At 41.1% G+C, this 144179-nt stretch overlaps 1 protein-coding gene across 2 annotated transcripts; it reads right to left on the bottom strand.

Moving 5' to 3' along the window:
- Window positions 1-6530: 6530 nt before the first annotated feature.
- LARP4B (La ribonucleoprotein 4B) lies at window positions 6531-107692 on the bottom strand. Of its 2 annotated transcripts, XM_058532333.1 has the most exons (18): window positions 107448-107692; window positions 81352-81486; window positions 80393-80452; window positions 64262-64412; window positions 63872-64012; window positions 44027-44105; window positions 42261-42397; window positions 36300-36403; window positions 32327-32437; window positions 31147-31200; window positions 30851-31060; window positions 23034-23140; window positions 22227-22478; window positions 17778-17823; window positions 14519-14683; window positions 11862-11986; window positions 11660-11768; window positions 6531-10227 (listed from the first exon to the last, which is right to left on the bottom strand). In XM_058532333.1, the coding sequence occupies exons 2-18, from the start codon at window positions 81430-81432 to the stop codon at window positions 9955-9957; spliced, it is 2205 nt and encodes a 734-aa protein (XP_058388316.1). In that variant the 5' UTR covers window positions 81433-81486; window positions 107448-107692; the 3' UTR covers window positions 6531-9954. The 2 variants fall into 2 exon arrangements, with proteins under 2 accessions (XP_058388316.1, XP_058388315.1); XM_058532332.1 differs by lacking the exons at window positions 81352-81486; window positions 107448-107692 and adding an exon at window positions 68950-71405 and having other exon boundaries at window positions 80393-80432.
- Between the last annotated feature and the right edge of the window lie 36487 nt (window positions 107693-144179).

The raw sequence follows: 144179 nt of genomic DNA on the forward strand, positions 1-144179 counted from the left end.
ATGCATTCTCCCTTGGCTGTGGCAGGTCTTAGTGACAGAATTTATTGGGCACAATAAGCTACTGTAAGCTACTGTTCTAAATACTTCACATGCATTGCCTAATGCACTCTACTGATTAAAACCGTATTGGGTGCCAAGAGCAGCCTAACATAAGCTTGCCCAAACCAAAAAGTGATCTGTTCACGTGTATACTTGAAAACTCCCAAGGTAGTTCTGGCTTCCGTTCTTGTTTGGCTCAGGATCATGATGTCACCAGGTCCATTCTCATGTTCTCTAGGCTCTGCCCTATTTTGTGCATCTTCCTTACGGTTTCTTCATGGTAGCTCATTCTAGCCATGACTCTGTCATACTTGTTCTGTCTCACATCCTCACCCCAAACCACTGGGAGGCAGAGGAAGAATTTTCAGGTCATTATCAAAGAAGGCACTCTTACAAGTTCCTTGTGTCTCACGCGCCTGCACTTGGTCACATGTCCACCCTAAGCCAATCACAGTGGCCAAGGGCATTGGATGCCCTCATTGGTTTTAGCCAACAGGGGAACACCCCAGTACCTAGGACTTGGGATCACACCACCCAACCCTGCTGAGAACAGAGGAGGGACAATTTCTCAAAGAACCTGGATACCGACGGCTGGGGCATGGAGCTCAGGTGCTGGGGATGTTTCAAATGTTTGCTATACCTTCATAGTAACCATATGAGGTGGGCACCGTGAACAATTCTATTAGAAAAATTAAAAAAACAGGCTTAGAGAGACTAAATAACTTGCCCAAGGTTATCTGTGAGAAAAGGATCACTGCATGAGAGGCTGTATTCCTGCAGAGCCCACTCTGGCAATACACCTTCAGGCACACAGAGCTGACTTTTGTTTTTTGCTGAGGAAGATTAGCCCTGAGCTAACATCTGTGCCAATTTTCCTCTGTTTTTCATATGTGGGTTGTCCCCACAGCATGGCTGACAAGTGGTGTAGGTCTGCACGCAGGATCTGAACCTGCGAACCCAGGCTGCCAAAGCGGAAGGCGCTGAGCCTAACCACTATGCCACGGGGCTCGCCTCCAGAGCTGACTTTTTTTAAAAAACAATTCCTGATCTGGGACTTAAGAATCAGCAAATTATAACCCCCAGGAAGGCAAGAAAAAAAGAAACAGAGAAACAAGAAACAGAGGGAGAAAATGGAAAACAAATAATAAAATGGCAGACATATGTCCCAACATATCAATCATTACTTTAAGTGTAAATGGCCTATCCACACAAGACAAAAGACAGATTGACCGACTGGATTAAAAAACAAGACCCAACTATATGCTATTTACAAGCAACTCACTCCAAATATGACAACAGAGCCAGGGTGAAAGTAAAGGTGGGAAAAGTGCATCTCACAGACATTAAGGGAAAAGATGAACAGGTATGGGTCAAATACAGCAAAACATCAGGGCAAAGACAATTACTAGGGACCAAGAGGGAGATTACCAAATGAAAAAAAGGTGGATCCCACAGGAAGACACAGCAATCCTAAAAGTGCAGGCACCAAACAATGGAGCTTCAAAATACACAGAGCAAAAACTCACTGAGCTGGAATGAGAAAGAGTAAAATATAGATAAATCTATTATTATAGTTGGAGATGCAATTGAGAGAACTAGTCAGAAAGTCAGCAAGGATGGAGAACTGACCACCACCCTCAACCACCAGGATCTGCCTGACATTTACACATGTTCAAGCACGTTCTGTACATGATACATGTTATTTTCCAGCGCCTATGAAACGTTCACCAAGGCAGACCACATCCAGGGTCATAAAACACATTTAAGAGGACTGAGATCATACAGAATGTGTTCTCTGACCATAATGGAACCAAACTAGAAACCAGTAACAGAAAGACCCCAGAAAAACCTCCAAACACTTGGAAACTAAACAACACATATTTATTTATTTATTTATTTATTTATTTATTTATTTAATTTATTTTGTGAGGAAGATCAGCCCTGAGCTAACATCCATGCTAATCCTCCTCTTTTTGCTGAGGAAGACCGGCTCTGAGCTAACATCTATTGCCAATCCTCCTCCTTTATTTTTCTCCCCAAAGCTCCCGTAGATAGTTGTATGTCATAGTTGTACATCCTTCTAGTTGCTGTACATGGGACGCGGCCTCAGCATGGCCGGAGAAGCAGTGCATTGGTGCGTGCCCGGGATCCGAACCCGGGCCGCCAGTAGCGGAGCGCACACACTTAACCACTAAGCCATGGGGCTGGCCCTATTTATTTTTATTTATTTATTATTTTGGTGAAGAAGATTGGCCCTGAACTAACATCTGTGCCAATCTTCCTCTATTTTGTATGTGGGATGCTGCCATAGCATGGCTTGATGAGTGGTGTGTAGGTCTGCACCTGGGATCTGAACCGACGAACCCCGAGCTGCCAAAGTGGAGCGTGCAAAGTTAACCACTATGCCACCGGGCAAGTCCCCTAAACAACACACTTCTAAATAATCCATGGTTCAAAGAAAAATTTAAAAATACATAGAACTGAGATGTAGTTGAAGAGGGAAACTTATAGCACTAAATACTTACATTAGAAAAGATCTTAATCATCTTAAATTCTTTTCTCAAGAAACTAGGAAGAGAAGAGTAAAATAAACCCAAAGCAAGCAGAAGGAAGGAAAAAATAAAGGATTGGCGAGTTCCACTTGTGCTGACTTGACTTGGGCACTAGTCCGGGGGTTTCTGTGGGAGCTGCTTGCTTTTTCTCCGGTGACTCGATTGCCTATAAACCAAAAGCACCTCTTGACCATTCTTCTCAACAGCAGCTGGTGTGCTGGGGGACCACTCCCACATCCTTAACAAGGTGAGCCAGCACTGCCCCCACCCCCCCAGCCCCATGTTCATGGCAGGAGTGGTTAGGCTCATGCTAATTTGGAAGCTTGTCCCAAGATAAAGTTTTTCTTGGTGTGGTTTCTACCAGTGTTGTGCACAGGGCTGTAGTCCTGGCTCCTGCAAGAGCAAGTTAGGGCCCCGGCTCAGAGCGATTCTCTTTGCCAATTAATTCTAACTGCTAAGTGCTGGGAAACTTCCTCTGCCGCTCTCCGCGCTGGGTCCCTTAGAGCCGGACTCTGGGTGGGTCCGAGGAGAGGCAGCTGGGAGCCTAGCTGCTGCCTGGCCTTAGGTGTCGGGACCTGAAGTCTCCCGTGGGCAGGCCTTGGTAGCCAGCTCTAATATCCCACATCCCTGGTTTTTTCTTGATGTTTAGTTGGGCTCTTCTGGCTGCAAGTAACAGAGAGAGATTCAGTCCAGGTCGCTAAAGAACGACAGGATTTATTTTGTGTGGAATGCAAGTGAAAGCTCCATGATGGGCTGTTAGCTCTCAGCCTCGCGGGCCACTGGCCTCCCCGGAGATCTCAGCCACATATCCCACAGCCAGCCACCTGGTTTTCAATCTCTGACAACTCAGTTTCTCAGAGGAAGACATGGTGAACCCAATATTTCTGTGCTAGGATGCATCGCAGGTCACAGGGTAGGGCCCTTCCTCGGTGTCTGTGCCCACTGGCAGGCCCTAGGACAAGCATACTTAGATCTTCATCCCTTCAGCCGACCCCAAACTTGTCCAATTACAACAATCGTTTGGGTCTTAATAGATCTCTGGAACTTGCACCTGGAGCTCCTGGTTCAGAAGGCCTGAGATAGTGCCAGAAGTCTGTTTTTTTTTTTTTTTTTTTTTGTGAGGAGATCAGCCCTGAGCTAACATCCGCCAATCCTCCTCTTTTTTTTTTTTTGCTGAGGAAGACGGCCCTGGGCTAACATCGGTGCCCATCTTCCTCCACTTTATATGGGACGCCGCCACAGCATGGCTTACCAAGCAGTGCGTCGGTGCGCGCCCGGGATCCGAACCAGCGAACCCCGGGCCGCCGCAGCGGAGCGCGCGCACTTAACCGCTTGCGCCACCGGGCCGGCCCCCAGAAGTCTGTTTTTTAACAAGTACTCTTCCTATGGCCTTGGCAGAAGTGCAGAGCCCTCTTAGGATGGGGTAGCTGACATACTGCTGCTGCCTGACCAGCCACCTTCAGAGTGGACCAGCTTTGCCTGTGAATGTTCTAGAGAGCCCTCACACACTGCATGATAAACACACACACAGGCATACAACTGTTCAATAAACAAATAATGAGTTTCAGCTATGCAAGTTGGCCACCGTGGCTGAAAGGAAAACCTGGTCTCAGATGAACCCAGGTATTGGAGGCCCTTGCCATGCAGGGAACATCCATTGACGGTGCATTTCCATCTCCTGGAAGCTCAACTGTCAGTCCCCGGGGCCTAGTGGACATTCTTCCCCTACCATGGAAAGCCCTTCCTCCCTTAGTCAGTTCCAGATACACCTAACAGGTGGCCTCTTCTGTATAACACCATCCTGACCCCCACGGGTCCAGCCACCGTCCTTTCCTTGTGACACACTCATCATATTTCAGCTCAGAGCACGACCACCCAGACCGTCCAGCCTCCTAACCCATCCAGCTGAGCACCCAATGTCTTAGCCATGCTCCACGGTGTCTCTGGTTCCGCCAACAGTGAAGCCGAGTGGGGAGGTCTTTGTGAAAGTCACCTAAATCCTCTTGCTGTGCCTTTCTCTGATTGACTGACTTACCTCCTCTCCCGCCTCTCTATGGTAAACTTGGAATACATTGTGTTAAAGGGGAAAAAACCCCACTTACATCCCAATCTAAGCAGACCATGAGTTTACTTGGTTCAGAAACGGCTCGTAGCTCATCAGGCTCGGCAACACACGGCCATCTGCTGGTGGTGCTTCTTCAACTGTCAGTTTTATCCAATCATTTAGATCAACATAGGATTTTAACATTAGTAAAAGATGTGGATATACTAAGGAATGAAAGGTAACAACTTCAATTTCTTGGCGGGGAGGAGATTCAAATATTTGGGGTTCGGCTCTTGAACCACTCCCAGAGCCATGGAGGAACATGCCTTGCCTGGCCTGCTAGCCCAAAGACGAGACGCACACGGTGATGAGCAGGGTGTGACCCCTCGTCCCCGAGAATGGGCCCAGGCCCAGTCCAGCCAACGCACGTGCCTGTGAAAAAGTGCTGCCCAAGGTCAGCACAGCCGCCGAGCCAAGCCTACACCAGCCAATCTCAATGTATAATTGTCATCTTAAGCCACAGAGTTTTGGGTTGGGTATGCAGAAATAGCAAATCAACACATCACCCTATTTCTTCCCAAATCCCTAGGCCAGTGCTGTGCATGGAGAATACATCCTCAATAAATATCTTTTTAACAAATATTTATTGAGCATCTACTATGTTGCAGACAGTGTACCAAGTACAGGAGATACAATGGTGATCAAAATGGGCTTAACTCTTGCCTTCATTAAGCACATTTAATTATCAGTGTCATGAGTTCTATGAAGGAAATTCTTAGGAATGCAGAATGACGGGTGAATGAAATTCTATGGTATCAGCAAGGAAACAGAACTATAGACAGTACAGAATAGAGAGCCTAGATAAAGATGCATGCATATGTGCAAACTCTGTAAGTAACAAGAGTGGCATTACACATCAGTGGAGAAATAATAAACTAATAAGTGAGATGGGAAAAAGAAACTTTCCATGTGGCAAAAAGTAAAACTGGGTTCTTACCTCAGACCATACACGCACATACAAATCAATCAATTCCAGATGCACTGAAGACATACATAGACATAAAAGATTACCTTTATGACTCCAGCATGGGGAAAGACTTCATAAACAAGACCAAGACACTCAAACCATAAAGGAGATGATCAATAAATTTTACTACATGATAATTAAAATCTGTAAGATAAAAGGTACTCTAAAGTTCAGACAACTGGTAGAGATTGAGAGAAAATATTCGTAACATATATAACAAAGGATTGACAGAAAGAACAGATAAAGAATACCAAGTTAATAAGAAAAAGATAACCCAGTAGAAAAATGGGAATAGGATATGAACAAGCAATTCACAGAAAAGGAAAATCAGGCAATTAACATCTAATCGGACCATCTGTCCACTAAATTCATAATACACTAAGAAGTTTCATCCATTTTCAGCCTTTTACTAGTGTTGGCATCACCATTATTTAGGGATAAGTCAATCACTTTGTTTTTGAGGCTCATTTCTAATCTGAAAACCACGATGATCTAACATCAACTCCAAGTGACATCTTTTTGGAGATTTATGGAGTTATCTCACAAGAGACAGGGCCATTTAACATAAGAAAATATCCTGACACAGGAATATTTATTTTTGTGGTAAACCTTGGATTTAATCAACTGTTTCCTCATGAATACTTGATTTTAGTGCTCACTCTGAATACCTTAAAACATTAAGCCGACTGGGGAAAAGCCCTCGTGCTGCACAACTCACACCTGTGCCGAGAAGCCTTTAATCCAAATATATAAATTGAGGCAACTCGTATTTCATTCTCATGTACACTGATGGGAAGAGACAAAAAATTATTTTGAAAAAAGATGCATTCTTCAAGAAAATTTTAATTAAAAAAAATCAAAAGAAAAATTGAACAGTGCCTAAATCTTTATTTTTCATAACCTACATTTTTTTTCAAATTAGACAGTTTTACACTGAATGACACAAAAGGAAACTTAAATTACCAATAGTTTACATGTAAGCTTGATTCCAGTCTTAATAAAAAGTAGAACAAAAACAAAAACCTTCAAGAAAGCTTCCATGTTACACTCCTGTTTTGTGAATTGGCAGCTGTTGGCTCTCCTTCAGTCTTCGATTGTCTGCTGCTTTCTGCGTAATAGGCTTCGAAGCACACGGACCCCTAACTACAGTGCGCTGACGGCAGATACAAAGACAGGCACGAACCTTCCTCACCCACTGCCCTTGCGAGAAACTGAACCAGTTTTCAAAGTAAACTGCAGCAATCCTGACTAACACAGCAACATAAAACATCTTTTGCCACCTGCTAGTGACAACCAGTGATGTGAGTGCAGGAGGGCCTGATCAGAAACATCATGACACTAACGCTTAAAAAGCAACTATTCTACTTGAAATTCATGTCTGGTGAAATAAGCCAGATTCTTATTCTTATATTTCCAGATGATAAGCATCACCACACAATTTTACAAGTTAAAATGTCCTTTGTGACTGCTGTATCTGATTCTATACCTTGAGATACTGCTGGGGGAAAGGAAAGAGTTAAATTTTTAAAAATGTACGAAAGCCACACACTACTGGCTGCATGTGACGGAGCTGCTGTCTGCGTGTGCCACGTCACAGCTTCATGTTGTGAACTCCCATTCCTTTCTGTGAGGGGACATCTCAGAGCAACGTCAGAAAGGTCGTTTTGTGGACATTACAGAGCTATTTGGCATATCACCTGTGCTTAATTAAAAAGGATGCTATAAAAATCACATCAGAACAAGGTTTCAACTCCTGATGCAACAGACTGGCTGAGGGAGCAGTAAATGCAGCACACTGAGGCAGCACAGACGCAGCAGAATCCACCACGCACCTCACAGGCACTCGCCCGCCACACGACTGGCTGCTAACACAGGGGCCCACCGTCATCCTGTCTGCCAACAAACAGCAGATCGCTACAGCTGGCTTTAGCACACACCCGCCTCTAGGGAAAGGATTTGTCATTATTAAAAACCAGTGTCTCGGCTCCACAGGGTTTGTGATTTGAGGGATGATGATGGCTGACAATATCCGCTCCCTCCTCCAGCAAAGACTGCAACATTAATGAATTCCTAGGGCTTCGAGCGTGCCGTTCCAACTCTGTGTACAGTACTCATCAGTTTGGGTGTAAGAGGTCAATTGTTCCTGATTTTTTAGTCAGCAGTCTGACAATCACAAAGAAATAAATTCCCATGTTCCTTTTACCAGCATTTGTAAAATATTAGCACTGTGTGTATTTCTAGGTATTGAGTGATGAAAGCCGCTCTGAAGGAGATGGTCAAATGCACCAGGGTGCCCTTTCCTCCGGCAGGGGACATCATACTTAGTTATTTATGATTTTAAGTAGATGATTTTTTTACTTTCACTTGAAGATCCTGCCAGTTTCTGCTTTCAATATTATACTTCAAAAACCCTTTCACATTAGCTATGATTAGTACATATTTACATACTTTTAAGAAGAGCATGAAAACATCTGAAGGCTTTAATAAGACTTTCCATTTCCCTTTTGCAGCAGCAAAGAGGCAGAATCAGTTCAACACACTGGCATAAGAGAAAAAGGAAAAAACCTCAACAAATTAAAATAATATTCAAACCACAACATTTAGTTTATCTACATCCAGCTCAATAGCAACATTTATAATATATCAATAATTTTTATCAGATTTTCTCTTTAGGGTACCTTTTTAATATGTTCTGATTATTTACAACTGTACAGGCAAAGCACACACTCCAAGTGCACATATTTAATACAGTATTGACTATCTGCATTTACAGGGTTTTCAACAATCTGAAAAAGGTCAACTGTTTAAGATCTTCAAGGTATATTACAAACACTACTGCTAGTTCTCATACTACAGTATGCTTACTCAGTAAAACTAGTGCCAGTAGATCCCACGTAACTGAGTAGCTCTGTACTCCACTCACGCCAACCCAGGGGCCGGTCTCCACCAACTCTACGCTGTCTTATACAAAAGTTAAGGCAAAGTCATTTCAAGTTTAAATAAAATTCAAGTCTTTAAATATTGGATGGAAATAATTTTTAAAAAAAACCCCTCAGTCTTGTTAAATAACATTTTGTGGAATAAACTGTATGGTTACATTTAGCAGGAAATAGTCTTATTTTAACGTCTGCTGCTTAGAATACTTAAAGAAAAAATTTAGGCATTGTAAAACAAAATAATTTATATTTAACTTTATTATAAACTGCTAGCTTTAGTGCATGCGTGTTCTTCAGAGTGCAGCACTTCCAGAAGGGATCAATGAGACCCTCACCTTGGAGGTAAAGAGAGCGGGAATTTTTATCCTCCACCACCAAAGGGGCACCACAAATACCATTCTCTCACAATTAAGTAATGTCTCGGTCCGTGTGCCGAATCAGAGGTATGGGAAGGTGCCCAAAGGAGCTGACTAACGTGGGGGAGATGCGGGAGTCAGGGCAGGTTCCCACATCCTCCCTATTAGCTCTCAGGAGCAAAACAATATCAGGGTACAACTTTGCAGTAACGTGTCAGTGGGCAACAAAGTTTATGTTTTCATTTAAGTTCTATTCACACTGTGCTTTGAATTTATCTTACATAATAGCTAGCCACTTGAGACTGGAGTGAGAAGCTGGTTACTGCTTGCAGTACATCAAACTCGAGGTTTCAGAGCTCTCTTGGGCACTCTCTGCAGGCTCGTTTTGCCCAGTAGATCAAAAATGGGCTATACTCATTTTATGCCCATAAAAAATGCTAGAATCACTTGTTAGGATTCTGAATGGAAGTACAACTCCCAGGCCAGTGTGTGGCTCGATCTGACCCCATCCTTTCTCCAGGCTACACTTATAGTGTTGCCTCATGCCCTTAATCCTACTGTCCTCAGCCTTACCTGTTGGTCTGGACATCTTAGAGATATGCACTTGCTAACCAGTTATTTTAAAAAATGAAGTAGCATAGTTCCACTTAATTTAGAAAAACTCACTATATATAGCTTGCATTCATAGCCACATGGAGGCTTAATAAAAAATATCAATTCGTTAGGATAAATGCATTTTCTATCCTGAAAAAAATCAGACTTATGCATCACCTCCAGTTAAGCACCAACCTAAAATAAGGTTTATATTGATTAAATCCTGAAAAATAGATTTTTTCAAGAGGGGGAAAATCCGACTCACAGAAGAAAAATAACTTGCAGGCATCTCAACGGCCTCATCTACACTGCAAGCTCCTAACCAGCGACTCATTCTCGGTACCGAGTGGGACAGTGCTTAGTTGTGGCGACCTCAGCTCCTCGCAGCCCTCCCAGCCCTCGGCGCTCACTGAGGGGACTTGGGAGGGGTGCTCTGTTCTCTGTGTGGACGCTTCCCCATAGCCGGTGGTGAAGGCCGGCGGCCTGGCGGCCTCCTCTGGTCTTTGGGTGGTCCCGGGTTGGACTTGGGGGCAGGGGGCTCTCTCTCAGGGAGCTTCTTTTCTTCCTTCCCACAACCGACAGTGTTTGGCTTTTGTTCTTTTTGGGGTTGCAACGGGGACGCCGGAGGCTCTCTACTGGTCCTCTGACAAATCTCCGCATAGCTGGGTTTTCGCAATTCCTGGGAAACAGACACAACTCTGGGATGACATGCATAAAATGACGTCTCCAGTGACAACATGCGAAAATAAAGTTCACTTAAGGTAAAAGTAAACAAGTTCTCAACCATAACCAAATCTCCACATTCAGAGTATTGTAACTTTTAAAAAGTTCATACATTTCAACAAAATTTTGTTTTCCCTGCAGCACAACTTTCCCTCCAAGATACTCCAAAAATATCTTGTAGAAATGGATGAAACGAGGAAAGGTATTAATATGTAAAGTGCTGACTGAACTCTTCCCAACATTTGGCCTTTACAGATTCCTGAGCCACATGGAAACCTAAAAGGAGACCTAAGAAAACCAGACACCCCTAGAAAAAGGCAGAGGCAACATCTGCCTTCTCTGCCCATGGTCCCTGCCAAACACATCGCCACTCAGCACAGCACAGGCTTCCTGGAATGCCAGGAAAAAGGCACAGCCTATCACCTACAGATGAACTTCAAAAATCATCTTTAAAAAATTTCTGAGCACATTTGAAACTAGCGAGGGCTGGAGATATGGGTTCAGGAAAGGTGAAGACAGTTAAAACTAAAAAAAAATAGTTAAGAGGGTTTTCGGGTAAGTGAAAGTATGAAAACTAAATGACAGAAGAGTAAAAACTATTTCACCTCCATACACCATTTGTAAAATAATTTTTTAACCTAAAAAAATTTTTTTTTTTTTCCGCAAAGCCCCAGTAGATAGTTGTGTGTCATAGCTGCACATCCTTCTAGTTGCTGTACGTGGGATGCGGCCTCAGCATGGCCAGAGAAGCAGTGCATCAGTGCGCGCCCGGGATCCGAACCCGGGCCGCCATCAGCGGAGCACGCGCACTTAACCGCTAAGACACGGGGCCGGCCCCTAAAAAAAAATTTTTTTTAAGGATTCAACCTGGAAGACAGTAAGAGTTTAACTCCCAAATCTACATGACAAAGCTCATGGAGATCAAATTTAGGAGAACACAAATCAGAATAAAAAGGCAGATTCACCCCAGAGGGAAGGAGAGGAAGAGGAGCTGGAGGCAGTGTGCTGGGCCCCACAGGAGCGGGGCGGGCAGGCTGTGCCTATCTTGTTCTCAGTGTCTGTTACTGACAGCACATTCTTACATGATCACAGGTCCTACAGAGGACAGGAGCTGGAATCCTGTGACTGTCTACTCAAAAAGACAACCGCACTCTAGTGGCACTGAAATAGAAGATCCCATGGCTATGGTAATGAGAAATAACCAGGTAGTTAAGTGAAAATTATTAGCAAATATCCAAGGTATTCTGTACAGAAAGCACAACACGCGCACACACAAGTTAAAAACCCATCAAATTCGATTTACTGCGAATAAGCTGATGCAGAGAAGGAGCTCTTTCTCCCACACCATGTGTCTCCATGGGGTGGTGAGAGGTGGGCGGGGCACGTACCGTGGCAGCGCCGTTCACCTGTACTGATTTACTCGCAGTTGCAGTCAGGGCAGAAGGAAGTCTGTCCACACTTGGGGTTTCCCTCTGCTTCTCGACCACCTTGGGATCCCTGTAAAAATGCCACCCAACATTTGAATCTCTCGCACACTAAAAGCAATTCCAACCAGTCAACGTGGAAACGAGACAGAAGACAGCTACTTACTCGGGGAGGTGGGCAGGGGAAGGGGAGCGTGCGCAGGTGGCTGACACAGTGCAGGGCGCTGGCACTGAGGGCTCTCTGGGGGTCACTGTGGGAGGAGTGTTCGTGCTTGCATCCGCATTGAGGCTCTGAAAACCATCAGGATAATAGTTATAATTGGGTACAGAAGCATTTGTCAGATCTTTGTCATAATGATCTTAAACATGCCAGTGACTGCAACCGTCTGACGGCTTCCCGCCTTCGTCGTGGGGGTGGAGGGGCGGCTCTGCCTGGTGCTGAATGAGTGGACCCTGCGGAGGAGAGCAGAGCTGGCAAACACTGCCAGCTGGCAGCACGAGGAAACAAGCCCAAGTTTGTCCTGCCTACAGAGCCCTCCCCCGTCTTCCTGTATGTCTCGGACCCTCTCTTCTGTGCTTCCATCATAATTATCAGCAAACTTGTTTTCTTAATTGAATAGATATCAAAAACACCTTATTCACCTCTCACACCCTGGTGCCTGACATATAATGAAAACTCAAATGTCTGTTAAAACGAGAGTTCCTAACACAATTCAATGACTCAGTCTTATAACTAAACCCAAAAAGATCAACATCTCCATACCGACATAAATTTGAGTGCCTTGAGGTGGGTGGCAGGTGCTGACAGCAGTTCTCACCTGAATTTACAAGAAAACCCTAGAAGCAGGTGTCTTAACTCTTCTGATTTAACAGGCGAGGAAACTGAGGCTTAGCATGTTTAAGTTAGTTTGTCCACAGTCACAAGGCAAAGACCTGACTAACACCAGATGTTCTTACTCCAGTCAGTGAACCCCATGTGCAGGGACAGCTCATATACACAGTCTTCTTCACGTTGTGTAATTAACAAAAAAGGCAGGAGAGCAAATAAATAATTGGAAGTGTGGCTAGGTGCAAAAAGACATGTTCTTAACATTTTACTTTTACAGTTCAGAAGTGAACTGAAATGAGAGCTTCTCGAGGGAGTGAGATGAATGAAATGACACTAGCTCCATACCTCTGCCCTCAGCGGGGGTGACCAGAGACAAGAGGCCCTCTCTGAGAACCATAATCTTTCACGATTTTAAGCTCAGCGTTGGTGGGAACATGGGAATGGAAAACACCTTACTGTAAAAGCTCATTTAATCCAGGACATGTTCGGTCCTGGCACCTGGAATGTAGACCACAGCTGCACTACATGGGAGTCAGGGGTGCCCCCAATGCACATCTCAGGTCTCCCTGCACAGCTGCTAAGTCCCTTCCCTGCCAGCTCTAAAACTCGAGGGTCAAGGCACCATAAAAAGCTGCTATAGGTCCTCCACCGAGAAGCAGTGATGTAGACTCTTTCACCCGGCTGTGGAACCAGGATCAGACTTTTTAAAAAGTAACAAATCTTTCTTCAAAAGAAATTTTACACAGAAACTCAAAATGTAACAAATAGTAGTTAATGTTTTTGAAGTAGGGTGGAAGCCTGCTTGTCCTGCTCCCCTGCCCACCACCCAGGGGAGGAAGATCAGTTTGAAAACTACAATTCAGATCTTTAAACTGCACTGATTTTCTAACATCATTCTATAAGGCATTTATAACTCAAAAATTATTTTGGAAGTTTGGAAGTTTAAGGCTTAAACTAATGTACAAGACACGCCAAATTTAATATGTGATTGTTATTATAACATACAGAACCTTAGAAACCACGTAACCTCGAAGGTTAAAAATAGGAGCAGTAACCACATACCAGTATGAAGAGGATTAAACCCCTGGCTGTAAAATCCCACCGTAAGCCCTGGCCTGGTGCCTAAGGGCTTTGTGGTGCTCTGTAAGTGTAGATGGTCTGGATGCGGCTGCAGGGCAGTGCCTTCCCACTCCAGAGGCCAGAGGTTCTGACTCCTTAGGTCTGGGGGTGGTAGGCAGGGTGGTGGTGGGTGCATTTCCATTGGAAAAAAACGAAGGGTGATTGTGGTGTACAGCCTGGCTGAGAACTCGCATGGAGAGGCACGCTCCCACAGCAACTTGACACAGCCTTCCTGGGCACCTGTGCCCAGGTGAAGAACGACAGAGCCGTCAACACCACTCCTGGCTGCAGGACAAATCCCTCCTTGTCAACTACAGAGAACCCAGAATAAGCACTGGAAACTCATACCCTCCGACTTCTGCAGCGCAAGCTGACTCTTGGGATTGTAATCATTGCAGAAGAGTGAAAGCAACTTGTTTAGCAGCCTAAAGAATTCACCAAAAGCCACCAGTATTACAGTAAAGTTATTCCGGGCTTCTTGTTATTCGTATACATTACTAAAAATTATATTACTTCTGGTATAATTCAGATTTTTCTGTTTTTTTCTGCCGACTTGTAAAATAACGGAAAGTCCTAAATAACACCAATAAAAGTGCAATCTGAGTTTCTGGGGTAAGAGAAAGCATCTGCATAGCACAGCGCGGCACAGGTTTCTACCTCTAAGCTTGGCAGACAGGGAACTAAGAGGGTCTAGTCCTGGAGTCAACTCTGACCCAACCACTCAAAATCTGTGACCTCTGCAAATCACTTACCCTCTCTGAACCTCTTCTGCGTATGAAAAAAATCATATGTGTAAAGAGCTTGGCAAAGCGCCTGGCATGAATGAGCGCTCAGTAAATGTTAGAGATGGTCAGGCCTGTCATACGTTATCTTACCTTTTCTTTTGATGATCCCATTAGCAAGCTAGATAGCCTGTTTTCAAATAAGTCCTCTGTCTTCAAGTGGCCTGCAGCCCCAGGCAGTGGGGGGAAGTTGGACAGCCCTAATTCGAAGCTCGGAGACGGAGGCTTTGGTGGCGTTGGAGACTGAGTTTGACTCCTCTGAAAGAGAACAACACCCATAAAGTTGCACAAGTGTAGACAGTCAGTGTGGTACTAAGAAAGGCTAAGAAGGCTAAGGCAGATAACCCGCTCTCCAACCTTCTCATTTCCACGACTAAATGAAAAAAGAGAGGTAATCCAACCATACCAACACTTCATCACCTAATCAAAGGTCATTTATTAGGCAACTTCAACCATCAGGAGCAGAGCTGTAAAGGTGAAACCTCAGGCTGCTGCTGGCCACGACGCAGCACACTGTACCATAGCTGCTTCTCTACGACCATAAGACCCTCAGCCCCCAGGCCACACCATCAGCTGACACAGAATGGGTACGGCCCACGTGTGCAGCTGAGAGCAGCCAACTGACAGCTACAGACAAGGGGACGCAGTCAAATCACTCGACCCCACTGCTCAGAAATCAGGATAGCCTGAGTCTAGACATTAACTAAGTCATCTCCAGACAAGTTTCATGTTATTACAGAAGAGTTTGTAATCTAAGTCATAGATGAGATAGTAAAAGAAAAATAAACAAACAAAAATGCCACTCTCTCAACTCTACAGCTATATAAGAAATTTTACAAAGATTTCCATCAATAAATGGTTTAACAGGCAGCTGGCCCTGTGGCGTAGCGGTTAAGTGCGCGCACTCTGTTGCTGGCAGCCTGGGTTCGGATCCCGGGCTCTCACCGACGCACCACTTGTCAGGCCATGCTGTGGCGGTGTCCCACATAAAGTGGAGGAAGGTCGGCACGGATGTTAGCTCAGGGCCAGTCTTCCTCAGCTAAAAGAGGAGGATTGGCGTGGATGTTAGCTGAGGACTGATCTTCCTCACAAAAAAAAAAAAAAAAAAGGTTTAACAACAAAAGAGAGGGCTTCAGTTATCTGAAAATTAACTTACTGAAACTGTTTATATATTTTTAAATCACTATGTAGAAACACGGTATTTGGTAAGAGGTTCTTATGACATTCCTTGACTTCAAGAAAGTAAATTCAGAATAATATCTGAGTGTAATTTACAAGTCCAAGATCTCAGGAGAAAAGCAGTGATATGTTTTTATTGAAAAACTATCAATCAACATGCTTTAACAAGCCAGAAGTCATTTCCTAAGTGTCCAGGTCTTGGCTGCAGGAGACAGGAAGAGGGAAATGAGTTTGTATTTAGGTGGAACGCAGGTATTTCTAGGTGAATGGTGGGCTACTCTGACTGGAAGCAGTGCTCTCATGGGGCTCACGTAACTTGAAAGGGCCAACATTTCCCAGAAACTTATACTAAGGAAGATACTTATGCAGGAAGATTATTCCCTTCAGAAGTGGAACATAGAGAAAATCTGTCAGAACTTGAGTGAGAGCACGTTAAAGGATGAAAATGGATCCAAGCCGACAAAAATCCCACATCTTTTTTGGGCATCCCCGCCGGCTTCGCTCCTTTATTACGGTGTTGGTGCCTGAGCTGAGCCTCATTTACGTGCCCGCAGCACTAAGCCTGCAGCTGTTACCCCTTGGCCGTTGGATGCTCCCTAACAATTCAGCACAGCTGTAGGTTATGCAGCGACAGTATGATCCCAAAGCACTTTTTAGAGGCTTTATTTCAAACATCTGCGTGTTTCTGAGGTAAACCCAGGTTTCCAGAAGATAAGCAATTCTACGGAGAAAGACTTTATAAAAATTCACTAAATCTCAACTTTCAGAAGCAGAAGAGGCAGGCAATAACTGCCCAGACGTAGCAGTTACAAAATGGCAGAGCCCACAGAGGACGTTTGATCTTGGAGGCAGTGTTGAACATTTTTTAGGATCTGAACAGCTTTAGGTGAGACATGAATGCCATCCCTGGTCCTACCGGCTTCGGACCAACTGCCCACGCCGTTGCCCACGTTTGTTGCCCATCTCTAAGCCGAAGTCATTAGAAGAGCCCAGCGCAACAACAGCTGTGCTCTAACAGATATAACTGCATCATGTGCCTGGGCTTCTGGTGGCACCTGGGCATGAACATGTGAATTAGGAACACAAAATGAAACAAGATGGCAACAGGAAAAAGCTTCACTTTTGAAGATGATGTAGTAACCAGTGGGAATAACTCATGTAAGGTAACTAATATGTGAAGAGATATTCAGATGATAGTCTTATTAGCCCAAACGTTACAGGAATTCATTAATTCCAACTAGAATCAACTGACATAAACTGCCTTACCAAAGGGTTCACCAAAAACTAGGCTAAACTTACCAATTAGGCAGGATTATGGGTGTTTTATTTACTACTAATTTGTACCAAGTTTTAGACAAAGAAACTATCTCTTTTGTGATGAGAAAGCATATACCAGTGGTTCAGGGGCTGGACCAAGAACTTTCTCAAGGTCTTTGCCAGTCCTCCAAGTGTGGAATTCTCCATTTGCAAGTCCAGGAAACACACTCCCTTCCTTCTGTGTCTTCACGCATATGGAACTCTTGCCAGAATATTCTCCCACCGATTCATGAAGAAAGGTACCATATGACCCCCACCAAAGCCCGGAGAAGCATTATGCACAGGAGGAACTGTTTAATCAACCCCAGCAGACGTGAGCACGCCTCATGGACTCACCACCACTCACATAAACCCATCACTTATATTTGGGTTTGTCCTGACCATAAGTTACAGCAGAAGGCAATAATGCTCTCTACATTGTGGGTACACAGTAAATTGTTTTGAACGAAAAATACTGATGAACAAATTCCTACATGGGAGAAGTTTATTCTGCTTGTCAAAACTAATGAGTCCCGTTATTTTATGGTGTATGGTTACCCGCCCAGAAAGAATGCATCTCGACATCTGCAGAGAGACTACAGAGTCTGTGTGCACATTCCTGGCTGCATCTGTTGCATAGCACATGTACATGTAGGTACTACAGAGTAACACTCAGGAAACTAGCCACCACCTTCTCCTCTTGAGACCACCAAAAACGTCAGTTATCACCTAACAGATAGCATGTTAAAAGAAAAATCTCTTTTGAAAAGCTCCTTCTTACATCTTAACCTGTATTCATTTAATTAAATCTCATGTTTGTTTAGTATAAACTAGACTGAAATGTCTTGCAAAAATGACATTGGCTTGATGTACTCACTGTAAACTTCTCCTCTCTTTTCTTCCGGTAACCAAAGGAATTTTTCCTAGAGGAAAGGAAAGCAAATGACTGTTAATTTTTTCCCACTTGGAACATTTTTCCATCAAGCACATGGATGTGCATACGTAGGCTTTATTACTTTATACTCTTTTAAAGATGACTTTTGATTCTAAAATCCCAACCTTAAGAAGTATAAGCAAAACAAAAATTTTATAATAAAGGACTAAAACTCTTATCTAAATAGGTAAATAAAAGAAAAACAGAAAGAAAAACATTTATTAAAAGAATTTTCCTAGTGGCTATTTAGAATTTTTGTTATGATATAAATATTTGAATATCCATTCCGTTGGAATGACAAGATGTGTAAAATCTGATATGGAACTGCCTAGATGAATTGTTCAAAAACAATGGCAATGAAAATTTATCAGAGTTATTACCACAATGGAAAGATCTCAGGCAGCCTGGTCCGCTCTCGCTCGCTCCCCTGTTAGCCTTCCAACTACCGAGTCACCGCCTACCCTTCACCATGGCCTGTCCTTCACTGGCGGAACCACACAAGGGTTTCTAAACCCCAAGCACTTTCTCCACCTAGCTGCTAGTCGCATCCTTACCGTTGTAGATTTCTATGGTTGAGAATCAGACCCTGAAGGCAGCAGTGCTGTGCCATGGGCAGCAGCTTATAACCACAGTGACAAACACCCACAGAGTAGAGACTTCACAGCGGGCCCTGAGGATACTAAGACCCTTTCACAGCCTTGGACAGGCTTACGTGGTCTAACAATTCACGTTAATTCCAATTTATAATTTTATTTTTATTTATTTATCCCTTTGTCATTTCACCTGGATGCAAAGACTCTCTGATGGCCTTATAGTATATAACCTAGAAAGGAATTTAGAAATAATTTTGACTAATTCTTTTAATTTACAAAAACCTACAAGCAGTCTTGCCCAAGATGGCCTAATTAGAACAATGAGCTTAGAGCCCTTGACTTCTGTGCCAAGAAGAGCCACTCTGTGGAGCCTCTGGCCAGCCCCTCTAGGAGTAGCACAATACAAACCTCTAGGACTTTGGAGCAAAGCTATGCCTTCTCCTGTAGAAACTACTCCAGAAATAGCTCCTGGCTTTCAACTGGCTCCTAGCAGAGACTAAATCCCTGACTATGGGACATCAAGCGACCACAGACTTGAGCTGCCCATCACGAACTGGCACAAAGCCACGGAGATGGGCACCAACACTACAACCACACCAGCAGAAGCAGCAGGTCAGAGCTGGCTCCACACAGTCCTGCTGCGGTGCTTCCTTGCTTTCCATCTATGGCCTTGTAGGGAGTCCCTTAGTAGCAGTGACTAGGGGAGAGTTCTGGACCTGGGTTACAGATGGCCAAGCAGCATGCTGACCACCTCAGCATCACACCCCAAGCAGGAGCATTCCCGAGAGCCAGCGTGCGGGTGGATCTTCCCAGAGGGCAGAAGTTCAAGAAACATATTTGCTGTCCACTGTGTCTGGACGCAGAAATGGCTGCAAGCACAGATTTACACTAGTTCTCAAGCAGCGGAGCTAAGGACCTGGCTGGACGAGACACTTGTAAAGACCAGGATGCAAAGTCTGGTGACAAAGAGAAGTTTAAGGAAGGGACAGTGTGAAGACATCTGTGTTGAAGCCATCCACTTTAGAAGAGATCCCCAACAAGCGAGTGAGAAGTATTGGCATCCAGCCTCTTCCCCGACACCCCAGGTGCATAGTAGTTACACTTGGGCACCCCAATGCCGAGGCTAACCCGTTTACCACTACTGATAGTGCCCAGCCTGGCCCAGGGTGCCAGCCCTTCCCCATCCTGGAGGAGGCAGCAGTTCTGCCTGCCACCGGTCCGTCGGCACCACTCGGTGGACCTAGGGAGATGCCGCCTTCACCCCATGGGGCCCATGCAATGCTCTTTAGACCCAGAGACCCATCCCACACCAGCAGACTGTGGTGTGTGCCCCACTCCAGGGAGCAGACTGGCCAAGGAAGACTCAAGATGCAAGACTGAGGGGCTGGCAACGCCTTCAAAGGATGGTCCTAACTCAGGAGCTACAGCATATGCTTTGCATGTGACCACAGCACCACACTCGGCCAGGCACCACGGAGCAGAGGTGGGAGGGACTCTTCACTATCACACTCAATATTCCACCAGTATGATTTCTGCTTCCTGTGCCCACAACTTTGAATTCTGCTGGTTTGGCTTAGTCCCCCAAAATGGAACACTCACCAGGTGACATAACTGTGACAACTGCTCAGCTGGGGTTCTCCCTGCCACTAAACCTGGCTGGGTGGCTGCCCTGTGGGCTGCTGCTACACAGTGGATAGGAGAGCCATGTGTAGTCCCAAGAAATTCCCTGGGGTGCCTCATACTGCTCCTTACTAGCCCAACGGACAAAGGTTAACAGAAAATGAAACAAAAACCAGAAAACGGGGAGTCCTGGGGGGAGTATGGCCACTGTGGCTCAGGTCTTTCAGGAGAGAAGGCCAGTGTCACCCTCCAGCTGAAGAGCCCTGAGCACCCGATGCCTCATCTGGAGATGAAGAGAACATGAGGAACAGGGGAAGGAGCCAGGTGACAGTATCAACCTGGGCTCCCTGATAAGCTGTTCCTCTCGTGTCGTGTAGACTGGTACATGTTAGCTGAGCTCTCTCCTGTCTTACTGGTGGTGGTCGCAGTCCTCAGGTACAGACTATTGAGGCAAGAGTCTCCATCAGCTGGGCAAAAGCATATACTTGTTACTGCTGTCATCTGGAAGTTCGAATGCCGTGGGAGGATCATATGTAACTACGTGGGCCAGAGGCAGGCATGTCGCCGACCAGACGCTCCGCAGCTTCACACCTGCCTTCACCCTCCTCTGTGACGCTGGGTGGCGTTTTGCAGCTCCCATCTTTCCATTGCCAGGATGCTCCTTGTCAAGCGTTTCCCAACAGGGAATGACACCAGAGGGAGGGGGGAGTAGGGAGGGTCTTCCTGGTGGTGCTTCTTTTGCACTGTCCCTCGACCAGCGTCGACCTGCACCATCCAGTGTGGCGGCACGGCCCCTTCCTTAGGGTCTGGCCTCAGCTCCACAGACCCTGCCCCAAGCCTCTCTAACAACTCCAAACTCGCCTGCTGTCCCCCAGCCCGAGTGGCAGCTGCCTCCTGAAGTCACTGTGTCTGTATTTCCTCAATTTACCCCTTTGTCTTTCAGCCCTCCAATATCTGTTGAACCAACTTTATATCAAATTTCCTGATGATACACAGTCCTGTGCCAGTTCTCCTGGATTGTGCTGCCTTCAGTCACTCTCACTCCATCCTACAACCCCACCAAGACTGTCCGGGTGGATTTAACCACTACAAACGTGACGGACTGCCTCTGGGCTCCTCACACTCCCAAAATGCACTGGAAACATACCGTGCCAGGAAGAAAAAGGAACCAATGTTACTGGAGCTTCTGTATGTCAGACACCGTGCTGGACACTCAGTATGGAACACTTAGAAATATTTTTGTTTAAAGTTTTCAAAGTAGGTAAAAAAAAACAAAAGCTTAGGCAGGTTGAACACTTGCTAGTTATCTGTCAGAGGAGATTTCCTTCCTGACAGCATGTATTGAACTGACCACTGAGAGACCAAACTGGATAAGCCAGCTTCCACCTGTTAACGCTGGACAGGATATCACCGACTGGATGCTTACCTGTCCATCTTTTGGACGATGACTCACCTCTATCTTTTCTAAGCCCATCTCTCTAACAGAGGTGTAAGTGGCAGAAGACGAGACAGCAAGCAGCAGCAAAGGAAAAGCTAGAAGGGAGTGGACGCAGCCCACTATTACAACGCACGCTAACGACCCCAGGTAATGACCACAGACACTGTGGGACCAAGGGTGCTAGAGGGCGGGACCAAGGATGGAAATAAGCTAACTCTCTCCTAAATGTGGCCAACAGGTACCACTTAACCATAACACCATTCGTTTATAAATAAATTTAGTACAAATGGAATTTAAACTCTGATCTGCCTGGCTACACAACTCATTGCCTATCTACCGTGCAACACTGCTGGTTGGAAAAGGAGCAAGGCTGGGAACACGCGGGCCCTCTGTCCAGGCGGGAGTGGGAGGGGGTGGGAAGAGACCGCAGGCTCACAGAGCGTGGCGTCTGCCATCTGTTGAGCTCCAAATTCTCCACAAATAATGACTATGACCTAATATGGTTCAGTTCCATGTACGGCTCTCATTGAACAATTTTATACTACAAAAAAAATAAAACTAGTTAAGTCTTTGCTCTAAAAGTAACCTCTCTGAGTAATTATATAAAATCTTTGGTGGTTATAGCCTTCAATTTGATTTTCTGTGATGCATTTGAAAATAACGATTATAAAACATGTCTAAATTAATGGAACCGTTTATATGTACAAAGTACCTATCCAACAAAAATTGTGAATGACTCACCTTCCTCTCCCCAAACCAGGAGAGGACTCCAGACTGCTCTGCTCCACTCGCCCAGTTCCAATGTCTCTCTTGGCATAGGCGGGAGGGTTCTGTACCCGTGCTCTAGGTTGGCCTGTCTGCCTCGTTTGTGGGCTCCGGACACCATTGAGTAGCCGATCTGCAGTGAAGTTAAATATCGAAGGACTTTCCAACAGCCCGGGTCCCCTCTCTGCACTGGGAATGGCATGGCGTAGATGAGACTTACTAGGATTCCTATAAACAAAATGTTCACACAGGCTCAGTTAAAAATGATCACAGCATTACAGAACGAGTATGCTAATATAGGAATGTCTAAGCTTAAATTTGCTTTCTACTTAGAAATAATATAAAAAATGTTTAAAATAGTTTAACACATAATATCTCTGATAATGCAAATCTATAAAGTATCAGTGTTCTGTTAGCTACAGTCCAGGTCCAAACTAAAAGCAGGCATACACAGATGCAAGTTGCCCCAGAAGTCTTTATCTATAGAGAACCCATCCTTTACGTAGGCCCTATAGGACGCACTTGAGGGTTTAATCCTCACAGAATGTAATTCTATACTTCAAGCAGCTTTATCTCTGGTGAACATTACTAGAGGTCAAATGCATCATAAGCGATCATCAGAAACAGCCTCTCTACTTAATAAGTATGACACGCATATGATGAGCACTACCAAGGTTTAACATATTCTGTTTTGCTTTGCTTTTTAAGTATACAGTATGGCAGCGACCTCTTATTACCACCCCTGGAAAAACAACCATATTTTAATCACTCAGGGGAACTTGCCTGCTTCTTGGAGGATACTGTCTGAGTGAAGTCAGAGGAGATGCTGTGGGTTTGAAGGTTGGAGACGTAAACCCATTTATAAATCCAGCATTTGGAAATGGAGTTACCTAGATTCATTAAAAACAAACAAGTCAACAGGCATAAACAGACTTTGAGTTGGTTAACACTGCATCTTGTGGTAACCTGGGTCATTTCTCGACATGTCAAAGAGGCTATATATTCACAGGTTGAGAAGAGCACTGTCTAAGATTATTGCTAATGGCCAATACTTCTTGAGCCAGGCTGGGGCTAAGACTATCTTCTGGTCTGTCTCAGTTGATCCTTACAACCACCCAATGAGAAAGCCACTTTATGCATGTGGTAACCGACATGAGACGGAAGCACCTGCTCAAGACCCCTCAGGTCCAAGCACAGGCTCAGGACTCCTACACGCTCGCCTGAAGAGCCCAAATGCTCAACCGAACGGTACTAGCAACACCACCTCCAAGACTGGCAAGAAGTCAGTAATTCTTCTTTATTCCTAATGACTTGAATGAAATTCATCCAAGTTCCCAATCTTAGGACCATTTATTATCTATTTCATAATCACAGCCTTTGAGTGCCATTTTTAGCCTTCACCTTCATGCAAGCCTTGCTCTGAGCATCAGCATATTTTCAGATCATTAATAATTACTCCTCAAGTCACAATTTGAAGTGATATATTTCATACAAATACAGTAACACATAATTCAGAAGAAAATTAAAAAGGGTCACAGTACCCTTAAAAGATATAATCCTAAATATAATCTTCAAAAGTTAAGATTAAGTACAGAATTTTAAATGTCAGTCAACTATTTTAAAAATCTAGACACATATAAAAACCCCATAAAACTTAGTGTTGAAACACAGTTCTTTTCTAACAAGATGAAAAGAATGTTCACTCCAGCTGTCTGGATTCTGGACCCGTGGTTTCAAACACTTTCTGTGTAAATGACATTCCACGATGGGTTCAAAGGTATTTAACTCCTTGCTGCCCTCCAGTTCCCACCCTAAATTTTCACTAAATTGAAAGACAGATATAGGCCCCTCCTTGTTTGGAAAAATAAAAAATAAAAAATACAAAAACAAGCAATTCCTCTTAAGTAGAGCTAATTGGAAGCTTTAATAGAAGAAGGATGTCAGAGATAGCTTAGGACCAAAATAAAATTGTTCCATGATTAAAAAAAAAAAATTAAAGCAATAAAAGGGAAACACTGGGGGAGAAAGATGTACCTCAAGCTTTGTTGGAGTGGCCAGAGTACTACTGGAAAACTCGAGTCTGCACCAGTCAGACTCTTCAGAAATGTATCAGTCACACCAGAACCAGGTTTGGAAGACTGGTTATCATGGTAAGACCAATCAAGAAGAATCATTTCATGTATGTACTTTTACATACAGAACTCTAGTATTTGAGTAATTTTGTTCAAGAGTTTAAAACAACACAAAACAGAATAAGGTATAACAAGAACGACTTAGAAGGGGAAGAGGAGAGTGATTGAATTGACTTAGTATAAGGAAATAAGAGGCCATCAGATAATGGACTATCTCATACACAAGATTTTTTATACAAACATCAAGGTAACCACTAAACAAATAATCAAAACAAAACCACATATGATAAACAAAGAGAAAACTAGAAGAGTCATAAGACAGAACAACCAAACTGAATTGGCAGTCCGAAACAAATGGGACAAGAAACAAAGGAAATGCAAAAGAACCGGAAAATAAGTGACAAAACAGCAACATTAAGCTCTCATATATCAATAATTACCCTAAATGTAAATGGATTGAACTCTCCAATCAAAAGATACAGAGTGGCAGGATGGATTAAAAAGCAAGACCCAACAATATGCTGCCTCCGGGAAACACATCTCAGCTCTAAAGACAAGCACAGGCAGAGTGAAAGGATGTAAGACAATACTCCAAGCTAATGGCAAACAAAAGAAAGCAGGTGTTGCCATACTCATATCAGACAAAGTAGACTTCAAGATAAAACAGGTTAAGAGAGACAAAGAAGGGAAATATACAATGATAAAAGGGACACTCCACCAAGAAGACTTATCACTTATAAATATATATGCACCCAACATAGGAGCACCAAAGTACATAAAGCAACTATTAACAAACCTGAAAGGAGACATTAACAACAACACGATAATAGTAGGGGATCTTAATACCCCACTTACATCAATGGATAGATCATCCAGACAAAAAGTCAATAAAGAAATAGTGGACTTAAATGAAAAACTGGACGAGATGGACCTAGTAGTCATATACAGAGCACTCCATTCAAAAACATCTGACTACCATTCTTCTCAAGCGCACATGAACATTCTCAAGGATAGACCATATGTTGGGAAACAAAGCAAGCCTCAATAAATTTAAGAAGACTGAAATCATAACAAGCATCTTTTCAGACCATAATGCTATGAAACTGGAAATCAACCACGAAAAAAAACCGGGAAAGTGACAAAAATGTGGAGATTAAACAACATGCTACTGAACAACCAATGGATCATTGATGAAATTAAAGGAGAAATCAAAAACTATCTGGAAACAAACGAAAATGAAAATATGCCATACCAAATCATATGGGATATGGGATACAGCAAAAGCAGTCCTGAGAGGGAAACTCACAGCGATACAAGCCCACCTTAACAAACAAGAAAAAGCCCAAATAAGCAACCTTAAATTACACCTAACAGAACTAGAAAAAGAATAAACAAAGCCCAAAGTCAGCAGAAGGAGAGAAATAATACAAATCAGAGCAGAAATAAATGAAATGGAGACCAAAAAAACAGTAGAAAGGATTAATGAAACAAAAGAGTTGGTTCTTTGAGAAGATAAACAAAATTGACAAATGCTTAGCCAGACTTACTAAGAAAAAAGGAGAAAAGACTTAAGTAAATAAAATTAGAAATGAAAGAGGAGAAATTACAACGGATACCATGGAAATACAAAGGATTATAAGAGAATACTATGGGAAATTGAATTGGACAATCGAGAAGAAATGGATACATTCTTAGACTCATACAACCTCCCAAAACTGAACCAAGAAGAAATGGAGACTCTGAATAGACCAATCATAAGTAAAGAGATTGAAATAGTAATCAAAAACCTCCCAAAAAATAAAAGTCCAGGACCAGATGGCTTCTCTGCTGAATTTTTACCAAACACTCAAAGAAGATTTAATACCCATCCTTTTCAAACTATTCTAAAAAGCAGAGGAAGATGGAACACTTCCTAAATCATTCTACGAGGCCAACATCACCCTGATACCAAAGCCAGAAAAAGAGAATACAAAGAAGGAAAATTACAGGCCAATATCGCTGATGAACATAGATGCAAAAATCCTCAACAAAATATTGGCAAACCGAATACAGCAATACATTAAAAAGATCATACACCGTGATCAAGTGGGATTTATACCAGGGATGCAGGGATGGTTCAACATCCTCAAATCAATCAACGTGATACACCACATCAACAAAACAAAGAATAAAAACCACATGGTCATCTCAATAGATGCTGAGAAGGCGTTTGACAAGATACAACATCCATTTATGATAAAAACTCTCAACAAAATGGGTACAGAAGGAAAGTACCTCAACATAATAAAGGCTATTTATGACAAACCCACAGCCAACATCATACTCAATGGGGAAAGACTGAAAGCCATTCCTCTGAGAACAGGAAAGAGGCAGGGCTGCCCACTCTCACCACTCCTATTCAACATAGTACTGGAGGTTTTGGCCAGAGCAATTAGGCAAGAAAAAGGAATAAAAGGAATTCAAATAGGCAACAAAGAAGTGAAACTCTCACTATTTGCAAATGACATGATTGTATATATAGAAAACCCTACAGAATCCACTGGAAAACTATTAGAAATAATCAACAACTACAGCAAAGTCATAGGGTACAAAACCAATCTACAAAAATCAGTTGCATTTCTGTATGCTAATAACGAACTAACAGAAAGAGAGCTCAAAAGAGATAATACCATTTACAACTGCATCAAAAAGAATAAAATATCTAGGAATAAATCTTACCAAGGAGGCGAAAGACCTATACAATGAAAACTACAAGACATTATTGAAAGAAATCGATGATGACATAAAGAAAGGGAAAGACATCCCATGCACATGGATTGGAAGAATAAACATAGTTAAAATGTCTATATTACCTAAAGCAATCTACAGATTCAATGCAATCCCAATCAGAATCCCAATGACATTCTTCACGGAAACAGAAAAAAGAATACTAAAATTCATATGGGGCAACAAAAGACCCCAAACAGCTAAAGCAATCCTAAGAAAAAAGAACAAAGCTGGAGGCATCACAATCCCTGACTTCAAAACATACTACAAAGCAACAGTAATCAAAACAGCATGGTAGTGGTACAAAAACAGACACACAGATCAATGGAACAGAATTGAAAGCCCAGAAATAAAACCACACATATACGGACAGCTGATTTTCGACAAAGGAGCTAAGAACATACAATGGAGAAAGGAAACTCTCCTCAATAAATGATGCTGGGAAAACTGGACAGCCACATGCAAAAGGATGAAAGTGGACCACCTGCTATCGCCATTCACAAAAATTAACTCAAAATGGATCAAAGACCTGAAGGTGAGACCTGAAACTATAAAACTCATAGAAGAAAATATAGGCAACACACTATTTGACATTGGTCATAAAGGAATCTTTTCATATGACATGCCTACCCAGACTAGGGAAACTAAAGAAAAAATAAACAAGTGGGACTTTATCAGATTAAAGAGCTTCTACAAGACAAACGAAACCAGAATCAAGATGACCAGACAACCCACCAGCTGGGAGAGAATATTTGCAAAACATACATCTGACAAGGGGTTGATCTCCATAATATATAAAGAACTCACACAACTGAACAACAAAAAAACAAACAACCCGATCAAAAAATGGGCAGAGGAAATGAACAGACACTTCTTCAAAGAAGATATACAGATGGCCAATAGGCACACGAAAAGATGTTCAACATCACTAATCACCAGGGAAATGCAAATCAAAACAACACTAAGATATTACCTCACGCCTGTTAGAATGGCTAATAATCACCAAGAGAAAAAACAACAAATGTTGGAGAGGATGTGGACAAATAGGAACCCTCATACACAGCTGGTGATGCAAACTGGTGCAGCCTCTATGGAAAACGGTACGGAGATTCCTCAAAGAATTAAAAATAGAAATACCCTATGATCCAGCTATCCCATTACTGGGAATCTATCCAACGAACCTGAAATCAACAATCCAAAGAGGCTTATGCACCCCTATGTTCATTGCAGCATTATTCACTATAGCCAAGAAGTGGAAGCAACCTAAGTGTCCCTCAACTGACAAATGGATCAAGAAAATGTGGTATATATATATACAATGGAATACTACTCAGCCATAAAAAAAGACAAAATCGTCCCATTTGCAACAACATGTATGGTCCTGGAGATGGTATTACGTTAAGCGAAATAAGCTAGAAAGAAAGACAAACACTGTATGATCTCACTCATATGTGGAATATAAACCAACACATGGACAGAGAAAACTGTACTGTGGTTACCAAGGGCAATGGGGGTGGGGGGTGGGCACAAGGGGTGAAGGGAGACATATATGGTGATGGACAAACAAAAATGTACAACTCAAAATTTCACAATGTTACAAACTATTAAAACATCAAAAAAAAAAAAAAAACAAGTAAATTGGCTACTAACATGATAATGTAACACAACTTGCTGAGAATTAACAAGCATCCTCTCTCCACTTCTGGTCAGAATGACACAGTGTTTCAGAGCAAGCAGAAGGGCCTCACGCCCCCAAACCAGGGTCAGAGGAACCGTCCCAAATGGCCAGATAACTGATGCAGAAGCCCAAAGGACCCCATTTGGGAGAGGGACAGACACGAGGGAGAAATAGAAAAGCAACTTAAGTGAAGAAGAACTAAATAGCACAGGCATAGCGGTTAGCCTCCTCTGGAGAAATTATGCACCACAAGAGTTTATGGACTCTGTTTCCCTTTAAGGTTCTCTCATGCTATATTAGCTAGATGGGTACTGGTACACTGATACAGAATGCAGTAAATATTTCAAAAAAGTAGTACATTTTCTTACAATTAGGATTCACTCAAAAGAAAGAAAAACAACTGTGAATGTCAGCACTTATCTGCTAGCCGTTCTTTCACTTTTGAGGGCTCTGTGCCCTGAGGCTCTCTCTCGACTCATCTCTTTCACGGCTGTCCTTCTCACGTCCCTCAAGCACCACACGCGAGTCCACAAGCCTCAGGCCACTTTTAAGAACCTGGACAGTCTGGCCCTGATAGAACTCACCAACCTCCTCTCCACAAAATCACCCCAGGGCCCTCTGCACATGCCACTTCCTCTCAGGCAGCTTCCTTCCCTTCCACCCCTTCTAATAAACTCCACTTAGATGATGACACGATCCGTGATAAACCCCTAATTATAAGTTTCACAGTATTGTGTCTATGTCCCATTTCTGTAATTATCGCCTGCTTGACATACTAGTCTTTTCCAGACTGTGTGCTCTCTCAAGGACGCACATCTTTACACTCCAGCATGTAACAGGCACCAACCATCCCAGTGCACCTTCTCTCAAGCCACCCTCTTCAGTTACCACCCTCTTTTTTTTGCATGGAAAGATTCGCCCTGAGCTAACATCTGTTGCCAATCTTCTTTTTTTTTCCTCCTTCCCCAAAGCCGCAGTGCATGGTTGTATATCATAGTTGTAAGTCCTTCTAGTTCTTCTATGTGAGTTGCCATCACAGCATGGCAACTGACAGAGAAGTGAGTTACAGACGAGTGAGTTACCAACCTTGTTCTACCCACCAGTGGTGACAAGAGCCTCAGGTGATGTCCCCACATGATGGGGCTCGGCTCACGGCATCTCCCTCACTGTGACCCGAGCACCCCACAGCTGAGAGACCAGACCACCTTTCCCTGACGTGGTCCACAGCCATATCCTCAGAGTTGTTAACTCGATTCCTTTCTGACCAGTCTCCCCTGTGGTCAACTCTTCCATCTCCAGTTCCAGATAAACCTGCTTTGCAGCCTCACAAGCCTCCTTTCCAGCAGCCCATCCCTATCCTCCCAGGTAGGAGCTGAATGACTACTTCTTTTCATACCTCAGATTAGCCCTGATTCTCATGTCCCACTACATCAAATTCATGCCAAGTCCTAGTCAGGGCCCACCTGATTTTTCTAACATCTACAACAGCATACCTGGAGAAAAATGATTGGATTACAAACAAATGAATTCCAACGATAGGCCTTAACATAGGCCAAAATCTGTAAAAATTAGTCATGCCAACTAACTAATAAGGCTTGTAAGACAGTGCGTCTTCTACTTGTCCTTGACTGTTAGAAGCCTAGTAAAACACCTTTTTCTCCTTAGGAGCATCTCCCCTTGCACTCCCCTCTGCGCTCACAAGTACCCCAGCTATCCCAGAGTCATAGCACACGCTGTGCTTTACTAGGGATCACGTAGCTTAGGAAAGGAAATGCTGGACAGGACGAGAGGCGACCTGGGCAAAGCACTGACAGTATTTGAAGGTTTTGTTAGTGTACGTAGTAGCTCCATATTTATCTCCCAATTAAATTTAAAACAGAACCGGAAGGTCTGTTTTACTATGGCAAAGGGCATACGTATCTGGTTCCCCCATGAGCTGAAGATCTTTATCCTTCAAAGCACCTGGTGCAGGGCCCACAATATAACTTTCTGCTATGTAAGCTCCAAGTAAAGACAAGACTCACCAGGGGTGGATCAAGATAGCTGTGCGTTGCCGACCACGCCTGAGGGGCGATCAGGCTATACAGAGGGAACTGCTGCTGGGGGCCATAGACTGGAGGTAAGTAAAACGAAGCTGTGTATCGCTGCTGCGTGTAAAGGCTCATGTCCAGAGGTCTGAATCCGTTCTTTGGCAAAAATGTGTTTATAGCTATTGCCTTTGCTTTTATCCGTGCCTGTTTGAAAATATGTAAGTTTCTATTAGAATAGTGAAGAATACTGATTTGCAAATAAAGCAAGTATAACCAATGGTCTTGCTTACCTTAATTGGTTTTCCTTGAAAAGTTTTGACTTCTTCTCGCAAATACTTGTAAGCCTGAGGGCAAAATCATCCAAAATACCATTGTGTTAATTTTATAAATAAGATGAACCAACAGTTAATACTTTAAACAAGGAACTGTATAGCTAAAATATGTGGACAGGACCTACAACAGTGATCCTTAACCTTCTTAGGGTCACAGATTCCTTAAAAGAACGTGATAAGAGGTATGAACCCTCTACCCCAAATTCTCATAAACAACATCTGTAAGCAATTTTATAAGTATTAATATATACCATAAAAGCCTCCCATAGACCATAGCCTCAGGATCCAAACCTAGGGGAAAACAAGGGATACCGGGCTCCTAGTACTAACCCCAATCTGAAATTGGAATTACATAGTTTAGGAAAGAAAAAAGATTAGGATTGCAATATCCAAAAGTCATTATTTACGTAGCTCATTATTCTTCTCCAAATTGTCCTATATGACTCTGAAGGCTCTGAACCTTCTGATTCAGCCTCAGCCCACTGCAGGCCCACAGTGGGGAGGAGAGCTTGTACCTGCTCCAAACATGCTTTCTCTGTCCCATCGCCTGGCTCCTCCTAGTCCCACCTTCCCCTTCCATCCAATTAAAACCCATAGTTCAGATTTTCGTTTCTCTCTTCTAAACCTGTAGCATTCACAACATTTAACACTTAAACCTATACTGGCATTCCTTCACGCATGCTAATGTTTCCCCCAAAGAAGATTCTTCCTTTAAGGGCAGGGAAACCATCCTAACTCCTGTGTCTCCTCACAGGGCTTCTCAGTGCCTTTTCACATTATCTTGTAACATACGATGATGCCTAGTGAAAGTTAAGGTTAGGTTCAAATTTCCCAAAACGCTTTCCAAATATTAAAACCTTTCTTTGCCCAGATACAAGAACAGAACTCATTTTCCTAGGCTGCTTGTCTTACATGTCCTCAGAAAATTATGTCACGTATTTTTCATATCACTACAAAACTGTCTACACAAACACATCTATATAAGTTTCTACAACTTGATTTCCTCTGCACTTTATATATTTAAACTTAACACCACAAGGCAATAGTAATCTCAATGCCCAAATTTAGTCTCATTATGTATTAATTGTTAAGTACTGGTGAACTCTGTACTTCATGGGTAGTGGTACAAAGAGCTTACCTGTTGTGCATCAGCTTCTGTTTCAAATGTAATAAACCAATTATCATTATAGGCAAATTCACAGTTTATAAATTTCGGTAAATTATCTCCTTTAAATAGTGCTTCTACTTCCTACAGGGAATAGAGAGGTTAGAAATTAATTCTCAACTATGCCACCATTTGTCCTCACCAAAAACAGATGATGCCTACTCTTAAGGACAGATCCTTAGACAAGAGTGCAACACACTGATGGCCTAGCAAACCTCTCTTTCAAAATGGTTAAGGAGTTCAGTGTGGCTTCAGAATTAGGATCCCGTTGCCAGTGGAAAAATAAGTCTACAACTTTCCTACTCCCAAGATATCATTAAGCTAAATTAATGTGAAAATATCACTTCATTTTATACAGTAGGCTGATAACTACACAATGGGGGGGGGGGCGAGGTAATTTAAGAAATTTAAAAATTAGCTGGACTTCTGCTTCCAGCTAAGATGGACCAGATTTACCCTCCCACATGAAACAATTAAAAACAAAAGACAAAATATATGAAATAACGTTTTTCAGACAGTGGCCCTCAGACTGTGCAGGACACAATCCCTGAGAGGGACATGTGAGGTGAGCCAGCGAGCACCCAGCTCATGCTTGGAGTTTCCAGGTGCAGTGCCAGGAGGGTGAGCACAGGCCCAGCCCCACAACACCACAGCTCTCGGGGTCTCCCCAGGCTCTGGGTGCGGGAAACAGCCACCTGAAACGACTACAGGGAACAACCCAGAGCTCCCGGGACAGGGCAGTGTGTCTTCCGACCAGCTGGAGTAGAAAAGTTTCCTAATTCATCAGGCTGAGCATTCAAAAGGGCACTGCCTCAGCGTGGGGAAGCCTGGCCCTGCAGTAGAGGCGGCTCTGCTGCACCTAACAAATACTCCTTAAGTGATGATCAAACCGGCTCCAAGTCACTTAACTAAACCTCAAAACAAAGCTTAAGAATATTTATAGGAAGGAATACAAAAACATTCAGTATCCAATAAAGTAAAATCCAAAATGCCAGGCATCCATTTGAAATTTACCAGGCATGCAAAGTAATGGAAAAATATGACCTATAAGAGAAAACCAATCAATCAAATGAGACCCAGAAATGACAGATGATGGAATTAGTAGGCAAGGACATTAAAATAGTTATTGGATACATATTCTATATTCAAATAGATAAAGACTGAGCATGTTAAAGAGAAATGCAAGATTAAAAAAAAAAAACAAAGACAGCCCCAAATTGAACTTCTGGACATGAAAAATACAATGTCTGAAATGAAAAATACATTAAACAGGATTAACAGCTAGTTAGAGACTTTCAGAAGAAAAGAAGAGAAGGGAGAAGACAAAAAATATTTGAAGAAACAATGGCTTGGTGAACTTCACGTACAAGAAATCTGAAAGCTACATCAAGGTGCATTGTAATCAAACTGCTTAAAACCAATGATAGACTCTTGAAGGCAGCAAGAAAAAGGAAGACTCATTACATACAGAGCAATGAAGATAAAAATGACAGATTGATCCTCAGAAACAATGCATACCAGAACAGAGTAGAACAACATCTTCAAAATACAGAAGGAAAAAAAAATCCTGTCAATCCAGGATTCTCTACCCAGTGAAAATATCTTTCATAAATGAAGGTGAAATAAAGATTTTCTCAAATATACAAAAACTGAAAAATTCATTACCAGTAGACCTGCACCACAAGAAATATTCAAGGAATATTCAGACAGAAATGATGCCAGATGAAAGTCTAGATCTAGTTAAAGGAATGAAAGGCATTGTAAATGGTAAATAGTGAATAAATATAACATATTTTTCTTATTTTTAATTAATTTAAAAGAAAATTGAATTGTTTAAAGCAAAGATAACAAAACATTGCAGATTTATGACTATGCAGAATTAAAATGTATGACAATAGCACAAAGACCAGATATGGAAAACTGGAAGGAACTTCAGAAAGGTGAAAAGTGGTATTATATTAATTAAGGGCAGACTTTGATAAACTAAAGATGTCAACTATAAACCCTAAAGCAAACAATAAAACAAAACAAAGAGTTAAATCTAATAAGCCAAAAAAGAGATAAAAAATACTTAATTCAAAAGAAAGAGGAGAAAAAGGAAAGAAAACAAAGAACAGTAGAGACGAACAGAAACCAAGCAGCAAGACGGTGAACTAAATCTAACACATTATGAACCACATAAGTGGGAATGGTCTAAACTCCCCAAGTAAAAGGCAGAGATATTCAGAGTGGGTAAGAAAAGTAAGACCCAGCTCTAAGCTGCTTATAAGAAGCCCACTCTAAATGCAAAGACACAAAAGGGTCAAAAGTAAACGATGGGAAAAAGACCTACTACACTAAAACATGAATCAAAGAAAGCTGGAGTGGCTACATTAACACCAGACAAAGTAGATTCCAGAAGAAAAATAGGGTAGTTTCATAAAAGACTACTAGCCAGTTACACTTTGAAAAGGACCAAAGGAATTAACCAAATGAATTACAATTTAAAAAATTTTCTAATCACTGACAAGCGCTTGGTTACATTTAAAGAAAAAGGATTTTCTGAAAACTGCTAGCCTACGGTCCCAAGCCCCAGCAGAAGGGCTCTCTACTATACGGTGTTCAGGAACTTATTGTCCTTTTCTTGTTCAGATTGGTTTGGACCACTTTTTTTCCCTTCCTTTTTTGTCCAACTTTTAATTTATCATAGAGCTTTCTCTAAAACTTCTCTCTTAAGATGTTCATTGTTCAAGTTTTACAACAGATGTAGGTTGTGCTGTTTGGAATAACAGAAATACACCAAGATCAATGTCTGCAGCTAAAAGTAGACAATTCTTCTTGGTTGTAGTCTTTACAAATGTCTCAAGTCTTGAAACTCAGGACCTATGTTTTAAATATTACTGTGAGTTAATAAAGACATTCAGATTAGTAATAAGAAATATACTGATCCTTCATATTCAGAAGCTTAATTAAAAGAGGACGAAAAAAATACAATCCTAATTTCTTTTTCTTTACCTATTACAACAGAACTAATAAATACAGCCCAAGTTGAACAGAAAACTTGCTAGCAAGACCAGGTTCAAGAGTGATGTAATTTCTCATCCTAGGTCTTGCTGGAACCTCATCTTTGTCACACTCCACCAAGAACTGTCCTTAATAGACCCACACATGCACTAATCTATTTCCTCTACAGAAGGGACTTAGAAAGTACGCAGCATGAGTAACTAATATGATTAGCGCTCTCTATGAAGACTTCCCCTCGTTATTTCCAGGTACAACCATCCGTGTGTTTTACGACACAACGTAACTTTAAAAATTTGGACAAGTAACAGATTTCACAGCAATGCAGGAAAGGTTGATTACTTCTCATGACTCTTAACCTATCAAATACTGTGGTTGCCTAAAATTATTGCCTAAGTTAGTAATTCTTAAATTATGATCTCCAGACTCCATTTATATAAAAAAAGATGTCTCTGCCTCTTTACTGTGACGATACTTACACTGATGCGACATTTACACTGACGCTGGCAGGTCAGCTCGTGTCAAGCACAAGCTATAATGGTGTGAACTCCTCACAGTACCCCTCTTGTCATGAAAATATTTGCTTTGAAGTTATTTAGCATAAAAATGTGTTTTTATCTTCACTTGTGAGTTTATTATTCTTATTTTTTAAATGAATATTTAAACCTTTTCTCAATTTCTAAATATTGAAATTACCATAAACTATCCCTATTTTTTTAATGTACAGTGTGTAATGGAGACCTGAGACCAACAAGCTTGAGAACCACTCTTAAAAATGAATCACACTGTAACTATCAGAGTGTGTAAATCTGGGAGAAAGTGTTACTGCATGTATTTATTCTTTAAAATACACCCTCCAAAAAACACAGAAGTAAGAAAAAAAAACCAAACAAACAAAAAACCCACCAGAAGTGTCCAAGTGCCCTTCAGAGGAGAAACAACTTACTTCTACAGGGGTGGACTCAGGGATCTCCCGCAATATTACTATACAACGATTCTGATTCGGCCTTACTTTTTCTCCCTTCTCATCCACTTGGACTAAAGGTAAAGCTATAAAAAGAAAAATAAATGGTAAAACACAAATATTAAAACAAATCAACCATTTGTATTCTAGTATGACATAATATAGATACTCCAGCAGGATGTTACAGTATATAGAGTGTTACAGTATATTACTAAACACATTAAAGAAACCTGTATACAACAACTATCAAAAGGTTTTAAACCAATCTTGCATGTTACATTTCTCAAAACTCAGAAACATGAGAATTTAAAAATTTCTATAAGAGCTATAATAAATGTTTAGGAAACAAAAATTGTAAACAGCTCAAACAACTAAAAGCAGATTACAATTCAGGGTTAATGGCTTTCTCCTTTCTACAAGTCCCCAAAATAAAACAATTTTCTGTCTTACTATGACTTTTTATTTTGAACGCACAGGAAGTTGCCATGTACCCTTCATCCAGCTTTCCCTGATGACGACAGCTTACACAATCACAGTCCACAGTCAAAACAAGGAGGCTGCTGTTGGGACAACACTGCTAACGCAGGGACAGGCCTAATCCAGATTTCATCAGTCTGTGTGTGCACTCCTTTCTGCCATGTTTTGTTTTTTGGTGTCGCTTCTACGAAACTATATCATGTGTAGATTCAAGTCACAGCACATCATCATCACAATTGGGGCTCAGAGCTGTCTACCACCACAAAGACATGTTACCAACATCAGGAATGAAAGGTGTAACTTCACTACAGGTTGTACTATTATTAAAAGGATCATAAGGGAATAGTGAGAAAAAGTTCAAGCTAATAAATCAGACAACTTACATGAAATAGAAACATTCCTTAAAAGGCACATACGACCAAAGCTCACTCTCAGGAGGAAGTCATCAGAACAGACTGAGATCTATGAGAAAACTCAAGGCCACACAGTTTCTGGAGAATCTTATCAAATATTCAAGAAAAAAATAATACCAATTCTACAGTACAAACTCTTCCAAACCACCTGAAAGTACTTTCCAATTCAACCTGTGAAGCCAGCAGTTCTGATACCCAAACTAAACAAAGACATTACAAACCAAAAAAATTAGAGACCAACATCCCTCATGAACATTAAAAATTCTTACCAGATCTTGCTAAATTGAATCCAACAACATATAAAATGACAACAAATAATGACAAGTGGGATTTTCCTCAGTAAAGCAAGGTCGGTTTACCAATTGAAAATTAAGCAATGTAATTCACCATATAATGGATTAAAAAACTAAAACCATACAATTTTCTCATAGATGCAGAGAAAGTATTCTACAAAATCCAACAATTCATTTCTGACAAAAATTTTCAGTAAACTAGGAACAGAAGGGAAACCTCCTCACCTATGAAAAACCAACGCTTAGCATCACACTTGCCTGAAGACAAGACAAGGCAAGGACACTACTCTCCCTACTTCCATCCACCACTGTGCTGCAGGGTCGAGCCAGGGAAATAATGCAAGAAACAGAAATTAAACGCACCCAGACTGGGTAATAACTAGGCAAACCTCTTCATTCACAGACAACAAGCTTATCTCTATGTATAAAATCTGATACAATTTCCATAAAAAACTAGAATTGATGAGTTTAGCAAGGTTTTAATAAACAAGATCAATATACAAATATGAACTTATTTCTACATACTAGCACCAAACTAGAAGTTGAAATAAAAAATATAATTTCGGGCCAGCCCCGTGGCTTAGCGGTTAAGTGCGCGCGCTCCGCTACTGGCGGCCCAGGTTAGGATCCCAGGTGCGCACCGACACACCGCTTCTCCAGCCATGCTGTGGCCGCGTCCCACATACAGCAACTAGAAGGATGTGCAAATATGACATACAACTATCTACTGGGGCTTTGGGGAGAAAAAGGGAAAAAAAAAAGGAGGAGGATTGGCAATAGATGTTAGCTCAGGGCCGGTCTTCCTCAGCAGAAAGAGGAGGATTGGCATGGATGTTAGCTCAAGGCTGATCTTCCTCACAAAAAACAAGACTTCTTATAAAGCCAGAGTAATCAAGACACTGCAGTACTAGTGTAAAAACAGACAAACAAATCAAGGACAGACACATGGCCCAGAGACGAACTCACACGTTTAGGGACAAATGATTCTTGCAAAGGCAAGGCAGTGGAGAAAGGAGAGCCTTTTCAACAAACGGTGCTGGAGCAGTGCATATCCACAAGCAAGGGGCGGAGAACTTGCGATCCATAGCTACAATAATTAGCTAAAAATGGATCACAGACCCAAATATGTAAGCCCTAAAATGATACAACTTCTAGGAGAAAAGCTTCATGCCCTTGGATTAAGCAAAGATTTCTTAGGTACAACACCAAAAGCAAGATCCATAAAAGAAAAAAATTAATAAACTGGACTATATAGAAAATTCAAAAGTCTGCTTTTCAAAACATACTATTAAGAGGATAAAAAGAGAAGTCATAGATTGGGAGAATGTATTTGCAAATCACATATCGGAGAAGGACTTACATCCAGAATACAGATAATACATATCTGAAGTTACACACACACACACACACACACACACACACCCCCCCCCCACAAATCTCAATTGTAAGAAAAGTAATAAAAAAGTGGCGAGGGTAGGGGGCACCTGAATAGACACTTCAGCAAAAAAGATAAGAGGAGTGCAAATAAGCACATGAAAAGACTGCTTAATGTCAGCAGGCATGAGGGAAATAGAAATTAAAACCACAGTGAGATAACCACACACACCTATTAGAAAATCTAAAACTAAAATGTCTGTGCATGCCAAGTGTTGGCAAGGATAGGAGCAAGGGAGCTTGCATCACTGCGGGAGATGCCCACTCTGAGATGGTATGATCACTCTGGAACAGGTGGGAATTTCACAAGTTAACGTACACCTATCATACCATACAGATACTCCTCTCTCAGCTACTGACCCAAGAGAAATGGAAGCATTTGTCCACACAGAGACCTACACGAATGTTCATGGCAACATCATCTGTAGTACTCAAAACCTGCAATAACTTAAAAGTCTATCAACCAGGGGGTGAATAAACTGACTGTGGCGTATCTACTCAATGGACTACTACTCAGCAATAAAAAGCAATGATCTACTGATACACTCAACAACAAAATAATTATGCTAACTGAAAGAAACCAGACCAAAAAAAAAAGTGATACTGTACCACTGATTCCATTTATATAAAATTTCTAGAAAATGCAAACTAATCTATAGTGACAAAAAGCAGACAAGTGGTTGCCTGGGACAAGAGAAAATTCGGGGGCTGATGGACATATTACCTTGATTGTGGTAGTTCTATGGTTGTATAAATACGTCAAAACTTACCTAATGTACACTTAAACCACGTGTAATTTATGGTAGATAAATTCTACCTAAATAAAGCTGTAAAACAGAACAAATAAACAGGTATTGGCGAAACCCTCTGTTCCTCTCCTCTCTCCCTAGTCCAGTTGCCCACAAGAGTCACATTGAATCAGGAGTTTCAATGCTATTCATGCTTTTATACTCTTACCCCGGACCTCCAAATCCATAAAAAATATGGTTCTGTTTTACACATACCTAAACTTTATATAAATGGTATCATTTTGTGCATGTTTTTGAAATACGCTTTTATATGCAACATTATGATTTTAAATTTATTCTTATTGAAAAATGTACGCCTAGTTCATTTTAATAACTGCTCTAGTATTCACTGTGTGGCTACATCACAATGTATTTATTCATACTCTGCTGACAAATATTTCAGTGTTTTTTTAAATTAGCAATTTCAATTATATTAAGTGTAAAAACAAAGCATTTGAATCAGATATACTGTCACACTATATGTGTATTATGTATAAAAATAGTCTAAAAATGTAATTTACGCAACTCAATCAACACGAGAGTTTCAGTGTTGTAGTAGGGAATATCCAAATTAAAATAAAATGTTACCAGATGCCTACTGTGTGTCTGACTCTATGCCAGGCATTTTGGGGATGAGGATAAGATTTAAATTTAAGAAGCGATCTCTGCTCACAGAGGCTTATTTATGTCCCCCCTCTTCAGAACTACAACAAATATAATAATATGCTAACTATAGTCTGTTCATATAGATTATTACATATGCACATATATTTCTGTCCAAAGATTGACTGAAGAGAGACAATTAGACACTAAAGAACTGAATACAAATAGCAGATAACATTACAACTCAAGAACCTCAAAACACAGCCCTGGAAAAGGAGTGGAGAGAGTGACAGGGCTGTCCATGATAGAAACAGCTCCTTTAAGCAAATATGCAGGGCAATTAAACATCCTCGGAGTCTGCACGAATGACCCCTCGCCAGCAAGCATCAACTGAGAAATTTTCCTCAGTGGGGCAGCCAAGTTTCCGAGGAATGCCTAAAAGGAATAACCAAATCTGGGATTCCTAGTAATAACCAAAGACTGTTAACAGAGTAAAGTGTGTTTAGGTTAAGAAAGCCACTGGCCGTTTTAAGTGGGTCAGATGGAACCAAACAACTGATACATCAACAAAGCAACATTAGAAAGCAAAACAGGATCTTGGGAAACTGTGCTATAATTTTCAGAATTCAAATTTCATGGATTATGTCTGCCAGTTTATTATGTGGTTCAATAATTTAATGACCTTACAACATGTGCCTAGGAACAGAAAATAGAGAACTTTTATTTGTGAAAAGACAATCCAACTAAGTTCTAAGGTAAGATGTTCATCTTTTTCTACTACTGTTAAGTCAAATGCGACAAGAAAAAAATCTTCACTGACTGTCAGCAGTCAGCTAAGCCAGGGACAATATGTGAACACTTCCGCCTAAGTGTCAGTGATGGAAAGTCACGGTAGTGACATAGAGAAATGAGGCTTTAATTCAGGCACGCAACGTCCCATCATTTGGAAATACTTAGGCAGGGTGTAGGGGGACACACATCACACTGTTCTTCGTTAAGGGTACCCATTGGAGTTGCTCAGTAGAGCAGTCCTGAGGATGGAGAAATAACTCACCTGGTACTTTTAGCCCTACTACAAAAAGTAAATTTTTATAATTAAAACCAATCCCATTTAAAAAGAAATCCAATATATTGTACATTTAATATAAAAACTAATTCCCAGTGAAGCCGTCCTGGGTGGGAGGGGCACAGGAAACTGGGCAGAGGGGCACATGCTCCTAATCCTGCGATGAAGAGTCCACCAATGTATACGCAGGTCCAAACTGATCCAACGGTACACTTTAAACACACACACAGTTCACTACGTCAATTATACTTCAGTAAGGTGGCTTTTTAAAAATAAATAGATAAACTGGTTAGGTTGTAGAAGCCTCAATCTGCAAAGCAAACCAGGGCACCACAAACTACACTTGTAACACGGCAGGTAACACTTTAAATATCCGCATTTCCTGAATCTCTGCAGGTCTCTGATGTAGGGTTTAAACCTTCCTTTGATGTTGCCAAATGTCCAAGAAACAACTTCATTCACAATATCCTTTTAAGAGAAAATGCAATAATATTTCACCCAAATTTCAGCAGGAAGTTGCAATTTGAAAGAAACTCCTTTAGTGGTTAGAATACTAATTAAAATGTATTCTACTTTACCCTAAGTATCGTTATTTTTTTTCATTAATGTCACAGCTGTCTTTAATCTCTCTGTTAGCCTTTTCTGCTCCCAGGACCTACAATCTGGGATGCGTCTGAGGTTTCAGTTACGCAGCCCATCAATGTCCCAGCGCCAGACACGGGGGCTGTCAGAAAGGCCCAGAAGGCCAGGGAAGACTCCACTTGCCATTAAGTACCTTAGCACTGAATGGCTGTGGATCTAAAGGTCACACCAGTGAGAAAAACGCCATGAAGACCAGGTATGATTCAGCCGGACTGCTGTTCACTTACATCTCAGCACTTCGACAATCAAGTCCATGTCAGTGCTGAGCTTCTTGATGTGGTCCAGGTTAGCTACCGTGGTGATTGGCACGTACTGATCACTGTCCATCTGTGATATAAGGTACATGTCACTAGCAAGGTTCTCCCTGCAGAAAGAAGACAATCTTTCTTAATTAAGATTTCTTTAAAAGGAAGCTTCGCAAGAGGTACAAGTGTGGCATGGTATCGCTTCAGAGTCAGATTTGAGTTCAAACCCCACCTGTATTTGCCATCTCTGACTGTAGGTACATTTTTTTCAGAGGCATCTAGGGAGGCATAGAGAGCAAAAGTAAAAGTATACTGCACTTTATACAATCAAAATTAATTAGCAGGTAAATCTTTAAAAAATGTATTTATAGCCTATCTTTGTTCCAAAAAGTGTTTGAGTAGCTTATTAAAAAATACAGACACAAATTTTTAAGTAAGGAAATCCAGCTGAAAGAACAAGACGGTAAGAAAAATATGAAAAAGCTGAGAAAGGTTGGTACCCAAAGTGCATGCTGTTCAGTCTGGACACTTGCCAGAGAAGTTGCAAATCCAACTCTGGCTTTCTAGCACTTTTCAGCAGCCAGGATTAAAAAGAAGGAAACATGATCAATAACATGACCCACAAGGTCACAAGGTAAGCCACAGATAACCAGTAGGTTAGGTGACGACGAGCTACTTCCTGGTACTTTGGTCTATGGTCTATGATGTTTGTTTCCATAAAGTGGACATTACGCTCAAAAACATCTCCATACCAGACACAATTAAACTCGGTTTCACTGGTCCTGCGGTGAAGGCCAATGACAATTGGAAAGCTGAATAAAGCTACTGTTTTGTAGAGGTAAACGCTGTTCTGACCCCCTCATCTAGGTTAGCTATCTTGCAGATATGAGGATACTGGCCAGAGGAGGGACAGAGCAGGGTTTGTGAGTGGTGCAGACAAGGTTTTTCAACATTTGCAGCAGCATTTTCTCCTTTTAAAGTATGTCATCATGCAGCATATGGAGTTTCCTAATTTGTGAACATATGGACGTGGAAGGAAGGCCAGCACACGGCCCTCAGCTTCGCCTCATGCAGCCCTACTGTCTCTGAGGCAGCCCTCACCAGACACCTCTATGAGGTCTTAAGGCAGGCCCAGAGAAAAACCTGAAAAATCACCATTATTAATAGAAAACTCTACACATAGCCATTTGGTTATCTTCATAGTCAAAGAACATTACATGTAATCTAATCCCATCTTCTTGTATGTCCAGTTCTGTCACTTGAACTTTAAAGGTTCTACTCCAATAGAAAAGGTATTTGGGGGGGGGCAAAAAACCAACAAGTAAAAAGATGCGTTCTATATAAATAAAACAATTTGCTACTGTAGTGTTTGGCGTATTTTGAGAACTAGTATAGGAAAGCTGTTCTGAAACTAATGTGCTAAAAACGTCTCTGTGAGATTGACAACCTAAGGCTCCACCCCCAGACTCTGATTCCATGGGCATGGGGTGAGGCCCAGGAATCCAAATTCCAAAAGCAACCCAGATAATGATCAAGATGAATCTGTGGACACCCGTGGAGAACAGTGGCCCAGAGGATTATGTTCAGTTCTCCAACATGCCAAAGGTTATTACTACTCAATAGTTTAGATTTCCCATTAATAGATGTACCCAGACATAAACAGATCACACTCCTGTCACATTTGTCTATAATGACGAATGTAGAACACCATAGATATTAGGTACTAGAAAAACAAATACCGTCCTTACCTAGATAAGCAGAATTCCAATGTTTTTTTAAGTACTTCTCGAGGGTCTTCCTGGCTTTCTGGTTGAGGCTCATTTCTTCCTACATAAAAGTAATGATCAATTCAGGAAAAATGGCTTAAAAGGTACCAAGCAGATGATTCAGTAAAGCAATTCCAATGTTTTCAATACACATATTAACTCATCTACATGGTATACAGAGAATATAAGAAAAATGTTATTTTACCTACTAAAAAAAGAGAAATCATAAGCAAAAGAACTCAAAAAATCCCTCTCCCCCAAACAAAAACAACAGTTATGAAAAATAATCTGAAGAGTAAGATTTATTAGCAAAATTTAGCAGGTGCTTTTTATCACAAAATAAGTGTAAGCTTATTTAATGCTTCGCCTCTATTCAAAAAGGATTTTCAAGTAACCTACAAGAACACAGATACTAAAATAATAAAAAAATATAAAGGAAAGAATCAAAATAAAGAAATGATAAATACACACCAAAAAATCAAGGCTGGGATCATAAACACCAGGGCCTAAGGACTAGGCAGTTTCTGCACCAGAGCCTTATAAACCCTGCCTTTAAATTTCTAGGCAGTTGGTTACAGTAAGAAATTGTGGAGTTAAAGAGATCCTAGTGGAAAATACTAAATAAACAGATCCTCAAGAGGAAACAGAAGCTGGGACTAGACTCTAGAGGAGATTTCTCCTAAGATGCTAGATGGCATCGTCCATATGTGAGTCACACGAACCACCTGTCATAGACCTAGGGCCTCTAGGACAGAGCACTAGAGCTCAGGGTAAGGCCCCGGGACTGCCAGCACCCTACATGTGGCGGGAGCTGGACTTGCACACTGGAGGTTGGGGTGAGGACCCCATTTTAGGTGGCAGGAGAGAAAAAGCACTGACACACTTAGAACTCAGAATTTTTGTATGCTTCTATATAAATTTGCAAGGCATAATCATACATGTGGAATTTTCTGACAAGCGATATTCGTATTCTAGAAGTCAAAGTCAAAGACCATCAAAAAGCAAAGACAAAGTGGGGGCATTTATAACAAATAAGGACAGAGAGCTTGTGTCTGTTTTATATGAAGAGCTTTAATAAAATCCACTCCCACGAGCAAAAAAAACAAAATCACCAAAAGACAAGAAAACAAACAAAACCAATGAATTTGATGAGACTGGAAATTAGAAAAGGCCCTTGAAACCACAACCCGATTTCATTCCTTGGTCCAGAAAGGCCTCTCCTAATCACCCATTTAAATGTAACACTTACTAAGCACCTGCTGTATGCCAGGCATTGTTGTAGCACTGTTTATTCAGCCTAAATAAGGCCAGGTCTCTGCTCTCAGCGGGAGAGGCAATCAACAGTTAAATAAGTAAACACTACACAGAGCATCAAGTAGAATCTGACACAGGAAAACACCACATGGGATAGTGTGCCAGAGACCTGCTCTAGACGGAATGGTCAGAGGGGTCTTGGTGTGGAGGTGGCATGGAGCAGAGATCTGATGGAGGAGAGGGTGGGCCTGTCCAGGGTCTGTGGGAAGTGCATTCTAAGCAGGGGTGCAGCAAGTGCACAGGCCTGGGCGGGGGGGCCCTCAAGAACCAGGAGGGAGGCCAGGATGTCTGGGAGAATGAGTGGGGAAACATGGTCAGAAAGGAGGCCACAGAGGCGGGGAGGGTGAGTGTCAGATCTAGGGGCCTTGCAGGTCACAGTGAAGACACGAGAATTCTAACCTAAATGTGGTGGGAAACCAATTTCTGCCTTGGAGAAAGCCCAGTGTCCTGTGTTGAAGACGATGGTAAGGACACAAGAGGGAAGCAGGGAGCCTAGTTAGGACGCTGATGCAATAATCAAGGATACACTAACATTCCAGACTCTTCAAGGTAAGGGTGGGAATTAAACCAGGAATGTAGGAACAGTCGAGGGCCCAGAATGAGCCTTCCTAGGAAAACTGAGAGCACATGCCTGGGGAGGCAGGACGTGGTGATGGCGGGAATCACAAGGACACGGTGAGTCAGGTAAATTCCCCACTGGCCTGGCAGCATCATGTCACTGAAGATTGGACAAACGCAGGGCTGGTGATGTGGCTGGGACAACAGTCTACATGGGTGGGGCTCAAGAGGGCACAGGAGGTGAGCGGGGAGATAGCTGGTCCAGACGATTCTTCTGGAGAGTTCTGCTGGGGGAAGATAGAGTGTTGAGGGCGGTTTCATTTAACACGAGAGGATACAGCAATGTGGAAGATTCCTGACACAGCAGATAAAGAGCATGAGGACACAGGAGAGGAGGGGTCACAGACAGAAGACTGTGAGATTCAGGGGTGTTGGGGTGCAGAAGTGCCCTTTTGACAGCTCCAGTCTTCACAGTTAAGTAAGACACAAGGTCATCTGCGACCAGGCAAGATGGAGAACAGGGACTGGACTTTCCCTCTCTTGTAAGACAACCAGCAAAACCAAACAGATGGAGAATGCCATCAGCAAGATGGTGGAATAGGAGGTCCCCACTCGTGTTCCTCTCGGCAACAACAATTTGGCATCTATCCTCGGACTAAAGTGCCTTTGTGGGAGCTGTGGGATCCAGGTAGGAAAGAGTGAAACCCCAGTGGGATCCAAGACCAAGGAAAGCCGTTTTGAGGAGGCAGGCCCACACAGAGGCAGCTGACTTGCCAGTGGAGGTCCTGGCTATAGACCTGGAAACAGTGCTGTACCCCTAAGGACTTGGCTACAGCTCCCTTTGGCTTGGTCCTGTCACCAGCACCACCCACCAAGAGTCACAGAAGGAGTCATGCCCACCTGTGCCCTGGGCAATAGGCACACAGACCTCAGTCCTGGCTCTGGACCCCAAAGTGGTCCATGACCCAGCTCCAGCCGCTCTTGGCTGCAGTCTAGAAGCCCCTGGAGGCAAGCCCACCAAACTCCGTCAGACTGTAGATACTGAAAGGGTCTTGGAAGTGGGCTCCTACCCCGCGCTGCCACAGTCCACAAGGAGTCCTGCCAGCCAAGGGTCCCTCTGAGAAAGACCCTGGCATGCCCCTGGAGATAGGCCAGCCAACCTCAGTCTGACAGCAGTGCCTGAAATAGACCTCTGACTTGACTCCAGCCCCTCCCAGCTGTGCTGCGAGTCCATGAGCAGTTCTGCCCATGCAGAAACCCACCAGGAGACACAGTAGTCTAGGCCCCCAGAGCACCCAGGGACCAAGCTGGATCCACACCCACTCAAGTTCTGCCAACTGTGCACTCCACTGCAGACCCAGGAGCAGCCTCGTGACCTGGCTCCAACCCACCACGACTGTGAGTCCATAAGTAATCCCATTAGCCTGAACCAACAGGAGAAGGTCTTTACTTGCCAAATCAATCTATAAAGACAGGAAGAGGTGCTTGCTCATTCCAATGCACCGACACCAAAGCAAGGTTACAAGGATCAGGCAAATATGACACTATCAAAGGAAACTAGTACGGCTCTAGTAATTGATTCCAAAGAAATGGAGATCTACAAACACCCTGACAAAGAATTCAAAATAATCATCTTAAAGGAACTCAATGAAATGCAAGAGAACACAAACAACTAAATAAAATCAGGAAAACAATGTAGGAACAAAATAAGAAGTTTAGTAAAGAAACAGAAATCATAAAAAAGAACCAAACAGAAATCCTGGAGCTGAAGAATACAATGACAAAACCAAAAACTCAACAGAGAGCTTTAACAGTAGAATCAGTCATGCAGAAGGAAGAGTCAGCAAACCTGAAGACAGGTCATGTGAAATCAGCCAGTTAGAGGAACAAAAAGAAAAAGAATGAAAAACAGTGAAGAAAGCCTGCATGAATTATGGGACACCATCAGTTGCATTTCTATACACTAACAACGAATTATCCAAAAAAGAAATTAACAAAACAATCCCATTCACAATTACATCACAAAGAATAAAACACCTAGGAAAAAATTTAACCAAGGAGAGGAAAGACCTGTACACTGAAAACTATAAGACACCGATGAAAGAAACTAAAGACGACACAAATAAATGGAAAAATATCTCGTGCTCTTGGATCGGAAGAATTAATATTGTGAAAATCTCCACAATGCCCAAAGCCATCTCCAGATTGACTGCAATGCCTATCAAAATTCCAATGGCATTTTTTTCAGAAATAGAACAACAATCCTAAAATTAGTATGGAACCATAAAAGACCCCAAATAGCCAAAGCAATCTTGAAAAAGAACAAAGCTGGAGGCATCATGCTCTCTGATTTCAAACTATATTACAAAGCTATAGTAATAAAACAGCATGGAATCAGCATAGGAACAGACACACAGGCCAATGGAACCGAATAGAGAGCCTAGAAATAAACCCATGCATATATGGTCAACTGATCTTCAACAAGACTACCAATATTTAATGGGGAAAGGACAGTCTCTTTAATAAATGGTGCTGGGAAAACTGGACAGTCATATGTGAAAGAATGAAACTGAACCCTTATCCTACATCATATACAAAAACCAACTCAAAATGGATTAAAGATTTAAACATAAGACCTGAAACCGTAAAACTACTAGAAGAAAATGTAGGGGGAAAAGCTCCCTGACACAGGACTTGGTGATGATATTTTTGGATTTGACACCAAAAGCACAGACAACAAGAGTAAAAATAAACAAGTGAGATTACATCAAATTAAAAAGCTTCTCCTTAGCAAAGGAAACCAACAAAATGAAAGCAACCCATGGAATGGGAGAAAATATTTGCAAATCATCTATCTGATAACGGATTAACATCCAAAATATATAAAGAACTCAACAGCAAAAACCAAACAATCCAATTAAAAAATGGGCAGAGGATCTGAGTAGACATTTTTCCAAAGAAGTCATACAAATGGTCAACAAGGTACATGAAAAGGTGCTCAACGTCACTAATCATCAGGGAAATGCAAATAAAAACCACAATGAGATACCACCTCACACCTGTTAGGATAGCTATCATCAAAAAGACAAGAGATAAGTGTTGGTGAGGATGTGGAGAAACAGGAACCCAGTGCACTCACTGCTGGTGGGAATGTAAAGTGGTGCAGCCACTACGGAAACCAGTATGGAGGTTCCTCGAAAAATTAAAAATAGAACTACCACATGATCCAGCAATCCCACTACTGGGTATATATCGAAAGTAAATGAAATCAGTATCTTGAAGAGATATCTGCACTCCCATGTTCACTGCAGCATTATTTACAAAAGTCAAGACATGAAAACAACCTAAGAATCTGTTGACAGATGAACAGATAAAGAAAATGTGGTATATATACAATGAAATATTATTCAGCTATAACAAAGAAGAAAATCCTGCCATTTGTGACAATATGGATGAACCTAGAGAACCCATTATTGCTAAGTGAAATAAGTCAGACACACAAAGAAAAAAAACTACATGATCTCACTTATATCTGGAATCTAAAAAAGTAGAACTCATAGAACCAGAGGGTAGAACCATGGTTGCCAGGGGCAGGGGTAGGGGAAAATGGGAAGATGTTGGTCAAAGGGTACAAACTTTCAGCTATACGATGAATAAGTTCCAGGGATCTAATATACAGCATGGCGACTATAGTTAATAATAATATATTCTCTATTTGAAATTTGCTAAGAGAGTAGATCTTAAGTGTTCTCAGCACACCAAAAAAAAAAAAGGTAACTATTGAGGTGATGAATGTGTTAATTAGCCTCATTGTGGTGATAATTTCACAGTATATATGTAATATCAAACCATCATGTTGTACACCTTAAATATATTCAATTTTTACTTGTCAATTATACCTCAATAAAGCTGGAGAAAACTGCAACCTCACCCCACCACTTTCCTTACCTTGATTTGTCTTTTCCATTGTGTTTATCATCCTCTTAGATTATATATCATGAACTTATTTATTGCGTGTATTACTAATTGTCTGTCTCTGCCCAAAGGATAAAAGCTCCAGTAGGGCAGGGCTTTCATCACTTATATTCACTGATGTATTCCAACTGAATCTGGCACATGGAGAGTTTTGAATACACATTTTTTGAATGGAAACAACAAAGAATAAATGAAACAAGTTTTCCAGCTGTAGGACACAGGTCCCTGAGAGATATGAGACATATGACTGTCCTGAGCCTGGGCTCAGGAAGTGGGAAACCAAGTGGAACCCAGTGGGCTCACTGCATTAAGAGACACAGAGGAGAGTGCCGGGACAGCGTGCACAGGGTGGGCATCCAGAGAGCTGCAGAGGACTCCCATCAAGTAGGCAGTCACGCTCTAAGCACGGCACAGGCGTGATGGACTCCCCAAGGCCAGGAAGGAACCACCTGAAAGGATGAGAAGTAGCATACCTCTCTCTCACACAGGGCTGCCAACAGCCTGTTCCCACCAGCTAGACTAGAACCCCTCATGTTCACAGAGCACTGGCTACACAGGGAAAAGTAGAGAGAAGGGTCTTACCTCAGGGGTGGGAAATAATAAGCCCCAGACTGAGCACTGCTCCATTGACACCTAACAAATCTTACAACAAGATATGAAAGGATCAAATTATTTCCAAGTAACTTCACTGCAACCTGGAACAATAATCGAAATAGTTATAGAAATACAAAAATATTAAGCACCCAACAAAGACAAACTCAATCCAACCAAAAATTACGGTGAATGTAAAGAAGCAGAAAAATATAAGCCAGTAATCAACAGAAACCTATCCAGAACTGACGCAGATGTTGACATTAACTGACAAAGACATTATAATGGTTATCCTAATTGCATTCCACTTGCTCAAAGTTAGGCAGACATGAAAAATACAAAAAAGACCCAAATAGAACATCTACAGATGAAAACTACAATGTCTGATATTACAAATATACTTGATGGAATTAACAACAGGTTAGACATTACAGAAGACTAGTGAACTTGAAGACATAACAGAAACTTTCCAAAATAATACAAAAACAAAAATAATTACTTAAAAAAGGAGAGAGAATCAGTGAGCTGCAAGACAACTCCAAAGGGCTTAACATAGGTATAACTGGAGATCATGAAGAAGGAATGGCCGGGGTGGGAGACAAGGTGTCACAGGGACATTTGAAGAAATTATGGCCAAAATTTTTCCAAGTTTGATGAAAACATTTATATATCACAGATCCAAGAAGCTCAATGAACACCAACTGCAAGAAACATGAAGACTACCTTTAAGATACATCACAATCAAAATGCTCAAAACCAATGACAAGAGAAAATCTTAAAAGCAGCAACATAAAAAAAAGACAGGCTACATAGAGTAGAACAAAATTAAGGATGACGTCAGATTTATCTTCAGAAATAATGCAAGTGAAAAGACAGCAGTGCAGCATCTTTAAGGCTGACAAAAAAAATCTGACAACCTAGAATTCTATACCAAGTAAAAATGAATGTAAAATAAAGATGTTTTCAGATATACAAAAGCTGAAACAATTCATCATAGCAGATCCGCACCACAAGAAACGTCCAAGGAAGTCCTTTAGGTGGAAGCAAAAGGATATCAGAAGGAGATCTAGATTTATACACAGGAATAAAGAGCACCAGAAATGGTAACTATATGGATAAGTATGAAACTTTTTTTCTTATTAAAAAATCATTTTCCAATAAAAGGAACCGGGGTTCCTTAGAGAAACGGCTGATTCTAGGACTGGAGCAGGGAGAAAGAAAAGAAAACACCACCAATACAACAACAAAAACCCCTACACTGATGGGGGCACGTCAAACGGAGCCAACTGGAAGAGCTTCCAATGGCCAAAGCTAGAACATTTGAGGAAAAAATAATGTACTATTGGACTATAACCCAAAGTATAAAATAAATATCCATGAGTCCATACTGATATAAATCAATGGCTGAATACACGAGGGAGAAGAGACACATTCCCATTCATAAGAATTCCAAGTTATTTACGTAGATTCTCTGCTCTCATAAAGAGGACAGTCCTTAAGTATAGGCTGTGCACAGTGACTTCCTTTCAAAGAAAACAATATGCGAAGAGAGAAAAAAAAGAGTAATTTTACAGCTGAGAAATCTAATAAACCTACTTCAGACAGGTGGTCAAGATAACATCAACTGTGATAAATCATGCTGAAATTATGTACCCTTAACATGATGGGATGAAAACGGCACTTGATCTCTGTGGTCTTCCTACACCCAAACCCATAATACTAGTATTATGATGAGAAAAACACCAAACAAATTCCAACAGAAGAGTACTGTACAAAATAATTGACCAGTACTCCTCAAAACTATCAAGGTCATCAAAAACAAGTGAAGTCTGAGAAACTGTTACAGCCAAGAGGATCTTAAGAAGACATGACAACTAAAGTAATGTGGCATCCTGGGACAGAAAAAGGATATTAGGTAAAATGTACCAATACTGGTTCAGTAATTGTGGCAAATGTATCATAATAATGTAAGATGTTAAGAATAGAAGAAACCGGATGCCTGGTCTATGGGAACTCTCTGTACTCAATCTTCTCAATTTTTCTGGAAGTAAAACTGTTCTAAAACAAATAGTAAGATGAGAAACTCAAACCTAACCACATCAATTACCATAGTAAATGTTAACGTTCTAAACACCTGAATTAAAGGTAGAGATTTTAACATTTGACTTTTTTTGAAAGAAGCAAGACTCATCTGTTATCTATAAGAAATGTACTTTATTAAATATAAAGACCCAAATAGGTTAAAAATAAAAGGATGGAAGAACATATACCATGTTAAAACTGGTCAAAAGAAAGCTGAGGTGACTATATTAATATTAGACAAAGTAAATTCAGAGTAAAGAAAATTACCAGGGCTGAAAAAGGTCATTTTATAATGAAAGAGGAGTCAATATATCAAGAGCCATAACAATCCTAAAACAGAGTTCCAATACACATGAAGCAAAAACTGAGAGAACTAACAGGAGAAATAGACAAATCCAGAATAGAACACCTCTCTTAATCGATAGAACAAGTAGGCCAAAACCAGAAAGAATATAGTAGACTTGAACAACAGTGTCACCCAACTAGACATGACTGATACTTACAGAACTCCCATAACAACAGCAAAATACACATTCCGAAGTGCAAAGGGAACATTTACTAAGATGGCCCATATTCTGGGCCATAGTACAAGTCTTAATAAATTTGAAGGATTCAAGTCATACAAAGTACTTCTGTTGACCACAATGAGATTAAATTAGAAATCAATTTTTAAAAAGTTCCCTGGAAAATCGCCATATATTTGGAAACTAAATAACATACTTCTAAATTACCCATGAATCAAAGAGAAAAAAAAAGGAATTTAGGATTTTGAACTGAATTTAAAAAAACCAAAACATACAACATATCGGAATTTGTGAGACTCTGCTAAAGCATACTTAGGAGGAAATTTATAGAACTAAATGGCCATTTTAGAAAAGAAGAAATGCCTCAATGAGCTCAGCTTCCATCTTAAGACATTAGAAAAACAAGAAATTAAACCCAAAGTAACCAGAAGAAAGTATGTTATAAAGATCAGAAGAAAACTAATGACACAGGAAGAAGAAAAACAAGAAAAATCAATGAAACCAAATACTTGTTCTTTGCAAAGATCAATAAAATTGGCAAAGCTCTACCCAGATTGACTAGGGTGAAAAAAAAAAAAAAAAAAAGAGAACACACAAATTGACAATAACAAGAATAAGCGATGAGACATGACTACAGAGTCTACAGATGTTAAAAGGATAAATAGAGTATTTATTATGAGCAACTCTAGGCAAAAGAAAACTACAGACCAATATGCCTCATGAACGTAGGTGTAGAAATTCTAAGCAAAATTTTAGCCAATCTAATCCAACAATATATCAAAAGGGTATTACATCATGACCCAGCGAGGCTTATCCCAGGAATGTAAGTTGGTTAAACATTTGAAAAATCAATCAACATAATTCATCTTAACACACTAAAAAAGAAAAAATATATTATTGTTGCCATAGATGGAAAAAAAATATAAGAAATTCCAACAACCATTCCTTATAAAAACGCTCAGCAAATCATAACAGAAAGGTACCTCATCAACCTGATAAAGGTCTCATATGTAAAACTACAACTAACATTATACTTAACGGTGAAAGACTGAACGTTTTCCCTCTAAGGTCAGCCAGATTTTCACTCTCACCACATTTGTTTATCTCTGCAGTGCAAGATCTATCCAGTGCAGACACACAAGATAAAGAAATAAAAGGCACCAGATTGGATAGGAAATAAAACTGAATTTATTCACAGATAACATGAAATCTGTAAAAAAGTTCCTAAACTAATAAGTAAGCTTATTAACAAGTTTTCACAGTATGATATCAATTTATAAAAATTAATTATATTTCAGAGTGACGTCAGCATCATGGCGGAGTGAGCTTTCCCGTGAATTCTTCCCCCACAAGATACAACAAAAGCAACAGCCACAGACCAACAACGGAATCCCAGACAGTGAAAAGCTAGAGCGGAGGGATCCACACTGCCGCACATCTGAGAGCGGAACGTCCTGGGCCCCCGGAGGAAGTGGGGAGAGGTAAGGAGAACTCCGCTCCCTCCCCATCAGATCAGCGATCCGGTCCGCGTGGCTCCCAGAGAGGGGGGAGGGGCGGCCCTGGGCGGGAAACTGTAGCTCTTCGGGCTCTCTCAGCCAGTGGGAAACTCCCGCACAGAGGGCTCAGAGGAGCCACAGGGCTACCATCAACATCTGAGCAACCCAGAGAGCGGATAAAGAGGGGCAAACGAGAAGCCTCCCACGTCAGGGACCCAGAGGGCAAAAGAGAGAGCTCCCCCCTCCCCGCAACCCGGAGTCTGCAGCTTGACCAGATCTAGCGGTCCGAGGCAGACCTGAATAAACTGGACTGGACCCGTGGATCGCAGTGGGGAAAAAAAACAAAACAAAACAAAACAAAACTGCGGATCGCAGCAGAAAAACTGGGGCAGAGCGCAGGGGCCTTAGACTACACAGCCCTTTACCACCAGACAGTGGCGGCAGGTGGAAATTGCAACCAGAGACTTCCAGGATGAGGAAAATCAAAACCAACACAGGAACCACAATGCAAAAATATATGAAATCACCAGACCAGAAACAAAATGACAAGCACCCAGAAATCAACCCCGAAGACACAGAAATCCATAAACTAAATGACAGAGATTTCAAAATAGCTATCATAAAAACACTCAACAAAATACGAGACAACACAGACAAACAATTAAATGAGATTAGGAGTTTCTTCACAAAAGAGATTGAAATCATAAAGAAAAACCTATCAGTGCTGATGGAGATGAAGAACACAATGGAGGAGATAAAGGAGAATCTGGAATCTTTAAAGAACAGAGCTGACAATATGGAGGAAAGAATTAGTACTTTAGAGGATAGGAATACAGATATACTCCAGATGGAAGAAGAGAGAGAACTAAGACTAAAAAGAAATGAAGAAAGACTCCGAGAAATATCGGACTCTATTAGAAAATGTAACATAAGAATTATAGGTATTCCTGAGGGAGAGGAGAGGGCAAGAGGAACAGAGAGCCTATTCAAGGAAATAATAGCTGAAAATTTCCCAAATCTGGGGAAGGAGCAGGAAATACCAGTAAGCGAAGCCAACAGGACGCCTATATATATTAACAGACAAAGGCCTTCACCACGACACCTAGTGGTAAGGCTAGCCAGGGTCAACGACAAAGAAACAATATTAAGGGCAGCTAGACAAAAACAAAAAATAACGTACAAAGGAACTCCCATCAGGCTCTCAGCGGATTTCTCAACAGAAACTTTTCAGGCTAGAAGAGACTGGAATGATATATTCAAAATACTACAAGACAAAAACTTTCAGCCAAGAATACTCTATCCAGCAAAAATATCCTTCAAATATGATGGAGAAATAGTAACTCTCCCAGATAAACAAAAGCTAAGGGAGGTCATGGCCACGAGACCGCCACTACAAGAAATACTCAAGAAGGCCCTCAGGCCTGAAAACAAGAAGAGAAAGGGAACACAAAGCTTGGAGTAAGGAGAAAAGTAGGTAGACAAAATCAGAGAAATAGTAGATCTTTACCGGAATAGGTTAGCAACCACTTAAATACTAAACTCAAAGATCAAAGGAAGAAATTCACCAAAAATAAATTTAACCTCATCACTGTAAACACACAGCCACAACACAAGATAGAATAAGGTATAACAAGAGCAACTTAGAAGGGGAAGAGGAAAGTGACTGAATTGACTTAGTATAAGGAAATAGGGGGCTATCAGATAATGGACTATCTCATACAGAAGATTTTTCGCCCAAACCTCAAGGTAACCACTAAACAAATAATCAAATTAAAACCACATATGATAAACAAAGAGAAAACTAGAAGAATCATAAGACAGAACAACCAAACTGAATTGGCAGTCCAAAACAAATGGGACAAGAAACAAAGGAAATCCAGAAGAACCAGAAAATAAGTGACAAAACAGCAACATTCAACCCTCATATTTCAATAATTACCCTAAATGTAAATGGATTGAACTCTCCAATCAAAAGATACAGAGTGGCAGGATGGATTAAAAAGCAAGACCCAACAATATTCCTGCCTTCAGGAAACACATCTTAGCACTAAAGACAAGCACAGGCTCAGAGGGAAAGGATGGAAGACAATACTCCAAGCTAATGGCAAACAAAAGAAAGCAGGTGTTGCCATACTCATATCAGACAAAGTAGACTTCAAGATAAAACAGGTTAAGAAAGACAAAGAAGGGAAATATATAATGATAAAAGGGACACTCCATCAAGAAGACATATCACTTATAAATATATATGCACCCAACATAGGAGCACCAATGTACATAAAACAACTATTAACAAACCTAAAAGGAGAAATCAACAACAACACAATAATAGTAGGGGATCTTAACACCCCACTTACAGCAATGGATAGATCATCCAGACAAAAAGTTAATAAAGAAATATTAGACTTAAATGAAAAACTGGACGAGATGGACCTAGTAGACATATACAGAGCACTCCACCCAAAAACAGCTGACTACACATTCTTCTCAAGCGCGCATGGAACATTCTCTAGGATAGACCATATGTTGGGAAACAAAGCAAGCCTCAATAAATTTAAGAAGATTGAAATCATAACAAGCATCTTTTCAGACCATAAGGCTATGAAACTGGAAATGAACCAGGAAAAAAAAACTGGGAAAGTGACAAAAATGTGGAGATTAAACAACATGCTACTGAACAACCAATGGATCATTGATGAAATTAAAGGAGAAATCAAAAACTATCTGGAAACAAACGAAAATGATAACATATCAAACCATATGGGACGCAGCAAAAGCGGTCCTGAGAGGGAAACTCATAGCGATACAAGCCCACCTTAACAAACAAGAAAAAGCCCTAATAGGCAACCTTAAATTACACCTAACAGAACTAGAAAAAGAAGAACAAACAAAGCCCAAAGCCAGCAGAAGGAGAGAAATAATAAAAATCAGAGCAGAAATAAATGATATTGAGACCAAAAAAACAGTAGAAAGGATTAATGAAACAAAGAGTTGGTTCTTCGAGAAGATAAACAAAATAGACAAACCCTTAGCCAGGCTAACTAAGAAAAAAAGAGAAAAGGCTCAAGTAAATAAAATTAGAAATGAAAGAGGAGAAATTACAATGGATACCATGGAAATACAGAGGATTATAAGAGAATACTATGAGAAATTATATGCCAACAAATTGGACAATCTAGAAGAAATGGATAAATTCTTAGACTTATACAACCTCCCAAAATTGAACCAAGAAGAAATGGAGAATCTGAATAGACCAATCACAAGTAAAGAGATTGAAATAGTAATCAAAAACCTCCCAAAAAATAAAAGTCCAGGACCAGATGGCTTCTCCAGTGAATTTTACCAAACAGTCAAAGAAGATTTAATACCCATCCTCCTCAAACTATTCCAAAAAATAGAGGAAGATGGAACACTTCCTGAATCATTCTATGAGGCCAACATCACCCTGATACCAAAACCAGACAAAGACAATACAAAGAAAGAAAATTACAGGCCAATATCGCTGATGAATATTGATGCAAAAATCCTCAACAAAATATTGGCAAACCGAATACAACAATATATTAAAAAGATCATACACCATGATCAAGTGGGATTTATACCAGAGACGCAGGGATGGTTCAACATCCGCAAATCAATCAACGTGATACATCACATCAACAAAACAAAGAATAAAAACCACATGATCGTCTCAATAGATGCAGAGAAGGCATTTGACAAGATACAACATCTATTTATGATAAAAACTCTCAATAAAATGGGAATATAAGGAAAGTACCTCAACATAATAAAGGCCATATATGACAAACCCACAGCTAACATCATACTCAATAGGGAAAGACTGAAAGCCATTCCTCTGAGAACAGGAACGAGGCAGGGCTGCCCACTCTCACCACTCCTGTTCAACATAGTACTGGAGGTTTTGGCCAGAGCAATTAGGCAAGAAAAAGGAATAAAAGGAATCCAAATAGGTAACGAAGAAGTGAAACTCTCACTATTTGCAGATGACATGATTGTATATATAGAAAACCCTAAAGAATCGGTTGGAAAACTGTTAGAAACAATCAACAACTACAGCAAAGTTGCAGGGTACAAAATCAATCTACAAAAATCAGTTGCATTTCTATATGCTAATAATGAACTAACAGAAAGAGAGCTCAAAAAGATAATACCATTACAATTGCATCAAAAAGAATAAAATACCTAGGAATAAATCTTACCAAGGAGGTGAAGGACCTATACAATGAGAACTACAAGACATTATTGAGGGAAATCTATGATGACATAAAGAAATGGAAAGATATCCCATGCACGTGGATTGGAAGAATAAACATAGTTAAAATGTCTATATTACCTAAAGCAATCTACAGATTCAATGCAATCCCAATCAGAATCCCAATGACATTCTTCACAGAAATAGAAAAAAGAATACTAAAATTTATATGGGGCAACAAAAGACCCCGAATAGCTAAAGAAATCCTAAAGAAAAAGAACAAAGCAGGAGGCATCACAATTCCTGACTTCAAAACATACTACAAAGCAATAGTAATCAAAACAGCATGGTACTGGTACAAAAACAGACACACAGATCAATGGAACAGAATTGAAAGCCCAGAAATAAAACCACACATATACGGACAGCTAATTTTCGACAAAGGTGCTAAGGACATGCAATGGAGAAAGGAAAGTCTCTTCAATAAATGGTGTTGGGAAAACTGGACAGCCACATGCAAAAGAATGAAAGTGGACCATGTGCTATCGCCATTCACAAAAATTAACTCAAAATGGATCAAAGACCTGAAGGTGAGACCTGAAACTATAAAACTCATAGAAGAAAATATAGGCAACACACTATTTGACATTGGGTTTAAAGGAATCTTTTCGGATGACATGCCTACCCAGACTAGGGAAACTAAAGAAAAAATAAACAAGTGGGACTTTATCAGACTAAAGAGCTTTTATAAGACAAATGAAACCAGAATCAAGATGAACAACCAACCAACCAGCTGGGAGAGAATATTTGCAAAACATACATCTGACAAGGGGTTGATCTCCATAATATATAAAGAACTCACACAATTGAACAACAAAAAAACAAACAACCCGATCAAAAAATGGGCAGAGGAAATGAACAGACACTTCTCCAAGGAAGATATACAGATGGCCAATAGGCACATGAAAAGATGCTCAACATCACTAATCATCAGGGAAATGCAAATCAAAACAACACTAAGATACCACCTCACGCCCGTTAGAATGGCTATAATCACCAAGACAAAAAACAACAAATGTTGGAGAGGATGTGGAGAAACAGGAACCCTCATACACAGCTGGTGGGAATGCAAATTGGTGCAGCCTCTATGGAAAACGGTATGGAGATTCCTCAAAGAATTAAAAATAGAAATACCCTATGATCCAGCCATCCCACTACTGGGAATCTATCCAACGCACCTGAAATCAACAATCCAAAGAGGCTTATGCACCCCTATGTTCACTGCAGCATTATTCACCATAGCCAAGAAGTGGAAGCAACCTAAGTGTCCCTCGACTGACGATTGGATTAAGAAAATGTGGTATATATATACAATGGAATACTACTCAGCCATAAAAAAAGACAAAATCGTCCCATTTGCAACAACATGGATGGGCCTGGAGCGTATTATGTTAAGTGAAATAAGCCAGAAAGAGAAAGACAAACACTGTATGATCTCACTCATATGTGGAATATAAACCAACACATGGACAGAGAAAACTGGACTGTGGTTACCCGGGAAGTGGGGGTGGGGGGTGGGCACAAGGGGTGAAGGGAGTCATATATGGGGTGATGGACAAACAAAAATGTACAACCCAAAATTTCACAATGTTAGAAACCATTAAAATATCAATAAAAAATAAAAAAAAAGTCAAAAAAAAAATTAATTATATTTCAGGGCTGGCCCGGTGGCGCAAGCGGTTAAGTGTGTGCGCTCCGCTGCCGCAGCCCGGGGTTCGCCGGTTCGGATCCTGGGCACGCACCGACGCACTGCTTGGCAAGTCATGCTGTGGCAGCGTCCCATATAAAGTAGAGGAAGATGGGCACGGATGTTAGCCCAGGCCCGGTCTTCCTCAGCAAAAAGAGGAGGATTGGCAGGTGTTAGTTCGGGGCCGATCTTCCTCACACACACACACAAAAAATTAATTATATTCTATCTACTAATAACAAACAAATGCAAATTAAATTTTTAAAAATCACCTACAATAGCACCAAAAAATATGAAATACTTAACGATAAACTGGACAAAAGATGTGAAAGACCAGTATACTGAAAACTAAAAAATACAGCCAAGAGAAGTTAAAGACGACCTAAACAAGTGGAGACATATACCCTGCTCATGAGTACTTCACTAAGATGTCAATTTTCTCCAGCTGATCCACAGATTCAGTACAATTCCAATAAAAATCTTAGCATTTTGTAGACACTGACCAGCTCATCCTAATTTGTATAGAAATGGAAAGGAACCAGAATAGCCAAAATAACTCTGAAAAAGAACAAAACTGCAAGACTAACACTACCTGTTTTTAAGAATTATTTACAGTAATCAAAACAATGTGGTACTGTTGTCAAAACAGACTAACAGATTGATGGAACAGAAGAGAGAGTCCAGAAATAAACCCACACATGTAGGGACAAATGATTCTGAAAAAGGCGCAAAGGCAATGCAGTGGAAAAAGGAGAGGCTTTTCAACAAATGGTGCTGGAACAGATGCATCTCCCCACATAAAAAAAAAAAAACTTTGCTCCATACCTCACATCATATACAAAAATTAACTTAAAAAGGAACACAGACCTAAAAAATGTAAAACTTAAAACTATACAACTTTTAGGAGAAAATCTTTGTGACTCTGGATTAAGCAAAGAGTTCTTAGGTACAACACCAAAAACAAGATCCATAAAAGAAAAAAAACTGATAAATTGGACTATATAAAAAATTTTAAACTTCTGCTTTTCAACTTTTAAATTTCTGTTAGGATAACAAAAAGACAAGCAATAGACTGGGAGAGTGTACTTGCAAATTACATATCTGATGAAGACTTGTGTCCAAAACATATAAAGAACTCTCAAAACTCAATAATAAAACAACCCAATAAGAAAATGGGCAAAAGACTTGAACAGACCCTTCATCAAAAATATATGCATACGAAAGGTTGCTTGACAGCATCAGTCATGAGGGAAATACAAATTAAAACAACAATAAGATTCCACTACCTCCCTTTCAGAATGGCTAAAATTAAAGACTGACCATATCAAGTGCTGGTGAGGGTGCGGAGCAGCTGGAGCTTTGATCCACTGCTGATGGGAAAACAAGGCACCACTGTGGAACGCAGATTCACCGTCTCGTACGAAGATAAACACATGCCTACCAGACGACCCAATCTACTCCATTCCTACGTATTTACCCAAGAGAAATGAAAATATACGTCCAGAAAAAGTCTTACTAATAAATATTCATAGTAGCTTTATTTGTAATAACCCCAAACTGGAAACAATCCAAATATTCACCAACAGGTGAATGAAAAAACAAACTATGGTATATACTAGAAGGGAATACTGCTCAGCAATAAAAAGGAATGGCTCATGAATGTTACAACATGAATGAATGTCAAAATTAGTAAGCCAATAAAAGAAGCCTGACAAAAAGAGCATATACTGTAAAACTCCATTTACATAAAATTCTAGAAAATGCAACCAAATCCATAGTGACAGAAAGCGGATCAGTGGTTGCCTGGGGTAGGGAGAGGGCAGGAGGGAGGGCACAGGAAGCTTTTCGTCGTAACGGATATGTTCATTATCTTGATTGTGATAATGGTTTTACAGGTGTATACACATCTTATAAGAGAAATCAATGGGGAATGAAAGAGTCAGCAAATCAATTCTATAATGAACTGAATAGTGTCCTTTAAGCTAGAGAAAATAAAACTTACAGAAAAGCTATAGGATAGGCTTTAAATATGTGATGTTTATTGTACATCAATTATGCTTCACTAACGCTCTATATCTCTCTACCCAAAAATAACAAAGAGGAGAGTGCTCGGGTCTGAGGCGAGAACAGGAGATGTAAAGTAGTTGTTCAGGAGAGTGACTTCACTGGGCCTCATAGCAGCACTGTGGGGCAATGGTGTGGGCCCTCTGGAAGTCTGAGATCACGAACTTAAAATGAGACCATTCCACACTGCTATACATTGTTGTTCAGCCACATTTATCTATATGCTCAGGAATAGGCACATAGAAGGTAGAGAATTATATTTAAAGAAGTTTGAGGCATTTGCTTAGCAACTATGAAGGACGCTGGATGCAAGGAAGTAAGTGAAATGATGGTCTGGGTAATCCGGGCAGAGTGAGGAGGGAAATGAGGGCACAAGGTGGGTCATGGCGATTACAGAAGTTAGTGGAGGCATTCAACAAGTGCTAGCCGAATTAGCAAGAGTGAAGACAAAGCCTTCATGGAGGTCACCCTTTAAGGGGAAAAACAAACAAACATTTAATGCCAAACACTTCCATGGTGCTTATTATGTACCTTTCATATGTAATATAAAGTTTGGTAGTAAGACTGTAACAACAGAAAGGGAGGGCATACTTTCTCATTCATGTACCTTCTCTAACTCCAGTGTATCTTCAGAGAAACATCTGGGAGACAGGACACACTCCACATTCAATTCCTATTTGCCAATTTAGGGGAGTTATTTCTTCCACTCAAGTTGCCCCATCCAACTGTTAATGAGTGCAGCCTACCCCTTACGTCTGTTGGAGTTTTAAAAATTGCCTGATCTTTTAGATTAAGACAAAAACAAAATCAGAGGTGAGCAATCCGTGGCCCGTTACCTATAGGCATTTCTACGTCGGCCCACATCCTGGCCCCCAAAAGAGAACTGTTCTGTTCTCCTTGTTCTTTGCCTTCTTCTGAGAATAGCTGTAAATAGCCCTTTTACAAAGAACCAACTCTTTTTGGGTTTGCCTCTCAAATTCAACATTAACGTTCCCTCTCTGTACTTTTACGATACTTTCCCCTACAGTCCATCTTCTGCTTTTCCTAACTAAATCTGATTTGCCTTTTGGGAACCACTCAGGTCTTACACTCTCCATGACGCCTTCCCCGACCAGAACTCCTCATCTCTGTATCCACATAAGAGTGAGCTTAAAGTAGACTCAAAGGAAGCAATGAAAGGCACATTGTTTAGGGAAAGATTTAACAAGCTAAGTTTAAAAAGCCCATATACTATACGAAAATGAATTCATAAAATAGCTTTACCCGTTTCGCTATTTTCAGGTGGAGATTCATATTCTGAGTGATCCAGAGCCAAAGTGTTCATAGCTGTTTGGTCCGACTCCTGTAAATCTGATAGTGCTGCATTCTCATGACTTTTGTCGCCATCACCGTTGGCATCCAATCCTATAATTAGGAATTTTACCACAAAAGGCAGGGTGAGAAGAATAACTTTCTGTTATAACAAAACAAAAGCTTATACTTGCAGTTACTCTCATTTTTAACCTGATTCTGAAAGATCTCCTTGCTCTTAAATACTATCACAAACCATAACACAAATTTTAATTAACAATTTCTTAAATATGGATTAACAGGAAACAAAGACAAAGCCTTGAGAGCAAAGCCACTCCTCATCGCCCTCAGCTCACAACTCACCCTCCTGGCCACAGTCTGTGCGCTGGCAGGGCGTCTCCTCCCACGCTGCACTCACACTGCCATCCGCTGTACTACTGCCTTCCAAACGTGACATATGAGTCCCCCATACTTCTGCATTAGGGTTTAGCTCTGAAACCTTGGCTGTTGGTACCTAAGAAAAAATTTGATATACATATTTGTATCTAAATCCCAATCAAACGCAATTTTACTTATTAATTCAGAGTTAAAACACATCTATGTAAAAGAATTTATGCTAAAAAGGCTGAATCTATCTATTTACATGTACTTTTGGGATGAAATCAGGTGCAAAAATAACAAAAATTGATGCATTCATCACTCAACATAATTCACCATCAGATTCTTAAGTTCCTATCAAGTACAAGACTCTCTAGAAACAGGAATGAAAGACAGGGTCCCTGCCTTCGTGGAGATTTCAGTGCCTTACCAACAGTCTAACAGATGAATAACTGGAGATCCAATTATCATCTCTGTTCTAGATGACCCAACACAATTCACAGATTTACAAATCTGAATAGAATACAGATGGATAAAAGTCTAAAATAAAGCTCAAACCCTCATATAAGTAAAGGATGTAGAAAAGGAAAGTTCCTCAGAAGAACAAAGGTCTTCTGATAGGTGTGTCAGAGAGGTGCGTGGTGTGGCCACCTCTCCGACCTTGCTCCTCTCCAGTTACAGCAGCCTCCGTGCTGCTCCAGACACACCAGGCCCATCTGCTCTTCCCACTCCCCTTGTCCAGAGCACTCTCCCAGACACCCGCATGGCTCACACCTTCGCTTCCTTTGGGGATGGGAGAGGTCTTTACCGGTGTACCTTATTAAATCTACAACCACCCTGATTTTTCTTCTGCTTACAAACCTTAGGTGGCTCCCCGAGTTTCAAGAAAATTTGATGTCCCTGGAGCACAGCTGCTCCCCAAACTAACTCCAGTTCTGTCGCTACAATCCTTCAGCAAATCTAGCCAAATTATTTGTCTTTTCCCAGGTACCACAAGCCTTGACACCACTGTGCAGAGGTCAGAGCTTCCAAAGGGAGGAATAAGGGTCCTGGTCCCAGGGGTCAGAGCTTCCAAAGGGAGGGACAAGGGTCCTGGTCCCAGGAGCCCTCAGGCAATGCCAGGCAGGAGCCCCGAGCTGGGTGCAGCGTCCCTGCACCACCCCAGAGAGGAGCAGATACTACCCGATGCTGTCTCCAAATGTGAAAAGGATCAGGAAGCAGCACGACGAGCCATCGAGGAAACAGCGTACGGATTAACAATCTTAAAAAGATAGAATAAATTCATTCTGGCTGGGGGGATTAAAGCTTGCAGTGAAAAACAAAACTACTGCTGAAATTAAGATTAGAGGCTGAGGTAGTTAAAGGATATACTTTAAGGATATACTTTGTTCACACCTAGGAAGCAAGGCCAATCAATAAACATCATGCCCACAAAACCAGAGGTCTAAGTGACCATCTATCTGGAATTGTTTTTATTTTTTTAAATATTGGTGATAGGGCAGAAATTAGGGTTCCCCTCTCCTTCAAGAATATTATACTCAAGAAGCACTGACTCTTCAATCTCCCTTCTTACCTAACATCTAAACTTCCGGTTCATTTTTGGCCTCTGTTTCTGCATAGACTGCTTCTTTCTTTGTCTCGCTCATCCACCCATCTCTCCAACAAATACTTCCAAAATGCTCACTAAGTGCCAGGCACAGCACTAGGCAACAGGACAGAACGATGGACAGGGCAGACACAACCCCTGCCCTCAAGAGCAAAATGAGCAATGCAGAAGATACTCCATGTCTCACAGACATTACCACGTTCCTCAGCATTTAACCCTTGTTTTTTTAAACTCATGTCTCTATTCTCTTTCCTATATCAACATTTGTGTAAAACAGCTCTTCTGATTAAACCCAATCTCTTTCCACCACGCAACAAGCTTTCCCATGTTAGTGCTACTCCCATGTTAGTGCTACTCCACCGACGGAACTGACTCTCCTGATCTCATGTACATATTATACATTCTCTAAATTCCTAACACCAGCTAACATTGGTCTTTTCCATTTTTAGCACCTTTTGCAGTTGACTGTAGTTCACTAACACAGATCACACACCATTCTAGAAATGAACTGCCCATAAACAACAGTCTGAGAGCCACCACAGCACTGCTAGAATGTGTCTCGTCTTACTCACCAGCCCATAACTCTTGCATGTCCATTTTGTTCACCACTGTACCGTGAATACTCAGCAGTCCTGAGCTCAGTACAGAGGTGTTTCAGAAATATGCTGAAGGAATGAATGTTTAAAAAAGTAGTAACATAGAAAATTATACTTTCCACTATTTGACAACTTGTGCAAGATTTTATGCTACAACTGAATAGAACCCTATCCTTTACTAAATTAGTAAATTAGTATTTACTAATACTACTTATTACTTAAGAAGTAGTAAATACTCAAATCCAAATCAAGTATTAGAGAAAACACAATTTTAAGCAGTTAACCAGAATTCAAGAGATACTCTGAGATGTGACAAGGGATGAAAAAATGGAGACTTATAATTACAAGCTAATGCCACGACGACTGACACTAGAGAGCCTGCTGGGTGCCAGGCATGCCCTATGCACGTACTTGTACTGAACCACAACAATCCCATGAGGGAATGTTATTACCACTGCCACCATTTCACAAATGAGAAAACCAAGGCAGAAAATGGTTAAAGTAACTTGCCCATGAAAGCGACTGTAATTAGAAAATTGTGTTCTAATATCAGCAAAAATAAAACATTTATCAAGAGTTCATTAACTTCTTGTAATTCACATGAGAAATAACTTGTAGTAAACATTTTTCTTTAAAATGTGGTTATTCTCTTGCAGTCATATGGAACTCCAACGCATTACCAACAACTCAAGTTTCATCTGCTTGGCTACCTAAGTCTTATTTTTCCACTGAACATTCATGGCTAAGCAATGATTACTAGAACCAGAAGTTAGTGGACCTTAATAGCCACATTCTGAAGCAATTTTATATAAATGACTAACATTACTCTTTGAAGAGTACAGCATCCCTAAATTCCGACCTTCTAAAGAAACTCTTCTACCCCCAAAACACTGTGCTCCATTAAAATAAAAACCACCTACCAATTCACACATTTGTGTTTTCTGGACATGAGACAGAACAGTCCCACTGACAAGTTAGTGAGTAGGAACTAGAGTAACTAATATCATGGGAGGGGAAAGGTAGATGGAGAATATAAAACAGGTGAGATAAGTGAGCATGGGCTATTCCTGGATTTACCACTAAGTCAGTCTAATAATTCAGAGTAATTCACTGACTTCAGTCATGAAGTCTCTGTATCTCTGGCTCTTTATTTGTAAAATGGAGTAAGAGCTGCTATATAAATTACTATAAAAAGACGTCTGTACAAGCACTTTGATAACTGGAGTTTTAAACAGAAAGCACCATCATTAAATGTACTATGTCAAATCAGAACACCAGCTGGGCAGATCTCAAAACTGAAAAGCTTATTCCGAAGAGTACATATGTATCTCAATTCAAGGCCTAAGAGCAGGATGACAACAGAACCCGGGTGCATTCTACACTGATGGACAAGCACTGACATCAGCAGCCAACTGTTAATCATTCCTGCTTTGTAATGATCATATGTGTACTATTTAAAGGCCTACCTCCACAACTATTTAAGGAACAAAACTGATTAATTTGAACGTAACTCTTTCTGGTAAAACTCCCAAGCATGGGCATTGAAAGGAAAGAAAGGAGGTTAGTGGATAATTTCCTAAATTATAGGGTTTAATCTCTACTTGTTTATTTCCACATAAGAGGCATTAACATGTGAGCCACATCTAACTCCTTACTACTATCAGTCATTTTTCTTGCTTAATGCAACAAAAATCAATAATAATAAACTACTGGTTGAATAGATGAAATTTTGCTATTAAACGTACACCCTTTCAATCATACATGTCCAAAAGGACTGCCTTAAGAGCAAGACTAACTTCCTGTTTGTTAACTGTTTGCATTTGTTACAGAATTTCTAAAAGATGCTCAAACTAGCTGCCCATTGCAGAATCATCTGCGAAGGTTCTTCCAAACGAGTGGCCTGAGCACCATGGTCTGAAAAGCTCCTGACTGAAAGCAGACAGAACAAAGATCTTAGAGCCAGCTAAAAGCAGCAAATTTTACATGCCTTAGACAGTTACCATACAAAAGTATTGGAAAGCAGATTCTAATTCACCTATCCTCTGCAAGTGTGACCTTTTAGAAACAGCTTTACACACCCAATGGGTCAAATGCTTGTTCCGCTCCAAGGGGCTGGTGACGAGGAAGGACCGTGACTGGGCAGGGCAGCCTTCACGAGCACACCACGCAACGTCCACACACAGAAGACGGTCTGCACGACGCTGCGTCTGATGATCAGCAGTGCAGCGTTTGGGGCTAACAGAAGTTGACACATAAATTCTGGCTTACATATACCAAACAGTGAATTGAATTCATATTCTCCAATTTGGAAATGGTTAAATCGATGCCATGGTAACTCAAAGCCTTATATAAACATTCAAATGACGGTCAATTGTTTAGAATAAATCTTTGTTGATTTTAAGTTAAAAGCAATCAAAATGAAAGATAAGCATATCACAGCACAATAATAAAAACTGATAAAACATACTTACTAACTGTTCACCTCTGTTTTGCCATCCCCAAATAACACCATCTTCTGCCACTGGTAGCTGATAAGGGGGCTTTTCCATCCAAAACAAGGCGATCTCTAAGTCCTGTGGCTCACTGTGCAGGTTGTCACTGAGTATCTGTTCATCTTCTACCACATCTTTCGCAACAGCATCCGTCCACAGACAGCCCCCTTGATAGCCACAACCACCTGCCAGTCCTTCAGAAAAGATCTGACTTGCCAACCCTCCCATCGGGTAACAGGAAAGTTCACTCAAAAACTGGGAGTACAATTTCTCTGGAAAGCTCTGCAAATCCCCTTTTGAGGGGTTTTCAGATACATTTACAGTATCTTCTGTGAGTGATAAAGCATGGTCCTCACTACTTGGTTCCACTATTTCTTTGCTGTCACCTGGGATGACAGGAATTACCTGCAGCATATTGTGAGGAGCAGCTGTGTACCTGTCCACTTGGGCAGGATCAACACCAGCCAAGCAGGGATACCTCTCAAGAGCGTCATATAACTCCATTTTTCCAAAAATCACCTTTGAACTTTCCATAAAATCCACTTCACCGTTTAACGTAGGCCCATTAAGGGTGGGCCTGGCATTTCTTTGTGAGAAGTGGTGTGCAGGTCTGCTTGTCCCACATGGACCCACACAGTCCATGATGCTGGGATCTCTGCCGTCTTTCTCCAAACAAAGTCTCTCTTCTTCTTCTTCACCTGTTAGTGTTGGTTCACTCACCCCCAACACACCACTACCAAAGGCATCAGAAACTTCTTCAGCTGATTCAGAGAAACCCTGTTTCAGTTCCGGATTTCCACCACTGTTAACAGAGTTAATCTCTTCTACTTCTGACATCTGTACACCTGAATTTAAACTTTGGTTTAAAGGTGGTACAAGATTAAGATCTTCATATCTGTAGTCATTCACTCTATGGGCTTCATCATTTTTTTCTATTTGATTTGTTTCAAAATCAGGGATTTTTATTATACTAGAACTAACACAAGCCAGTACCTCCTGACTGGGTGCTACCTTGCGTTTTAGTGTATTTGTTTCCCAGTCAAAGGTTGTTTCAGAGTCTGATTTGACGTTTTCTGTGTCATTTTTACTTGTCTCTCTGGGATTACCTTTTAATGATTCTTTTTCAGCATTTTCTAATCTGTGACGGTCACTCCCTGAACTCTGCACATACATTTTATCTTCTGTTTTATAATTCAGGCCTGTTTCACTTTCTTCTTCAGTGCAGGTGAAAATAAATGCAGAGGAAATAAAGTTACTCTTAAAACACCTGGAGCCATCAAGACATTCGCCATGTGGAGGAACTTCCTGTGAATTTCTGAGTCCTGGGGTGTCTATTCTCTGGAATACTCTCTCCATGTTTGTTTCTCGCACTGCACAAGTTAAATCACTGATCTGTGCCTGGGCCTTGCTGGCCCCAGCATCGGCACAGAGATGTGCCTGACGTGAAGATCTCCATTCAAAAGCCCTCCTACCACAACCCTCATCTTCAAAAATGCTAATTTTATCCTCATATTGATAAGATGAACTATTTTCCGATTGCAAAAATGATTCTCCTTTGTTTGCAAGCTGGATGCTTCCAGTTTCCATGCTGCAGTCACCCTGGTGCTGCTCCTTGATCACTGGCACCAAGAGGTATTCAGGTCCGGGATCATCAAGTCTGTTAGGGGCTGCTTCTTGGACATTAGCATGAATGGGAACACACTCATTTCCAAAGCTCAATGAAGTGATACATCTTTTTGAACTTAAATTAACTCTATCTAGATTTATGGAAAGGAGACTACTGTCTGATCTGCTAACATCTAAGCTGGAACAATCATTATCTTTTAGTGATTTTACAGAGTTACTTTCTGCTTCCTTTTCAGAGTTTAAATTCTGATCTACACTAGTTGTTACAGCCCCAGATTCACCATTTCTTTCCACATTTGAAGTGTCACTAATGGAATTAACATGTGAATCACCCACCAGACTTACTAGTCCTGAACTGCAGCTCTCTCTTTCTTTAGGGACAGCACACACACATTCTAGTGAGTCAGCGTCCATGTAAATATGTAACTCAGGGAGTATGCCAACATTAAGTAATACACTACTTTCTGTATAATCTTTAGAGAGCCTGGCGTAAACGTTTGCCCTTAAAGACTCAGCCTGCATGTCACCAATGTTTACTTTACAGGCAGGGTCACTGTCAGTCAAAAGTTCAGCACTAGGTTTAGATTTCTCATTAAAGACTTCCTTCACTTCATTTGGACCTGGCATGCCCTGTGGGGACAGCTCTTTCTGCAGTGCCTCTAACTCCCCTGGCCCTTGTGCAGCGTTATCTGGTGGCCAGGCCCCTCTGCGAGTCCCCTCAGAGGTGACAGCTGAATGACTCTCTTCTTCTGCAGCTGCTCCACACACTCGAGTGTACAACTTGTCTTCAATGTCCAGGCAGTCAGGATCTACAACACAAATACTGTAAAACTCGCTCTCTCTTGAATTCCTACACTGTTTGTGATCAATACAAATAAGGTTTTCATCCTTCATCTCCCTACCAGACATACCTAAAGACTTATCCTCACTATCATTACTGAGTTGAACATTTACCGCTCTTTCTTTCTCTAGTACAGAGTTTTTACAAGTGACAGGGTAATGGCACAAATGGTTATTTACAAGGGCCCCTTCCCGCACACCCTGGTAGGAAGGCACTGGGACATATGAAAGAGACTCACCATCTTCAGAGCAAACATCTTCAGACAAACCCCATTTACTGTCAGTGCCCATGCACAGAGTATCACAGACATTTTTATAATCCTGCTCAATAGCAACAATATCTGAATTCCTGTCAGTCTCATCTAAATTTTCAAACTTAGGTAAGAACTTATACATCGAAGAGGAAAAAGAGTTAAACAACTGCCTTGGTCTGTGACCTTGCTTGTGCCCAGGCCTCTCGAAAACCCTCGTCCACGTATTAGCTCCAGCAGCTGCCCTGCTGGCTCCACGTCCAACACCGTGAAGTTCCCCACCTTCAAGCGTATCAAATAATGAAGATAAAGTTTTACTTATCTTGTTCTCCGGTTCCTCCTCCTCCACAGATTTTTGTAACAGGCCAGTTTTTTCATTGTCATTGTCACTACTTAATTCTTTGCCGAAGCAACAACCCATGTTTGAAAGTTCAAAAACTCACATAACAACGCTTGCCGTTTCCTGAGCCTCCACAAGTGCATCTCACACTAACTTTCTATGGTTTCTGACAAGAAGCCGACACCCAGACACCAAAAATAACCCCTTGCACAGCAGTCACATGTTCCTGCCACTCAAATCCAAAATCCTAATCACAACAGACCCTGCCTAACAGCCATCCTACTCCACGCACTAAAACCCAGACAGCATGTGGACTCCAAAGACTCAGGACAGCAACAAAAATTTTCATATTACTTTTCTTATTCTCATAAACTCGATAAAAAAATAACTGAAATTATTATCCCAGCCAGAAGAAGGAACCTCAGACTACTGCTTTTCCTAGTGTCTCAGCATTGTCTAAATTATATTTCATGGGATGGTGGCAACCAAAGTTAGCATGTATATACCCCAGGAGGAAACAATAATAAAAAATTTTTTCTTTAAAATTTATAGATGCTTATCGTTGTACCTAATTTTCTGCCTTTGGGAAATGACGTCTGTGGATGTTCAGGAATAACTGTGCTAGGCACGACTGGAATTGGTCTCCGTCACAGTGGCATGTGGGAAAGTTTATGGTGAATGGCACGTTGTCTGGGATTTGCCTTAAAACACCCCAGCAAATAAAGAAGTAAATACACACCATTTTTTTAACGTGTGTGTGTAGAGGGGAGGAAAAGATGAAATAAAAGTAGCAAAATGTGACAGTGGTTATAACTGTTCAAGTTCAGGATGGGCACACTGGGGTTCATTTTATTATTCTCTACTTCCGCAAATGTCTGAAAATTCTAATTAAGAAAAAGAAAAGAACAAGAGAAAAAGAAAGAAACCCTACACCCATCAGTCCAATATGAGAAGTCCCTCAAAAGCTCCTGAAACCCTTCTTCATGCAGTGGTAAGACCCCCTGCACCACGTGGTCCAGGCCTGCCGACACACACGGTGGGTCTGTTCTTATTTCAACATCCATAAACACTGTTCTCAGTATAAGCGATTCTTTTTCTTATTATGATTCTGATATATTTAAAAAACAAAATAATTCTGTTAACTCCTCTGTGAGAGATATTTTTCTGTCTACAGAAGGCTGGTGTCCTACTCATATTTTATAAAACACTAATATTTTATGGTGAAAAAAGTTTAGGAATTCTGCTTAATTAAACATAAAGATAACAGGAACACTTTGAATGTACTTAAGTTCAGGTACCAAAACTGCAGCAAATGATGATGATGATAACAGTAGCAAACACTTTCTATGACACTATGTGCCACAAAATTTTAAATACCCAAATATTTTCATTACATTACATACTTTAATCCAAACTCCCAACAACCCAAGGTAGAGATATTAACCCCATACTACAGGTAAGGAGAATGAAGAACCGAGGGCAGAACAGTGCAAGGCTTCACCACAAGTTATACTGCTCTTTCCATCACTAGAGAGAGTAAAATATCTATACAAAAAATATGCTTCACCCAGGATGACACAAACCCTCCATCTGCTGCAGTTACGTGGCGCAGCAGTTACGGGGGCAGGCTCATGAGCTCACCTGCCTAGGTGTGAGTCTCAGTTCGTTTCTACTATGTGTGTAGGCTTTAGCAGATGATTTAACCTCTTGATCTCAGTTTTCTTGTTTGTAAACTGGGGCCAATGCCAGTACATATTATAAGGAGTTGTTGTGAAGATATTAAGTAAAATATTTAGAATAAAACCCCAATATCACTTCAAAGTCCTTAAAACCTACCCCAGCCCACCTCCATAATTGCCTCTCATTCTAAAATGCCTCATCTTCTCTATTTCATACAAAAAAACTCAACTAAACCAACCCCGGCACAGCCCGTCTTTGCGTGAGCCATTTATCAGGTCTCCTCACCCTACTTTCCAAATCTCACCATCCTTTGTAAGGCCATCCCTCCCAATTCTGCAAAGTAACTGTCTCCTACCCCCACACACTGGTCACTCTCCACGTCTCTAGGAAAGCACCCTAACAGCAAGTCTTAGTGTCTGTACCATCAACTATCTCCAACTGGGGTCTGTGGAGCCCTGGGAATCTGCAGGCTTTCTAAAAGAATTAAAAGATGCAAACACACGGGCTGGCCCGGTGGTGCGGCTGTTAAGAGCACGTGCTCCACTTCGGTGGCCCAGGATTCGCGGGTTAGGATCCCGGGTGTGCACCGACATGCCTCTTGTCAAGCCATGCTGTGGTGGCATCTCATATAAAGTAGAGGAAGATGGGCATGGATGTTAGCCCAGGGCCAATCTTCCTCAGCAAAAAGAGAAGGATTGGCATTGGATGTTAACTCAGGGCTGGTCTTCCTCACACACACACGCACACACACACACACACAAAGATGCAAACAAAATTTTAAACATAACCTGCTCATATCTGCAAATAGGTTTAAGAGTGCAGTGGCACCATGTGACAATACTTAAAGACCTAATCTACTGAGAAAAGAGTTGGACTTAAAACATCATAAATTCATTCATGCCCAGTGAGGGCCAGGTGACGCCAAGGTGTGCAACAGAAAGAAACTGGCAAAAGTAGTAGAAAATCATTCACATGGCATTCAGCAGTTTAGGTCGTGGTAAACGCAAAGCAATTCTGCGTAACTGGTACCACAAGTACTTGGTGAAGTAGCTTTAGTTTCAGCAAAACGTCACCTGCCAGACAAAATGAATGTCATTAATTTGCATTTTATAGCTTTGGACGGTCAAGTTTTATATTTGTATAAGAATTACATGCAAGAGTTTATCAGTACTTCTATATTATGAGAAGAACAATATAAATCAACAATAAAGACCTAGAAAAAGTTTTCACTTAGACTTTATGAGAAGTCAAGCAAAACGGTGAACTAGGAAGCTCCAAACTCTCACTCCCCCATAGAAATACCAAGAAAACAACCAGACGCTTCTGAACCAACTCTGTAGGAGCTATGAAAAACAATTACAGGATTACAGCAACTAAGCAAACACACAATCAAGAAAAAGCTGTCCCCTGTGTGGCAGGAACATTTTGTGGCGTGGTGTGGTCTTAGTTTGAGGTGGCAGAAGCCCAGGTCCCAGAGGCCCCTCCTGGAACCAGAGGGACCTTACTTACAAATTAGTATGTACATCTGTTCTGCCCCAGCTGCAGGTTATCTGAAGGACTGACTTGCTCATCTGATCTCACATAACTCAAAACACAAAGGGAAAAGTGGTAGGCACTGCTCATAAAAGCTATAAGGCAGCTATAAACCTACACACACCTGGGGCAGAAGATTATTGGTGAAGACATCCAAGAACCATCTAAAACCCAGAGAAGAAGCTGGGGTGAAACTCTGTGGGAAATTAGGACATTCAAAAGCAGCCACATATACAGGGAATTCAGAAAGCCACATCCAGGCAGGATGCATGCTCAAACAAGTCCTCAAAAGACCTTAAGCTTTCACCTCAGGCGGATCCCTAGTCTCCAAGCAAGCTGAGCCAATCAGCGAGGGACTGTCCCAGCACAGAGCCAGTCTACAAAGACTGGAGCGGCAGCTGTCCTCTCTCTTGTTTTAGGGGTTTTTTTTTGGTCTGATTGTTTCAGCTTGTGGCATTCAAGAAAATCTCTGTCAAAATATTAGCTGAACATAAGCTAAAGGAAGAGACTTCGGTGAACACAAAACACAAGGAATAGTCTTTACAAAAATAGTTTGGAAAAGTCTCAAAACATTGAGACTACTATAGCCTTCAACAATACCAACAAATAGCAAACTTGGGTAAGAAGAGAATCTGATTTCCAGAGTTACATTATAATCAAATGCCAAATTTTCAACAACAACAAAATCACAAGGCATACAAAGAAACAGGAAAACATGGCTCATTCAAAGGAACAAAATTAACTGTCCCTGAGAAAGTTCAGCCATGGGACTTACTAGACAAAGACTTTAAAATAATCGTCTTACATATGATCAAAGAATTAAGGAAAAAACATGGACAAGAAACTAAAGTTAATCAGGAAAATGATATATGAACAAAATGAGAATATCAACAAAGAAACAGGAATTATAAAGAAGAACCAAACACAGATATTCTGGGGCTGAAAAGCACAATAACTGAATTGAAAAATTCACTACAGAAATTCAACAGCAGACTTCCACAAGAAGAAAGAATCAGCAAATTTGAAGATAGGACAATTGAAATTATTGAGTCTAAGGAGAGGGAAAAAAAACACAGAAAAGTGAACGGAGGCTACAGGACTTACAGGACATCATCAAGTGGACCAACATATGCATTGTGGGATCCCAGAAGAAGAAGGGAGGATGGGGAAAAGGGAATATTTGAAGAGATAACGGCCAAAAACTTCCCAAATTTGATGAAATACATGAATTTACAAATCTAAGAGCTCAAGAAATTTCAAGTATGATAAATCCAAAGAGATGCACACCAAGACACATTATAATCAAACTGCCAAAGGACAAAAATAAAAAATCTTGAAAGCCGCAAGAAAACAGTGACTGTCAAGTACAGGAGATCCTCAATAAGAATATCAGCCAATTTATCATTAGAAACCTTGCAGACTAGAAGGCAGTGGGATGATATAGTCAAATGCTGAATGAAAAAACTGTCAATTGGGAATTCTTTATCCAGCAAAACTGTCCTTCAAAAATGAAGGAGAAATTAAAACATTCCCAGATAAGCAAACGCTGAAGGAGTTCGTTACTACTAGATCTGTCCTGCATGAAATGCTAAAGGGAGTTCTTCAAGTTGAAGTGAAAGGATGCGACAGTAACTCAAAGCTGTATGAAAAAATAAAGCTCTCTCATAAAGGTAAATACATGAATTATTATAAAAGCTAGTATTGTAATTTTTAGTTATACCTTCACTTTTTATCTTCTACAAGATTTAAAAGGCAAATGCATAAAAATAATTATAAACCTATGCTATTGGGCACACAATAATAAAGATGTAATTTGTGACACTGGGGGCAGAGAACTTTATAGGAGAGACCCTTTGTGTGTTACTGAGGTTAAGCAGGCATCAATTTAAATTAGACAGTTATAACTTTTGGATGTTATACGTAATTCCCATGGTAACCACAAAGATATATATAAAAAGTTTTTAGATGAATGACTCAACTAGCAATTATACCGTCTTGATATTAATGAAATTTCTTTTCAATTCAAGTAAAGTATGTCCTATAGAGAATTATCAAGGAACTACATTACATAGCTCCTGCCTTTATGGGTCTTAAAACTCCTAAGATAAAACTTACACATTTGAAACATTTAGAAAAATAATATAGAATATAATTTCTTAAATAAATTTTAATCAAATATACATATAGGAAGTAATACAGGTGACTAGGAAAAAGATGAATCAATGAAGATAACAGTTATAGCCGAGAATGCCCTTGAAGGATATAAAAATCTTGACAGTGGGCAGAAAGTTATAGAGGAAAAAAAAGTATTAGAGTTGATTTTATTCTAAATGGTAACTCAGTTATTTTTAATTGTTTACCCCTAATCCCCATATACAATAGCAGTTTTAATAGTCTTTTCTATATAATATAGTAAAACATCTATTTGTTTACTTCAAATTTATATCTCAGGTTCCAACCTCTCTACTGAGATCCAACTGCCTCACCTGCCCACTTTGCTGCTTGCCTGAAGTTCTACCAGGTGGATATTCCCTCCACAAACCTTTATTTCTCCAGTTTTTTCCATCTCAAAATAAATGAAACCATCATCCATCAAGTTACTCAACTATCCTTGATCTACCTTTTCCTCACCTCAATCTCTACATCCAATCTACAAATTGGTATGGCTGAATCCACCTCCAAAATAAATTTAAAACTCAATTATTCCTAGTCTAAGCCACCAACATTTCTCACCTTTGTTACTTGATAGTTTTTTATTTGGTTTCTTTACTTTCATTCTTGACTCACTACAATCCATTCTCTTAATATAATGAGGTCAAAATAATCTTCCCAAAATAAAAGTCATGCTATTCCTCACCTAAGATCCTCCAGCTTTATCCTAAATTAATTTCAACCACTCAAAGACAATGCAAATAGTTGCTGAATGGCTGACACGAGCTGAGTTTTGTTTTTGGTATTATTTTCTGTTTGCTCTTTCTCTTTTTAAATGAAATAGATGCCAAAGAGGAAGTATCTCATCTTGAGTGTGGACTCGGGAGCCAGGTTGTCTGGTTCAAATACTGGTTCTGCCGCTTTTTAGTTGAGTAACCTCGGGGAAATTACTTAGGCCTGTTCAGGTCTCAGTTTCCTCCAGTTAAGATCACTTTTTGGTGCTCACTGATTGGCTAGGCTTGTAAACAGTTACTACTCAGTAAGTGTTTTGAGGAGGGGAGCAGGGAGCTGTATAATATGATTGATATTACCACTGGATAAACGCAAACCTGCTCCTGAATTATTCAGACAGTTGAGCATCTCTATGGTGATTCTCCTCCTCTTCACACTGCATCTAACTTTGGGGGAAAGACTAAGCCTTAAAGAGACTGGTTCCTAAATCAGACCGCTAAGCATACTCACCACTCATAAGAACTGCTGACTACTGAGCATCAACACTCAGAGCCACTAAGCCAATTAAGAGGTCCACACACTTAGGTGCGCCGTGAGTAATGCTAGTTAGAAAAATGTTGAGAGCAATGCCATTTATAACAGCAGGAAAAAAATAAACCATTTAAATGCCCCCAAAAACCAAACGGCTAAAGAAATGATGGCATATCAAAATAAAGAAAATACTACAGGGCAAGTACAAAAGGATACATAGGTGAAATGATGCTATGTGGGAAAAAATGAGATGAAGTGTATATACATTGATTACAACTACATAAAAACATGTATACTCTTTAATGAGACTTTTATTTTCTGTAAAGATGCTTAAGTCAGTTATAAATAAAGATTTAAAGGCCACATACGTTGTGAGCCCAGACAGTCTCTTATGGTACCTTCCAGCTCTAGTATTTAATGATCCTCTGAAAACCTAAAGTGTGCAACACCCAGTAAAACTGGTAAATAGTAAATCCACATTTTACAAAACCTGTTGTCAGAGATGCAACCTGCCCAAGGGACATGAGGAGTACTGATAGCCAGGCCTGGACCAAGAACTCACCAGATGATATTCCGTTATAGGATGTTAACTCTTAAAAATGACTCTTAGAAAGCATGTGTAGGCAATACTAGATGCAAATTATTTCTCCACAGAAATGAAATATTGAATTCTGGTTCAAGTGTTTCACTTCTTTTCTAGATAGGTCTTATCTCAAATCTTACTCACAAAATAATTTTACAAAACCCCACAGAATCCAAAATCTAGTTTTATGCCCAGCAATAGGTTTTAAAGACATCTGAATATTATGTTGGACTGCAAATCAACCAAGGGGAAGAGCGAGATTTGTTCCCCTCGCTAAATGTTTTTTAAATCTCTCAATGATTTTTGTATAATTTCCCTCTTTACCAGAGGTCTTATATTTGGGTTTTAAATTACTTAAAATATTATAAAATTCATTTTAAAAAATCAATGTAAAATACAATATGCAAAAGAATCCTACATACATAATTGAATAACAACAACAATAAAATATAATAGTTTGGAGGAGTCTTTCACTTTTTAAAATTCTACCTTATTAGAAGTAGATCAAGAATTCAATCCCCTCCTTTAATTTCTACATTAACTGCTTATAATTTAGGGGAATAGATAAGCTTTACTATAAATTTTGTAAGATTACTTTTAAAATTTTACTTTTACTTTAAGAAATAAAAATTTACTTTTTAAATTTTGTAAGATTTAGAAGATCACTTAGAAGATTGCCAAGCTAAATTTGGAATGGCTCCAAATGCACCTGCTGTAGGCACACGCAAATGCTATAAAGCAGGATTTAAAAACCAGTGGATCTCCATTTCCTTATTCTTTCATTAATCACAACTAAAATGTAACTAATTTGCTTAGTAAAAGCTTTCTATGATTTGTGTGCGTTAAAGAACACAGGCTATCAAAATGTAAAACTAATCATATACCTGCAACAGATAATCAGTAAACCATTAAAAACACTGTGATGAATATCTGACCTTAAATTAACACATGCGGCACTGCTATTTGTAGAACCATACTCATACACACACACACACACACAAGCCAGAAGAGGACACGCAATACTGACGTCTACCGTACCCAGGTGAGTCTTCCCACTCCCCTTTAGGGAAACATTGACATTTTCTAATTTTTTTTACATTAAAATAAGGAAATATCTATGAGCCTCGGCTGTGATTAATCTGAGAACTGAATTACCTGACTCAAAGCTGGGATGGAACTTGTCTCAGAAGTGGTTTGAGATATGGGACCATTCATCTGTAAAATTGAAAACATCAAACACACCATCACTACAACGTAAAGAAACATATTTTCAAACAATATTTGTTTTTTTGTTTTTTTTTTATAATTTTATTTATTTATTTATTTTCCCCCCCAAAACCCCCGTAGATAGTTGTACGTCATAGCTGCACATCCTTCTAGTTGCTGTATTTGGGACGCGGCCTCAGCATGGCCAGAGAAGCAGTGCATCGGTGCACGCCTGGGATCCGAACCCCAGCCGCCAGCAGCAGAGCGCGTGCACTTAACCGCTTAAGCCACGGGGCCAGCCCACAAACCATATTTGTAATTTAGCAAAACAAAAGCCACTGAGAAAAGCACATTTTTACATGACAAAGAAATTCAGTGAGATATTCAGACCAATGTAGGAGCCTTGAAATTTAAAATACTTTGAAATTCTGAACACCATAAGTAAAATTCTTGTAGTTTCAAAGGGGAAAATAAAGAAAATCTACGTTTCCCAAAGCCATTTAGAAACTTTAAACATATTGCTTGACATGATAAAATCTACAATAAACAAAAGTAGTCAAAATAAAAAATTTATATTATAATCCTAATTAATTCTTCAGATATGAACTGCAACAGCACTAATGTTATTAAAGTCCTTATAAATCATTGCATTTTCCTTGGTGATTTAAAACCCAAAGCTTGAAGCATCCAGAACTATAACTGCCATTTGTTTTCTCTATCACCTGGTACTTACAGTTTCCTCTACACTAAGCTACCCAGAAATTTATTCAGAATATAACACCCATAGTTAGGTCGTAAGATACGCTACTGTTATTATTTTGATTTCCCTATTAAGTCCAATGTCGAATCTGTTATCAGAAGAGAAGAGAGATGCACCAGGCCAATGCTGGCCTTGGACACACACTCACCAGATGAGCGCCGTCTTTCCCTTCCTGGACTCGCTGGCCCTGCGGTTCAGCCACGACCTTAGCGTCCTGATCAGAAGTCATGAGCTGTTTACTTTGTGGCTCCACTGGGAGAAGTTTAATGTTAACCGTAGGATGCTGCAAAGCGACAAAGACAGTAAATTGGTAACCTGAAGTGCAGAATATAACTGATTCTTAAAGTAAAATTACTAAGAAGTCTTAAAATCCTCAAGCTTTCCAGGACATGTGTTTATCCCTCTGGAGTCTAAATAGTTGAACAAAACCTGCCCATAATTTACACCTTACTCACCCAAGAAATAATATTGTTTTTTCAATAAGAAAGTTTCTTCTTCGCACTAATGTGGTGACCATGTTAATACTCTAAGACTTAGAAACCATGTGCTAACACATACAAAACCACCCATGCCCAGAAACTCATTTTTTAAAAACAGAAAATTACAAAATTAATACAACTCCAATTGGGGATTTGATGAATCCCAAATCCATAAATACAGTTTTTGAACAGCCCCATTAATTTCATTTTGTTGCAGGACAACAGTTACCAGGAGAACAAACAATAATTAGTTAAAAAGGAAGACCTTCATAATCCTGACCCACACAAACTGAAACCAATCTGAACACAGCAGCACAGCACTGCAATGGAACCTTTGCAAAGCACTCGCTCAACTCAACAGCTAGACATTTAACTTTACATAGAATATCTCATTTGATTTTCCCAAACAGCTTAAGAAGTAACTGGTTCAGAAGGGACGATAGTTTTCATGATTCCGTATTACGAGTGTCAGAACCAGGATTCTCAGACATTCAGGCCTGACTTCAGGAGTTCCCTCTGTTCACTGTAAGCTACACTGCTTCACCATAAGAGAAACCCAGTTATCTTTTCAGGCTATTCTGAAACACACAGTATCCAAGTGCCAGATAAAGAAATTTAAAAGCTAACTATTTTTGTCTCACTAGGTAATCATGTAGATTTTTAGTTTCTATGAGGGCGCTCCCTATTCTCAAAAACCTGCTTATGATAAATTCTCAAAACCCTTGCTAACGAAATAATCTGATCTCCTCCAATTGTCAAGTGTATCATCAATCACAAAAGCACAAAATCACTTAAATGCCAAAGACAGGTTTGGAAATGTAAACTAATAGAGAAGAAATGCTTGAAACAAATTAAAATCAGTTTCACAGAGGTCAGTGTTTTCCAAAATGTAGGATGAATGACAAATATGCTAAATCATAACAGAAACTGACATCAATTCTCACAAAACCATCAAATCCAGAAAATAAAGACGTAGATTGGCACCAAGACTGACAAGTCAGAGGAGGTGGCACTGTAGATGCTTTTACCACTATTCACTTGTAGATTTTTAAGATGCTCAGAGAAAAAAATGTTTGGTTGAAAACAAGATATTATAGCCAAAAGGGGAAAAAAACCAACTAGAAGAGTCCTTTATTATATACACTACCTATATTTTTAAAGACAGTCAGAAATTTCATACCTCCAGATGGAAACAGCAATGCCACTGGATAGGAAGTGGTCTTGCAAAACAAACAACAACAAACCCAGGATGTGATCTTAGTACAAACTTGCAGCAAACACAAGCTCAGAGGAATGCCATGCGGTTCTGCCAAGTGGGCAAGCACTGGACACGCAGCCTGGCTTCTTCAACACAAAAGGAGACAAGACGCACATATTGGCCAAACTGTGGCTTTATTTGGTTTATACGACTTTGATTCAAACAAACTAAAACAAAAGACAATCAGGGAAGTAACGCTGATGGAATATTTGATGGTATTAAAGAATTACTGTATTTTCTTAGATGTGATAATGATGTGGTTGTTGAACAAAAAAAGAGAGCCTGCCTTTTAGAGCTGCATATTGAAATATTTACAGAGAAATAACATGAAGTCTGGAATTTTCCTCAAAATAATGTGGGGCAGAGATGTGGGGGTTCACAATTGTTCCTCCCGGGAGAGGGGTATGGGAGTTCATGATACAATCCTGTCTATTTTTGTACGTTTGAAATGTTCTATAATAAAAGGTTAAAAAGGTGACCATGGCAGTACCTTAGTACAACAGAAACAGTGGTCCTGATCTGACCCACGCATCCTATCCATAAACAAGTAATCTTGACATCACACCACTATGTCTCTTAATTACTGACCTGACATATACATGGTTTTTCAAAAAAGTCCTACAACTGGAAAGTTTGCCAACAGGAGTTACTGATATTCACCTCACTTAAGTACTACAAAAGATACAAACCCCATTAAAACTAGACTTTATTATCAATGTCTGAATCTAAAATAAGATTTAAAGTATGATGATGCAAGTACTGACGATAGTTCCAATAAATAACAAAGTAACTTTTTCATTACTTCTTCAAGAGACCAAAACTATTTTGAGCCTTAAACTATATAAACTACTGCTTCCTGGCATGCCCAAAAAGCAGCTCTCTAGGTTGCAGAGAGAAATATGCACGGAGAAAAAAAACTATTGCCAAAGCAAAGTATTTCCTAGCCTAAAACAGAGTACTTTGAAAACTTGATAGTGTTCGGAGGCAGCCTTCACAAAGCCTTAATGAGCTGAACAAAGAGTTATTTTCCTGATTTGATTTCATCTCTCTTCACATGAAAAGCGGAGAGATGAAATCAAAGGGCCCTCCCTCCTATCTGGTGGTCTCTACGCTGGCAGTACATTTTTAATCTCATCTGTCAAAGCTACATCTAAAAATGCTTTATCAATCTTATTAAATACTTGGGAGAGTATAGTGCTCTTAGATCTATTTATAAAGAATTCTTTTCACATATACCAGAAATATTTGTTTCATAACTAAACATTTATTAAGGTCTTTTTGGACACTCAAAGCAATCCTTAACAATATAAGTCAATCTCAGGGGGCCAGCCCGGTGGTGTAGCAGTTAAGTGCACACAGTCTGTTGCGGTGGCCCGGGGTTCGCAGGTTCGGATCCAGGGCACGCACCGATGCATCGCTTGTCAAGCCACACTGTGGCGGTGTCCCATATAAAGTAGAGGAAGATGAACATGGGTGTTAGCCCAGGGCCGATCTTCCTCAGCAAAAAATGAGGAGGATTGGCATTGGATGTTAGCTCAAGGCTGATCTTCCTCACATACACACAGAAAAAAAAAAAAAAAAAAAAAAATATATATATATATATATATAAGTCAATCTCAAATAGACAACTGCATATCAAGTTGGTGGCATACCTATTAAGAAGAACTATTCTAAGTGATTTTAAAAGACAGTATTTGCACACGAGATCCTAAAAATTCATCTAGAAATCTTTTTTCTTTTGTGAAGAAGATTCTCCCTGAGCTAACATCCGTTGGCAATCTTCCTTCTTTTTTTTAGCTTGAGGAAGATTGGCCCTGAGCTAACATCTGTGCCAATCTTCCTCTATTTTGAATGTGGGTCGCTGCCATAGCATGGCTGATGAGTGGTATAGGTTTGTGCCTGGGATCTGAACCTGTGAACCCAGGCCGCAGAAGCAGAGTGCGCCAAACTTAACCACTAGGCCACAGAGCTGGCCCCTGGAAATGGAACTTTTTAAACTAAACTAGATTTTTCTTCAGCTTTCACCAGTTTTTCTACTAATGAGCTCTTTCTATTCTAGGATCCAGTCTAGGATCCCAAATTGCATTTAGTCCTCATTTCTCTTTAGTCTCCTCCAAATTGTGATAGCTCCTCAGTCTTTCATCTTTCACGTACACTTTCCATTAGTGCTGGTTAATTATTTTGTAGAACATACAGAAACCACATGTAATAAATGGAGAGTGAATGACAGAATTAGAAAATCAAAATATTGCAACATCTAATGAAATAACAAAGGCAATGATCATCGATGTCTGCTAGAATTAAGTGAAGAGCTGACAGGAACTCTATAATAGTTGAATCAGATGGACACTGACCAAAGCTAGTTTTCAATCTCATCACTAAAACTGGAACAACTAGGTATTACATTCTTCTTGATGAGATAGAGAGTACCATCTAGGAAGTATTCTTGCCAAAAAAAGAACCTGTATTTAATCAAACCTCTAAATCTGACTCCCAATTTAAAGGAAATTCTGGGGCAATACATGTTAAATAACACCAACACAAAGCCAATAGCTAAATCCAAAATGTGGGGCATTCTACAAGACAGGATGACCGCGTTTCTATAACAAATTTAAAACATGAAAAAACAGGAGACTTTTATTGCTACAAAAAAACTTTGACCAAAATAACCTTATGTAATGTGAGAACTGGATTCAAATAAATTAAGTTTAAAATAACATTTATGTCTGGAAAAACTGAATGGTGTTGCCTAGGTAATAAAGAATATTATAGGGAACCAGCCCCGTGGCTTAGCGGTTAAGTGTGCGCGTTCTGCTACTGGCGGCCCAGGTCCAGATCCAGGCGCGCACTGACGCACTGCTTGTCCAGCCATGCTGAGGCGGCGTCCCACATACAGCAACTAAGAAGGATGTGCAGCTGTGACACACAACTATCTACTGGGGCTTTGGGGAGACAAAGGGAAAAAAAGGAGGAGGATTGGCAATAGATGTTAGCTCAGGGCTGATCTTCCTCACACAAAATAACAAAAAAAGAATATTATAGAATGATTATTAATTTTGTTGAGTACAATCAAGGTGCTGTGGCTGTTTATTTTTAAAGGTCTTATCTGTACAAAAGACATAAACCGAAAGACTACAGATGAAATTATACATCTGGAATTTGCTTTAAAATATGCTAATAATTTTTTTTGTAAGTTTAAGGAAAGAAAAGAAACAAAATTACAAGAATGCAGCAAGCTGATGGTAGCTAAAACTAGACGACAGGTACATTGATGATTGCTGTACTATCCCTTCTACTTTTGAGGTTAAAATTGTCCATAATAAAAAGTAAAAGAGGGGTCGGCCCAGTGGCACAAGCAGATAAGTGCACGCACTCTGCTGCAGCGGCCCGGGGTTCGCCAGTTCGGATCCTGGGCGCGCACGGATGCACTGCTTGGCAGGCCATGCTGTGGCGGCATCCCATATAAGAGTGGAGGAAGATGGGCACGGATGTTAGCCCAGGGCCAGTCTTCCTCAGCAAAAAAAGAGGAGGACCGGCAGATGTTAGCACAGGGCTGATCTCACCAAAAAAAAAAAAAAAAGTAAAAGAAAAATCTAACTAGGATATGTTATCACTATACATCTAAAACTTCACATACTTCTATTTAAAATATGTACTAAAAAATTATACAAAAATACATAAACCATTTTATTAACAATGTTCACAGCAGCTTTAGCAAAAAAAAGAAAAACATTTCACTATAGAAAAGCAGAAACTAATGCAATATATTACAACTATTTAAAATATTCACAAAGATTACATAAAGTAAAAAAAGCAGGATATAAAACTGTAGACAGTATAATTACAACTGTTTTAAAAATTCACATAACTTTGTCAATATTTAAAAAGAAAACAAATGGAACTAGAAGGAAATATACCAGATGACTGACAATGTGATTAAGTGTTAAAACTCAAGGATAGTGTTTCACTTTTACTTTGTTGCACTTCTGTAGTCTCAATCTTTTGAATAACTTATTTTTATAATCACATATACTTAATAAAACCCATTGGCTTGCTGATTCCACCTTTATGGAGCAACCAGCTAATCTTCTGGGCTCCAGGGCACCTTTCCTATAGAAAGAGCAAGGAACCCAGCAGGAAAAGCATCCAAGTCCCTTCTCAGTTGTTTGTCAATACAGATTAATAAAACTGTCATTCGGTGGCATATCATTTTCTTGTAAAACTACACTACTCAGTCTTGTTCTCTAAGACAGGAGGTCTCAAAGTGCAGTCTGGGCTTGTAAGAGATCCCAGAGACCCTTTCCCAGGGGCCCACCAGGTCAAAACGATTTTAGTAATAATGCCAAGATGTTATTTGCCTTTTTCATTTTCATTTTCTCCTCACAAAAGTGCAGTGGAGGTCTGGTGTAGTGTGGGAGATCAAGATTTGGCCACCCTGAAATATATCTCTTTACCTTGATTGTTTTCTCTGAAAGACATCTGACCTCCCCCACTAACTGCCTAAAGAATTTGACATGGTGGCTCCTTCCTGGAACAGATCTTCTATCATGATGGCTATAAAGATAATGTAAAATAGATGTTGCAATGGGAGGGGCACCAAGCCCCTTTTATCAAAAAACTCTATCTCTCCCTGACCAAATTATCAATAGATGACCCTAAAAAGAATTGTCCTTCTGCCCTCTGAAGTCCCAGGCCACTACCCACCCCCAACACGTTCCTTCGCCTTTAGCTGCAATACTTAAGCAAGCAGCTTAGACAGAGGGACGAGTTGCTCATTTCTGAGCTTCTCCCATGTATACATGTTATTAAACTTGGTATTATTTTCTCCTGCTAACCTGTCTTGTGGATTATTTGGCCAGCCAGAAGAACCTTAAGGGAAAGGGCAGAGGGAGATTCTCCCTCTTCCCCAACAGTAGTATCAAAGAAGAATCATCAAGGTTATATGAAGACTATTAAAATATTCCTCACTTTTCCAACTACATACTGTATTTGTGTGAGGCCAGATTTCCTTCAACCAAAATAACACATCGCCAACAGATCAAATGCAGACGCAGATGAGAATTCAGCTGAGATTCTATTAAATCAGGCATTAAAGCGATTTACAAAAATATAAAACCATGCCACTTTCCCCATTAAGTTATTTTTTATTTTGGAAACAATTGCTCTCTTTTCATAAACAATGTTATTTATATTACATGTAATGGATTTGTTATTATTATTAAAGAAAAATGTATTTTTAAAATTTCCGAGTCTTAATTTTTAATATAGAGAAAAGTCATATAAACAAAAGCTCTCAGGGATCTTCAATGTTCAAAAGTATAAAGAGGTCATGAGAACAAAATGTTTGAGAACTACCGATACAACCCAAAACTAGTTCTGACGGACAGATGCCTGGTGTTCATGGATGGGAGACATCCCATGTTCACAGATGGGAAGACATGCTATTCTTATGATGGCAATACTCCCCAAATCGATCTACAGTCAAGGCAATCCCTATCAAAATCCCACCTGCCTTTTTTGCAGCAATTGATGAGCTGATCCTAAAATTCCTACAGAAATGCAAGGGACCCAGAATAGCCAAAATAATCTCGAAAAGAACAAAGTTGGAAGACTTACACTTCCTGATTTCCAAACTTACTACAAAACTACAGCAATCAAGACAGCATGGTACTGTTGTGACAGACATACAGATCTACGGAATAGAACTGAGAGTCCAGAAATAAACTCTTACGTTTATGGTCAATTATTTTCAAAAGGGTGCCAAGACCCTTCAATGGGGAAAGAATACTCTTTTCAACAAATGGTGCTGGGATAACTGAATATCCTCTTGCTAAAGAGTGAAGCTGGACCCCTATTCTCACTTACTCTATATAAAAATTAACACAAAATAGACCAAACACCTAAATGTAAGAGCTAAAACAATAAAACTCAGAAGAAAACATAGGAGTAAATCTTCGTGAGCTTGGATTAGGAAATGTCTTCTTAGGGCACCAAAAGCACAAGCAACAAAAGAAAAAACAAACTGGTCTTCATCAAAATTAAAAACGTTTGTGCTTCAAAGTATACCACCAAGAAAATGGAAAGATAACCCACAGAATGGGAAAAAATATTTGCAAATTATCTATCTGATAAGGGACATATACCTAGAATAAAGAATTCCTGAAACTCAACAATAAGAGACAAATATAAATAAAAAATGGGCGGGGTCTGAACTGACATTTCCCCTAAGATGATATACAAAAGGCCAATAAGCACATGAAAAGATGCTCAACATCATTAGTCATTACGGAAATGCAAATGAAAACACAAAATACCACTTCACACTCACTGGGATGGCTATAATTAAAAAGACAAATAACAACAAGCATTGGCAAGGATGTGGAGAAATTGGAATATTCATTCACTGCTGGTGGGGATGTAAAATGGCACAGCCACTTTGGTCAACAGTTTCAAAATGTTAACATAGAGTTACCGTATGACCCAGCAATTCCACTTCAGTTCCCAGAGAACTGAAAACCTATATCCCCACCAAAACTTGTACATAAATATCCATAGCAACATCATTCATAATAGCCAAAAAGTGGAAACAACCCAAATAGTAAACTATTAGAGGTTAAGAGCCTTATTTTCATACATATGCCTGGCATACTTCAGTGGATTTTCAAATAATGATAGTATCATAGTTTGTGAATTTGATAATTTCTAAAACAATAAAAAAAAGATATCATTCTCCTAAACAGCATGAAATTCTTTCACTTGGTACAAAAGAGTGATGTGGAAACATGGCTGATTTGTCTCTGGATCAGAAATCTAGAAAGGGAAAGAATTAGCATTTGGATCTCTGTTATGCAACGATTATTCTAAGTGCTTTACATGTTACTAAATTAACCTTAATTCTGTTAGTTAGGTCTCATGTCCATCTAGCAGACTGGGAAATTGAATTCAGAGATAAATTAGTCAAGGTCACAAAGCTAGTAAGTCCAGTGAGCTGAATCACATGCACATATAATTTTTGCTATTCAACTCTATATGCTTAGAGAGAATTTCAGTAGTGCAGGCAGCTCACCCTATCAATCCATGCCAAAGGGCATATGATCCACTATGACACAACCTCACAAGTACCTACAGTTTCCTTAGTGGGTCTTCATTCCTTCTTCCCTTCTATGGTGATACTCATCTTGCACCAATGTACCGATTACGATTTTGGCATTCCAAATAAGCACTTTTAAAAAAAAAAACACAGTGTCTAAATATAAGTCAAATATTTCATCATTTTATACAACAAAAACAGTGATCTAATTCAATGCCAGAATAAAAATGGCTGTATTTAGAGAAAATATTTTGCATCTTACTGGGGAATTTTCAAGTGTATGGATAATTCTTACTTCATGAGTTGACCTCAAAATGTACACATTTCACATAGGATGCGATTCTACTAAATGGGAGCCAAACATAAAACTCTTTTCTGAACCTAAAAACATTATTCTGAAGTCAGGAATTCTCCACTTCAACACACTACTCCCCATTCTCTATATTCACCAAGCCCTTTAATACTTCTACGCCTTTCTTTACACATTCTATCCTTCTTGCCTGCAACGCTCCTCCCTCTCAAAAGCATCTTCCCGATTCCTGCCTCACTCCTTCTCCATGCAACCACAGCCTTCTCTGCTCTTTACAGCAATGACCACATCTGTGCCTCTTCTCTACTATCCTGAGTTTCTCAAAGGGAATCCATATTCTTATGTATAGGACATAAGAGAAATATATATTCCACCAATGATATGTAACAATTTACCCCAAAGAGCTTCCTTTTATCAGTAACATTCAAATGCATATGGTTTTACTGCAGTATTGTCCCAATACTCTGTTTCTGTATTTGCATCCACAAAATGAGGGAGGTGTGAAGTTTGCTAAGGTCTCTTCTACCCTAATTGTGATTAGGAGCAGTGAGGCAAGGGGCAGAGCGTGAGCAAAGGAGATGGACAGGACAAGATGCTACTACCGACATGTGTTCTAAGAACTCCAGCATAACTATTAGGATCATTTTACAGAAAAATAGTAAATGAATACTAACTGAAGAAGTAAACAGTTTTAACTAAATATGGAAAATGGGCTCTGAAGAACTTCAGAGACTGCCCTAATTAAGTGCTGTATGATCCCCTTTGAGATCAATTAGAAAAGTCAAAATTTGTTACTATCAATGTGTAAACATACTTTGTAGAAGGACAGTTTACCTACCAGAATTTTGAAACTAAATAAACTCATTAGAAAAAAAAAGTGGTCAAAGAAGTTAAATCAAATCATTAAAGCACAATCATAGCATTTGAGGAGTGGAAGGACATTTGTTAATAATAGCAACTTTCTTTTATGAACCCAATAAGCCCATCTCTAAATAAGAGAGGTGTAAGAAAATAAAATACACCATACAGGAATTACAATTCCTCAGTCATTTGCCTTGCGCTGCTGGTTAGATTACACCGTTTATCTCACAGCTATCAGCATCACTCTATAATACCTAAAGTGCACATTCCTGTCTTACAGCAGAATAATCTGTGAGACTGTTAGTGCAGATTAGTCCATGCACCTTCCACAGCACCTAATGCACAGATTATATACTCAACTGAATTTGTAGCCTTGAATAGTGGAAAAATTTACAGACCAACAGATGGCTGTTTCCAGGAAAGCTGTTATTCTAGCTCTTTGTTTTCCAAGATTCAATATCTCTGATAGTCCATTCTTTCCACTGAGTCTTCTCACAGTAGATGTGTCACTCAAAGACACTTACAAATGAAAGAGAGGAATCCAATCTCAGTAGAGTACACAGTTCTTTAATTACACATTTAAAATGGCACCCAGTATGGAAATATTCGTAAGCATGCTGCCAATAAACTTCAAGATTAACTTTTTTAATTTCCTTTTATACATGTACAACTGTGCTGCTACTGCAGTGGGGAAAAGTGACTTACTTTTTATAGTTTGATCTGGTTCTGCTTCTAGGGAGGGCATAAAATCAGACACAAGATGCAAAAGCTTATTTCTTAGCCAAATATGACTGGAAAAGTATCTACGTGAGAAGTATACCAAAAATTCACATTATTAAAATTTTCCACTCATTGCTTTTAATTTAGAACTTATCTAGTAATTCCACACAAAAAATGAAAAAGATCTCTTCCAGCTTTAAGACTTATAATTGGCTTATGACATATTATCTTGCCCTGGGGAAGACAATTATTTGAAAAGACCATTTTAACTAGGATTTTTATTCAAATACAATACGAAACAAAACAGAGAGTTTAGATCATCTCATTAACCCTCTGGCTAGGAGAGAAGTATTTTATCTGTTAAATCTCTGACGAACTCCAACCACTCTAATACTTGGGTATAAGAAAGCCTAAATTAAATATTATTTGAAACAAGCGAAACAATAGGAAGAAGATTTAAAAAGCCTATCTCTTATTTTGCACGTGGTTATAATGGTTATTTTGTCAAAGTAAGTGCAAAGTTGATGTAGGGAATCACTTCCTTAGAGATACAGCCTTGCTGCCCTCAAAGTATAATTCCTTGCTCTTATCATGAGTCACTCCTTTTCCAACAGAAGAGCATCTCCTGAAGTACCTACCCTTCCTCACCAGAGGGAGAAGCAAATGGAGAGGGTCACGAGCACATGAGGTGTGTCTTTCTAGGGTGCAAGCTTAGCTCATGCACACATCTTCCTGAACACTCCCAGGAAGCTCTATACCCAAACCTGCAGCCAGGTTACGAAGGATACCCAGGATACGAAGCAGCAAGTCTACTGCATTTAACCTGAAATGGAAGGATTAAATACAAGAAGAAATACTGTTAACAGAGATGCTCAATTCCACAGTTAAAAAGCTAACTGTCCTGAGTCCAGCCTGTTTAGGATGTATTCTGACCTCCATTTATCTGTTTATGAACATTTTTTTCATTAAGAACTACTTCCCATGTGGAAATGAGGACTCCTGCCATGCTGGACTCACAGTGTCTGATCCAGTGGTGTCCTTTTAGATCAGTCTGCTCATTTGCTGTAAAGACACTTTAGCCAAACTTCTGCACCTCTTATTTGTGCCATCTCTTTTCTTAGCCACACACTAACCTCACTGATGGCAAGCAAAATATATCGCGAGTCCTGAGTAGGAAAAAAACAATTTACTGCTGACATTTCATATGTAACATCACCTTCTGAACAAAGAGCAGAAATGCCTCATTCAATATCTTTTATAATTTATTTTTACCCTAGGCAACTGTGTATATGTAGTTCTCCTTTTACTACACAGCTTTTTCTTGAGATTTTTGACACTCCATAAAAATCTTCATTTTCTCTCATTTACACTTGAAAACAAAAAATGCTGATGGCCAAACATAGCATCAGTATACACCTGTACCAAGGAAAAGTCAGAATCAATACCACAAAAAAGTCTTTCAAGAGACCCAGAAGTCCTCCTCAAAAACGAGCTCTGGAGGGGCTAGCCCGGTGGCATAGTGGTTAAGTGCACGCGCTCCGCTTCGGTGGCCCAGGGTTCGCAGGTTTGGATCGCGGGCATGCACTGACGCACCGCTTGTCCAGCCATGCTGTGGTGGTGTCCCATATAAAGTAGAGGAAGATGGGCACGGATGTTAGCCCAGGGCCAATCTGCCTCGGCAAAAAAGAGGAGGATTGGCTTCGGATGCTAGTTCAGCGCTGATGTTCCTCACAAAAAAGAGAAAAAGAGCTCTGGAGCCAGCCCTGACACCTAGCAGTTAAAGTTCAGCGCACTCCGCTTCGGGGGCCTGGGTTTGGTTCCCGGGCGCAGAACCACACCACTCGTCTGTCAGTAGCTGTGCTGAGGCAGCAGCTCACATAAAAGAACCAGAAGAACTTATAGCTATACAGAACTATGTACTGGGGCTTTAGCGGGGGAAGAAAGAAAAAAGGAGGAAGATTGGCAACAGATGTTAGCTTAGGGAGAATCTTCCCCTGCAAAAAAAAAAAAAAAAAACAGCTCTGGATGGTACATTACTTCAACTCTTTTCGATGGAAAAAGTCTCTATTCACCTCACCCTTCCAATGAAGCTTGCATTTCTTCAAGAACTGCCAATCCCATTCTATTGCACTTTCCAATTTATAGTCACATAACTACAGTTTTTCAATTGAAAGTACATAATACTTAAAGTAAGATGGGGGCGGTGGTAAGCAAACTTAGAACTCAACATTTTGAAGAATGACAAGAGTGTCAGAGCTGGAAAGCAGCTCAGAGCTGCTGTACCTTGTGCTGCTCAGACTGGGGCATGCTTACTATTCTTAGGAGGGGGCCAAAGAACCAGACTAGAGAGGGCGGAATTTCTGAAGTCCTGTAACTATATATAAATTGATTTAGTAAAAAACTGTACACATGACACTGACAGAATATTTTCACTTCTTCATCCTATAACAGACCAATTTCTTAAAGTACTACTAAAATGTAGTTTTCAAGTATGTTAAATTAAAAGAAAAGCTTTGCTTGGGGGAAAAGGTACTTCCGATCTATATTAATCAACTAACCAATAAATCAAAACAAAGCAAGAATATCTTGAATGCATAATGTTTCTCCAAATGAAGGACAAGAAAATCCAGCAAGTCATGAAGAACCTCCAAAGGGTCTACAGAGCTCTTAGAGTAAATAGCTGTTTGATGCAACAGACGGTAGTAAATAGATAACTACGGCAACCTGTCTTCCTCAAGCCCTTACTACAACCCTACAGAGCTTCTGCTAAAATTTTATTATCTGAACATGCAAATCATCTTCCTTAAAAACTGAAAACCACTCAACAGTTTTATAGGTGGTGATAAAAATATGCTTTATTTCAAGATCTATATTAATGTGCATGTTTCCTTTCTTGAATTTAGTATTCCTAATATATATTCTTTAGCACTTTGGTGAAAGAAAGCGAAGTATTCTATAACAATTATGATCCTATACAGCTCTCGAAAATCAGACCTTGAAAGTCAAGGCAAGGGACCCAAATATAGCCTGTACATAAGACAACTTGAAAAAACTTGATGAAAATGAATGAGTTTTTCTCAGTGGTTTCAACATCAAAGAAGGTTTGGAGAAAAACCACCTACTAACTGAAGGAGCACTGGTCCTTTATCTGTGGTCTGGATCCCATTTCTTCTGCTTGTCCTGTATCTTCAACCTCTTCCTCCCCATCCCTCTGTAAACATGCCCAGCCTACAGTGTCTCCAAAGACAGGGCACAGGGAAGGAGAATGGAGAGGTGAGAGAAGCAAGGACAGGGAAGGACAACACCAAGAGGCTAGGGGACCTCAATGGCAGGACGCAGCCTCTCCAAGGATGCTGCTCCTTCCGAGACGGCCAGCGCCTGCCTGCTGCTGGATCTACCTGGCAGGGTGGGCCTCTGCAGCTCTCTTCATCTGCTCTGGTGGGGGATGCCTGCCTTTCTCCTCCTCCTTTCTCACCCTCCCTGACTGCTCTCCTCCACACTAAGTACAGTAAAAGCTGTCTTACCTTAAGTGATTGGAAGTAACTGTAAAAGTGTGTTAAAGGAGGCAATTCTACAGCTGAGACATGGATCCTTAACCACTGTAACTTGTATATGCTCCTTCACTTGGGCCTTTTTCCGAGACTGAGTCAGTCTATTAGACGTTCTTATTTCTTTCTCACATAAACCACAACCATAACACATCACCTAAGACTTTCGCTTTGTTTCTTTAAAGTACAACTTAGATACTTAAACCATCATCTGAATGGCACAATGCTTCTAGAATGATTATTCTCCGATTTTTTATAGTTGTCTTATCCATATACCTAATTTAACAGTAGTGATTTTTTATTGTGACACTCCAAAATTTTCAAATTGGTCTTCCCATGAGTAACTGTTTTTGCACCCTTTTATCAGTTTATATTAGTTAAATCATGTAACTGCACTAATAGGGACAAACAGGACTGGCTTTTATAAGCACACAACTCAACTGGCAGAAAGAGAAGGAAAAAGCAACAAGGAGTGGCCAGCCCCGGCCCTCCTCCGCCCACAGCAACCGTGGTTCCACAGGACAGCGCACCGGGAGCTGTGGCCTCACTGCGCCTCCCTCATCCTCTTCCCTCTCAGCTGTTCATGGCTTCAGTTGACACCACATGCTGAATTTCAGTGCAACTATGCAAATATCAGGTGAACTTTTTTTTTTTTTCGTGAGGAAGATCAGCCCTGAGCTAACATCCGATGCCAACCCTCCTCTTTTTTGCCGAGGAAGACTGGCCCTGGGCTAACATCTGTGCTCATCTTCCTCTACTTTATATGGGACCCCACCACAGCATGGCTTGACAAGCGGTGCATTGGTGCATCCCGGGATCGGAACCCGCGAACCCTGGGCTGCTGCAGCAGAGCGCATGTACTTAACCGCTACGCCACAGGGCTGGCCCCCTGGTGAACATTTTTTGACCTACAGACTCCTCAAAATCAATCATCAAAACAAAAAAATCCATTCCCACCCTTCCTTTTCATTTAAAACAAGTAAACGAAAATGACAATGAATCCCTCCATCTCAAGGAAAGACAGCAAGCATATCATCTACCCAGCTGCCCGAACCAGAAACCTACAAATACATTTTCAACCTCTTCCTCTCAAATAAGCTTATATCTCCCCATCTCTACTGTCACTAAACTGTTCAGATAATCATCATCTCTGATCTAAATTACTACCCCAACTTCTTACGTCTCCCCCAATCCTACCAATTCTTCTGCAGAATGACCTTCCTGGAAGAGGAGACGAGTCTCCCACCTCTCAGCTTATACCCTGGGAGGCCTGCAGTCAGGACACCAGGACAACAAGCAAGGCCAGTTGAGACGTCACTCCTCATCCTCCCCACAAAGTCGGGGTCAAAAACCCTTTATACCCAGTGACGTGGTGTGTCAAATGAGGCCCATCTCTCCAGTACTGGGAGGGCAAGAATACATCTACCTTCTCCACAGCTGTATTCCTAATACAGTACTTAACAGAGTAAGAATCTCAGGAAATACGTGTTTATTTCGCCTTTCGTGCAAGCAACATGTGGGAAGAAATTCCTAGTATTTAAAATACAAAGCTCAGAAAATGCGGTGATTCCAAGTGAAAACCTCTGTTGCTGCATATTCCAAATGATGTGTTAATGTGAGAAAAGGGAATATTCTTAGGTTAGGGTAAAACTACTTTGAGTTCATTTTCGTTTTATTTTAGATATTCTCTAGATTTTGTATACAGTCCTGTCTCCATAGCCACGAGTTTCACATTCACAGATTCAACCAACCTCGGACCCAAATTTCGCAGATACGGAGGAATGGAATTGAATCCGCAGATGTGAAATTCGCAGATATGGAAGGCCGACTTCTTCACTGCACTATGCCATTCTATATAGGGGCCTTGAACATCCGAGGATTTTGGTATCCACGGCGGTCCTGGAACCAATCCCCGGCAAATACCGAGGGACAACTATATGTATATGCATACGTATGTGCATATACGTAAGTGTGCACTTGGGATCTAAACATATAGAAGAGTTAAATATAAAGTGATGATGACAGTAAAAAATTACATTTAATTATCAAAATAACAACAAATCATTGAAGAAGTTCCCAAGTGACAAACACATAGAAACTATTACTTATATTGAAGGTAGAGGTCAAAGATCTTTTTGAAAATCTGCTGACAGCTATGAGTCCTTTCACTGGAAAAATATACATATACTAGAAATGTTAAACACAGAATCAGAAGTTCAATGACCCAGCAAGTCCATCACTGAAAAACAGGCTGGGCTCTGGGGAGGACATTAAGAGCAGGAGCTCGAGTCCATACCCGGCATGAACGCCGACTCCCCAGATGGTGACGCTGGACACTCCCAGTTTACCTGATGTATTTTTACGGCATGTATAGTCCAGAGCACGTGCTTAAACAAATGCAATCATTACTATTACTAGCGAGCCAGAAGCCAGACCCAGGCAGCTATAAAATATCACACTGTACTCGGAAAGTAACAGCTACTGAGTCCAAGCACAGAATCTAACCACAATTCTCAAATATTAGATGCGACAACTGAACACACTTGCACGTTTTCCAAGATGACAGTGCAAACCAGTTAATATTAAAAAACAAATACCCCCTAACATGAAGTGTTCCTTCCAAAAGTGATACCACATTCAAAAAAAGAATTTAAGATCCACAGTTATGAATTCAAAAATACCTACTACTTTGGATAATCTTTCAGTTTGATATTCCAAAGGAAATATATCCCAGGCATCATACCATCTCCATCTTATAAATAACTGGATCACAACTCCTAGGCCAGTGAGAACTATAGTTCAACAGACGAAGAATCTAATAACAGCATCTAAGCAAACTATCAGAATCAGAATCAGCTCCAACAATGCTGATTCAGCAAGGTAAATGACCTTGTCTCAGTCTTGTGGTGCTGGATACACCTGACCTCAACGATCACAACTATAAAAACTACTATTAAAACTTTCTGTTAAAGCTAGCATTTCTGATGCTTAGCTATGCTGCACGGTGTATCCCTCAAATCTACCAGGTTACTTGGATCTCAGGCGTTAGACAGGAAATCTACCTCCCAAAAGTCTGGTACTATCTGTAATGGACCTGGAAGCAAAAAGCTAGATAGATCCCATTTTCTGCCCTTCCCTCATCATGTGACATACAGCAAACTGTATTCAGGCCTCAGTTTCCCAAATAGTACAACAGGTGTTCTGAAGAACAAATGAAAAGAAAAGGGGGTGGGAGGGGTTTTGGGTCCTCTGAATTATAAGCCAAATATACTGTTGAGGGTGGGAATTACTGCAATCTGCATTCATCTCTCCCAGTTTGTAGGAAAGCTGCAGGCTATTAAAATCTGAAATCATTACACACACAGCAGGAAGCAAGCAAAAACAGTTGTTGAGGATGGTAAACTAAAGGCTAAGAGAGGTGGTGCAGCGCTCACAGCAAGTCACCTTCTCTCCTCTGAGCTCTTTACAAAAAGATGACCAGTGTGAACAGAGGTAGTAACATTTCCAAAGCCCGAACCCGGATCCCTGCGCCAGCAGTGTGGCTATTAAGTTTTACAACTGTCTCAATGCTTCAGGAAGGAAGCCACTGATTTTATAGGAATTTCTCTTAGACTATTTCTCAAAGATGACATGCAGACTGCAGTCTAAATATATGATACAAACTGGAAGATCTGTTAGCATCTTCCTAAATGGAGTAAAGCTAATAGGTTAAATTATCTAAAGTGACAAACAGAATCCTTAATTTTCCTGGAATAAATATGTTATTTCAATGTTTTTAAAAGCACGCTTTAATAGCTACTTTAAGAATCTGCTTTAAAATAATTAAAAAAAAACAATAAAATGCTGACAAAATTCTATAGCATACATTTCAATTTTCCTTTTGAAATTCCATTGTTAAAGGTATACCTTGAAAAGTATCTTACATGTATTCTATAATTGTAGTGCAATGGAAAATCGAATTTAGAGAGGAGACCACAGTCTGCAACCAACTAACTAGCTGTATTTCTAATTAATTTAACCTTGTGGGCTTCAGGTTCCGAGTCTTTAGAGCTCTAAAATCCTAAGACTACAACTGTAATATTACACTATTTTTCTAGCAGTTAGTTTCAGAAACTAGTTACCAAATCTCAGTTAATAAAATAATGCAGACCAAAACTAAGTCTCAGAAAATGATGTCCTAATTCAAAATGTTATTTCATTCACACTAAACATTATATAAACAGTCAAAAAGAACTAAAAGTTTCCCTCTCAGTCTTATAATTGCAGACAGGTAACAGTGGCACTAATAAAAACAAATAATCCATGCAACTGGATTAAGGCTGATTAAATGTATTGTTAATTATTATTAAACATTTGGTAAATATATTCTTTACAAATTGTCAATAAACTTTCCTAACCACATCCCCACACACCAAAAGTAAATTGGAAGTTAATGATCCAGCTTTTATTTGCCCTGCTCATACAATTACCTATTAATACAATTTGTGGCCATATATTGACTTTGCGAAAACATCTGATCTATAGCTTTTTATCTTGAGCTGTAATCTTGTGATTTCATGAAAAACTTATACTGAGTTAACAGTTTAAAAACCTCCACAATTACAATCAAACACACACTCAATATTCTGAACTTGACAGGAACAGTATGCAAAGAGTGTCTGTGGGCTTGACTGAAAATACTAAAACATGGTCATTTAGGATCTCAAGGCACTCTTGCAGGAAAACATTGCACTCTTAACTGGAGTTTCGCCAGGTCACCGAGACTTTTAAATTCTACGTGCCTGAACGCTTCTGCGGGCTGACTTGGCAATTCTATTTTCTACTTCCCGTCCTTTCACTCTTAGGTTTAACTCTCCTGCACTGAACCCTGAAAGACAATGATTTCAGGAGAATAAATGAAAACTCATCAACATATACAAAGAAATGGGAAGAGCTGAATGCACAGACAGCAGCTCCAGTGACCTGCGTTACTCACTGCGTCCTTTGGTCTTCCCTGATGGCCCTTCCCTCCCTAGATATTTAAGATGTGAAGAAGCAAATATTGCTGATTCACCAGCTACTCATTTGTACAATGGTCTGCACTCCAAGTGACCCAGTGAAGGGAAACCGGAAACAGCATTCTAGTCTGATAACATGTATCACTGGAGATACACATATCAATCTAAAAGGAACATGGAACTTACAATAATGCCAGGGAAAGTTTCACCCAAAAAGGTTTTCACACTAAGCTTCCACACTAAATGACAACCAGCATACTATCAACTGTTGAATGTTTTTACCTTCTAAAAACACAAGTAAAGAGAAAATGCTTTTGTATTCTGAATGTCTAGATTTTTAAAAGGTAACTTTCCACAAGGACTTCAAGTCTACTTTTAAAGGTTCCTGGTATTCTCTATGTGAAGTTGTGATAAGCCAGGCAGCAATGGATTATAGTACCACATAAAGTTTGGGTGTATGTGTGTGTATATATATGTATGTATGTGTATATATATACACACACATACACACAGATACATACATATATGTATACATATATGTATACATATATACACATACACACACATATACATGGTAAGGCAGGAATTATACAGATGATAAAATCTCAACAATGAAATACAGAGATATGAAGTCATCAACAAAGAGATAGAAAAATAATGCTCAGAAAGTATAAAGTCTTTAAAGAACAGTTTTTAAATGACCTGAAATTTTCAGGAAAAAATATTTGAAAAGAGAATGTTTAACATGTTCAGAGAGAAATAATCATGAGGCAACTTGTAAATCTGTATCAAATTAGTCACTAATTTTTATCCCTATATTTTGAGCTTTGACAATAAAACAAGGCTTTTTCAAACTTGAAAACAAAATGTTCTCATTTTTCAGAGATGTTTCTAAAAAAGGAATCTATTAGTCTGCCTTAATAAAACCTGAAATAACAAATATACTTGAAAGTGACAAATGCTAGAAGATTTAACGCATACTTTTTAAGTATTTTTAAACATACATGCTGATGTGTAATGCAAATGAAAGAGGTTCTAAGCAAGCCACTCCTCACTTAGACAGGGGCCTGGCCTTTCCCACAGAGATAAACACAAGTGTGAACAAGACTGTTCTCCACCTTGGGGCCAAGCAACATCCATCCGCGTGCGCCCATTCCTCCCCTTCACATCCCTCTCCACAAAGCAGAATGATCACTTAAAAAGACACTTCTCGTCATGTAATTCTCCTGTTCAAAACCCTACAACTGTTCTTAGGATACAGAGCAAAATTCACACCTCCACTGGGACCTCCCAGACCTTCTGTGATCCAGCTGCCACCTCACCCCGTCCTCCCCCGTTACTTAGCCTCCCACACATCAGTTCCTCCAAATCGCTCTGCCCCTCCCCAGCTCGGAGTCTTTGCACACTTACGTCTTTGCCTAGAAGGCTCTCTCTCCATTCCACCCTTCCTTTAAGGAAGCCTCCTGATCCCTCAATGCCTACACTGATGATCTCCCAGCACAAAGTACTCTCATATCTGATTATATGACTGTCTACCTGCCTTGGTGGACAGCAAGCTCCAAAAAAGAGGGCAATTTATCCCTTCTGTTCACCATTACAACCCTGGGATTTATTCTTAAGTTATTTAGTGCATACTATGTGCCATTCTAAGGTCTGGGTTCCTATCAATGAACAAAATGGACAGAAACCCTTAACTTCATAGAGTTTATATTCAAGTACAGGAAGACAGACAATAGATAAAATACGGAAATCACATGGCACGTTATAATGTAGTAAGTGCTACAAAGAAAAATAAAGCAGGGAAGGGAGATGAGGGGCGCCCACCACAGGACGTGCTATAATAAATGCAACTGTCACAACGGGACTGCTCGAGGAAGTGTGGAGTTGAGAGACATCAACGAGTTTCATGCACAGAAGCTTCAAGAGTCCAAATGCCAGTCTACTTTACTTTAAAACAATTTACTTTCTTAATTCTTCCTAGACCACAAGCCTTAGAAAAAAGTTCTGGTATTGCTCATCTTTGTATTGCTAGTGTCTGATTGATCAAAAACACCTCCTCAAGGCAGGCATAAATTCTATTCTTCCCTCTCAGTGGCCATCCTCTGAACCAGGTCATGTAGCAATGATTCTCAACAGGAAATAAGAAATAGAAAAATCCACTGAAGTTTAAAAATACATTTTCAGTATTATAATTGCTTTGGTTTTGGTTAATATAATTTGTCTTAATTTTAAAGGAAAATAAAGAAGGTAAGAAATATTTATTGTTATCAAAAGGGAGCACATTTTTAAAGACTGAGAAAGCATAATCTAAAAGTCCTGGAAATTACTCCACCTAAAACACGGTATGCACTAGATGTAGCTGTAGCTTAGTTAATATTTTGTAAATATAATTTTTATGCACTTCCTATTGCATCCTTTTTTTTTTTTTTTTTGTGAGGAAGACCAGCCCTGAGCTAACATCCAATGCCAATCCTCCTCTTTTTTGCTGAGGAAGACTGGCCCTGGGCTAACATCTGTGCCCATCTTCCTCTACTTTATATGGGACACCGCCACAGCATGGCTTGCCAAGCAGTGCATCAGGGCGCACCTGGGATCCGAACTGGCCAACCCCACACCGCCGCAGCAGAGTGTGCGCACCTAAACGCTTGCGTCATCCTTTTTGAGGGAAAATCTTCATGTTTGCTTATAAAAGCAGAAAATGTATGATCTACAAATAATTTCTCTAAAACTGAGGTGGGAGGTGTCTTTAGGTGTACCTTAATCCCTCTAGCTGAACCAAGTTTGCTGAACCTCTATAGTGTACCTGGTCCTAACTGGGCAAAAAGGATCTTGCCCACAAGGAGCTTATAGTAAGTCATTAGGTGTTATGCCTAGGGTGCTATGGAAACAGAAGCACTCAACATGACCTTAGAAATCAAGGCAAGGATTCCTGAAGGACTCCTGAAATACCGTTATAGGGATGAGTTAAGGAAAGGGGTGAGTTTAAAAAAAAAAAAAAAAAAAAAGAGGACATTCAATTTCAGGCAAAGAAACTACAGAGAATAAAGGCAACACCATTTGTGACACCATGGTTTTGGGGGGGGCAGTGGTCAGCACAGGCTGACCAAAGGTGGCCTAGCCTGCAAGGAGGAGGCAGACATGGCAAGGCCCCTGGGTATTTCTTCTTTAGGCAGAGACGGTCATTGTGGAGTTTTTCAAAAGGGCCTAACCATCAGGATATGCCTTTAAAGCAAACTCTAGCCTTATGTGACTAAAACGGTGTGTGTAAATAAAAGAGAGCATCTTATTTTTATCACTCAAATAAATACCATCCTAATTTATCCGTTTTTAAGCCAAAATTTTTGCATATCAGATTTCATAAAGAACATTTTCAGTGAAGACTCTCACCTCAATGATCATCAAACTCCCCCTAAAAATTAAGTAGTCTGTTTTCAATGTCGAGTTAAATATGAAATGTCCTCCACGTTACACAATGCACTCTGTGGCCCGGGTCTCACTAGCGGAGAAGTATGGCTGACACTAAAGGAGGAACCACCACAGAAGGCACAAAAGGGATGCCATCACTCACCTGCAACCCTTCATGATTAAATAAGAACCACAACAGCTTCACCAAGAAAATGGTGAAGATAGTTTATAAAGGCACTGAAGGGACAAAAAGTACGGGAGCTTCAGGGTGGGGGAGATGAGAAGGGAAGGAAACAGAAGCTGAGTTAATAATTTTCCCTGTTCCTAAGGAAGACATTTACACGCGGGAAAAATAATTAGAACTTTAGGAGGAAAACATTTCGAAGTTGAAATTATCTTATTTCTTTTATAAGAGAACCTAATGGCTTTCTACCTTAAAATTCCATATTCTAATAAAGAAATTCATTTTCTAATCAAGACAACTCCAGAAGTAGAGTAGCTCCAAAGAGACTGACAAGTGCAACAATTAGGAGCAAAAAGTTAAAACTCAAGGAAACTAAACTAAACTCAGGTCTGCTGACTTTAACCCTCTCACCAGGCAGTGCCTCATGTACTGTGCTCTCTTAAACTAGCTCTTACAGAAAAAAGAGAACTATTTACAGGAATAAGTTTCTACAAAAGAGCAGAAGCAACGAAATCCAGCAGCTGTGTCTGTTTTTTAACAATGTATTTTCCATAAACACAACTTCAGTGTTTGTTTTCTTCTCTCCAGTAGAAAAAGGTTGAGTCAATGGTACTACAGGAGGAATTACAAGAATATACTCTGAGATTTTCACACATTTATCAATCAGAAAACAAAACCCCTAAATATGAGAGAACTCTGCAAGAGTACAAGCATGTGTTATGAAAGCTTATTTAAAACTTGTGCCTTTAACATTAGGACAACGACAAATGGAATTTAAAGTAACATCTAGCTATGCAGCTTTTTACAATCGCCAGGAACCATCATAAAGATAATACATGTTACTAAAATTAGAAGACCCGGATTATAATCCTAGTTATCACTATGGAAAGTATGAACCCCTGCATGACACTGAAATAACAGTGTAAAGCAGTTAGTTTGTCAGCCACTTCTTGGCTGGTAACATCAACCACGGGTCTATCACTACAAAATCTTGTAAATATTGTTGCAAATTGATGTAGAGGAGTGGGGCCACTGGAAGGCACTGTTTAACGTTACTACCATTAACAACCTGATGTTCCCAACTCACACTTAAGTATTTTAGAATTATGTTTTTTATGTGAAGACTGCTTCATAAAAACAAGTGACTAAGTAAAATATTTGTTTCCAGAGTTTAAATATGTATTTGTCAAAATTTGTGCTTATTTATGGAAATCATATTAAGTTCAATAAAATCTCCAAATCTCAATTTTTTTTAAAGTGCAATCTTAGGAACGTTAAATAAAATCACATTTCTCCCTGAATATGCCGCCATTTAATTTCAGCTACTCTTCTATAAAACACATTAAAATGAATGCTAGAAAACTTTTGTACTCACATTATCAATCTATTTTCTCTCTGGCTCCTACTCAAACATAGTATAACTCCTTTCTCCAAATATACATTCTATCCTCAGAACCTGCTTTCTCTGTCCAGATACATGTGATCAAGCAAAAAAAATTTCTCTCTGCTAATAAGTTAAAATGGAGAGCCACAGAAAGAATACTGAAAATAGTAATAAGGTAAACATCACTTTCAAAATTCTGAGTAAGAATCTCAGTAATACAAAAAACATTAAAAACAGCCAACATCAATGTGTTACAACAGCCCTATGGCGCTGATATTATTATTATCCCCTTTTAAAGCTGAAGAAAGTGAAGCACCAAGAGGGCAATTTCTAATCAATAGAAAGCCATGCCATTCTTTCATGTAAATAAGTCAACTCACATTAACTTTTCAAAAAATAGGATGAAATCTATACTTAACCAAAGGCAAGTTTCAAGGGGAAGTACACAAATTAAATTTATGGTTGAATAATAAACCTGCTAATCTAGTGCCTTTCAGCAAGTATTTCACGTTAGCAAGTCAAACAAACTTCGGTCAAGCAATTTCTTACAGCTTGATTATAAAACTGCCTTTCAATATATTAAATGCAGAGAAAAGCTGAAAAACCACAACCATTTCAACTTCTGTAAATTACGCTGACTGTAAATTAGAGGGAGCCAGGCAGGTGGGGAAGTATGGAAATTGCACGTTGCACATACTATCTGACCACCACAGAGAAGTGAACATCAGTCTCCCCGATCCCACCCACCCCCCGCCTTGGTCTTCCCAGACTACAACTTAGCACCTCTTTCAAGGGCATTTTAAATACTTAACACAACTTAAGACACCAGCTAAATATCATAAGAGCAAAAACTTTCAAAAGGGAAAATAACTTACAATGCTTACGATATTCGTCTTCAAGTTGGCATTATCTTTTTTTAAACCGTCACACATACAAACTAATTTCCCTGCACAGTCCAGGGAAGTCCTTCTATTCCTGCAGTTATCCAAAACTTCCAACTTCCACTTCAGATTAGGACAAGTTACAGTGCAGCCAGGGAGAGGGTCTCCAACGCATAAGAAGAGCTACCCTACGGATCATTTTCTCAAGTTTCAACTCAGCCAAAATCAAAGACCGTTTTATACATAAATGAGGGGGAAAACAAGACTACCTGCACGAAGAGTTGCAATACAAAATTACACTGAAGTCTGAGTAACTCTTAAGTTTACGTTCTGATTGGACACTATTGAAAAGCAGGTGGTAGGAGATCCCTGACCTGTCCCTTTCTCGACTGTGGATCCTGGCCCTATTTCGAACACAGGGCATCTTTAGATGCGATTTTTTCTAATTCCTTCAGAATCTGCCTCTGCTTAAGCCTACCGAAAGGAGAACGAGAGCTTCCCAAACACACTCCAAGCAACACGATCCTCACTTCCTGGTCCGAATGACCCCGTCCCCTCCCCGCCCGGCCGGCCGGCGGTCCCGGCTCTGGGGCGGAGGGCAGGGCGAGGCCGCCGCAGTGCGGGCCGGACCGGCGGCGCTGCCCGGACCCCGGCCCTGCCCAGACCCTGCCCAAGTCCCGGGCCTGCCCGCACTCTAACCCTGCCGGACCCTGCCCCGCTCCCGGCCCTACTAAGACCCCGGCCCTGTCCACCCGGACCCCAGGCCTGCCCAGACTCTAACCCCGCCTGGTCCCGGCCCTACCCAGACGCCAGCCGTGCCCTGACCCCGACGAGCGGCCCTGCACCCCGGCGCTGCCCTGCCCGCCGTCCGGCCCTGCCCAGACCCCAGCCAGCCCTACCCCTGTCTGCCGACACTCCGGCCCCGGCCTCGTGCAGACCCGGGCCCCGGCCTACCACTGCCCCAGCCCGGCCCTGTCCCACTCCGGCCCCGGCCCTGCCGGGCCGCGTCCTCCGGGAAGATGGCGGCCCGTGACAGGCGGGTGCGGCGCGGGTCCGAGGCGGGGCCGGGCGCGGAGCGGGGGAGCCGAGGGGACGGGAGCGGCCCGCCCGCCGCCCGTCGCGCTCACCTGTCAGCGCCGCCGCCGCCCGGCCGCCGACCGCCGCAGCCCCGGTGCCCGGCGACCGCGCCACACGCGGACGGGCCGTGAGGGAGAGGCGGGAGGAGGGGCGCGGCCGGCCCGGACGAGCGGCGGGGGGCGGCGCGGCGCGGACTGGCGGCGGGGCAGCGGCGAGTCCTTCCCGTTTCGGGCCCGAAAATGTCTCAACCTCGCGACTCCGGCGCCCCAACGCTCCTTCCCGTTCGCATGAGAACACACAGCTCCCGCTTCCGGGAGTCGGCGGAAGTCCCGCCCCGCGCGCCCGCGCGCCCGCGCACTCACCCGCCGGGCCTGCAGACTGGCGCTCGGCGCCCAGGAGACCCTCGCGTCATGGCGGCGCGGCGCCTGTATTGGACGCGCGCGGGGCCCGGCCCTCCCCGCTGCCTCTCGGCCTTTCCGCGCGCGCGCCCCTCCCGGCGGCGGCTGTGATTGGAGCGGGCGCGCACGCAACCACGCCCCGCGCACGCTTCCCGGCCCCGCCCCGTCTCGTCCCGGCCCGGTCCTCGCCCCCTACCGCCCCCCCGCACCCCGTCTCCCCGCCGTGACCTGAGGAGGCGGCGCCATCGCCGGGGATCGAGACCTCTGTCCCCCTCACCGCAGCGACCCCGGCCCCTCTCACCCCGGGGCAGCGCCCCCGCCCCGCTCACCTCGGGACCGCGACCCCCGACCCCCTCACCCCGGGACCGCGACCCCGCCTCCCTCACCCCGGAACCGCGACCCCCGACCTCCTCACCCCTTACCGCGACCCCCGACCCCCTCACCCCGGGACCGCGACCCAGCCCCCTTTCCTCCAGACAGCGACCTCCTCCCCCCTCCCAGCCCCGCCCTCGAGTGGTCCGGCAGTCCTGGTGGAGGTCGGGGTCCAGGATAGCCCCCCTGAGCGCGGCCGTGTCGGGTCGGTCAAGCCGGTGCCCTCAGTCGCTCCTCGGCGGGTCAGCTGCGTTCTCCGCGATTTCACGGGGAATGCTGAAGACTCCGGATATCTCCCCAACGCGAGAATATTCTCAGCCCCCCAGACCCATTTTATGGGGAGAAAAAACTGAAGTATGTTCACTTCCTTGAAGCTTGATGCCTGATTTCCTGTATACCTGCTCGGCTTGATTATTGGTTATATAGATATAAATATGAATTAGTCCAAATTGTGGGGTTTAACCCTTATTAAAAAGACTTTTCGTGGTCACTTCTCCGTGCACTTGTGCTTCTCGTTTGTTCCTACTGACAGTGTTCAAACGCTGACAAGTCTGCGTTTTGGACTTGATGTATTGCTTGGGAAGATCACCTATGCCATCAGTGTTGGCTGCCACCTGCTTTGTGAGACGGTGTCACATCCTAGCTCTAAGAAACTTGTAAGTTAAATAATGATATTCATAGCAATATCTTTATTTTATTTTATTTTGGTGAGGAAGACCAGCCCTGAGCTAACGTCCAATGCCAATCCTCCTCTCTTTGCTGAGGAAGATTGGCCCTGGGCTAACATCTGTGCCCGTCTTCCTCACCACCAGAGCATGGCTCTACAAGCTGTGCGTGGGGCGCCCAGGATCCGAACCTGGGAACCCTGGACCACGGAAGCGGAGCATGCGCACTTAACCGCTGCACCACCGGCCAGGCCCCATAGCAATATCTTTCAAGATAGTCAAGTAAGACTGAGATTTCCACGAATGTTGAAAGCATGTACATATTTCAGAAGAAAATAGCGTTTAAAGCTCACTTTCCAAGAGAACCTGGGGGATGCGTTGCAGAATCCTTCTCAGGTGCCTCATTTATGCTTACCTCCACTTGTACCCTTTCAGACCCAGGCCCCTCCGCTTAGCCAGGAAATCACGCTAGGCCCAGTGACGCGGTCTACCTTTGAAAGATCAGGAATTCTCCAAAGTAAGTCAGACTTGCATCTTTTTTGCTTGTGTCTACATTCTGGCAGACATTTTGATGGACAGATAAGTTCCTAAATCACAAAAGAGACTAATAAGCTAAATGACATGAGAATACTTTATATTGAAATGACATCTCTTACTTTCCATTCACATTGTGTGATCTTTTCTGAACAATCAAAACTGGCTTGTTGTTCTCCTACGATTTTTTTTTCTTTTGACCTGTGTTTCAGAAGAAACATCTGTTTTTGCCTTGGGATGTGAGGTATAACATAAAACACATTTTTATGGCATTTCTACTTAGCAAGTTAAGATCAATTTTAAAAAGTCACTTCCCATGTCAAGCAGTTACAAATCCTACCTATCCTACCTAGAAACTCTTTCCTGCTCCCCCTTGGGATGGTCTTAGCAGCACCGACTGTGTTCTCTGCTGCTGTGTCACCTCGCCCCATCGCGCGTGGTGCCAGCACACGTGTCCTTGAAAACCCTGCTCACCCTCTGCCTCTGAGTCAAGACCTGTTCTTCGCCCCAGACGGTGAAGTCAAGTTGTGTCACGGACTGGACGGCCCTTCACCAACTGTCCCTATCCCGCCTCAGCCTGTCCCTTCCGTCTGCTCTCCTGCCCTGGGGTTGGACGCCATAACCTTCCCATCACATACGCTGAAGCATTTTCAAGACGTCGGGTCGTCGCCGGGTGTGGAGGTGGGCCTCACACAGGCCTTACACGCTGGGCCCGTCCTGTTGGCTGCACGGCAAATCAGCCGCCAGCCGCCGCGGTGCGCGGTCAGTCCTGGCAGCGCGGAGCAGAACGAGGAGCGCCGGCCGCTGGACGTTTGCTGCTCGCCACGTGCGCGTGGAGCACGCGGGGCCCGCAGTGTCCCTCGTCTGCGCCCTCCCCCTGAGCGTCCTTCGTCAGCTTCGCGTCTGGGAAAGCTGGCTCGTGTTTCAAGTCACAGCTCGACTGAGGTTGGTTTCCCTTCTGGGTCCTCCTAGCGCTCTGCTGACAGCTCTGTTGAGGCTGTCATCCTTCTCCCTTACCTGACCGTCAGCCGACCGCTGACGGTTCCGCAACGGTGGAGACCCCCGGAGTGACATCTGGCACCGTGCGTGCGTGCCTGGGTGGCGGCGCCTAGGCCCTCCTTAAAAATTAACCCATGTGGAAAGCAAGACATTCTCTTAGGAAAGGCCTAAATTTCAACTAGTAGCTAAGGGCATTGTTTTTCTTTTATTCTCCCAGCGCTTTCTGTGAAAAATACTTTTTCTCCACTGTATATATCATCATTGAAAATTTCCTTACCTGTATGTTAGCAAACTCATTTGTGGCTTAACCACACTGCTCAAACTTTATTCCTAATGATTTGAAACTATTCCTTTACCCATTAATTAAACAAACACTCACCAGGTCCCTACTCCACCTCAGGGGCTGTACTAAGTGTTGGGGAGACAGCACAGAGCAGTCCAGCCCAGAAGGCTGGTGAACAGACCGTAAGGGATACAGAGGAATAAAGATGACCACCGAGTGTGCACAGAGTGCCTAGTAGCAAGGAACCAGCTTGGGAAGGGATCAGAGAAAATGATAACTAAGCCAAGGGCAAAAGAGACAAGAGTGGAGGGGCCGTGGACAAACCTTCCAGCAGGGAGGGGGAGGCCAGTCCTGGTCAGAGAACAGAAGTATTTGGACATGTCAGAGCATGAAGCCAAGTTGATGAGGAAGATGATCAGGAGCCTAGAGGGGTGAGGCAAGAACCCCAAGGGTCTAGTGAGTCTCTTAGGATGTTTGGATTTGATAGTGAGTCGAGATTTTATTATGGGGCAAGAGGGGGCTCCTAAAAGATTTCAAGCTCTGGAGGATCTCTGGCCCCAAAAAGCCGCCCAAATAGAAATACAGTAAGGAACTAGCTTAGTCAAATTACGTGGAAGTATCAAAATAAATAATGACAGTAATACATTAGAATACATTGAAAAAAAAGAATGCATGAGTTCATACTAAGGAATAGAAATAAATAAGTTAAAAAAAAAGTAGAGATGAGGAAGGAAAAGGGAAAGCTTTTCTTTACAGTAGAACGCTGACTAATAAATGGAGAAGGAATTATTTTAAAAATTACCACATTGCTGGCTGACAGACAGTAATGTACAACAAAAATTTCACAATAAAGAAAAAAAAATTACCACATTGCAACTATCACAGAATTTATTCTGGCAAGAATCATTAATGAATGCTAAAATCACTGGGTGGAAGTTTGTTGAGGAACAGGTTGTGTATGCCATTTCACAGCTTATTAGTTCCTTATTGCTTATTAATTGCAAAGGGGGAAAGGATATTTTTTACAGTGCATAAATATGGTGGACCTCATCTTAAGAGATGAAAGTTGGCATCCCCAGTGATGTGGCCTCCTGACATCGTGACATGGCCTCAGTTATGTGGTGTTTCTGCCAAAAGTGCACAAACTAACCATGAGGAACAGTCGCAAACTCAAACTGAGGACATTCTGCAAAATGATCAGCCCATGCTCTTTAAAAATGTCAGCTGTCAGGGTCATAAAAGAAAATGAAAGGCTGAGGAACTTTTCCAAATTAAAGGACACTAAGGAGACATGACAACTAAATGCAATATGTAATCCTAGGTTAGATCCTTGATCAGAATAAAATTTGCTATAATGGACATGACTGGAATTTCAATATGGGTTCTATTCCAGTCTTATAATCAAGGTTAAATTTCCCAAATTGGATTTATTTATAAATTATTTTATGGCTATATAAGTGAAGGTCTTTGATCTTGGGAGATATAAGCTGAAGTACTTAGAGGTGAGGGGTCAAGATATCTGCAAGTTTCTCTCAAATAGTTTTGTGACACACACACACGTACTTACACAGAAAGGGAGTATCACAAAATCGTAATTGGTAAATCTAGGTGTAGGATATATAAGTCGTTACAATTTGTTTTGTAAATCTGAGACTCTTCAAAATGGAGAGTTATCTATTAGAGATACATGCTGAAGTATTTATGAGCGACATGATATTATGTCTAGGATTTGCTTCAAAATCCTCTAAAGGGGAGGTGGTCGGTAGGAACAGAGAGTAATGGGACAGGCTAGTCTGTTGAAATTTGTTGAAGCTGGGTGATGGATGCATGGGGGTTCACCAAAGTCTTCTCCCTGCTTTTGTATATGTTTTAAATTTCTCATGATAGTAAAAATATGGTGATGAGATGGAGGGTTTTAATTCGTCGTAGATATTCTGTGAACATGTATTGCTCAAAAGGCAGTGAAAGAGAAGGAATTTGTTTCCCAGGATACTCCACAGCCTTCCTGCTAGAGCCACAAAGGGGCCTGGGCAAAACCTCTGGGTGTCCAAGCCGGGGAGGCCGAGAGGGTGGGCAGAGTTGCGTTGGCAGCTGCTAGCCCTGGGGGAGGAGGCCTGAGGGCCTGAAGGGCAGGTGCAGAGTTTGCTTGAGTATGGAGTTTTGGAAAGAGGGACCGTGTCTGGAGAGAGTTTCCAAGAAACTTTTATGTAGTGCTCTTTGTAACACCCTGGGGGCTGCTTTGTGAAAACCAGGGTAAAGACCTAGGCCGGTCCTTCAAGGCTTCTGTGGTTGGATTGCGTTTCCTTTGGAAAGAACGTCCTTCAGGGCCGAGGGTGCTGCCAGGACTGCGGCTTAAATTCATACGATTTCTTGCAGGTGTCCTCTGGGATAGTTGACCTACATGGTACCTATCTGCATTTAGGCAGATGTATCACTTGAGGCCTGGGAAAAGATTGCATTTTCACCATGAATGCCTGCCTGACTATAGCTCTCGTAGACAGAAAGATGAGCTGATGAGGGATGAGACATTTTGGAGGGACTTCCCAGTTTGGATGTTTCAGGCAGAGAACCAGACTTAATAAGCATGTTGTTTTTGGAGCCCGCTCGGTGGCTTAGTGGTTAAGTGCGGGCACTCTGCTTCAGCGTCCTGGGGTTTGCGGGTTCGGATTCCAGGCATGGACATGTGCACCGCTCATCCGGCCACTCTGCAGCAGCATCCCATATATAAAGTAGAGGAAGATGGGCACAGATGTTAGCTCAGGGCCAATCTTCCTCACCAAAAAAAAAAAAAAAGCATGTTGTTTTTATTATGTTGAGAACATTTTAACTTCCTGGAGACCTGGCACAGTGGACATTCTTTTTAATCTGACCTCCGTGGGCACTCAACTTCTTGAGAAACGAGAGGCATTCCTCTGATGAGAGAGAAGGTCAATGGCTAGACATCATTGCCTGTCTCCAGAGTTCTAGACTGTGCATGGCAACCCCAGTCCCCTCCTGTTTCTTCCAGGCAGTGCCCCTGTGGTCTCTCCCTGCTTTCCCCAGCCCCTCTTGCCCCTCTCTGGAGCGCGGCCCTGGGCACTCTAGAATTGCTGGAGCAGAAGTGGTGCCAGGTGTCCTCTGGTGGGCTCGCAGAAGTCTCCTGATAAGTGTGCCCTTCTCTTCCCCGAACAGATGAAGCCTTCTCTAATGATGGACACGCCCATCCGGTAGTCAAACACGGGTGGTTCCTCTTGCTCCCTAATAGTAAAGAGCTTCCAGGCTGAGGAAGGGAGGCCTTCAACAACAACAGGCCCCATTTTTAAACAGTAACCACTGCCACCTGATGGGACTTGAAATCTCCCCTCCCTGATTGTAGAACCATCTGGAGCTTCCTGAGCACACTGAGCTGCCGCACCTCTGTGTGTTTCGCCTCCTGTCTCTCCTCTCTTCCTTCTGGCCATTTGCCTTCCACTCTTTTCACTACTTAACGCAGACACTTTGACCTCCTTCAGGAAGTCTTCCCTGAATACCCACCCCCAACCCATCCCCGTCTGGATCAGTTCCTCTCACTTGTGCTCCGGTCCTATCCAGGGTGCACCTTTATCACAGCTCCTGCTGCATCGCATAGGAGCCCCAGTTTATGTGTCGTTGTGTATCTCCTGCTCCTTATAAACTTCGCAAAGTCAGGAACTTTATCTTAGAATTTGTATCCTCATTATCTTTCACAGTGACTGGTGATTAGTAAACGTTCGCTGAACTGAAATCATCCCAACTTTGCTAGGTCACCCTCCAGCCTCTCTCTATTAGGTTTCTGTCAGTTCTTAGTGAGCTGCTTTTATTTTTAACACCATTCACTATAGGGAATCCAGTAGACTTGGAATTCTTATCATTTGGGCTTGTTTTTTTCTGGATTCCATGGTGACAGCTATTTTTGTTACTTTGTTTGTGTTGACAAGATTATAACCTTAGATACCATAAGCTAGAGTTGAGTGAATGATAATTTTCCATATGTCGGCTATATTACAATCATGTTTTCCTCTGGATATATTTTAGTCACTTTGATTAGACTTAGGAAACACTGTTTCCTTGATCCAGTTGGGAAACACTTGGCGTCTTATCAGAAGCACATCGACAGTCACCACAGTTGTAATTCTTCTGTAGAAAGCGAATCTAAACCAGTTTACCTCCATTCTTTTTACCTTCAATTTCAAAAGATGTCTTCTGACTTTATCCCCCAATTTCATGTATTTGTTATATGAACCAATACGTAACACCACACATAAGCATTTCAAATTTTTCACTATGTCAAATATCTGGCTTTATCTTTTTCTTTAGAAGCATCTCCTCATATTTAGGTTTAGAGCATTCTCTAATGCTCAAGCTGCCTTGAAGTCACGGAGTTGGTGAAATATCCATTATTTTACATATGGGAAGAGTGAGCTAATGCAGGGTATTCATGCCTTTTAAAAAAACCATGACCCATTGTAAGAAATACATTTTCTGTTACAGCCCACTACACAGATACACACACACAAAGCAAAAGTTTCATGAAATGTTGGTGATGGTAACACAACTTTGCGAATGTACTTAATGCCACAATTTGTATACTTAAAAATGGTTAAACGGTAAATTTTATGTTATTTATATTTTACCACAATTTTTAAAGTTTCATGAAGTAATATCTACCCTTCCCTTGTGTTGTTTTCTCTGATCTCTTCTATTCTGTTTTATTTTTGTTAATTCTAGTTGCCACCCTTTGAACTGATTTGTGACTCACCGTGGTCACAACCTGCCCTTGAGATGCTGAACTGACGGTGAGGAAGCTGCAGCTTATGCACTTGATTTTCACATAGCTTATGGGGCTCTCTGCTTGTCCAAAGCATTCGAAACAGCATAATTAAAAAGAGAAAGTGAAAGCAAGCTAATAATTCCCTAAATCTGTGTGTATAATTCACTATTTTTGAAGGCTAAGTTTGGAACTATATTTAGAAAATATGGCTTACTTGTATAACTGTAAATTATATCTTAATTTGCAAATCTTTCCTTTCTTAATTTGAAATTGGTAACTAAGTGATTCTGTCGATTACTGTTTTTATCTTTAGTACTAGAGGTTACAAATGCCAATGCCCTTAGGGACCAGAGATTTAACATCAATTGTGAACTGGAGTGATAATAGGGAGTGGTGAGCAGGGCTGAATGAGGAGTGTATGCCCAGCCTGGAGGCACTCACATTCCAGCAAAAACAAACACTCAGCTGCTGTGTCCACAGAGGGGTTTATTTGAGCCATAGCCTGAGGTGGAGATCTCGGGCACAGGCAATTGTTTCAAGAAGTTTGGTGGTCTGGTAGAAATGGTAGTATCAAGGAGTGAGCGTAGGGGGAAAGGAGAAATTTTTAAGATGGGAAAGACTCGAGTGTACAGAGTGAGGGTATGGAAAACATTACAGCAGTATACAAAACTGTCATGATTCTGCTTTGATATTTGCAGTTGAAATTGAAATTGTCATTTGCAGTTTCTAACAATATTATAGAATTTTATCCAGCAATCCAAAATGCTTTTACATAATAATATTAATAATTATGACTACCATTTCTTTACCACTTTGAATTTACAAGATGTTTTTCACACGTGGAATCTCATATCCCTAAAATGATACTGGAATGTAAGTCATCACCATTTCTATTTTATAGATAAGGAAAGTGAAATTCAGAGGTGTAAAATAATCTGTTTAAGATTCCCTGGCCAGTGAGTAGAAAGCCAGACTAGAACTCCAGATTCTGTGTGTTTCCCACTATACACTATTCCGTATTCTCTGTCAGCAGAATGGAAGTCCCATCATGGAAATTTCACATTTCATTCAGTGGAAATTTTTTGCTATACCTTGCCTAACATAGCAAAGCAGAAGACAAATAGCTTTCTATATAAAGAATTAAGCAGACTTAATATATTGCTCTCTGATAAAATTCAGTCGCACTGTGACACATTTGCTCAGAGAAGAATAGCTTAATTTCTCCTAGAAGATATTAACATGTCCTGTGGGGCCAGCTCTCGTTATATAACCTTTGCTGAATGAAGATATGGGTTATTTTAAATCTACTTGAAATTAGAAGTCTTTCAGTCTTAAGATCTTGATCCTATCACTTATCCTAGTGTATTTGCTTATATGCAGGTGAGTGTGGCTCTTCTTGATATGCTCCCCACCCACCCAAAAAACAAGACTATTCAATGAATGCCTGTAAAGTCCCTGTTTTGATTCTGAGCATGATGTTATTTGTTAAGGGGTATACAATAAAATGCTTATTTTTTTGTAAGTATACAAAAGAAATACTACATATGATATGGGCTGTGTTCTCAGAGATATTAAATGTTTGGGGGGAGATGAGACATTTACGAACAAAACAAAATATAACAAAGTACTAAATTATCAGAAGACAAAATGTGTTATACTAGAAATAAGTGCTATGGATAGCAGTGTTGAGACTTCGAGGACTGGTGAGTTTCCCTCAGTAGAGAGAAAGGAGGAAAGTACCTGAACAGGAAGACAGCATGGGCTTGTCATTTATGGAGAACAGTGAGAAAACTGGACTAGATGGATCCCAGAATGCGTGATGGGGGAATGGCGAGAGGTGATATGAGAAATATAAGCTAGTCACAGGTTGTGACTTTCAGCACCAAACCAAGGAGTTTTGACTGTATCCTGAAGGCAATTGGAAGACCTTGGAAAGATAAATTTTCAAAGTTTCACTTAGAAATTGTTGAGTTTAGGTGACAACTAGAGGTTGATCTAAATACTACAGAGAAAGTATTGAATGTTGGGTGGAAAGTTGGGCCTTAAGATCTTGACTTGACAAAATAATTGGCTCAGGTGGAGAGGTTAGTGTTGGCAGAAAAGTGGAACCCTGTTCCTGTAAGGCTGAAGGGCGCTCAGACCCCAGAACTTCAGATCAGGTCATTTGCTGAAAATGAGGTTGACTAGCAGGATGGAGAAGTGAGGAGGTCTGTAAAAATGGTCATGAGCAATGTGCTTGGAAGAAAATGAATGTTGAAGGTATCATCTTTACTGATAAGCCACTTGTGCAGATTTTAGGGACTCAGCCTTCTTTTCCCTCCTGTCCATAGTAGTCACAGATCCTATTTGTGGAAGTCCTTCTCCTGCCCCCACCTAAGAACAGATGAACGAGGAGATCCCCAGTTCCCTGTGACCTTGCTGTTCCTTTTAAGTGACCGCAGTTCCAGTCGGTGTTCTAGTAAGCCAGTCTGCCATGGTATGTTTGAATACTGAAACAGCAGTGCTTTCGTTGTGTTATATCATTACACATAGTGTGTATTTTTTTGAAATTTGAATCATGTATGTCTTGAACTACACCTGGGGAATTATACATTGATTAAAATCTTGGGGTGAAAATGTGCCGGTGTTTAGAAGACATTCTGACCACATCTCTCCTCTGTTTGAAATTCTCCAAAGTATCTGTTTTTTGCTTTAATTTATATTTCTTATGTTAACTAGTGTGTTTGAGCACATTTTCATAGGTATGTTAGTCATTTCTCTTTTCCTTTGGCCAGTTTAGACCCATTTTTATTATGAAACGTTTCTGATGGAGACAGCTCAGAAATAGAAGAGGGGAGAAAATAATTATGTTAAGGAAAATAGGAGGGTATAGTAGGGGAAATAGAGAGATATGGGTAGAGAAGGAGAGAGAGCTTCCCAGGTCAAACTCCTAGGCCCTTCTAGGAGCCTGACCCCTCATGTCTTCCAGGACCAGATTCCATATGCTTCTTCTCACCCCTTTCCTTCTCTCTGGTTCAGATCCATTTTCCTAGGTCTCCATTCCTCCGAAATAATTTATTTTAACAAGGATCTTCTTTCTCAAACATGCTGTTTGCACACACTCAAGCCAGAAGGTTAAAAGAGCCTTTGTTCTGGAAGTTGGTTTTCTTTCAGATAGAACAGCCTCTGCAAAGTGTAGAAGACAGTGGGTTACCATATTTCACTTTTGAAAAGAAAATATTGACATACAACTGTAATAGTAGGAATATTACTAATATTCAGCTTTGAATGAATGGGGAACCGCTATAGGAAGGTCATCATAAATATGGGAAGTTTTTATAATTTCATAATCTAATGACATTTTTAAAACCGTGGTGCCCTCTCTTGGGTCCCTCACTTTGAGGGAAGCCAGCTTACATGTCTTAAGGACACCCCAGCAGCCCTCTGGAGGTGGAGAGGAACTGAACCCTCCTGCCAACAGCCATGGAGGCCCTCTGGGAAGTAGGTCCTCCAGCCCCAGCCAAGCCTCAGATGAGATCACAGCCCAAGTTCACTTCTTGACTAAGCCTCATGAGATGCCCTGCGTGAGAACTACCCAGCTAAGCCACTTTCAAATTCCTCATTCCTTTTTGAAGTGGTGAATTGGACCTTTTCTTGTTTGGTGTTATTCCAAGGGTCAGGCTCAACCAGCCTCCCTCTTCTTCAGCTTGTGTCTAATTGTGAGATGCATGTTTGTGCCTATTCCCAGGAGAGCATTTTGAACATACCCAACAGTATGAATCAAAAGCCAGTTTTCAGCCTTTTTCTGAATGAGAATGATTTCTGTCAGATATTTTTTTATGAGAGTTGATTGGTTGATCTAAGATTGGCATTATAAAGTCTTTTTTTCTTTTATTAACAAAGTTGTAAAGCAGAAAGTGGGCAGTGAGGGTAATGGAGCATTGAGGATTGATGCGTGAGATGCTGCAGGAGATCAGGAGGCTGATGGGAAAGCAATGCCATTTGAGTAGTAATTATAGGTGTTTTCCATCTTCCTTTTGGCCTACCTGTAAGCCTCATGATATCAGGGACACTGTTTTATCCCAAGCACCTGGCAAGTGCCTGGCACCCAGTACCGTGGGACTGTGTAACACAGACTCGAGGGAAGTGGGTGGGTGGGGTACTAGTAAAGGTTAGTTACTTGACATTCCTGGTAAAAGAGGAGAACATCCGAGTCAGGGAGTGGGGAACAGAGAGGAGAGAGGAAAGATGGGGTGAGGACTGTGTACATGACTGACTTTGAGATCTCAGAAAACAAGGAGGAATGTTAATAGTATGACCCCAAAATCAGTCTTACTCGTGTATAACAGATGTGAATTAGGAAGAGATGAACCAAAAGGACGTTGAATTCTGAAGTCCAACTTGTCCACCAACATGGTTGCATCTCTTTAGAATTCTGAATAAGGTTCTGAACTTTGGAAGCACTAATTATTTACACAGTTGTCTCTATGCTGCTAAAGATAAAATTCACCTGCTAGCAACCTGTGAAGACTTTCGTATGTCGTGACCAGACGGTTGCTGCATTGTGAGCAGGGAAGTCTAAGTATTCTTATTAACGTTGTGTCAGAGTTTGGCCAATCGCATGCTTCTTGGGTAGCTAGTTGGTTAGTTTTCACTGCAAGGAGAACGTGGCCTGAGGTCATGGCCCTTAGGGAAGGTGAAGAGCGCATGAGTCTTGGAGCGAGTGGATTTGGATTTGCATCTCAACATCCATGCTGGCCCCGTCCTGGACCCCTACCGGTCTCAGCTGAATGGACGAGTGCCTGTCGTTCCATCAGTCTCGGGGAGAATGGATTTCCCTTCCCGCCTGCACTGGTGCGTGGGGTGTTGTTCTTGGCCCTCCTGTGTGGCGCTGACCGGGCTGCCCTCGACTGCCTGCCACTCAGTGTGCCCTGCCCTGGCCCTGTGTTGTGACTCTGCATCCCTGCATCTGATCTTGAAGTGCTTTGCTTCCTGCCAACGTCTGTTTCTCGTGCTCTTCTTTAATTTCTTATTAAAATCAGTTGATAAAGAGTTTGTTAAAAGTTAGTGTCTGAAGGTTGATTCCCTGATGCTTTAAGCCTCAGAGGGTACATAATAGTCCACATTGTATGCACAATTAGTGGATAGTAAATTGTTGATAATATCTAACAAAATTTGAAATTCAATAAATATCTGTTAATTCTTATGTTTATGGATTTTTAAATGTTTCCAATTTTTCATGTATTATAAAAATATAAGTAAGCATATATTATAAATCATGGTTAAATTCATATTTTGTATGATTATATTTTTTAACTTAATTTAAAGACATTTTAGCATTACTGTCTGTTATGGACTAAATGTTTGTGTCTGCCCCAAATTCCTATGTTGAAGCCCTAAACCCCAGTGTGGCTGTATTTGGAGATGGGGCATCTGAGGAGGTAATTAAGACTCAAAGCGGTCATATAGGTGGGGCCCGGATCCCATAGAACTAGTGTCCTTATAAGAAGGAACATCAGAGAGCTCTCGCGCTCTCTTCCTGGAGGCGCACTGAGAAAAGGCCGTGTGAGGACACAGTGAGAAGGCGGCTGTCTGTGAGCCAGGACGTGGCCCTCACCAGACACGGAATCTGCTAGAACCTTGGCCTTGGACTTCCAGCCTTCAGAAGTGTGAGAAAATAAATTTCTACCGTTGCAGCCACCCAGTCTGTGGCACTTACGGACAGGAAAAACTCAATTATGAAAGGACTGACCCCTGGGGAAAAGCCTCTCTGTAGACATTATTTGCTTCCTGGTACTTTTCCAGATTTATCTGTTCTCAGCTAACCCCACGTTATGGAATACTGAAAATTAACTAGTAAAAATAAAAGCAAACTTTAATTTCCACATTCTGTCTGAAAATTTCTGGAAAGGTCTTTACATCTTTTACCCTTCTTATGGATTGTGTGTTTTATATTAGCTCTTAATTACATAGGCTGGTTTTTAAATGAAAATATAAGGATTTATAAAGATTTTTAAGTTGTCAAATTAGGGAATAATTGTTATTTTTATAAATAAATACACATTTATCCAAAAGGATGTAGGAAGGTGAGGAAATTACTTTTCTGATAACTTTTAGGGCAATTAGTACAGTTGTTTCTCCAGTTTTAAAGATTCTTATTAAAAAAATCTTTAAAAGTTAAGAAAATAAACATTTCCTTTAAAGTTTGTCCTCTAATTCAGTGTGGTAACATGGTGGAAGGTGGTATAAGTACAGGAAGAATCCAGGACCTGGGACCCCATTTCTATCTTGAACCTGTAGCAAATTATTTAAGCTCTTGGTACCTCATTTCTCCCATTGGTTGAATCAAAGGATTGAACTAGAAACTATAGTATGGCTAAACAGAGCAGATATATTACACAAAAAAACTCCAAAAATATTCTTCTTTTTCTTTTTTTGGAAACATTCAGGGATGAGGACTTCAGTCAAAGCTTACTGGAAATAAGAACAGCCATAACTTTGACTCTGAAATACTTTTATCAGCTGAGCTCCAGAAGTAAACCTACTTCAGGGTGAAAAGGAAGCAAGAGCCAGCATTTCATCATCAAAACCAGTATATCTTGCCAATTCTTGCCAACAAACAAAAAAACGTTTTCTTCTGCTTCTTTCAGGCATGGAAGAAATACGACTCAGTTCTGTCTGGCAGCACAAATGGCAGAGGTGCTGTGGTTCTCTGGGCAGCAGAGGGTCAGCAAGTGACCCACACGTTGCAACTCAGAGGATGTCAGACTTCTGCCACAGTTGGTCGTGGTGCACAGTGTGATATCAGGAATGAGGGAAGAGTCCTTAACCTGTTAGAACCGAGACGGAAATATCCTCTGGCCCTGGAAGAGGAGGTTAAGAAGTCTCAGAATTTCTTGATTGACTGATGAATACTGGTTTCTTCTTTAAATGTAAAAAGTTCCCCAAATCATGAATTTAATTATACAATTTTTAAAAATTAATAAATCAAACAAAAGTGGCTTAAAACTTGACAGTTAAACTGCTGACAGTGTGGTAGTGGACTTAAGTAGAGAGAGAAGACAGCACGAGGGCAGGGACCGTCCAGCATACTGTTTCAACAGGCAGTTCTCTATGCTGGACACACTGTGCACAGTAATACAGCATGAAAACATACCTTCAAATGCGAAGACACATGGCTTTATTGCTTTTTAGTTAAAATTTTAATTTTAATTTTAATTTTTGTGAGGAGATCAGCCCTGTGCTAACACCTGCCAATCCTCTTTTTTTGCTGAGGAAGACTGGCCGTGGGCTAACATCCATGGCCATCTTCCTCCACTTTATATGGGTCACCACCACAGCATGGCTTGCCAAGCAGTGCATTGGTGCACGCCCGGGATCCGAACGGGCAAACCCTGGGCCGCCGCAGCGAGCGCCCGCAGCTAACTGCTTGCGCCACCAGCCAGGCCCCTTAATTTTGAGGTAATTATAGCTTCATATGCATTTGTGAAAAATAATACAGAGAAGTCACAGGTCCCCTCTCCCCAGTTTCCCCCAGTGGGAGCACTGTGCCCAACTGTGGTGAGCATCACAACCAGCATGCGGATGCTGATACAGTCAAGATACAGGCTCCATCACCACAAGGGTCCTGCTGTCCTCTTAGAGACACGCCCACATCCTCCTGCGTCCTGGCAACCACTAACCTGGTCTCCATTTCTATAATTGTGTCATTTCAGGAATGTTCCATCAATGGGATCATACAGTGTGTAGCCTTTTGTCATTGGCTTCTTTCATTCAATGTAATTCTCTAGGGAGTCATTCAGGTTGTCATGTGTGTATCAACAGATCGTTCCCTCTTATTGCAGAGCTCTATTCCATCACTCGTGGAAAACATCTGGGTTGTTTCTAGTTTGGGCTGTGACAATAAAGCTGCTGTGAAAGGTTGTGTACAGGTTTTTGTGTGAACATAAGTCTTCATTTCTGTGGGATAAATGCCCGGGAGGACAGTTACTAGGTTGTATGGTAGTTGCATATTTAGTTTGTTAAGAAACTGCCACAGTGCTTTCCAGAGTAGCAGCACCATTTTACATCCCCTCAGCAGCACTGGGTGTTGCCACTATTTTTTATTTCAGCTGTTCTGATAGGTGTATAGTGAGATCTCATTGTGGTCTTAATTTGTATTTCCCTGATGGTTCCTTATGTTGAATATCATTATGTTGAACATCTTTTCATGTCCTTATTTGCCATCTATATACCCTCTTTGGTGAAAAGTCTTTTCATATCTTTTGCTCATTTTCTAATTTGATTGTTTTTTACTGTTGGGTTGAGTTTTGAAAGTTCTTTATATGGTTGAGATACTAGTCCTTTGTTGGATATGTGGTTTGTGAACATTTCCTCCAAGTCTGTAGTTTGTCTTTTCTTTTCTTTCTTTTTTTTTTTTTTTGTGAGGAAGATCAGCCATGAGCTAACATCCATGCTAATCCTCCTCTGCTTGCTGAGGAAGACCGGCTCTGTGCTAACATCTATTGCCAATCCTCCTCCTTTTTTTTTTTTTTCCCCAAAGCCCCAGTAGATAGTTGTATGTCATAGTTGCACATCCTTCTAGTTGCTGTATGTGGGACGTGGCCTCAGCACGGCTGGCGAAGCTGTGCATCGGTGCGCACCCAGGATCCGAACCCCGGCCGCCAGTAGCAGAGCGCAAGCACTTAACCGCTAAGCCACAGGGCTGGCCCCATGTAGTTTGTCTTTTCATCTTCCTGACATGGTTTTCTGCAAAACCATGCAGAAGGTTTTATTTTTGATGAAATCCAATTTATCCTTTTATGTATCATTTTGATGGTATGAAGTCTAAGAAATCTTTGCTTAGCCCTAGATCCTGAAGATTTTCCGGGGTTTTTTTTCCTAAAAGTTTTATAATTTTGTGTTTTACATTTAAGTCTGTAATCCATCTTGAAATAGGGTAGACTGATTCCATCACTTTATTTTTCTTTTTTCAAAATTAGCTTAGCTATTCTAGTTCATTTGTCTTTCCATATAAATTCTAAAATTTTCTACATCTAAGAATATCTTGCTGGCATTTTGACACGAATTGCACTAAATCTGTATGTCTGTATTAGATCGACGTGGGGAGAATTGGCATCTTTACTATGTTGAGTCTTCCAATCCATGAACACCATACATTTCTCTATTTATTTAAATTCTCCTTGATTTCTTTCATTGGTGTTTTGTAGTTTTCAGCATACAAATCCTATACATGTTTTGTTAGATTTATACCTAAGTATTACATTTTTTTGAGTGATTGTAAATTACATTGTATTTTAATTTTTTTAAAACTTTTTTGTGTGAATTTCTTTTTTTTATTGCAGTAACATTGGTTTATAACATTATATAAATTTCAGGTGTACATCATTATACTTCTATTTCTGCATAGATTACACTTTGTTCACCACGTAAAGACTAATTACAATCCATCACCACACACATGTGCCTAATCATCCCTTTCACCCTCCTCCCTTCTCCCTTTCCCTCTGGTAACCACCAATCCAATCTCTGTCCCTATTCGGTTGTTTGTTGTTGTTTTTATCTTCTACTTATGAGGAGATCATACGGTATTTGACTTTCTCCCTCGGACTTATTTCGCTTAGCATAATACCCTCAATGTCCATCCATGTTGTCACAAATGGCTGGATTTCATCGTTTCTTATGGCTGAGCAGTATTCCCCTGTGTATATGTACCACATCTTCTTTATCCATTCGTCCCTTGATGGGCACTTAAGTTGCTTCCAAGTCTTGGCTCTTGTGAATAATGCTGCAGTGAACACAGGGATGCATGTATCTTTATGTATTCGTGTTTTCGTGTTCTTTGGATAAATACCCAGCAGTGGAATAGCTGGATCATATGGTAGTTCTATTCTTAATTTTTTGAGGAATCTCCATACTGTTTTCCATAGTGGCTACACCAGTTTGCACTCCCACCAGCAGTGGATGAAAGTTCCCTTCTCTCCACATCCTCTCCAACAATTGTTGTTTCCTGTCTTGTTAATTATAGCCATTCTGACGGGAGTAAGGTGATATGTCATTGTAGTTTTGATTGGCATTTTCCTGATAGTTGATGATGTTGAACATCTTTTCATGTGCCTGTTGGCCATCTGTATATCTTCTTTGGAGAAATGTCTATTCATATCTTTTGCCCATTTTTTAATTGGGTTGTTAGTCTTTTTGTTGTTGAGACGTATGAGTTCTTTATATATTTTGGATATTGAGCACTTATCAGATATATGGTTTGCAAATATCTTCTCCCAATTGTTCGGTTGTCTTTTTGTTTTATTGATGGTTTCCTTTGCTGTGCAGAAGCTTTTTAGTTTGAAGTAGTCCCATTTGTTTATTTTTTCTATTGTTTCCCTTACCTGGTCAGACATAGTACTTGAAAATATGTTGCTAAGACTGATGTCAAAGAGCGCATTGCCTATGTTTTCTTCTAGAAGTTTCATGGTTTCAGGTCTTACATTCAAGTCTTTATTCCATTTTGAGTTAATTTTTGTGTATGGTGTAAGGTAATGGTCAACTTTCATTTTTTTGCATGTCGCTGTCCAGTTTTCCCAACACCCTTTATTGAAGAGACTTACATTGTATTTTTAAATTTTTGTGTCTGTTCGTTGCTAGCACTATGTGTACAAATACAATTTATTTTGTTTATTGTGTATCCTGTTATCTTGCTGAATTCACTTATTCTAGGGGATTTTTGGTAGATCCCTTGGCATTTTCTATGTAGACAATCATGTCATCTGTAAATAGGGACAGTTTTCTTTCTTTCTTTCTCATAGGTATGCCTTTTGTCTCCTATTGCACTGGCTAGGACTTCCAGCATCCTGTTGAATGAGAATGGTGAGAGCAGACCTCCTTACCTTGTTCCTGATCTTAAGGGGAAAGCATTTTCTTTTACCAGTAAGTATACTGTTAACTGTAGGTTTTTTGTAAATGTGTTTTATTAAGTTGAGGAAGATCCTCTTTATTCCTATTTTTCGGAGAGTTTTGTTTTTTTATCATGAATGGGTGTTAATTTTGTCAAATGCTTTTTCTGCATCAATTGATATGCTCATGTGACTTTTCTTCTTTAACCTGTTAATGTGATAGATTACATTGATTGATAGTTGAATATTGAGCCAGACTTACATTCCTAGAATAAACTTGGTTGTGGTATAAAATTTTTTTTATATATGCTGAATTCTATTTGCTATTTTATTATGAATTTTTGCATCTATCTTTATGAAGATGTTGGTCTGTAAGTTTCTTTTTTTGTACTGTGTTTGCCTGGTTTTGGTATCAGGGTAATACTAGCTTCTAAAATGAATTGAGAAGTGTTCTGTCCTCTTCTGTTTCCTGGAAGAGATTGTGTAGAACTGGAGTTAGTTCTTTAAATGTTTGGTAGAATGCTGCAGGGAAATTGTCTGGGCCTGGAGATTTTAATATTTTGGGCAAAGTGCTTGCTTTCTATGTATGGTTTGATGGTATGTCAGTGAAAGGCACTCATAAAAAATTAGTCATATGGAATTGGTACATACTAACTTGCTGAAACTAATAATTCTTTACATTTCATATAATGAGCTAGTGTTTATGCATACATATTTTATTTGATCCCATCATATCAATGTTGTAAAATCAATAGGGCAGTATTAGTCTCACCTTTTTAATTTATTTCAGTTAAAGAAATAGGCTCAAAGGTTGAATGACTCATCCAAGTTCACTTAATAAACTAGGAAGGGGCAAAGACAAGCTTGGAACTCAGATTTTTCTGATTCACATTTTTCATGATGGGAAATGTGAGATTATGTTAGATTGGAGTTAAAAAAAAAAAACTCCAAAACTAAGATATCCTAGAAAAGGCAGGTGAACATAAGAAAGCATGACTGTGAAAGCCAATTGCCCTTAATTGTTACTTCATGGAAGCAAGTTCTCACGGCGCTTAATGCTTCAACTAGCATATATTCTTAAAAATATATTGTGAAAGGAGTTCTGGAGGATTTTTTAAGCCCAGTAGCAGAAACACTCTTAAAGACACTGGTATGTACTGTGGTCTTAAAATTTTGTTCACATATCACTTTGAGACAACAGGTCCAGACCAGTCTGCTCCCCAAGAAGTATCCCATTAGGTTAACTCTACCTGTAACCAAGCATCCTACCATATCTACTAAGCAGGGAGGGTAGTTGGAAGTGGGTAGGAAGTAAGAGAACAGAGAAACAGACTTTCCATTCATTCCCTCCACATACAGCATCTCCTCACCCTTGCCAGTGCCCAGAGATAATGAGATAATTAGGAGGACAATCGTAGTCAGTAGTTCTATCTATGCTGAACAAAATGAGAGGAAAAGCCAGGAAACACTACCTTACACAGCCTTGCCCTCCGCTACACGAGTGCGTGCACACGTATACACGCTCAGAAAACTTTGCTTTCTTCTTTCAGATTATCCAAGTCTTACCCCTCCTTCAAAGTATTGCTCACATCTTTTCTCTTCGGGAAGCTGTCTACATATGGGATTCCTCCTGCCTCTGAAAACTGTCATTAGCATTTTTCACACAGTTTTGCGTGGTTGCATGCATTTTGACTCTCTGAGTAGACCATAAGCTCTTGTGTTCTAGGATCCGATCCTTTACGAGTTTATTCACTGCCTAACCCAGTGTGTTGGACGCAGGAGGTACACGGGCAGGCATTAGGCCAGCCTGTCTGCCTGCCATACCCTGGGCATGCCTAGTGCCTCCCTCATCCGTTCCTAACCCCTGCCTAGAAAGTCCTTCTCAGTTCTGCTGACTTTGTCCCTGAGCCATTCTAATGAGGGCAAACTGTTAGGGAGCAAGGATCAGTTGTGCTTAAAAAACGATTGCCCTGGCAGGAGAGAGGGTGGAGGGTGAGCTGGCAGTGAGGCTTTGATGGAGGAGCGTGATTTATTCCCTCCCCACCACTTTATATGAATATTTGCAAATATACTGAAACATTGAAGGAAGAGTATCAGTGACATCCATATAGCCACCACCCACATTCAATTATTTTTATTATAAACTGTTTTGAATGGTTTGTATTTAGCTTATGTGCACAATTCTTTGTCAATTAATCAAGTAGCACAAATGAAAGTACTTGTATAAAAAATCACTGCGGGGCCAGCCTGGTGGCGTAGCACTTGGGTTCGTGCGTTCCGCTTCAGCAGCCCATGGTTCATAGGTTCGGATCCTAAGTGTGGACCTACTCATAGCTCATCAAGCCAGGCTGAGGCGGCGTCCCACATAGAAGAACTAGAAGGACCCACAATGAGGATGTACAACTATGTACTGGGGCTTTGGGGAGAAAAAAGAAAAAGAGGAAGATTGGCAAAAGATGTTAGTGCAGGGCCAATCTTCCTCAAAAAAAAAAAAAAAAGTCGTTGAGTTTGCCCAAAGAGTCTGCCCTTTGGGTGGCTGGGTGAAGGGACTCTCAGGCTGCACCTTCTTCTGGCCCATGTGTGTTGGCTTGCTTTTGGGCCGGCTTCTCTCAGCTTCCTGCTGAAATCAGTCTTGTCCAGAAATCTGGCCTATTTGGCTAAAGCCTTGACACTCTTTGCCAGTCTCCCTCCCTCCGTGGTCCTCTCTCTTCTTTCCTCCTGTTCCTGGAACCGTGCTGGCACCTCCCTGCAGTTTTGAGTATCACCCACTCTCTACTTTTGCTGCCATGCCCCGTCGTCTTGTTGCATTCTTCCAGGAAGTGAGTTTCTGTCTAGGTCAGGCCTGAATACTGCATATTGGAGAGTGGGGCCAGCCCTAGCCCCTGGGTCAGCACCCCCTCCTAGATCCTGGTTTCCTCCTCACTTCCCCAACGTGTAGGAACTGAGCCAACATGGATTTTATAGGGTAAAAGTCGTCTCACTCCTCTAAGTTGCTGTAAACGCATTATGTCCCTTGCTCTGTCTCTTGTTGTAGTTGTCTAAACATATCTTATTTTCCATATCAGATTTTAATCTCTTAAGTGGCATAGACATTTCTGACATGTTTTACATCACCCATAGTGTCCCGCATATGAAAAAGTGTTCATATATTTCCTGAATGTATTGAATGAATTTACTTACATGACTAAAGGAAGGATTACTTGTGGTAGAGTGAACTTAGAAAGATTTGAAGGTGTTATGGTGATCTGAATCTATGGCAAGGGATGGTCGTCCTGAGGAGGAAGGTGGAAGGCTCTGAGGCAAGAGGACAGGAAAGAGAAGCTTCCTGCAGACAGAGCAGTACACACACCTGCACGCATCTAATGCAGATGTGCATGGTGGGGACCAGGAGAGGTGCCTGCTGAAGCAGAGCGTCATCTAGGGAAGGTCAAGGGATGTGTTAGGACAGCTGATAGAGCATGTGGAGGTGGAGGAGGAAGGGTTGTGAGTTGCGGGCAGGCATAGCATGACAGCTGCTTTCCTTGATGCATGATGGATAAGGAAACTGAGGTAAGGAAAGACAAGGATTTATGACAAAAAATAATATCTCAACTTTGGCTCATCCCCCCTTTCACCCAAACCTTATCTTTTGGCACCTTTTGGGCAACGGGGACATCTTCTCCTCACATTGGCTTGGAAGGTCGGAAACTTCAACTTTTAGTTTTGCAAAGAGAAGTCAGCTTTTTAAGTAAGAAATTTGGTATATGGTAAATGTTTTCACAAACTTTCCTAAAAGAAAAGAGAGAAATAAAAATGGAACATCAGACGAGGAAGGTCTTAAAGTAAGACTATTGCTTATTAGGAGATTCCTTCCTGGAAGTCAAATAGTTCCAGCAAGATATATTAATCGGCCGGTGCCCCTACTCTCTCCACATTTGGGAAGGTTCAAGAATGTTTTTACTTAGAAAATCACCGGGAAATCTGACAGCAAGTACATGGCCTAAATAGTTTCCAGAGTTTTTTATTATTGTGTACTTTTTGCAGGAGTCCAGAGTAAAGCCTTCTCCCCTTTGTTCCACTAGATTGCTCTCAAGTGTTCCTGCTATTCTGGACAGTGAGGGGTGATAAATAATCTCTCTTGTTTCCTATCACTCCTTTTAAAAAAACAATAAACCCCTTATATTTCTTGACTTGAAAACACCTCTCTTCCTATACTATTACCCGACGTTCAGAATAATCGTCAATTACATATTCTCCAATTTCTTTTCTAACGTTCGAATAAAATACTCAGATTCAGTCCTTCTGGCAAGTCAACACATGGAATGTCAGAAAGTACAGGGTCTGAGCTATGCAATTATTCCAGAACCCTGCTGATGCTAGAGGCCTGGCCTCTAATTACACTGACCTCCGGGCTCTGCTGCTTTGCAGGGTGTGTGGATTCCGCCTACAGTTCCCTTGGACCTTTGAGGTGCAGTTTTATGAATGTGAGTCTGAAGAACACACTTTCACATAAATGAATGGCGTCCTCCTAACTACTAAGTAATATGTAGGCATGAGGTGAAGTGTGTTTCATGATCTGGGTTGTGCTGTCTTAGTAGGTCTCAGCATGTCGATGAGGTCTCACACCTCTTTCAAAATCTGAGGGAAGAAGTAATGGACATGTTCCCAGAAAAATGCCCATGTATTTTTGTCATTGAGGTCAGCATAGACCCAAAGGCTCTTCCTTGGAACCACAGTGTGAATCCTGCTTTAGATCCTGGACTGTGGCCTCTCTTAATCCACACCCCAAAAGGGTCCGTGACAAAGCCAACACTTGACACCCACTCAGTGATAACAGAGCCAAATGAGGAGCTTTATTCATTGTCCTTGTCCAAATAACATTCAAAATCCCAAGAACGTTTTCCTTTTTTCCCCATTTGTTTGTCATATTTTGATTTTAGTTCAAGGGGACAGGGGTTTTAAGTCCTGCAGCAGAGCAAGAGAACATCTGGCCCTCGGCCACTTGGTCCAGGCTGGGAAATCCCAGAGAGGTGAAGTTGGTTCTGGTGATGCATTCTGAGTCTTCACACACGGCAAATGTGTGTGAAATGTTCCTGCGTGGCCTGGGCCCTACCTCCCTCTCCGTCCTCAGCAATCTGCAGCTACTGCAGGCCTCTTCTACTCCTCCAACCGCCAGGCTTTCTCCTGTCCTAGGGCTTCTGTGCATGCTGTCATCTCTTCTGAAATACGCTTTTCTATCATTTTTCACCCAGCTAAAACCAGGGAGCCAGAGCTTGCCACCTGATGGAGGAAATAAACAGGGGCTAAGATGGAGAATAACAGGGCACAGGTTGGGATGGCCAGAGAAGGACTTCTTCAAGGTGGTGACATTTATGCCAAAACTTGAAGGATTCCAGGCGAAGGGTGCAGCCTGTTCAAAGGCCCTGCGTGAGAAAGAGCTTGGCAGGATCCCCAGAGTGAAAGACGGCTACACTAGCTCTCTCAGTCAGCCTGGGCAGCCCTAACAGAATACCACAGACTGAGGCTTAAACAACAGACGTTCATTCCTCACAGCTCTGGGGGCTGAAAGTCAGAGATCAAGGTGCCGGCAGATTCGGTGTCTGGTGAGGTGTCTGTGAACCCACTTCCTGGTTCATAGATGGCTGTCTTCTCTCTGTGTCCTCACATGGAAGAAGGAGCAAGGTTGCTCTCTGGGGTCTCTTTTATAAGGACACTAATCTCATTTGTGGGGGCTCCACCTCATGACCTAATCACCTCCCAAAGGCCTAACTCCTAACACCATCACCTTGTGGGTTAGGATTCAACATATGAATCTGGGGGACACAAACATTCGGCCCATAGTACTACCTGAAGGTGTGAGTGAGGGGAGAAGTTGGAGCTGTGTGAAGTTGGAGGTGTCTGATCATACATGGCCTTAAACGTCTCACAGTAAAGAGTTTGGAGTTTGTTCTGCATACAATAGGGAATCATTGAGCGTTTTTAATCAAGAGAGTGAAATTATCTGATTAGGAGGATTTAAGAACATCATTACTTCATATTTCCTCTGGACAGAAGATGGATTGGAATAGAGCAGTGGTTCTCAAGCTGTGATGATTTTGACCCCAGGGGATATTTGGCAATGTCTGGAGATGTTTTTGGTTGTCCCCATTGGTGGGGGGGGGGGTGGAGGGGGAGCTGCAGGCATCGAGTTGGTGGAGGCCAGGAATGCTGCTCAACACCCCCACAATGCACCTGACAGCCCTCCCCACGCCCACTCCCAAGACAAAGAATCATCCAGCCCCAAATGTCACCGTGCTGCTGCCAAGAACTCGAGTGAGGACAGCACCGCTGAGCCACCGCAGCTGTCCAGGGGGACTTGGACCGAGCTGATAGCCCCAGAGCCAGGGCGGTGGACAGCTTCAAAACACATCATGAAGGTAGAAAGCAGGACTTACTGATGGTTATGAGTGTGGGGAAAGGAGGCGGAAATCAAGCAGGAGTCCCAGGTTTCTGAGCAACCAGGTTGACAGTGGTTTTCCTCAGATGGGGAAAACTGGGGAACTGTGTGGGATGGGGGAGGTGGAGATTTCCATCTGGACGATTTGGTTCAAGATAAGCGTGAGACATCCAAGTGCAGATGTCAGGTTGGTGGTCTGAAGCTCAAAGGGAATGTCAGGACTGAGTGTGAAAATGTTGGAGTCTTCAGTATATGAACGGTTATGGAATCACCGAAACTGCTGTGACTGCTTAGGGAGATTAGAAGGGTAAAACCAAAAAGACGCAGGTAAAGCCCTGAGGTGCTCCTATGGCAAGTTCATTAATATTCACTAGAAGTTCCTGTTTGAATTGGTAATAACCAGAAAAACTCTTCAAACTCTGAAATCCTCAAAGTTGAGGGAAAAGTTATTTACTACGTTACAATATAATCTTTGTTTTGATTTTAAAATATTTTCCTTCTTTTTAAAAGCTATATTGTGATTCTCTTTAGCAAAATTCTAAAATTGGAAATACTGACATTTTTTCATTTTCAGAATAGTCAGGGGGTGCCCACTCCAGTCGCCTGTAGGATACAAGGCTGAGGTGGGGCCGGCATGGTTGGCGGAGAGTTTCTGAGTCAAGACACTGGGGCTGGAATCTAGGCTCTGACACTGGGGACTCAGCAGCAGCAACTGCAGTCACGAAAGGGTTCTGCTGTGGGTCACTGATGCCATGTGCTTGCGGCACTCAGAAGAAATCTGGTGCGTGGTGGGTTTAATATTGCCGTGTATCCAACCACATAGCACGTTAATTGTGAATAACTATATACATGAATATCCCATGTGAATATGTAGTTTTATTTTGTTGATCTGAATAGTCTAGCTCTGATTACCTCAAATTCTGACATTATGCCTAAAACGTACAAGTTTTCATGGTGTAAAAAGAAGCTGTTTCATTATAGCATGATATACCCACTAAAGATGAACAGCATCTGAAGACACAAGGGCCGATGATTGTAAAGAACCACCACCTTGAAATGGAGCCGAGAACCCTGCCGTGCTCTCAAATGGGCCGAGTGATTCCCTGAGTGGGGAGTGGAAACTTTCTCTCTAATTAGAGTGCTTACCAGAACAACATTGTACAGCTTGACTTTGAGACTCTAGGGTCTCTGTTTACAAAAACGTCTCACTAGACATTGAAAGGAATCAGTGTCTCCTCCAAGGTGGCCCAGTTGTCTGGCTCGTGGACAAGGCAGGACTCCAGTTTCTTGTATGATAATTGACAGGCAGCCCCTGGCTTGTGAGCCAACCTAAAGAGTGGTGCCCTGCACTGCCTCAGAGCTGGCCAACATCATGGACAAATGTGGAAAGTTAAGAGAAAAACACACAAATAACTCTCCCTTCTCCACCCTCCCTGCCCTGCACCTGTTCCAACTCACCTGGGTGTGCTGCCAGCAGTTATAAAGGTCTAGGCACCCTGTTAACACGCGGCCACAGTTCTAGGGAAGTTCAGTCGAGCCTGTCACGAGAGTAGGTGGTGGGGAAAGGAGATGGTTATTGAGAAGGGAAACAGAGCACTTTGGGGTGGGGGCAGCATGGCCAGTGTGGAAGAGGCGCTTGGCACAGCGGCTGTGATGCGTCACATGAAAGACGTGCACAGAAGAACGGTTCGGGTTGGAACCCCTGGGCCCAAGCCCCACTCTGCATAAAGGGAGGCAGAGGAGCTTCTCTCCACGGCCCCGCTGCCTCCTCCCTGAGCTGCACAGCCCGTCCATCTGCAGGACCCCGATGCTGGTCTGGGAATGGCTGCAGAATATTACACACAGTGGAGCAGGCATGACGGGGAGGCATTGTCCTGGCAGTCACACCGCCCTGCCTTGGCTACTTACCTCGACTGTGAACTCAATTGAGTTGCTTATCCTTTCCAAACCTCAGTTTACTCCTCTGTAAAAAGGGAATCATGACATCTGCCTCACGGGGCTGTTCAGAGTTAGGCAGCTGACCGGTGTGGTCACTCGGTAAATAGCAGCTCTTGTTCACCAAAAAAAGTCACTATTATTATTCACCCAAAAAAGACACTATTTTTATCCAATGCAACAGTCATAATTCATCATCACTATATGTTAGATACTTGGTGTGATTTATGCATACAGGGATACTTTAAAAAGACACAGGATTTGCCCTCAGTTTTATTTGGTGAGTCAACTGGGAATCGAAATAACGTTGGTGACATTATTCTGAGTATCATACATGGACTAGGTTTGGGACTATGACTTATTTGTAACTTTAGGACCCCCTGAGCAGTATGTCAGGAAACACCACCTTCAGAGATAGAAAGCCTCAAAGAATCATCTAGGTCCCTCCTGCTTTTAAGAGGCTGCATTCAACACCATTGCGAACAGTTCTACGTGAAATGACTGGGCACCGTCTTCTGCCTGGGGCCGTGTTTATTCCTGGAGAATAGTGACTCACCAGCTGCTGAAAATATAGCTCCTTTGGATTTTTGTGACAGCCTCTCAAGGTCTCCCTTCCTGCAGTGACATTTCATTTAATTATAGCAAAATAGTAAACTGTAGCCTTTCAGTATATTCACACTGAGCAGATGCATTTATATTTCTGTTGTCAGTGGGAACTGCTTGAAGAAAATATGTGGTATTTTCTTATAGGGTTGTTGTAGCCATAGACAAACAGCACTGCTGTTTCAAAGGCCTGGAGGTTAGCTCCTTTGGGACAAAGTTCTATCTTTCCTCGGCCAAGTGTTCCAGTTAGTACACGCCCCTCTACCCAGGACACAAGTGTGTCCAAAAAGAATTGTGCAGCCACAACAGGTTGTGTAAATTATGATGTAAAGTAAGAGTCTCTTCTTTCTTCATATTTATGCCTGCTAGCTGTGACTGTTTTTTCTAGAATTCCACCTAAAGCGGGAAGTTAGCCCGAAGAGAAGGAATACAGAATTGAAACATAAGCACTGACTCATTCATGATCCAGAAACAATGACCTCATCAATATACAGAACTCTAATTTTATCTTTGGGCTTTTTTCATCTATTTATAGTTTCATCTTTGCCTGTAGTTGATCTGCAGGACCAACGGAAAGTTCCCCTCAAAACTGAAGATAAGACTACCCTTTGAGACTTGGAATGAGGAAAAATGAAGACAGCAGATGTGACAGAGCTACACAACTGCAGAGGAATCCCACATCAGCCACAAATGCTCACGAGCCTCGACCTTCGTCTGTGAACTTGGATAGACCTCTAGGGACCTCTGAGGCTCTTAAGACCTGTAAGGACAGAAGGACCACAGGCAGAACTAGAATAATCAGCCCCAGATGTCATGGTGCTAATTCAGACATAGGCAAGAACTTTAAAAAATGTTAAACTAATAGAACCTTCTGAGACATTCAGGACAATATTGTATCCACAAAACAAGAATAAACCTCCATTTGGAACACCAGTACAAGAAAGAGTTGTAGGGAATTTAAAATGTAATTTTTAAAAGAAATAAATTACAAAATTCAAAGGACCACCTGAGTAACAGAATGGACTCAAGTGTATAATCTACAGATGTGTTTGAGGAAATCTAGAACATACACTAAAAACACAGACAAGACGAGCGGGTTTCTACTTCCAGTAATGGTGGACAGGATAACTCTGACCAGTCCTCCATGAAAACACCTGAAGAGGCAGCATGTTAAAAATCTTCTGGAAAACACCCAAGGAACAAACAAGATCTGGGGAAAGATGGGAATTTGCTTCAGCTCTGAAGATATTTCCCGAGCTGGAAGGGGGAGCTGAGAAGATGGAGCTGGCTTTGACTCAGGAGTGAGGGGCCCAGGCCTGCAAGCGTAGAGCTACTCGCTGACCATGGCGGGGCTGAACCTCAGAGTCGTGGTGAGCCAAGAGCAAGAAGCCCCACTGAGACTGCATCCTGGTTTTGCAGCCTTGCATGGCCCAGAAAATCTCCCGCCCTGAAACTTATTACTGTGGTTCCAGGTGCTGGTGCCCTCCAGAACACGGACAGCTCATTTGCTTAGGCGCCATCCACGGTCGCTTTGCATACAGAGGAAGAGTTGACAGGTTGCCAGAAAACCGAAATATCTGGCCCTTTACGGAAAAGGTTTGCCAACCCCTGGTCTGCCAGGCACAAGGGCTCCTGCTTCACGACAGGGGAGGGGGTGCAATCAACAATGACTAGTAAAGAAATACATTAAAATGCTAATGTTAGGTAGTGATCACTGCAATGGAAAATAAAATATGGCTGTGAGACAGTGATTGAGGGCAGTGGGGACTCATTTGGACCAGGTGGTCAGAGGAGGGCTCTCTGCGGAGGTGGGTATGGAAAGAATGAGGCTGTGCAGGGAGAGAGCCCAACAAAGATCAGGGTCCCTGTTGAAGTGGGGTTCCAGACAGCCTGGAGAGGTGCCAAGTGGGGTTGGCCCACATGGGGTTCAGGTACCAATGAAGCAGGGGTCCTGGTTGGCCGAGGTTAGTGGAGGACGACGGCATTGCATGGTCAAGGAACCAAGAGGCCCTGGTGTTAAAGTAGGAGAGAGGCAGCAATGGAGAGCAACAGTGAGCCGAAGCTCAGCTCTTCAAGTCACAAGAAGACAGGACACGTTCATCCATCAAACGTCACTGAACACACTTCCTGTGGCAGATTTTTCTTCCAGAAATTACTGCAACTGCATCTCCCATCCACTGCTGTCCTCACAACGCAAATTAGGGTCTACATTCCCTCCCTCTTGGCCCTGGGTAGAGTCCCAACAATGGCCAGAATAATGCTGCCATTGTGATTTGCAGTTAGCTGGTAAAAGGTGGGACGGCTTCCGCTGCTTCTGGGGGGCTCTGGGTCTGGGAATCCCCACATTCCTGTGCAGAGTCCTAGGAAGGCGGTCGAGGCCTGACGGACGGCCTGCGCTGAGCTCCCAGCCAATGGCTAGCCTCTCACGTGCACAAGGCCCTGGGAAGTGGGTCCTTGAGCAGCACTCGCGCTCACAGAGCAGGGCCTGCCCAAACTGCGGATTCCTGAGCAAACACAAGGTTGTTTGGCTTTAAGCCACTGGGTTCTACAGTGGGTTGTTACTCACCAGTAGTAGCTGCAGCAGCTCCTGTACGCTGACTGCAAATATGAGGGACACTGCCCCTCAGGAGCTGTTAGATCAGGTGTGGAGGAGCGCAGTGAAAGAAGACACACATGAGGAAGTGTGTGACGCCTGGTGCCAAGGAGCGGGAGCAGGCCCCAGGGAGCGCCGCTGGGCTCCATCTACTCCGTGTGTGCCTCACTACTTGGCTGGTAGAAGTCTGGTCCCTGAAATTGTTCTGGCTCTGCCTGGTGAAAGCCACCACTAAACAGGAGCCCCTCCACCGTTGTGGCCGATGATACCATGGCTCCAAGAGCTGGGAAAGGCTAGTCAGTCTTGTGTTCCACACGTCATAGACCAGAAACAAACAAAAAAACGTGCCTTCTTCTCACCATGGGAACCAGAGCAGCAGGGACAGCTTCGCAGGTGCTGTAGTAGTGGTATCAGATTTCTAACAGTGGCGGGATGATTTATTGAGATGCTGCTGTTTTAAATTCACTATGTTTTGCCCACTGTAAAAGGAAGGCATGGAGGGGGCCAGACTGGGAGGAATCAGTGGAGAGGGAGGAGGGTGAGTGCAGGATGGCTGCCAGAGAGGTACAGGATGCCCAGTTAAATTTGAATTTCAGATAAACAAGAAATAGCTTTTTACCATAAGTGTGTCCATTACAATAATTTTTATTTTTTGTTTTTGCTACATTTGGCAACTTACTTACATGAAGGACTAATTACATCTCTTAAAAATGAGAGTAAAACGTAGATGAAGAATTCAGCCTGCTAAAGAAACTGCTCCCAGATTATTGTGGTGGGGATATAAGCAGCTCATTACTGATTGTCATAGTGGTTTTAGTTCTATCACAGTAAATTAAATATTTACTATGTGCCAGAAATTTAAAGGGTGGCAAATAACTGCTAATCCAGAAGCCAGATTGTCATCTGCATGTCAGAAGCTGCAGGAGAATATTCCACCTACATCCAGCAAAGCCCTGCAGAGCTGGCCCTGCCTCCATCCTGCATCCCTCTGCTTTTTTTTTCAAATAAAATTTATATATATTTAAAGTGTACAATGTGATGATTTGATATATATATACATTGTGAAATGATCACCACAATCAAGTTAGTTAATACCTCCAACGCTTCACATAATTACCTTTGTGTGTGTGTGTGTGTGTGTGTGTGTGGTGAGAACACTTAAGATCTAAAATTTTAGCAAATTTCCAGTATACAATATAGTATTGTTAACTGTAGTCACATTGTGGTATATTAGATCTCCAGGACTTATTCATCTTGCATAACTGAAACTTTGTACCTTTGACCGACTTCTCTGCATTTCCCCTTAAGCCCCTGGTAACCACCATTCTATTCTCTAATACTCTAAATTCAACTTTTTTAGATTCTATATGTAAGTGAGATCATGTGGTATTTATCTTTCTGTGTCTGGCTTATTTCACTTAGCATGGTGTCCTCCAAGTTCATCCATATTGCTATAAATGGCAGGAATACCTTCTTTTTTAAGGCTGAATAATATTCCATTATATGAATATACTACATTTTCTTTATTCATCTGTCAGTGGGCATTTGGGTTATTTCCATGTTTTGGCTGTTGTGAATAACGCTGCAGTGAACATGGGGGTGCAGGTATCTCTTTGTGATACTAATTTCATTTCCTTTGGATATCCACTCAGAAGTGAGATTGCTGGATCATATAATAGTTCTATTTTTAATTTTTCAAGGAGTCTCCATACTGTTTTCCATAGTGGCTGCACCAATTAACATCCCCATGAACAGTGCACAAGGGTTTCCTTTTCTCCACATCCTCCCCAACACTTGTTATCTCTTGTCTTTTTTTTTTTTTTGTGAGGACGACTAGCCCTGAGCTAACATCCCATGCCAATCCTCCCCTTTTTTCTTGAGGAAGATTGGCCCGGAGCTAACATCCGTGCCCATCTTCCTCTACTTCATATGGGACGCTGCCACAGCATGGCTTGACAAGCAGTGCGTGGGTGCCCCCCCGGGGTCCGAACCTGTGAATCCCGGGCCGAGGAAGCAGAGCGTGAGCACTTAACCACTACGCCACAGGGCCGGACCCCCTCTCTTATCTTTTTGATGGTAGCCATTCTAACAGGTGTGAGGTGATATCTCATTGTGGTTTTGATTTTTCTTTCCTTCATGATTAGTGATGTTGAGCACCTTTTCATATACCTGTTGCCATTTAATATGTCTTCTTTTGAGAAATGTCTATTCTGATCCTTTGCCCATTTTAAAATCAGATTATTTGGGGTTATGTTTGCTTGTTTTGTGCTATTGAGTTGGATGTTAACCCCTTCTCAGATGTATGGTTTGCAAATATTTTCTCCCATTCCATAGGTTGCCTTTTCACTCTGTTGATAGTTTCCTTTTCTGTACAGACGCTTTTAGTTTGATGCAATCCCATTTGTCTATTTTTTCTTTTCTGCCTATGCTTTTGGTGTCATATCTAAAAAATTATTGCTCAGACCAATGTCAAGAAGCTTTTCTCCTATGTTTGCTTTTAATATTTTTATGGTTTCAGATCTTATGTTTAAATCTTTAATCCATTTTGAGTTTATTTTTTTGTATATGCTGTGAGATAAAGGTCCAGTATCATTCTTCTGCAGGTGGATGTCCAGTTTTCCCAACATCATTTATTAAAGAGACTGTCCTTTTCCCATTGTGTGTTCTTGGCATCCTTGTTGAAGATCAGTTGTCCGTAAATGTGTGAGTTTATTTCTGGGCTCTCAATTCTGTTCTGTTGATCTATGTGTCTGTTTTTATGCCAGTACCATACTGTTTTGACTACCTTAGCTCTGTAATATATTTTTAAGTCAAGTGTGTGATGCCTCCAGCTTTATTCTTCTTGCTCAAGATTGCTTTGGCTATTTGAGGTCTTTTGAAAGTCCATATAAATTTTAGGATTGTTTTTTCTATTTCTATGAAGAATGCCATTGGGATTTTGATAGGGATTGCAATGAATCTACAGATCACTTTGGGTAGTATATATATTTTAACAATATTAATTCTTCCAATCCGTGAACAAGGATGTCTTTCCATTTATCTGTGTCTTCTTTAATTTCCTTCAGTAATGTTTTATAATTTTCAGTGTACAAGTCTTTTACCTCTTTGGTTAAGTTTGTTCCTAAGTATTTTATTCTTTTTGATGCTATTGTAAATGGGATTGTTTTCTTAATTTCCTTTTCAGGTGGTTCATTGTTTCTGTGTGGAAACATCACTGATTTTTGTATGTTAATTTTGGATCCTGCAATTTTCTGAATTTGTTTATCAGTTCTAACAATTTTTTTGTGTGGAGTCTTACGGTTTTCTACCTGTAGGATCATGTCATCTACAAATAGAGATAATTTTACTTCTTCCTTTCCAATTTGGATACCTTTTATTTCTTTTTCTCGTCTAATTGCTCTGGCTAGGACTTTCAGTACTATGCTGAATAGAAGTAGTGAGAGTGGGCATCTCTGCTTTGTACTGGCAAAAGCTTTCAGTTTTTCCCCGTTGATTATGATGTTAGCTGTGGACTTTGCATATATGGTCTTCATTATGTTAGGGTAAGTTCCTTCAATACCTATTTTGAGATGTTTCATCATGAATAGATGTTTCGTGTTGTCAAATGCCTTTTCTGCGTCTATTAAGATGATCATATGGTTTTTATCTTTCATTCTGTTAATGTGGTGTATCACATTGATTGATTTGTGTATGTTGAACCATCCTTGCATCCCAGAGATAAATCCCACTTGGTCATGGTGTATAATCCTTTTCATGTGCTGTTGAATTTGGCTGGATACTGTTTAATAGAGGGTTTTTAAATCTATATTCATCAGGGATATTGACATGTAGTTTTCTTTTCTTGTGATGTCTTTGTCTAGCTTTGGTATCAGAGTGATGCTGGCCTTGTAAAATGAGTTTGAAAGAGTTCCCTGTTCTTCTATTTTTAGAAGAGTTTAAGAAGGATTGATATTAATTCTTCTTTGAATGTTTGGTAGAATTCATCCATGAAGCCAGCTGGTCCTGGGCTTTTCTTTGTTGGGAGGTTTTTGATCTCTGATTCAATCTCCTCATTTTTTGGTCTGTTGGTCTATTCAGGCTTTCTATTTCTTCTTGATTCAGTTTTGGTAGGTTGTGTGTTTCTAGAAATTTATCCATTTCTTCTAGATTGTGCAATTTGTTGACGTATAATTGTTCATAATAGTTCCTTATGATCCCTTTTATTTCTGAGTCATGCATTGTAATGTCTCTTCTTTCATTATTTCCATTTTATTCATTTGAGTTCTCTCTTTTTTCTTAGTCTAGCTAAGGCATTGTTGATTTTGTTGATCTTTTCAAAAAACCAACTCTTGGTTTCACTGATTTTTTTCTATTCTCTATTTGTTTTATTTTTGCTCTAATCTTTATTATTTCCTTCCTTCTGCTAACTTTGGGCTTAGTTTTACTCTTTTTAGTTTCCTGAGATGTAAAGTTAGGTTGTTTATTTGAGATCTCTTTTTTTTTAATGTAGGCCTTTATCGCTAAAAATTTGTCTCTTAGTATTGCTTTTGCTGCACTCCATAAGTTTTGGTATGCGTGTTCTCATTTTTGTTTGTCTCAAGGTATTTTTTATTTATTTATTTATTTATTTATTTTTTGTGAGGAAGATTGGCCCTGAGCTAACATCTGTTGCCAATCTTCCTCTTTTTGCTTGAGGAAGATTGTCCCTGAGCTAACGTCTGTGCCAATCTTCCTCTATTTTTTTGTATGTGGGATGCTGCCACAGCATGGCTTGATAAGCAGTGTGCAGGTCCGCGCCCAGGATCTGAACCTACAGACCCCAGGCTGCTGAGGTGGAGCACGCACACCCAACCATGCCACTGGCCTGCCCCTCAAGGTATTTTGTGTGTGTGTGTGTGTGAGGAAGATTAGCCCTGAGCTAACATCTGATGCCAATCCTCCTCTTTTTTTCTGAGGAAAATTGACCCTGGGCTAACATCCACGCCCATCTTCCTCTACTTTATATGGGATGCCGCCACAGCATGGCTTGACAAGCGGTGCATCGCTGCACACCCAGGATCCGAACCCTCGAACCCCAGGCCGACAAAGTGGAGCGCGTGCACTTAACCGCTACACCACTGGGCCGACCCCTCAAGGTATTTTAAATTCCCTTTTGATTTCCTCTTTGGCTCAATGGTTGTTCAAGAGTGTGTTGTTTAGTTTCCAAGTATTTGTGATTTTTCTCTCTCTCTTTTTTTTTTTTTACTGTTATTGCTTTCTAGTTTCATCCTTTGCGGTTAGAAAATATACTTGTAATGATTCGATCTTCTTAAATTTGTTAAGACTTGTTTTGTGACCTAACACGTGAATCTCCATTGGAGAATGTTCTGTGTGTGCTTCAGAAGAATGTGTATTGGGTGGAAAGTTGGGTGGAAAGTTCTGTACATCTCTGTTAGGTCCATTTGGTCTATGGTGTTGTTCAGGTCAGCTGTTTCTTTATTGATTTTCTGTTTGGATGTTCTATCCATTATTGAAAGTGGGGTATTGAAGTCTTCTACTATTATTGTATTGCTGTCAATTTCTCCCTTCAAGTCTGTCAATATTTGCTTCATATATTTAGTTGCTCTGATGTTGGATGCATATGTATTTATAATTGTTTTATCTTGCTGTTGAATTGACCTTTTATCATTATATAATGACCTTCTTTGACTCTGGAGACACTTTTTGACTTAAAGGCTATTTTGTCTGATATAAATATAGCCATCTATTTTCTTTTGGTCATCACCATTTGAATGGAATATGTTTTCCATCCCTTCACTTTCAGTCTTTGTGTATCCTGAAATCTAAAGTGAGTCTTTTATAGACAGCATATCACTGGATCTTGTCTGTTTCTAATCCATTCAGCCAATCTGTGCCTTTTGATTAGGGAATTTAATCTGTTTACATTTAAAGTAATTAATAATAGGTGAGAACTTACTATCGCCATTTTGTTAGTTGCTTTCTGTCTGTTTGGCAGTTTTTTTTGGTTCCTTTCTTCCTCTCTTGCTGTCTTCCTTTGTTACTTGATGTTTTTTGTAGTAATTTTCTTTGATTCTTTTCTTTTTATCTTTTGTGTATCTATTGTAGGCTTTTTCTTTATGATTACCTCGAGGCTTGCATAAAATATCTTGTAGTTATATCTGTCTGTTTTAAGCTGATAACAACTTAACTTCAGTTACCTACAAAAACTCTACACTTTTACTACTGCCTCCATCCCCTACACCTTTGTGTTCTTATAGTCCAAGTTTACTTCCTTTTGTATTGTGTATCCATTAACAGACTTTTGTGGTTATAGTTATTCTTAATATTTTTGTCTTTTAACTTTTATTTTAGGTTTAAAAGTAATTACACA

Source organism: Diceros bicornis, chromosome 36, assembly GCF_020826845.1.
Source record: "Diceros bicornis minor isolate mBicDic1 chromosome 36, mDicBic1.mat.cur, whole genome shotgun sequence".
NCBI classification, from domain to species: domain Eukaryota; kingdom Metazoa; phylum Chordata; class Mammalia; order Perissodactyla; family Rhinocerotidae; genus Diceros; species Diceros bicornis.

What these genes read in the sequence shown, in the direction of transcription:
- LARP4B (XM_058532332.1), bottom strand. Translation starts at nt 71,223, where the DNA reads ATGCCAGGTCCAAATGAAGTGAAGGAAGTCTTTAATGAGAAATCTAAA. An exon ending in TTGGAATTCTGCTTATCTAG is followed by an intron (nt 42,398 to 44,026) that starts GTAAGGACGGTA and finishes TTCTTTCTGCAG; the next exon opens with GGAGAACCTTGCTAGTGACA. An exon ending in GCTATCTTGATCCACCCCTG is followed by an intron (nt 23,141 to 30,850) that starts GTGAGTCTTGTC and finishes TAATGAATCTAG; the next exon opens with GTAACTCCATTTCCAAATGC.